General features: G+C 36.5%; 2 protein-coding genes across 7 annotated transcripts; one reads left to right on the top strand and one right to left on the bottom strand.

Annotated features, from left to right (window-relative positions):
- Window positions 1–230: 230 nt before the first annotated feature.
- LOC149770951 (YEATS domain-containing protein 2-like) lies at window positions 231–69,253 on the bottom strand. Of its 6 annotated transcripts, none has more exons than XM_089948959.1 (18): window positions 69,181–69,253; window positions 64,813–64,918; window positions 60,665–60,762; window positions 55,552–55,644; window positions 47,326–47,523; window positions 43,723–43,832; window positions 42,209–42,370; window positions 37,715–37,826; window positions 35,269–35,313; window positions 30,094–33,032; window positions 22,244–22,320; window positions 18,800–18,879; window positions 17,853–17,991; window positions 14,147–14,332; window positions 12,819–12,937; window positions 9,993–10,067; window positions 7,192–7,256; window positions 231–3,260 (listed from the first exon to the last, which is right to left on the bottom strand). In XM_089948959.1, exons 2-18 carry the CDS (start codon window positions 64,904–64,906, stop codon window positions 3,128–3,130), a joined length of 4,725 nt encoding a protein of 1,574 aa, XP_089805085.1. In that variant the 5' UTR covers window positions 64,907–64,918; window positions 69,181–69,253; the 3' UTR covers window positions 231–3,127. The 6 variants fall into 6 exon arrangements, with proteins under 6 accessions (XP_089805085.1, XP_089805084.1, XP_089805083.1 ...); XM_089948958.1 differs by having other exon boundaries at window positions 69,067–69,244; XM_089948957.1 differs by having other exon boundaries at window positions 68,963–69,244.
- Window positions 57,900–59,250, top strand: LOC149770952 (zinc finger protein 862-like). Its single transcript, XM_089948953.1, has 2 exons — window positions 57,900–58,037; window positions 58,330–59,250. Exons 1-2 carry the CDS (start codon window positions 57,900–57,902, stop codon window positions 59,248–59,250), a joined length of 1,059 nt encoding a protein of 352 aa, XP_089805079.1.
- Window positions 69,254–114,835: the final 45,582 nt, after the last annotated feature.

Raw genomic sequence — 114,835 nt, forward strand, 5'->3', positions numbered from 1 at the left:
CTGAGATCAATGACACATGGTTAAGGGTCAAAATCTTCATCAAGTTTAACCAAAGTCTTTCGAATCCTCTCTACAGTGGAACATTAATAAACATTCTGAATAATAGAAGAGAAAATCATGAGGCATGATAATAAAGAGAAAATCATGAGGCATGATAATAAAAGAGAAAATCATGAGGCATGATAATAAAGAGAAAATTATGAGGCATGATAACAGAAGAGAAAAGTATGGCCATATTACACAATGTTTATTTCTTCAGTCTTTAAAAATGACACAAATGTAGCTATAGCGATGCAATGAATCTAGTCATGTACTATAATGATTTCATTGTTCATGGTAAGTTAACATGTATCCAAAAGGACTAGAACAGATACATGTCCCTATCTTTAAGATAAACAAACATGTATTAAACTTGTGTCAATATTACACAAGAAAAAAATATGTCATGACATTTAAGCCTATAAATTATGATGTAATTCACTGAAAGTTGATTTCAAATATTTGCCAAATCCCTAACAACCCCCACCTAACCAAACTTCGAGAAAAAAAAAAAAATTAAATAAAAATAATAATAACAAGAAAAGAATGCAGATGACATGTACAAGTCCAATCTCTGTAAATGTTTCCACATCTCTTGATTAGTCAGCTATCACACCTGTTTGGTAATGTAACATTATGACTTACTACCCAGTTAGCTCCCTTGAACGACCCATCTATACAGGTAAAGGTATTTTCTTGTAGCATTCTACTAATACTTCACCTGTTGCTTCCAAGACAACTACTACTAATTATTATTATTATTATTATTATTATTAGTTGGGTCCAACTGTAAACAAGATAGACCCTGATCTGTCATCACATAATGTATCAGCATATCAGGGTCAATTTTGTTTGTTCTACTGATTATATCCTTAAAAACACTGCAGACTTGAACCCAGAGAGACAGAGAAGACATGTATGAGTGATCCGTAAAAGTGAGAACCTTAGACCATACAGACACCCAAGGTTCTATTAATGGGGGAAAAACTGGAAAGTGTCATCCATATTAACATGTCTGAGTGAAACGTAAAAGTGAGAACCTTAGACCATACGAACACTTCATTAAAGGGGAAAAACTGGAAGGTGTCATCAGTGTAAAGTTGAGGAATGACAAGCAAACAAATCTTACTCTAAGTAAAATGACAATTTGCCTGATTAGGCATCTCTCAAACGCTGATGCTGAACAATTCATAGTATATCGGCCATGGGAACTTAGTTGAGTTCCCTGACCTTCTTCAAATTTTTGCAATGTTTAATTTGTGGAACTTGTGAAAAGTCTTTGACTTGCAAATTGTCAGTTATGTAGTTTCAAAGAAAACTAAGGTAATTATGGATGAGATTTCTAAACAAAACCTCAATTTGCTAAGGTTAATTGCAGACCATTTTTTGTACCTTCAAGAGCAAGCTTTATGTAAATTCATTTGTAATGAAAAATTCTGTTTTAATGATAAAAAATGATTTTAATGACAATGTTAGTTTTTATTGCTTAATATACCACAGTCAATGATTGGGGTGAGTAATGTTAAATAATGACAGATTTCCTGACACTATCTGGCCCTACATAGCTTTCCACACATTGGTATGATGAGCTATGAGGAAAACCTGAGTTACATGAAAATGTTTGTTAATTAATTGCACAGGTAAAAAAGATACGATGAAGTACACAGTATAAATTACTATTAGAAGTTTAATCTGAAGTAACACAATAATCAATACAATAGAAATTCCTGTATAAAATGGCACTATGCTTACAAGTCAGAGTTGGTAATTTTTGGCATGATACTGTAGAAACAACTGGTACCATGTTATTGTATGATGAACTCACCACTAAAAATCAATGACAAGACTTAAAAAGGATAACTCAATACCAGTCATACCCACTATGCAAAACAGAAAATTAGAAATAACATCTCACAAAAATAGTGCCACGTTGTTCTGAAATGTTTGATGTACCGGTCACCATCTGAATTAAATTAACCTGTAACTGAAATTGGAATCAGTTTATCCTCGATATCCTTTACTGTTAAAGTCAGTAAATAAAATTTATATCCAACTTAAAAAGATATTTTTGCCGAAAAATGGGACAATGGATCTTACTGATCAGTTTGGATCATTATATAAAATATGAGATTCCAGGTTCCTAAGTCCAATAAAGTAACGAATGCCACTTTTTCAATCGGAAAATGCTAATAATAACAATTTCATAATCAATTCACAAATTACTTGAAATTGTTAATTCATAAAGCATGCAAGTTACACGTCATTAACTACATTGGCTTCAACAATCATATATATTGGTTTACCCTTTTTAACATTAAATATGACACGTTTTCAACTTGTTCACAGTCTTCATATAAATGGAGTTGTGAGTAGACAAGAGCACACTGGTTTCTGTGATATGAGTCAGTAATTTTAAGCAAAGCTAAATAAACCATTGAGATTAGATCACAGTGGCTCAATTATGTGCAAGATGTTTGTTCATTAATAGTTGAAAGTGTACCCATACTACATCCCTGGCTATGGGAGATACAAAGTAACTGAAATTAGATAATGACATCATTTTGTTTCTTAGCAATGTTGAATAAATCCTGGAAAGTGGGTCACTGCAAACTCAATGAAAATGTGTAATACACAATCATCACAAGATGCAGTCACACTTCACATTTGATATTGACATATATGTTGAAATACTGTACTGTCAGTAATATTTTTGTACCTTTTAATTTTTCATATACTATCAATCCCTTGCTAAATTAAAAGTGTACAAAATTAGAGAAAATACAGCATTTTTATTTATTTTGCATTTACAACAATTCTTTGAACGGTTGTACTGTGCCAAGGCATGTTGAGTAAAGTGCCTTGCACAAGGACACACCAGAGTATCCGATCTGGGCTGATACAATTGTGAGGCTCAAAACAACAAGCTTCTGCACCGGAATCCATTGCCCTAATCACTGAGCAATCGTGGCTGAACACACGGATGCATAGATGAAGGGACAAGGTTAATGCTATGATTTTCCACATCTCCAAATGACAGTGCAACAACCCAGACCAAACGTCAACATATCTATGCTTGGTGTGAACAATGTCATCTAGGATGCCCTGTTCCACTGCCTATTGGATCATCTGGCACCCCCATGGCTTTATTGGTGATGAAATCTGCACTCGGTAGATTGTTCAGTGCTTCATATACATCCGCCACACCTATTCCATCTGGGTAACTGTGAAAAGGAAGAAAATGGCAAACTCAGTAACGATATGATTTCAAGGCCACAGTCTGACACTGGCCAGCTTCTATTAAGCGGTAGAAAATATACACTAGATATAAAACAAAGTGTTAAAAAAGAAAACACTTTAGGTGACACCTCAAAACTGAACAACTGGCTAAATAACCAACCCCAACCAACTATCAAACTGTGTGTAAGGCAGTTTCCCATATTTAACAGTCAATCCTTGTGTCAGGTAGTTTCCAATTCCTATGTTTAACAGTCAGTCAGTGTGTCATGTAGTTACCAATGTCTAACAGTCAAACAGTGTCATATTGTTTCCTATCAATCAGTGTGTCATGTAGTTTCCAATGTCTAACAGTTAATCAGTGTGTCATGTAGTTTCCAATGTCTAACAGTTAATCAGTGTGTCATGTAGTTTCCAATGTCTAACAGTTAATTAGTGTGTCATGTAGTTTCCAATGTCTAACAATTAATCAGTGTGTCATGTAGTTTCCAATGTCTAACAGTCAATCAGTGTGTCATGTAGTTTCCAAAGTCTAACAGTTAATTAGCGTGTCATGTAGTTTCCAATGTCTAACAGTCAATCAGTGTGTCATGTAATTTTCATTGTCTAACAGTCAATCAGTGTGTCATGTAATTTCCAATGTCTAACAGTTAATCAGTGTGTCATGTAGTTTCCAATGTCTAACAGTCAATCAGTGTGTCATGTAGTTTCCAATGTCTAACAGTTAATCAGTGTGTCATGTAGTTTACAACGTTTAACAGTTAATCAGACTGTGGAAGTTTCTAATGTCTAACAATCAATCAGATTACATAAGGAGATAGTTGTCATCATAAAGTTAAAATTCAGACTGAAGGGGGAGGGGGAGTGACTGGCTCCATTTCCAACTCGTCCACAAACAAAATAATCTCCTCTAAAATTATACAGTATTCCCTCATTCTCATTATAATGCTTTCAACTGGAGTCATGCTGCCTTATAATGAAGTACATGATACATATAATTTCACTGAATGATATAGGATCCATGATGACCCCAGACTTATAACAGGAAGGGTGTTATAATGAATGGCATTACAGTGAGGGAGCACTGTACTGATTGTTTAAAAATTGCACAAGTTTCTGCTATGAGGTTGCTTTATGCAAGACAATAAAGGGGAATGACACAAAATGGGACACAGTCCCACACGACTCAATTCAAATCAGTTCAGCTAAGCTTGGAAAAGCTCAAGTGTAGTGTGTTATTTCGAGGGAATGAATAAAATTGTGTCATCCATCATCAGTATCTGCTGACCAATCAATGATGGAATAATAATTGATTTGTCCAAATGATGTGCTGCCAACAGTAGTGCAATTTAAAAAATACAAAAAAAAAACATTAAGTACAAAACAAAGGGAATAGAGAAAACTGAATTTTGACTAAAGCAAATCACATACACTTACTCATTCAACTGGAAATTTCATTGAAAGTGACTAGCATTGTACCAGATTAATTGAATGAAACACCAGATCAATGAAGTGGACCACCAGGTCATTTAAATGGAAACACCTGATCAATCAAGTGGACCAACATATAATTTAACGGAAACACCAAATCAATCAAGTGGACTGCCAGGTCATTTAACAGAAACACCAGATCAATCAAGTGGACCACCAGGTCATTTAAATGTAAACACCAGATCAATTCAGTGGACCAACACTATGGGCAGTATTCTGACACAGTCCTTCCACAGCAAATCTGCCTTAACTCAAAACACATCAGTAAAAAGTAAAGTGAATTCATATATTCTGGTGGGTACCAATTTATTTGGCATTGGGGGTATTGAAAATTCATGATTCACATCTCCCATGAAACCCATCAAATATCAGCACATCATGAACAGAGAGAAATCACTATGTTGTATACTTAAGACATTCTGGGTTAAAAGAGTGTCTAGGTTAAAAGTCATAACATGTAACTCTGTCATAAAATATGACATAACTCTCTTGGCTTAATACATCATATAAAAATATTTCTTTAAATAGAACAGAATGCTGGCCAAAGCTAAAATCTGATCAAAGGAACTAGATCAATTAATGAGCAGGAACAAAAAAACATAATCAAGGTTCAAGTCACCATTGAAAAATTTATGTCATTAATTAATTTGTTTTTGTATACAATAATCACAAACTTTAATGATCCTGTTACAATTGTAATGGGTTGGGCGCACCTAAGTATATTTCATTGAGACCCCATTCCACTTGTACTAGTGTAGGATGCACATGAGTGTATTTCAGTCAGACCCTGTTACAACTGTACTGGTACAGGGTGCACTGGAGTATATTTCATTGAGACCCCATTAAACTTGTAGTAGTGTAGGATGCACTTGAGTGTATTTCATTCAGACCCTGTTACAACTGTATTGGTATAGGGTACACATTTCACTGAGACCCCATTCCACATTTACCACTGTAGGATGCACTTAAGTGTATTCAGTCAAACCCTGTTACAACTGTACTGGTACAGGGTGCACTGTAGCATATTTCATTGAGACCCAATTCCACCTGTACCAGTGTAGAATGCACTTGAGTGTATTTTAGTCAGACCCTGTTACAACTGCCCTGGTATAGGGTGCACTTGGGTATATTTCTTTGAGACCCAATTCCACTGTTTTTCAGTTATATATGTTGGCATTATATTTAAGCAATAGCTGTATTAAACTCACCATGTTTAAATTACATTCAACATTACGGGCAAGAGTAGAATCAACATGGCAAACTGATGGACACTCCTGTATAGAATATGTTCTGTTAAGGACTTAACAGCAGGTAGAAAATTCTTTGGTCAAAAATCAAAGTATAATATCTCACAAACAATTTTGTGGGTCTGGGTATACATATAACACTGGATATCACACAGTATAGTGGAGTGTAGATCAGTAGCAGTTACACTGGCACCAGTGGAAAATGGTAAATGCTTACAGTACATAGTCATTACATTATAACATCATTGAGATAACGTCACTTCTCACCAAAATGTATGGTAGCATTATGGGATAGTCTGGACCTAAAATGACAAGATTGCATCTTGTGCCTTTTATTAAGTTGTGAAAAAGAAAACTGATTATATAATTTTACTAATTGCAATAATGATCCTGTTCAAGAAAATGACAAAGTTCACAAGAAATACATGATACCTTGGGAAAGCTTTTGCAATTTACAACCTGCTAAAAATCTGCCAGTTTTTTGTTGTTTTTGCAGAAACTGATTTGAATTCAAAACTGTCATGTTAAAAAAAAATTAACTCACCATTACACAATATTATTTGTTAAGCATTTGATGGAAAGAGTCTATAAGTTTCAACTGGAGCAAATTTTATTAATTTTTAAACAATCGTACTGATACAATCTTACAGTCAATTAGTGAGAGGATATTTTGCTGCATATTTTTTTAAAGTAATGACCTTATTTTGGTATAGATTTTCAACTATGACTAGTGCAAGAAAATGCACAGTAACCCATATAATAATCTAAGTGATTTAGGATTACCTGTGTCTTTGGCCATCTAATATTCTAAATTTTGAAAAAGCTAAATGCTTCAACATTACATAATCACTCATCCTAACTAAAAGTGAGTAAAGGAATCTGGCTACTTCAAAGGTAGACAATTATTTGCTGGATCCATGAATACAACCATGAAATCTACAAACACTATCAGTAAACCACAAATAAAAGTGACTTTCACGGTACAACAAATAGAAAGGGAATAATTAAGAGCTAGGACAAAGACAATCATAAAGACAGGCAGATGTATGGATAAATGAAAGGACAGAATGAGATTAATTTAGGACAAGCTTTGTCACCACCAGACAGCTGGACAGTTTTCCTAAGTATGGACATAAAAAAAGAAAGACAAGACACTAGCACCAAAATTCTTTATACTCACCGGCCCATGTTGACCTTAAGGGCAAATGCTTCCCTGATAATACTGTCAAGAAAGGACAGCATTGACTGAAATTAGAAGTCAACTATACATCATAGAACTGTCAAAAAGTCAATTTTGAGAAACAGAAAATCAAAACCTGCCACCATTTAATGAACAAGAGGCTTAATCAGGCCTAATACCACTCATGTGGCTTACAAAACATAACAGCTGATCATTTCACTAAGCAGGCTTAAAGTATTGTAAGAAAACAACCTAAATAAGATATATCACTGGCTTTTTATCATGCTGATCTCAAGTCTTATAAAAGTGCTTTAAAAACACTGGGGTAAAATTAATATGCTAGTCTCATGTTCATATATGAAGTCATCCAAGATCTTTAAAATGAAGTTTACAGACAAAGGTTTCATATTTGATCCAACAAGTCAAAAGGATCTCAAACAAACTGAAATTATATTTACAAGGTGTTTTTCTTGTTTAAGCCCAAGGATTTTGTACCTCAAGTAAATAAATGCTGAAGTGTTTTAGGAGAAAAGTGTCATGGGGTATTTTTTTAAAATAAAAGCAAAAAATACACATATAAATTTCAATTTTATATCTATGAAATTCCATAAAATAATGCACAATACATGTTATAAAGAAAAAACAATGTTTCTGGTACTTCAACATCACAGTATTAGCAACAGTCAAACTCTTTGTAACCAATATATCAAACGTTGCTTCCAAATACTTAAGAATTTCAAACATAGTAAGAAGTTTCAAAATAATTATCTACCAATAAATTTATCAATGTAGACATGAGATTTACATGAGATATGTTCTTACTGGAGCAAAATTAACATTTGAAAAGAGCATAATTACTTGAAAACAAATATAACTTTAAAAAATTCTGCCTTCTGCCGACAATACTGTACTAGTTTATGCTCGCCAGTAACTGTACATTTCTCAAGCAACACATATTCAAATTTTTAATTTTTCTTCTGTTACAACTCTACATCTTTATGTAACTGAAGGAAGTAAAGCCAACAAGTAATTTATTTCTCTATGTTACAAAGTGAAAATTTTAAAGACATGTACAGTATTGTGAATTAAATTCACAATAATCCTAAATGTCTTATCACAAGTCCAAAAGTACAGAATGTACCAAATGAATTCCTTCTGTCCTGAATGTGCTGATGTATCAATAATTTTGACTGTGTTGATATACCACACTGATACAATACAGTATGTCACTGAATGAGTTCTCAGTAATCCCAAAGTAGTGTCCAGAAAAGTCAATGAGCACTTTGTAATTCCAATGAATAATTTTACATAATTCTTCTAGAATTATATCTGAACACAGCTCAAACTCTGAATACATTCCCAAAGACCAATATGATACAGGAATGGCAACCTCTTTATATACAAACACCCACTTGATGTGCAACATAACAGATTGCTCTGGAGAATCCAAATTTCCAATGGAAAAAGTATCTTCCAGAATGTTCTAAGTTTATGAACAAGGTTTGGCCCTGAACTCAAATTTTATCAATATCTTGTTTACTTCTTAGAATCAAGACAAATATCAGGTAGGCTAACCCTCAATCACATGACAAAAATCAGGTAGGCTAACCCTCAATATAACATGACAAAAATCAGGTAGGCTAACCCTCAATTACATGACAAAGATCAGGTAGACTAACCCTCAATCACAGACAAAAGTTAAGCACATATTACAGATATACATAATACTTCAGTTATAAATCATAAATTAGTCATTCTGATCCCTGAAGTATATTATTTTGCTATTTTGTATAAATTGTTATGTTCCAATTAATACAGTTTGTATTCTAAAATATTTAGCTGGTTTGAATAATGTCTTGCAAAAGGAGAAACTCGTAACCCAAATCTGTGATTCTTAATTAGTCAATATAAAGGGTTATGTCACTTGCTTTTCTTTACAATGAAAACAGGCATCTTAAAGAAAAACAAAACCTTACTGAATTGCATCATTTGGAGAACTATTTATAATTGTGCTAAATTTGATTAGTATGATCAGATCTAACTCATGATAAAACCTGAATTCATAAGTACACTGTATTCAAGGAGAGACACTGCATGTGCGATTTTCAAGCTAAGTGCACATTCTGGTAAAAAGGAACAGTTTGTAGCCAACAGACCTTTCTGATGTGGCAATCATCAAATTAATAACGGGCAATCTAAAGGCCACCAGCTTAGACCCTGTATGAGTATGACAAATGAAAAACGCTCCCACAACCTTTATTAAAATACAAAATTTATATGGCAATTTCGAGTACAAATAGCTACTGATTTACTCACATTTTAAAAATGGTATTCTATTGTTTAAGAGACAAGTCATAAAAATGAATTGTTCTCTTATCTCTTATTTTTCAGGTAATCTGTGGTGATTTTAAGATTTCCACAGATCAAATGTAAATGTCTTCCCCCATTTAGGGCAGAAGCCGAATGTGTAGGAATAAAAAAATGCATTTTCTCCTTTAAGACAAAAAGGAGGATACCAATGCCAGGAAGAATTAACTGGTGTTAGAACAATTTTTTTAAAATACAAAATACCATTTCTGTTCACATTTTTGGCCATTGGATGGCAACAGCGGAGGATGATAATATGATGTGAGAATTACATAGTCATAAAATACAGTGATATGTTGGCGGTAAATGAGGGTGCCAGTTTAATGCATGACATTATAGCAGGTGAAGACTGTGCTATCTACTTTTAGCAACTAGCCATAAAAAAACTTTCATCTTTTGTACTGCATTAAGATATAAATAAAGGGCAAACTCACCTTGTATATGACCTCTTCCGACAAGTTCCCTGCTATTCCCTCTCCAAGCTCCATTGGTCTGAATTTGACCCCGATCTAAAAAAATAACACTTTTCATCTAGAATAGATATCAACTCCACTGAACACGATCCCTGATATTTAAATATAAATAAATAGGATCTAACAGTCCTGCTCATATTCAGGAATTTTCCTAGGTCTTGGAGTGGGTGGGTGCTAGCCCCATTCTCAATTCGAAATCTGTATTTTAACAATATTGACCTGAAAATTCCCAACTGAGATGACAGGTCTGTCATTCCTAATGAGACCTTCTCAGTAAGGCATATGCCAGACGTATTTTCAGTAAGGTGCAACAAAATATCATGTACACCTGTTGTTAACTTTGAAAACATGCATTTAAAAAGTCAGATATGTGATATGAGATGGATGCATCATGTTCAACAAAAAAAAAAAGGTTTGTAAAGTACACTTATTTACCTCCAGTACAGTTTAAGAAACTACAAGTCCAAATCTATGGAGCCCAATGGCTTCTTGCTAGATATCTCAACCTGACATGATCTTTGGGTTTTGCTTCAATTTCATGTGGCAACAATCTCTCCTGCTATAAGTTGTTGTTGTGGGGTTTAATGCGATTTTTCAGCACACGATAGGCTATACGTGGCGGCCAGTATTAATGGTGGAGGAAGAACCAGGAAAACCCCGGCAAGAACCACTGACCCACGAGAAGCTACTGGCAAGCTTTCTCACATACCCAATTGGCCGAATCCAGGACTCTAACCCACACAGACAAGAGGTGAGGTAGCAGTGATCCGTAATGGAGAGCACTTTAGACCACTCGGCCACTCAGGGCCACTTCCTGCTATAAGACACACCCAATCAACACATCATGTTTAATAAGCATTAACTGTTACCTCTCCTGCTTCTTTCCAACAATATAACTATTTTTATACTTCTGTGATGACTGCTGAACCTTTTAAAAGGCTTATTTCCCTTTCATCTTTAACGCATTTTAATCTGCTGGACACTATTTCTAGAAAATGCTGTAAGTAACAGTTTGATCATGCCATGTGTTCTGCATGAAAAATATTGTCATTTAAAGCATCTGTCTGATCAACTCCAAAAGATCCAACACAAAACAAATCCAGATCAAGCACATGCAAGCCAGTATCTAGATTTGACCACAAGGATATTATTATTCCATAAATCCTTAATTTAGTGGTCATTTCAGTACGGCTTGCAATCAAATCATTAGGGGTGGCAGGTCTCCTTAATGCTAATCTCTCAATTGTAATCTTTGGATTTGTCTTGCTTTGTTTTGTTTTTGTTTTTTGATCCATCAATTTTAAGTGGTGATGCAACCAGCTCTTCAACATGATATGATGTCCAGTAAACATAATTGTTGCCATTTCTGCTTTTTCTCCTAGAATCTGAATATTCCCTTTTATATTTTTATGCAAACTGTTTAAACTTTTTAACAGGATTATTGTCCATTTTGTCTTCAAATGCTTTTGTTCTTTGGATGGTATTCCTAGAAAATGCAGTAAGAATAAACCTGACTGTGCAGGCCTTCTGCATAAAATAATATGAGCAGTTGAGAGCTTCTGATGTGCTACTGTAAACATCAGAATGGTTTCCCAACCAACTCCACTTAATATATAATAAGCAAACATCAGAATGGTTCTCTAACCAACTCCATTTAATATATAATATGAAAACTAGATATAAATCAAATGCAAAAAAGTTTCTGGATTTGACAACAATGATCACATTTTTGAAATTCTGTCTTTTATTCAGTAAGTCCATAATCTTTAAGGCAATTTCAGTGTGACTGATGGTCTAATCGTAAGGGTTGGCAGGTATGGGATGAGCTAGGTTTGAGACTAAGTTAACAAGTAATATAACAAAATCACCATTCACTTCCTGCATTTTCAAGCAAAAGAAAATGGTCGTTTCTGTGGGGTTTAACACCATTTTTCAGCACATGATAGGCTATACATGGCGGCCAGTAGTAATGGTGGAGGAAGAACCCAAGAAAACCCTGGGGAAGAACCACCAACCCACGAGAAGCTACTGGCAAGCTTTCTCACATACCAACATTGGTCGAATCCTAGACTCAAATTCACGCAGACAGAGGTGAGATGGCAGTGATCCATAACGGAGAGCGTTTTAGACCACTCGGCCACTCGGGGCCCCAAGAGAAAATGGAAAGAACTAATAAAAATGACAAATCTGCATCCATCACAATTATTTTCTATAAATTTAGTCCATCTCTACAGTGCTTTTTTATACTAGAATGCTCAATCCTGTATATGTTTATAAGTCAAGTTCAACTGCAACCAACATAGACCCTGATTGGCCATCATATAATGTGCTGGGAGATCAGGATATATGTTGCTTGTTTACTGATTAACAAACTGCATAGACCCAGATATGATATCCCACTGTGTAATAGGTAATCTGGGTTTGTGCAGTTTGAAGTTGCTGCAATTTTTTTCTCTCAAAATCCACAGACCTCAGGCTCCATTCCAAAAATGGTAGGAAACTCCCAAAAATCAAATGAAGTACATGAAGACTCAATGTTATCAATGTACTCTAATATGAAACCTTCCTGATGTTATCTGGTACTCAAACATAAAACCTCCTTGATGTTATCCATGTACTCAAATATGAAACCTCCTTGGTGTTATCTATGTACTCAAACATAAAACCTTCTTGGGTGTAATTAATGAACTCCAACAGATGATTTATCAGGATCTAGATTCTATAATGAATCCAACTATAATGACCGAATATACATGGGACTCCTTCTATTAACTTCATCTCTCTAACCTGTTGTGCAGTCTCTTGAACAAAATGAGCCTCATTAGAGACAGGCAGAAAATCCAAAGGCAGGACACTCTCATCATCTGGGGCTTCTTTCTTGACCTTGACTTTAACACTGGGTAACTCTGCATAGAAAAATTCAAAGTTAATTCACAAGTATTGAAAACAAATTTGTAAATATAGATGCACAAAACAGTCATACACAAAGGTTCTGTTATGCCCAACCTTGACAGTGGAAGGCTATACAGTGTTACCCTTGTCTATTGGTCCACAAATCCATATAAGTCGATCCATATAAGGCGGTCCATATAAGTTCAATTTTGCATTTTGGTCATTTCAGGCTCTATGGTGTGACACCTGTGTTCCATAAACACATTTCTAATTTTTTTTTAATTCACACTTAAGTAATAAGTACAATTCCGGATTAAGGAATGAAGCCATAGTCATTAAAAACTAACAACATGCCTTTAAGACAGTAACAGTTTATCTAGCAAGTCACAATTCTATGCTTACAAACCTACACTTACAAGGATTCAACTCCTCACTAAAAGTCTGTGATTTTACCAGTAGTCTTGCGTGAGAACTGAAGTTTGAGAACAAAATTTCACAGATGCCACGAAAGTACAATGTATTGATCCAAGTAAATACATGTAAGATGTACCACTCTGGCACCATAACCATAGAGATTCATCGCCTCACAGAATGTGGCATGAAATATTATGTATTTAAATGAACTTGCATTATGATAAATGTCTCCATCAAACTGATAATTTTAAATGTACTCAACCTGAATGAAAACATTGCAATGAATGATTTATCAATACTAAGGCCTGATAAAAGATCTGATATATAAAACAGTATAATCCAGGCAACAACAACTGACTGTTAATACAAAGTGAATGAACACACCAACATAATGTCTGAAGTGTTACAGATAAATTACAGTTATCCCTCATTATAAGGTTTCTTAGTATAAACGTACTTCATTTTATAAGGCAGAACTGGTCATTGAGTACAATACATTATTCAAGAGTAACACAATGTTATTATACTTCATAAATTTAATGGTGTCAATGAATGGTGCACATCATGTTTCCCAGTCTTGTACAATTTATGTATACAATCTGCTATTCCTCTTTCGGTGAAGTTTGACTGACCACAAGAAAACTACCAGCAATGTGATGTTACAGATTCTGCTATGGTACACAGCCGAAAGATCTGATTTTACCAGACTGTTGCTCCATGAAAAAACATTCAACCTGATAAATGACACAAACCTTCCTTCTCCACCTCCCTGAACTATTTTGAGCTAGTGGACAGAGTTTCTGACTCACCTAAGGATACAATGTCCACCTCCCCATCACCGAGATTTGAGGTGGCACTACTACAGCTATCCATAATCTGGGTCACTTCCTGCATCACAGCTCTGGAATCGGAGACAGACTGGAACTTTTTATGGTGATCATCATCGATAGAGTTGTCATGATGAACCTCAATGCCAGTCGGATGCAAGGGCCTCTCTGTTAACATATAAAAATTAGTGCTGTGGTCAGAAATCAAGAAAGGTAGGAAATATGTCAATCATAATGGGGAAAAAAAGGTAAACTCCATAAAACATCATGGCTTCTAACTACTGTTCATATTGTAAATGTAGTTATGTGGGATAACTGGATTTATTTAAGTGAGATTACTGAATAACAGTTAAATATCTAGTTAAGTGGGGTAACTGTATATAAAGTGGGATTACTGTGTGTAATTATGTACCGTATGTTGTTAAGTTAGTGTGTGTGTGTGTGTGCTTTGGATTTTTAACGTAGCTTTAACAATTTTTCAGTCATATCGCTACAATGTCTGCAGTGTGACACTTTATAGTGATGTCTATCACTAGGGCATCATGCCGCAGACATGTAGCTTGATGTCCCACCCAGTCACATTATCCTGACACCAGGCTGACCAGTTCTAACATTAACCTCTTAATCCTGAGCACCAATACGGCAGTTGTTGGTACCATTTTTGTAAGTCTTTGGTATGACTCGGCCGGGATTGAACCCATGACCTCCCGTATCCAAGGCAGATGCTCTAACCACTAGACCACTGGAGTGGTCTGTTGTTAAGTATGATTACTGTGTGTAGTTAAGTAGTGCATATGGTTAAGTAGGATTACTTTATGTAGTTAAGTACTGTATGTTGCTAAATGGGATTACAGTATGTAGTTTAGTTAGATTACTGTATGTCATTAGTGGGATTCAGTATGTAGCTAAGTCAGATTACTTTACAGTTAAGGGGATAACTGTAGTTAGAGGGATTACTGTATGTAGTTAAGTTCTGTATGTCACTAAGTGTCATTACAATATGTAGTTCAGCAATCATCTTTCCCACTACAAGACATACTCAAATCAACACGATGTCCACTAAATATAATTCTTGCACTTTAGCTTTTTCCCCCCAAGGAGTTATCATATTAAATGGATTATCTGAGTTAATTTTAATAAGGCTGACTGCCGTTTCCAGGAGGCTACAGGGCTTGAAAATTTAGCTTTTGACTCACTGAGCCTGGACCAGTAAGACCCTAAATTGCCCATGCCTACATTAGCCTTAGATAAATTGCCCATGCCTACATTAGCCATGGATAAATTGCCCATGCCTACATTAGCCATGGATAAAATGCCCATGCCTTCATTAGCCATAGATAAATTGCCCATACCTACATTAGCCATGGATAAATTACCCATGCCTACATTAGCCATGGAGAAATTGCCCATGCCTACATTAGCCACGGAGAAACTGTCCATGCCTACATAAGCCATGGAGAAATTGCCCATGCCTGCATTAGCCATGGAGAAATTGCCCATGCCTACATTAGCCATGGAGAAATTACCAACGACTACATTAGCCATGGAGAAATTGCCCATGCCTACATTAGCCATGGAGAAATTGCCCATGCCTGCATTAGCCATGGAGAAATTGCCAACAACTACATTAGCCATGGAGAAATTGCCCATGCCTACATTAGCCATGGATAGGTCCAACAGAAAAATCTGACAGGTTTACTACACTGCATTACCATAAATGAACGACAGGAAAAATAACAAAATAATTTAAAATTAAAAATTTAGACAATTACTTTATTGCTTATTAAACCACTGAAATATTTTATTAACAGTTTAAATTTTCAAATCAAGTTACCATGCGTTTTACTGGTGGTGGATCCTCTTTTAATCTCAGTGCTGTATTTAACTAAAACTTCGAGTCTATATGTTCTCCAAATAAATATACAAATATTATCCAACAACCAAATAAAATAAAATACTTTTGCCATTCAAAGCACGTTCAGTGAAACAAGTGGGAAAACACCCATAAAATCAATCTATATAATAAAAATTCACTTAGCAGAGTCCATGTTTTCTTCTAACCTCTCCCACACATCAGATAGTTTTACATTTTGTTTTACATTTTGTTGTCAAAATATACAAAATGGGGTGGGATAGGTCAGAGACTAAATGACAGATTATTCCCTCTCAGGTGAACTTTGCCTTGGCCATCTAAGTGTATCTGTCAAATGCTGTGCTTTCTCAGAAAATAATCGGTCAGTGGGCAATGGTCTCATTAGGACAGAAAACAACTAGTTCTGGTCCCTATGATATGGTGAATAACTCATGCTTTGTAAAGGTTCAGAATATCAGGGTCTTGATCATTGAAAGGGGTATGTTTATTTATGATGAATAACCTGTCTGGTGCAAGTAACATGCACTTTGCTTGTTTCACATGCTATGAATAAGCCAGTTATAAAATTGGATGTGCCTTTTAATAAGGGATGAGAGTGATTGGCCAAGTCTATGTATGCTGTACAAGCTGGACAAAACAAACGACTTCTTGTCTCCATACTCAACCCTCAGCTAAAACCTCTTCCCAGTGGTCCTGGAAAGTCCAAGTATGTTTATTTTAGCATAATTTCCATCCTTTCTGGATCTAGTATGTTTTAAATATTGCAGTACAACGTGTCTTTTAGCAAAACAATTCTCTGTGGTTGATTCTTGCCTTCCATCATACTAAAATGAACTCATAACTTCTATAACACATGGTAACATGATACTAAATGATGCTTAGTTTTAGCTATGGTTGGCAGCTGACAAACGATTGATTGATAAAAATCAATATTTGACTGGTGATCAGCATTCTGCATTGCTAAATTTGCAGATTTCCTTTCAAGATTTGCACCACCAGTCTCTCAATAAATATCAACTGACTCCACTTGCATCAGTGCACTTTTATAACTTATAATGTTTTATGGATTAAAAAGCACATTTTCTTCAATTTAGAGAAACAAATAAGAAATATTAAAGGTCTGATGAGCTATTGCTGCTTACATAATTGGTCCACTAATGGTATCATTAAGTTCCGGACCTTGGACCACCACAATTTTCATGCCCTGTGCTACAATACCTGTTGCTTGTTGGATACCATCTGTAAAGAAACTATGCAGCAGCCTGATCATGCAGATGTTTTGCATCACAAAATAAATGCACTTTAAAGCATCTGAGGTAATGGTGTAAAGTTAGTCTGGTTCCCTGACCAACTCCACTGAATCTAATATAAAACCTGAATCTGAATCAAACATGGATAAGCCAGTATCGGGATTTTACTGCAAACAATCATATTTCTGTAATTTGTGCTTTTATTCTGCAAGTCCGTATATTAAAGGTCATTTCTGCAAGACTTTATGGAAAATAGTAAGGGTTAACAGGTCTGAGAAAACTATGTAGTTAAGTGGGATTTTCTGTTCAGTACTCTTTGTAGTTAAGTCGGATTGCTGAAAGTTAACGATGGTAACTAAGCAATATCTATAAATCAAACTGGACAACTGACCAAAAAGAGTTTGCTGGCAACCATACAGGCCCCTTAAAAAAAAAAATACACCTCTGATCTTGCAGGCTGTTTAAAGTACTAAAAAGTAATAACCTTTGCACATGTTAAATAAGTTTGATCCACTCCATTTCTTTCTTCTGATGTACAAGTCAATATATTTATTAAACCATTTACCCAGATAATGGGGAGAATAGGCATGTACACGACACCAGACTAGAATCTGTTTAGTTGTCCAGAGTTGCTGCCCCTTGAACACATCTGTCTCCCCAATGTAGCTCCTGATGAATGTTCTTACACTTGAAGCTCTTTGCCACTATAAGAAAATTGAGGAAAAGGAATTAAAGCAAAGAAATATATCCTGGCTTTGATTATGTGTTGCATGGATACTTTTCTGGCATTTGGCTGCCATTATTAAAGAAATTGTTAGTATTAACTTTATGAGGGTTCTTCCATTTAAACATACATGGTATCCAGGGAAAGTGGATTTTTAAAAATTATCCCAGGGTACTCTGATTATTAAGACTGTTATGGATATCTGTATCAAATATGAATTTATAATATAATTTTATTTAAGTCTTTTGGGTTTGTGACATTTATATTTTAATTCATTAAAATCAGCAACTGGCTTGTGTTCTAGTAAAAGTACATGTAAAATACGAGCAGATTTTCATTCATAAATCAAAGTCTATTGCCAAGGTCAAGTCAACGACTATTTCAGTCAAGGACACCATGCATTAATTTGAATGGAGGTGACAAAAACATGACATGAAGGACTTTAGTGATATTCTTCAACGGGATTATCCTGCAGTAAAAACTTTGCGATTTAGAGCTGTGATTCATCGGTGTGCTAGCACATAAGCACTTAAAAACTTTCATTTGGAATACCTCTGGATAGTTTCCAGACTGACGTGAAGTTGATAGTACAATTTAGGATAATACTCTAGGAATTCATATATTGTAAGTTATTTTAAATTCTTTCACATGGTTTGATTTATATTTTAGAGAAAACTTTTGGAAAGTTGAATGCAAATTGTCAGCATGTGATAAACACTCATCTTCCAGAGTTTAGACTGAACTCTTTCAAATACTTTCTTTAAAATGATCACCAATAATCAACTTACCTCTGACGCTCTCCTTTTGCCAACATTCCAGCCAAGCCACTCCTCTTGGAGCTTGGCACAATATGGATGTAAAGGAGGCCCTAAAATATAAAATATATTCAATATTTTAAATAAGCTTTTCAGAAGCTGCCTGTAATAAAGACATTGAACCTTGTGATTAGAGTAAGTGATTTCTAGAAGCTAACAACAGTAGTTTTGGAATTATGGTCCACCACCCCCCACCCCCAAATTCAGGAAACCTGGCATGGGGATGTGCATTTATAGTGGATTTATTGTCCACCCCCAAGTTGTCAGTGTTCATTGAATCCCAAGGGAGTCTGTGAAGTCCAAGCTCTGCAAGATTTTGTGAATGTTGATACCAGAAAAAATATGCACGATCAGTTTTCTTGCATAAAAATGAAGAAAACAAACCCTCTGAAAACCTAAGTTTCCATTGTGAAGAAAACAAACCCTCTGAAAACTGACGTTTCCATAGAGTGAAGAAAACAAACCCTCTGAAAACCGAAGTTTCCATAGTGAAGGAACAGATCAGGTACACTAACTTTACTTAAAAAGCATGTCAAACTACATAGAATCTGAACTGTATTTTTATTCATACACAAGTAAGAATGCATACCAGTGGAGCAGACTAGTTCAAAAACCATTCTGCGTGCATCATTATTGCTGTTGCTCTAATCGATTGTGAAATTAAAGCAAGAGAACCCATCTGATAAATCCTCTCAGAAAATTTCTCTCTTCTGTGCAACTGGAGACTGTAACAAGACTGCAGGTTTTCAACCAATATACACCATATATGAAATGCAGACATATATTCTGGGTGTGGCCCCAGCATAAACCATACCACAGCATAATTGTCAAGGTCAGTAGATATCATTTCAAAATTTGTTAAATATTTTTTTCTCAACAGAACTACATAGGTACAACTAATCAACTGTGTAGAAATAGACTTCAGTTGATATGCTAATGAGGGAGTTGGACTTGTTCTTCATCATAGATCTTTTTAGAAATGAGAATATTCAAGAATATCCAATCTGGGACAATTCTTATATTTAAGCTCAAAAAGTGTCATTACTTGCACACAAAAATATAATTGCCTTTCAAATCTAGTGCCATAATGGTATATGTATCTTGCATTACAGTGATAAAATGTGAAGGGAAGTAACTCTTATAGTAATTTCATGTACAGCTTTCACATCAAGGGCACATTCATTTGTTACTCCAGCTGGAGCATAGTAGTTGTTCCATTCTTCCACTTGTAAATTTAAAAAATCGGAAAGGTAGATCAGGTGACCAATGTAAGGCTCCTGAGTTTAATCTTGGACTTTCAGTTATCTGAATTTTTTTTCTGCCTTCACCAAGTGTTAGCACAGTAACACACAAGTCAAGATCCTGCCAATTTAATTACAGTTTGAGTCAAGCAAGTGTAATCTAATTCCAACTGAAAATAGCCTGGCAAATTAGAAAGGGAAGTAATTCCTTGTATTTACATTGGTTACTTTATTGCATGAACCAGACCATTCTCTGATTCCTGAATTCTGGATGTATCAAGAATTATCATGCATGATTCTTTCATGGTCTGAAAATCTTATTTGTAGCAACTGCAAAATTTATAGCAATTGTTAGTTTAGGAATACATGTGAAACGACTGGATGTTTTTTTTTAAAAAGTCAATCACTGTGCTCCATAAATGAGATTAAAGTTCATGCACAATATTTGACTGTGACTGATTGCTGGAGCACCACTATGCACTGAAAATGTGTGCAATGTCAAGCAAATATAAATCCTCTAAGTTTACCACAATGTTCAACTGTCTTCAGATAATAAATAGACCTAAAAATTCTTATAAGTTTTCAACAAAATTGTTTCAGGCTCTGACTGAGAAATTCCATTGTTTTTTGTGGTGTTTCAAATAAAAATAAGAAAATTTAAAATAAATACATGCTGAGATGGATAAAATGTTCATGCATTATTAGCAATAGCTTGGCTGTATTTGATTTCTAAGTTTCAAATTTATTATGATTCTACATAACATTATCCTGTGTGTCAATCTGATTGTATTATTGTGTGTGCCAGTCTGATTGTATTACTGTGAGTGTCAGTCTGATTGTATTATTGTGTGTGTCAATCTGATTGTATTATTCTGTGTCAGTCAGATTTTATTATTTGGTGTGTCAGTCTGACTGTATTATTGTGTATGTCAGTATGAGTTGTATTATTTTGTGTCAGCCTGATTTTATAATTTGTTGTGTCAGTCTGATTGCATTATTTGGTGTGTCAGTCTGACTGCATTATTCTGTGTGTTAGTCTGATTGTATTATTGTGTGTGTCAGTCTGTATTATTTTGTGTGTCAGTCTGATTTTATTTAGTGTGTCAATCTGATTGCATTATTCTGTGTGTCAGTCTGATTGCCTTACTCTGTGTCAGTCTGATTGCATTATTTTGTGTGTCAGTCTATTATTTTGTGTCAGTCTGACTGCATTATTCTGTGTGTCAGTCTGAGTGCAGTATTCTGTGTATCAGTCTGACTGCATTACTCTGTGTGTCTGTCTCATTAAATTATTCTGTGTGTCAGCTGTCATGGTTTGTTGGATGAGGTACTAATATTGTAAAAGGTACAATAATAATGTCATAATATTAAAACAATTTTTATGCTTACAACTGAAGCAAGTCAACCTGTAAAGGAATACATATAGTATAATTATTATTTTTAATGAAGAACAAATGGGTGAGAAAATAAAGTAAGTGACTGGTACAGGACATAAAATTCCCTGACCTTGGAGTTACTGCAAATCTCGGGCATTTCTTATGAAAACTATTATTTTTGTTTTTAAATTTTATACCCACTAAAGTTTTGTCATGAAAAGTTTTATACATGGTCTAATCTAGAACTGAAAATTTTAAATTTGGGGGGGTACTGGAAAAAATTGGGGGATATTCTCTATTATCTGGATACTGGAGACATCTTAATGAAGAATAAATGGACTCTGCATATTTAATATAAAAGCAGACAATTCTGAAAATTTATATCCAAGACTGGATTTTAGTTGTCACAGTTCAAAAGATCTATCAAAGGGAGTGCACTGTGAATGTTCCATCAACAATTTTACTTAAAAAGTCATCAGTGTTGGTAACTGTTATGTGTTATATGCAGTTCTAAAATTGCCTGCATCGGCACTGCATGTAGGCACACATCATTGGCACTGTTAAAATGGCATAAAATCTACCACCAAATATTTATATTTTTGACTACCAGTAAACTGCTAAACTTCTATTTTGGTAATTTGCTCAAATTTTACACTATTAAATGACAAGAAAATACTGTGATTCACAATTCATAATTTGTCTTCTGTGAGTCTTTATGTAACCATAAGAATTTCCTTGTCCCAGTGCAAAATGAATTCTAAGTTTTATGAATTCAAGAGGAGATGCAAGTAAATACCAACCAGCTGTATCTGACACAAGAGGATGCCTCCTTACTGCTGCTCGAACCAGGGACAAAACATCAGGGAAGTCATCAACCCTGTGAGGACAATACATATATGCAAGTGTTTTAAAGTTGGCAGATATAAATTCATACCAAAGTCAGTTCAGAAAATGTTTTACATATACTTTCTTCCTGTATATAAACATGCAAATCAATGATATATAAAATCAATATAACAAACATGCAAATGAATATACAATGAAATTTTGGAGAATGAGAATTGTCAGTCTGCAACTAAAATGTAACGAAAAAAACTACATCTATAAAACCTGAGATCCAAGCTAGCATTAGTTTAAAAAAACAAACTTAGTAGCAAGTGAGCAGGTAAACAAGGGTGAAAGTGGTTGTTCACTTGATCATCATGGAAGCCAAACAGTTTCTAGGTAAACACCAATAACAAACATGGTTGCATTTTCTCAAAACTGGTTGAGTGTGAAACACAAGCTAATATGAAAAACATCAAACTCAGATATGATACGAGTACATATAGGTCAACAAATTATAGTGGTAAACAGGAGGACCTTAAGTGAATAAAAACCTTAAAGTTCTGATCTAACTGTATTGCTATTAAATTTACTGACTATGAAAGTTTGGGGACTTTAAGATTGAGTTTTATGATTATGGTTTTTCATGAATACATGCCCTAATTGAATATGTAGAGAGTATATGAAAAGTATGTTTTTCGACTGGATGCTTGGGTACAAAAAACTCCATCCAACCACCATAATATTGTAGAGTATGCTGCCCACCCCCACCTCACATCAAATTTAATTTTCTTCTGTCTCAAATGCATCTGCTTTCAAAATTGCTGAGTTTCCACACCAAACTATTTGTAAAGAACAAATGAAACAAGAGGCCCAAGTGTCAATGAGATTACACAACTACCTGATATCTACCTAAAATACAAATGCAAGGACAGTTGGCCAAAAAAGCTACGTAAGCGTGATTTATAAGTTTTTCGAATTTTTAGCAATGTGCAAACTTCGAATGATTGACTCAATGCTTTATGGGAAATCTGGTCAACTTCTGTTGACCAATCTTTGAAATGATGCCATTTAACTCTTTAATTTTTTTTTAATGATAATGGCATATTTGATAACTGACCAAAATTTGTTTGTGAAGATTGAAAGCTTCATACTACACTTTGTTTGAAAAATTTGGTTACATTTTTCTGAGCAGTGTTAAAGAAGATTTAGTTTAAGGCTTTTTCTATTTTAGCTTTGGTAGTCATGCATGATGGCAAACTGGCATAATTTATATTAACTTGAAATGCCTTTTGTTGTTGTTGTTGTTGTTGTAGGGTTTAATGCCATTTTTCAGCACACGATAGGCTATACATGGCGGCCAGTATTAATGGTGGAGGAAGAACCCAGGAAAACCCCGGAAAGAACCATCAACCCACGAGAAGCTACTGGCAAGCTTTCTCACATACCCACATTGGCTGAATCTGACTCAAACCCACACAGACAGAAGTGAGATGGCAGTGATCCATAACGGAGAGTGCTTTAGACCACTCGGGGCCCCGAAATGCCTTTTGTTAAATTGGGTATAGTCTGATGTTTACAGTTTATTCTGTCTTAGTAACATTTACCTTAGCTCAACATAATTTGTATAAATTTTGTTTTCTGTCATATTTTGATGAATTCTATTTAATTCTTTGTGAGAAGTCATGTAAGGGTATATTTATTATTAATAAAAGAGGCCATATTTGTAAAGTTATATCTATTATTAATAACAGAGGCCATATTTGTAAAGGTGTATTTATTATTAATAACACAGGCCATATTTGTAAAGGGTATCTTTATTACTAATAATAGAGGCCATATTTGTAAAGGTATATTTATTATTAATAATAGAGGCCAAATTTGTAAAGGTATATTTATTATTAGTAATAGAGGCCATATTTGTAAAGGTATATTTATTATTAATAATAGAGGCCATATTTGTAAAGGTATATTTATTATTAGTAATAGAGGCCATATTTGTAAAGGTGTATTTATTATTAATAATAGAGGCCATATCTGTAAAGGTATATTTATTATTAATAACAGAGGCCATATCTGTAAAGGTGTATTTATTATTAATAATAGAGGCCATATTTGTAAAGGTGTATTTATTATTAATAATAGAGGCCATATTTGTAAAGGTGTATTTATTATTAATAATAGAGGCCATATTTGTAAAGGTATATTTATTATTAATAATAGAGGCCATATTTGTAAAGGTGTATTTATTATTAATAATAGAGGCCATATTTGTAAAGGTATATTTATTATTAATAATAGAGGCCATATCTGTAAAGGTGTATTTATTATTAATAATAGAGGCCATATCTGTAAAGGTATATTTATTATTAATAATAGAGGCCATATTTGTAAATGTGTATTTATTATTAATAATAAAGGCCATATTTGTAAAGGTGTATTTATTATTAATAATAGAGGCCATATTTGTAAAGGTATATTTATTATTAATAATAGAGGCCTTATTTGTAAAGGTGTATTTATTATTAATAATAGAGGCCATATTTGTAAAGGTATATTTATTATTAATAATAGAGGCCATATTTGTAAATGTGTATTTATTATTAATAATAGAGGCCATATTTGTAAAGGTGTATTTATTATTAATAATAGAGGCCATATTTGTAAAGGTATATTTATTATTAATAATAGAGGCCATATTTGTAAAGGTATATTTATTATTAATAATAGAGGCCATATCTGTAAAGGTATATTTATTATTAATAGAGGCCATATTTGTAAAGGTGTATTTATTATTAATAATAGAGGCCATATTTGTTGTTGTTGTTGTTGTGGGGTTTAACGCCATTTTTCAGCACGATAGGCTATACATGGCGGCCAGTATTAATGGTGAAGGAAGAACCCGGAAAACCCCGGAAAGAACCACCGACCCACGAGAAGCTACTAGCAAGCTTTCTCACATGCCCACATTGGCTGAATCTTAGACTCGAACCGCCGCAGACAGAGGTGAGATGGCAGTGATCCGTAACGAAGAGCGCTTTAGACCACTCGGCCACTCGGGGCCCCGGCCATATTTGTAAAGGTATATTTATTATTATTAATAATAGAGGCCATATTTGTAAAGGTATATTTATTATTAATAATAGAGGCCATATTTGTAAAGGTGTATTTATTATTAATAATAGAGGCCATATTTGTAAAGGTATATTTATTATTAATAATAGAGGCCATATTTGTAAAGGTGTATTTATTATTAATAATAGAGGCCATATTTGTAAAGGTGTATTTATTATTAATAATAGAGGCCATATTTGTAAATGTATATTTATTATTAATAATAGAGGCCATATTTGTAAAGGTGTATTTATTATTAATAATAGAGGCCATATTTGTAAAGGTATATTTATTATTAATAATAGAGGCCATATTTGTAAAGGTGTATTTATTATTAATAATAGAGGCCATATTTGTAAAGGTGTATTTATTATTAATAATAGAGGCCATATTTGTAAAGGTGTATTTATTATTAATAATAGAGGCCATATTTGTAAAGGTATATTTATTATTAATAATAGAGGCCATATTTGTAAAGGTGTATTTATTATTAATAATAGAGGCCATATTTGTAAAGGTGTATTTATTATTAATAATAGAGGCCATATTTGTAAAGGTATATTTATTATTAATAATAGAGGCCATATTTGTAAAGGTGTATTTATTATTAATAATAGAGGCCATATTTGTAAAGGTGTATTTATTATTAATAATAGAGGCCATATTTGTAAAGGTATATTTATTATTAATAATAGAGGCCATATCTGTAAAGGTATATTTATTATTAATAATTGAGGCCATATTTGTAAAGGTGTATTTATTATTAATAATAGAGGCCATATTTGTTGTTGTTGTTGTTGTGGGGTTTAACGCCATTTTTCAGCACGATAGGCTATACATGGCGGCCAGTATTAATGGTGGAGGAAGAACCCGGAAAACCCCAGAAAGAACCACCGACCCACGAGAAGCTACTAGCAAGCTTTCTCACATGCCCACATTGGCTGAATCTTAGACTCGAACCGCCGCAGACAGAGGTGAGATGGCAGTGATCCGTAACGAAGAGCGCTTTAGACCACTCGGCCACTCGGGGCCCCGGCCATATTTGTAAAGGTATATTTATTATTATTAATAATAGAGGCCATATTTGTAAAGGTATATTTATTATTAATAATAGAGGCCATATTTGTAAAGGTGTATTTATTATTAATAATAGAGGCCATATTTGTAAAGGTGTATTTATTATTAATAATAGAGGCCATATTTGTAAATGTATATTTATTATTAATAATAGAGGCCATATTTGTAAAGGTGTATTTATCATTAATAATAGAGGCCATATTTGTAAAGGTGTATTTATTATTAATAATAGAGGCCATATTTGTAAATGTATATTTATTATTAATAATAGAGGCCATATTTGTAAAGGTATATTTATTATTAATAATAGAGGCCATATCTGTAAAGGTATATTTATTATTAATAACAGAGGCCATATTTGTAAATGTATATGTATTATTAATAATAGAGGCCATATTTGAGGAGAGACTGGCATCATTTGTAAAACTTTTCATGCCTGATGTTATTTGTTAAAACTGGTGAAATTCTGTCCAGAGGTTTCCAAGAAAAAGTCATTTAAAAGTTGTTCTATGCTTAAAAATCACAGCCGTATTTGATGGCATATTGATATAATTTTGTAAAACTTGAAAAGTCTTCATGCCTTATGTTATTTTTTAAAACTGGTCAAATTCTGTCCAGAGGTTTTCAAGAAAAAAAATCTTTTAAACGTTGTTCTGTTTAGAAATGGCAGCCATATTTGATGCCAGACTGACATCATTTGTACAAAACTAAAAGGTCTTTATGTCAATATCCTTCCTGACAAATTGTTATCAAATTCCCTAAAGCTTATTTTTGAGAAGTCATTTAAATGTTTTTCTCTTTTAAGTATCGGTGGTCATATTGGACAATTTGTAAAAATTTTAAAGTCCTTTCTTCCAAATGGGTTGTCAATTTTTTTTCAAATTCTGTAAAGCAGTTTTGAGAATAAGTTTTTAAATATTTATTTTCTGTCTTTCGTAATGGTGGTTAAATTTGATGGCAAATCATCATTATTTGTATCAACCTGAATGGCTTTCATTCAAGGATGATTTCCATAAGATTTAGTTATTTTCTGTTAATTGGTCTTTGTTAAGCTGTTTAAATATTATTTTACTTACTATTATTAATAACAGTAGGTAAATATTATAGCAGATTCTCATAATTTGTTCAAAACTGAGAGCTTTCAGTGCCAGGATGTTTTCTGTCAAATGCCAGGATGCTTTCTGTCAAATGCCAGGATGATTACTGTCAACTGCCAGGATGCTTTCTGTCAGATGCCAGGAGGCTTACTGTTGAATGCCAGGATAGTGTCAGTCAAATCTGGTCAAAATCTGTTTACTGGTTTTTGGGAAGAAATCGTTTCAAGTTTGTATTCCTACTGTTAGTAATGGTGCCCATATCTGATAGAAGATCAACATCATTTGTACAAACCGGAAAGATTTTTCATATCAGGACACAATCTGCCAAGACTGGTTGTGACTGAGTTTTGAGATGAAGCTGAAAATATCAAATGACAGATGATAAGCTGAACACAGGACCATTCCATAAGCTAACTTGGCATGCTGAGCTAAAAATGGCATCAACTCTTCACCTTTAATGATTACTGAATCCCATGAATATGATCTCTGACCTTTTGTCATGCAAAGGACCATGATCTCTCACTTTCTGTCACACAAAAAGGACCATATTCACTGACCTTTTGACACACAAATGACCATGATCTCATGTGTTTGTGTTTTTTTTATACATAGCTTTAACCATTTTAGTTATAACATCACAATGTCTGCAGTGTCAGTTTATAGTGATGTCTAACACTGGGGCATCATGCTGCAGATATGTATCACCATGATCAACCTAATTATCCTGACACCAGGCTGAGCTGTCCAAACATTAACCTCTAATTGCTGAGTGCCAAGCAACGTAGCTGCTAGCACCATGTTTATAAGTCTTTGGTATGACTTGGCCAGGATTCAAACCTGCAACCTTCAGCATCCGAGGTGGACACTCTAACCACTTAGGCCACTGATGTAGTCCAGCCATGATCTCTGACCTTTGTTTCACACAAATGACCATGACCCGTGACCTTTTGTAACACAAATCTAAATGATCTATATTATCTCAAGGTTCACTGTACTTGTCATGATTTTTAAATCCTACTGCACAACTGATCCAATAATTTAAAAAATATATCTTTACTGTACTAATTGTTTTCGTACATAAAAGTCTGCTTATTCTAAAAAAATTTCTTTTACATTTCGTACACACAAAGTCTAAAATCTAAAGATCACCATGTTCAAGTTTAATAAATACATATGAATATAGCAAGAAAATGACATCTTTACTGAAAATCTGTTCTGGTCTAAATTATTTTAAGTCAGTTACTTTCAATTTAAACTAAATGGAGTTTATATGGATATAAATATTTCAATATAAGTTATATATCTTCAAAACTGAAAGAATATGATATGTTTTTTTATATATTATCATTTCCATTCACTATAATATTACACTTCTCTTAACAAAAGCTTCAGCTACACCGAACATTGCACAAAATGTGTCAAGTCACAAAGAAATATTAACCAAACTAGTACTGAAAGCACCCCTAATGCTGTATATGACGGTAACATTTTACTTGTTTGCTTTTTTAAATATTAATGGTGCTGAGAAATATGCAGTCATAAAACCTGTCCAAATGGTTACCTTTATTCAGTGGTCAAGTGTTTACAATGATCATTTTAATTTCCCCTCAGAAAGTTACCTATATAAATGTCCTATATATAAGGTTCACATGTCTTCTGTGGTCAGCAACAAGGTGTTCCTAACCAAGCAATGGTTTATCCCTGTCTTAATCAGTCACTGGTGCATATCTACAGTGACTACTCATTGTGACTACATTTTTGCTTCATCAAATTGGCATTCTTTGTCAATCATTGTGCAACCATTTCTTATCTCACTAGCACTTACTATACTTCATTCACATTGTCAGTGTTGCTCACAGGTATCAACATGCCAAATTTGAAAGCAAGGAAGATTTTTTTCATTAGGGTAGAGGGTCAATGCAATTAAATGCTGAATGGTGGAAAAAGTACTTGTGTTATTGCAGCAATGGAAGTCACCTTTTGTGCTAGTGTGACAGGTGTAGTTTGATATTTTCACCTATATGCCTGTGAATTAAAGCTATCTCTTAGTGTGTGTGTGTGATTTGGATTTTTAACGCAGCTTTAACAATTTATCAGTCATATCGCCATGATCTCTGCAGAGTGATAGCTTATAGTGATGTCTATGCACTGGGGCATCATGCTGCAAACAAATAGCACGATGTCTCCCACCCAGTTACTTTATTCTGAAACCAGGCCGACCAGTCCTAACACTAACCTCTTAATGCTCAGTGCCAAATGAGGCAGCTGTTAGTACCATTTTTGTAAGTCTTTGGTATGACTCGGCCGGGAACCAAACCCACAACCTCCCGCATCCAAGGCGAACACTCTAACCACTAGGCCACCAGAGCGGTACAGCTATGTCTGAAGAAAAATGTTTGTATTTGAGAAGAGATACTATATGAGTTACATTCCTTTTCATTAGGGTCACTGGTCATTCCAGCCATTTTCCAAAATTGAATTATGACTACTTCTAGTATGAACAAGTTGTTCTACAATCAACAAAATTATGTCATTACCTTACTGCTGGAATAATCTGTGGCATCTCCGGTTCTCTGACCTTGAACTTGGACTTCAAAGGAGGAATTATCCTCTTTTCCTTCTCAAAATAAGTCTTAGCCATTTTTGTTTTGAGGATACTCTTGTTATCATTAACAAGTATAACAGGTGATTTGGAGCCAACTGCTGGCCCCATTACCTGAACAATTGATGAGGCTGAAGTCACAGAACCTGATCTGCTAAATGCATTTTTGAGAGTTTCGGAGTTTTTGGGACTCTCCACCACAACCTGAGAGACTTTATCTCCACTTTCATCTTGCAACAAAATGAACATTGTTTTAGAATTATCCCCTGAATTTGAACAAGTACTGAATGTTGATGAAACTCCTGAAGAAAACTGGCTTCCTGTTGTCCTGGAAACCAAAGTCTGAACTGTGGTTGCTGTGGAAACAACAGCCACAGAGGTTGTTGGCACAACCAGCAAACGACTTTGAGATTCCCTTTCCTTTGGCTGCATGACTAGCATGTTTTGGGATTTTCCACCATCTCCTGTACCCTGAGTACTGAGCACAAGTTTAGGCCTGACTGAGATGGCGCTATTTCCTCCAGAAGCCTGGGACTTTAACAAACTGTTCTGAGGCGGACTACTGACAACTTTATTTGATGAAAGTAGAGACTGGCCAATACACTGAGTTTTCCCTGGCAATAAAGAAATATGTCTACCCTGTGGAACAACCAGTACTTGTTTACTGGATGCTAAAATTGGTTTTGAGGCAACAGAAGTGACCAGTGGTTTTGATGATATAGGTCTGAATGACTGTGTTGATGTTTGGAGTACAGAATTAGCAGGTACCACTTTAGTCAGTAAATTCAAATTCTTTTTGTCTTCTACAAACTGGACAGCATTTGTGTTCACCTGTGTTGTGCTAGCACTTTTAATATTTGTTGTGTTGATATTTTTTACATTAAACAATCCCTGAGAGGTGACCTTTAGCTGACCAACTGAGCCTTGTGAACATACAGGAGCTTTCTGATTGGTTATTTGTTTGTTACTGGTGATATTAAGCATATTCTGTGTTGGAGAAATTACAGTTAATGGCAATTTTGCTGGCTGTGTAATGCAACACTGTGACTTAGTGAGTGCCATCTGTTTTGAAGATTGTGATACAGTTGGTGAAGTATTTGAACTTGACAATGAGACCTCTGTCTGAACTAAAATGATAGGACCAGTTAATGTCTGGCTGCTAACTGGCTGACTTGGAACTGCTCTGTTCTGTAAAATATTTCCCTGCAGATTCTGAGTGACCTGTTTGGTATTACTATTTGGCAAAATTGATGTTGACATGGGTATAACAATTTTTGGAACACTATGGGATGTTACTCTTGGGCCACTAGGGGAGGTAACTGTTACAACAGATGGAACAACTTGTTTTTGCTGGATAGATTTTTGATTATAGATGGTATTCTGAGGTAGATTGGTGTAGATCTGTTGAGGTATGAGGTAGGTCTTGCCCTGATTGTCCACACACTTGACAAACACCAGATTTGGCTGACCACTGCTTACACCAGATGCTGCACTTGTCACTACTGTGCTCAAAACATGGGCTGTAGTAGATATTGGAGCACTGGAAGTGACAACACTCGTTATCCCTGATGTCAACTTCAACGCATTTGTCAAACCAGAACTAGTTCCTCCCGATATCAGCATAGTTCCACCAACATTTGGCTGATTTGTTATGATCACTGACCCTCCCACAACTTGATGAGCAGCTGCCACAGTGGTATTTGTTGACCCTGATTTTAGACTCGTACCACCTGACTGACCTGCACTCAGTGACCCTATTCCTTGTAACACAAAGGTGGGACTAGCAGATGGGGAACCAGTTACAAGGGATACAGTACTCTGAGAAGATGCCAACTTTTGCTGTGGACTCCTGGCATTTTGATTTAGGAGCTGAGTGTCTGACCTACTTTTAGCCAGTGGTGACCCACTAAGTGATCCAACTCCACTGAGAATCACAGTGTTGGGTGATGGACATCCCATCTGACTTGACTTGGGTGAGGACTGTGGAGTGGAGGGTCGACTCCTCCTAGGTGACTTCGCTTGACTGACTGTTAAGGATTTTACTGGAGTTTTTGGAACTGGCAACGTTGGAGTTGACTCCATTGCAGATGCACCTAATGACCCCATTCCCTGAAGAACAACCTGAAGATTTGTTGTTGGAGTTGCAGACCTTGCCAGACTATCTCTGGGACTCTCTATTTTTATACTTCCTGATGGGAGAATTGTTGGAGTAGAGCAGCGACTACTGTTTGTGGAGCCACTTCCTGTAAAGGATAAATTGGAGCCACTTCCTGTCAATGAGGACACTGAGCCACCTAGATCACTAGTTCCTGACAAAGAACCACCAACTAGTGCTGTTCTAGGTGATCCATGTTGATTATCTGATAAAACATTTACATCACTGTCATTAGGAGTCAGATTTTCAGAAGAATTAACTCCCTTTGTCAACTCTTCATTTGAATTAACTCCCTTAGTCCTGCTAGTTAGTACTTTAGAGTCAGAGACACCTTGACAGTGAATATTATGTGTCAGAATTTGATGAAGGCTGCTTATATTCACATTAGACTCTGTACCATGTCTCGTGCTGCCCAAGCTATTAGGTGAATCATTATATTCTGGATCAACTGGTTCAGATTTTATTCTTATAATGTTTCCACCATTTATGATAGAAGAATCTGTGTTTGGTCTTCCTTCATTAGGTTTCAAGGATGAATGCATCTCTCCACATGACACGTCCATATTTAGTTCAGTCTTGATATGATCTGGCTGGATGACCTCCAATCCTTCTACATCAGTGAGATGACCTTTGACCTTTGAGCTGCTCTTGCCCTGGCCTCGACTGGTTCTCTTGCAATTCTCTGGGATTACTTCTTTCTCCAATTCAATATCAACAACCTAAATAAAAAAAGAGCTGTTACATTATTCTAGACATTAACAAAAATTCTGTAAAACACATATCCCCATGCTTACCCATTCTAACTGCCACCCTTAAATTTGATTATGTGCATTTTCTTTTCATGTCCAAAGAGCATGTACATTGGTACTAAGTGGGAATCTCAATAGTTTCAAACCCTGAAGTCCATGGAGGTGAATGGGGAACAAAGGTGTACCCTGGAACAATGTCAGTAGCAAATGCTACTCATACACACTCTCTGTGTGTGTGTGCATGTGCATGCGTGTGTGTGTGTGTGTGTGTGTAGCTGAAAAGTATCCACAACTCTGATGTCAAAGTACTTTAAGGAATAATATGAATATAAGAACAATTTTCTGTTGAATTAACAAATGGTTACTGGATGAGAATCTCAAGTGATTCCATGCTGCTATAAACCATGTACTCAATCCTTGTGGTTAAGGTTGAACCCAGAGTTCAAATATACTCATAGGGTCACACTCTCAATAGTTTCCAAGTTATGTCACAAGGCAATGTGCCTGGTGCAGGCATGGATCTTGGGATCAAAATGTATAAAGATGTCTTTTCATGCACAGAGTGTGTACACATGTATATAGTTACAGGACAGAGATTTAGATAGTTTCTATGTTACAACCCATGGTAAAGCCTGCTGGTGGTTGGGAAAGACACATGAACATGATCCAAAGACATATCAACTCTTTGGTCATTCCTCATGCATGCAAAATTTCATACATGTGAAACAAACAACTTGGTAACACTCTGAAAACTTACCTATGCCCCTTGCACCCCCTCCACCCCCACTTAAAATTCCAAATGTGTTGGCATGATTTACAACCTTAGTACTATGATTAAACAAAGTTTCATGAATCCAGTTTAACAGTGTAGAAGGAGTGGTTCCACTCAGCAGTTTTGTACTTTACACAGTTTCATTTCTATAAAAAAAAAGATTTTCCCAGGCTTTCTACAATGGTTATCCTTGTTATTTAAAAGAGACCTTGTATATCTTAGGCACTGTTAAAATAACTTTGAATTTCACTTTATTTTGGCATACTTTTGGATGAGATTTGGATTATAGAGTATACAGCATGGTCTTACTTCAGATTACATCTCATAAAACAACTAGCTCCATTTGGTCATTTCAACCTCCTGGCCTTCAGAGTCAAATTTTAAAAAACACATTGCCAAACACATTTTTAAGAAATAAATTCAATAATTCATTTATTTCATTTTGGGAAGTTACTATTACCTACTCTGGCAAAATTCCTTTTCCATATTTTAATAATTGCTAGTCTTTGCACTTTGGATTAGTTAAAACTCATTTCTCAAAGCATATGGGAGCAATCATTTTGATCAACTGTCTGGCCAATGCAGCACATTATTTCCTTTCTATTACATACAAAGAAACTTTAATTTCAGTATGTGAAAGCAGCATAGAGTTAATAACAATATTCTATCCAATGTTCTTGTTGAAAATACATACAAATTCACCTTATACCTGTCCGGCTTTCGAAAATATGTACTAACTGCAATACTAACCATACAGAAATATGTACTAATTGCAATAGTAACCATACAGAAATATGTACTAACTGCAATACTAACCATACAGAAATAAGTACTAACTGCAATACTAACCATACAGAAATATGTACTAACTGCATTACTAACCATACAGAAATATGTACTAACTGCAATACTAACCATATAGACATATGTACTAACTGCAATACTAACCATACAGAAATATGTACTAACTGCAATACTAACCATATAGACATATGTATGTTACCCTGTTCATATACATAAGGATAAACTATATCACATTACAATTTTTATATATTTACATAAGTGCAGACATAATACTTACTGTTTAAAAAAATGCAATAATTCACTAATATACTTACTGTTTAATAAATGCACTATATCACTAATATACTGTTTAATAAATGCACTAATTCACTAATATACTTACTGTTTAATAAATGCACTAGTTTACTAATATACTGTTTAATAAATGCACTAATTCACTAAAATACTTAGTGTTTAATAAATGCACTAAATCACTAATATACTTACTGTTTAATAAATGCAATAATTCACTAATATACTTACTGTTTAATAAATGCACTAATTCACTAATATACTTACTGTTTAATAAATGTACTAATTCACTAATATACTTAATGTTTAATAAATGTACTAATTCACTGATATACTTACTGTTTCAGCCCCAAGAGACTGTAATCCAGTATATGTTCTGTCAAGCTGTAAAATGAGGGTTTTGAAAGCTACTATAAATAAGAAGAAAAAATTTAAAGCAAAATATTTACAACTTTACAGAGACATTCAATTTGTAAAACATGTTCAGCAGCACGGGTAATATGCAAGATAATTTGCAAAATTCTAAATCAAGTCAAATTTGCTTCATTTGAAAATGATATAATGCAGCCAAAAATGAATGATTTACATCATTTCTGAAAAAAACATGCTACAGTGTGATTCACTACAACATCGCAGCTGAGCTCCACAGAACATGGCTGTGTTATAATCAACCAAGTCAGTTAGATGAAGATGATGCACATACCTAAAAAAAATAACTGGGGGGTGGGGGGAGTTAATAAAAGTTGGCCAAAAATACATGCTTTTGATTAAATGAAGACAATCTAGTCTGAAATACATTTGTATATTGACAACTTACATTTGTTTAGTACAATAAAAAATCCATTAAATGCTGTACATGTATACAAAAAAATCCATGCATACAAGTATATATCACATGTTATAAATTCATACATCCCATTAGAAAACAAATAATATATATATATATATAAAAGTTGACAGTCCTTCTTTGATCTACATTTGACTGTCCCTGAACAATTCACTACAATATTGTTGCCAATAGCACATGTATATATCTGTTTACATGCTACACGTATATGTACTTAAACTAGCCTATATATTGGTTGTTACTGTTGTTGTTATAGGGTTTAATGCCATTTTTCAGCGCAAGATAGGCTATACTTGGCAGCCAGTATAAATAGTGGAGGAGGAACCCAGGAAAACCTCTGAAATAACCACTAACCCATGAGAAGCTACCAGCAAGCTTTCTCACATACCCACATTGGCCGAGCCCAAGACTCAAACCCATGCAGACAGAGGTGAGATGGCAGTGATCTGTAACAGTGAGCGCTTTAGACCACTCATGGCCCCTCCTATATTTTGGTCAGCTGGAGACTGCTATCATCTTGTTGAGGCTATTCAGGGGATAAATGTATTTGTAGGCAAATGAAAACATGTGAACAAATTAAAACGTTTAACAAGCATCTTTGCAAGACTGCCCATCTTCAATTAAGTTGATGGCTAGATATTTATGGTTTCAAATTATTGGGAATTTAATTTGTTTCATGCTACCATTGGTAGTGACTGTCAGCACAAACTTTTTCTCAGCAAAAGGGAAACTTTCCTGGCACAATGAACATGTTCCAGTCACTTTGGAAAATGCAAACGTTCATCAGATTCCACTGCTTTATTTAGGTTTGGTCTGATTTCCTTTGATGAAAGGTTCTTTGTTTTTACTGAAGATTGTAGTCAATTTTCTTTGATGAAGAGTGCAAGTGTCATTGAAGTCAGTGCTAACAGACACCTTTGGAAGACTAAACAAATGCATGTTTCTTATTGTGGCGGCAACACCAAATAGAACACTGATTGAGACTGACTTTTTTCTTCATTTGCTTAGTATTTTTACAGAACTATTTGGTGCTACAAAGGTAATTAGTTTTCACTGAAGTTTCAGCAAATCTATTTTATCTTGGTACATTGAAAAATAGGAATTAGCTGCTGTCTGGTCGATTGTAGCATTTACTGTTCCTGCCTTCAAAGGTTGGTCAGTCATATTTGGTATTGGTAGCATGACTAATGGATAGACCAACAAGTAGATCTACGCTTTTTATGTTGTTGACATTTCTGGTAGCAGAGTGATGACACTTTCCATGCATGCATCAGAAATTTTAAAACATTCAACTAACGATGGATGCACAGGTGTTCTGTTTTGACAGGGATCACTACAGAAAATGTGAGTGTTCTGAAGGATTTAATTCTGTGAGTGAAAGAGGAATTTTACTTACCATCCACATATAAAGGTCAGTTTAAATAAATATATTAATTAAAAGAGAGTGGCCAATGGTCTGATGCTATTTCATCCGAAAGAGTCAATATGAGATGGTGCCTCGTCTGGTTGATATCTGCTACCAGAAATGTCAACTACAAAAATTGCAGAGATCTCACAGCATATAGTACTCAGGCCAGATGTCAGAATAACCTGATTTTGATACAATAACTGATAAAACAATGCAATGTTAAGATGGTTTGTCAATATTACCAACGAATTTGTTCATATAATAATAGATAGATTCCAGTGCATTTTATATCAAGTTTGCAGGGTGCCTCTGAATTTCTCCACTCAAACCCAACACTGTATATATAAAATTAAACAGTCAACAATGTTGAAATTAAATCATCAGATGGTATATCTTGTCACCAATATGTGGAAAAAAAACCATTTAGATGGACAGAGAGAATGATGGAAGAGATCAGAATAGTCCCCTGCTATAAAAGCACTTGAACAATGAATCAAAAGTTCAGTATTTGGAGTTTTCTTGTGACTAACCTTCAACTGATGAATGATATCCACCCTTTTGTTTCGACTGTCATGGAAATGTAGTTGGACTCTAACTGGAAACTCTCCCCAGCCTCTTCGGGTGAGATGAAAGGGAGATTGGCTTCAAAAAGTAGATAAGTAATGAAGATCAATTAAAATATGAAATTATACCTTCATCTATGTACACTTAATTGCACTGGATAATGCTAAAACGTGAATGTTAAGAATTATTTTATTATTTGTTCCAAGCCTCATTCATGCATAAATTGTTTTTTTTCTGATTAGTTTTCACAACTAAAATACAAACCTTGTCCATGGTTAGTAAATATTTTTGAGGGGGGCAGACAAGTGTAATTTTTTCTTGTAGCTATTCTCTTTAACTAGCTATAAAATTACGTCCAAATGAAAGAATACAAAATGCACAAGAACATGGCTACAGTCTAGTCTATTCTGTAAAAAGAACTAAATTTATCAAGAAAATTTCAGTTCACATTTCAGGACTTCACCAACCATGTTTCTCTTCATTAAGACATTGGACATTTTCACACAAACGTGATGGTCAAGTGTCTACATGGCCAGAGAGATCTGACTGGCCAATGAGCATTACATTTGGCTACATTCACTGTGCACCAAATGGGTGCACAATGAACACATGGCTAGGCAGATTGCTAGGACAAATTTTTCATACCATTATGAACAGCTGGCTGTACATAATGGTCGGTATGGGTGTCATCCATATGGATGGTCAAATGGATGACTCAGCTACCAACCATGGTGCAGGTGTGGTGAATCAGACAGAGCTATCAGAAAGATCTCTGTAGTGTCCACATTCAATGGACCCACAGACCTTTGCTTGGTCCAGGTTGCTGTGCTGACTGATCTACAGCCACTGGTCATGAGGTATAGATAACTGGTTAGCTGGACTGGCTGGTTGGCAGGAAAAAAAGCATTGTATGGTATTTCATTATGATATAATGGATTAGTAAGATCCAGGATTTGCAAGCCAGAAGGCCATGCTAGGACAACTATACACACTGTTCTGCCTAAAAATGGGGGGACACGCCTTCATTTTGTCAAAATCATATAATGAGGTGCAATGCTTTTATCAAAACTGCCTGTACATCCAAGAGATATTTCCTGTTTGAGGTGTTTAAGATGGCTGAAGTTAAGTGCAATTTACATTTTCTTAAAGCAACATTAAATGTTGTTATTAGTGCATAGCTGAATTTGTCATTTTTGTGGGAGACTGATGATCATACAACTGGCAATTACAAAACAAATACAAAGAAACCTTGCTATCAGTGCAGAGAAGGAGACTACTGTGGAACGGAATCCATATGGGTCACTTTCTTCGCAGTAATAAAATACCTTTGTCATGGTTGGCTAACAAGCACAGGTTAATGGAAGAAAAAGTTATGTGACAGTGTCAAAACATTGCATTCACAATATCCTCTAATGATGAATGAATTAGATAGGTTCATGAGGCGCCAGTGACTCAAAACTCATGGGCATTAATTTTCATAAAATACAAGTACCGACTGGCAAGTTCTGTTGATAGTTAATGAAATCCACCTAAAAATATTTTAAGCTGGATTATCAGTTGAACATTTAATGGGAAGGAAAAGATGCTTCCCGCCATTCCTTCTCCCTGCAGAGGCTGCCAAGTGAACATGTCTAGTCTGATCTGGACATAAAAGTCTATCCTCATCCCCAGGACAGACACAGCTTTGACTGGGGATCTCAATCATGCATGGAATAACCAATGAAAGCCAATGGGGATCTCAATCATGCATGGAGTAACCAATGAAAGCCAATGGGGATCTCAATCATGCATGGAGTAACCAATGAAAGCCAATGGGGATCTCAGTCATGCATGGAGTAACCAATGAAAGCCAATGGGGATCTCAATCATGCATGGAGTAACCAATGAAAGCCAATGGAAGCTATTTGTTTGCTTAAAACAAAGGAAAGAAATTGATTCATAATTTCCAATGAACCTGATACAGCCCTGCTCTATGAAGAGAGCTAGAAATTCATTCCTTCATCTCACAGATGCAAAAGTGAGCAAGAAAACTGCCTTCAGTGTAAGGTTCTGATCATTAGTAAGAGACATCAGGACTGGAGAGAAACCCTGACAGATACAGGTGTCCAGGACAGGTAGGTCAGATTCAGCTAAATTGAATGGTCAGCAACCAGCAGAAAGGCAGCAGATGGCTTATACAACAAGCCTCTCCTCTATGAACAGAATCAAACCATATGCACCAAGACTTACAAGAACTCTGGCCATGCTCTGGCCTGCTGTAGGACTTCTACTCAGTGAGCGCCCAAAACAAAGGAGGAAAATCTGTCAGCTCCAAATCTTTATTGGAGATGTGTGACGCAAGGCAGGATACAAACTTCCCCAACAATAGTCACTGTCTCCTGGACATATTGTATAATATGAGACTCAAGCGGTGACTGAGTAACATGGACACATCCACTGCACACATTTTTCTAATCTGCTTCCGGCTAGCCAGATTTGATGGTTGCTAAGGCATGGTTTATGGAATATTTTAGGGGAAGGGTTATCACTACATACTCCATTATGCTGGCTATAGGCGTAGTCTTAAGCTGAGGGCTCAACAAATGTAGCTGTCCATATGTTTGGACTTAGATCCTCTCTGTGCTTCAGACTGCTCTGCACAATGGTGGACAAATCCTTGCCGACCATTCCAATATGACACTGGAAAGTGTGCTTAGTCCAGGTGAAGCATGTCTCTTTGGATGCTATTATATATCTGGAACAATAAATAAAATGACAAAATAATGGGAAATGATGACACAAACTATATCAATAACTGCACTCAAATTGAACACAAGTATAAATCAAGGCTGAAATATATACATTATAAATGGCAAGCATCAATGATACAGTGTGTGACAACGATCAGGGACGAAGGCCAGATATGAAAAATATGGAAGATAACAATAAAAAACAAAACAATAAAGCTATCAATGTCTTTAAAGAACCGTAATTATCAATACTATGCTAACTTTACAGACGGATGGTAAAAACAAGATGAAACTGGTAGTGTGACAATGTGAAGCATTGAAAGCCTAAACCAAATAACATCTAATATGGGTGGCCTACTAGCAGTGACAAGCTTAGGTAATTATAATGGTATTTGGAACAGTTTAATTCTGTCAATGCTATTTCATTGTTTCATTGACTACACTATATACAGATGGAAAAGACAAAATATTTTGGTCCTTGTCTCTCTAGAAGGGCTGTATTCCAGCAGTATCAGAATTTGTTTCCAATGTTAATGTGATTGGGTAATATATTAAATGGAGAAATTAAATATAAAAAATTCTGTAACCTAACTATTAACAATTCTGTAAGCTAGCGCTAATCAGATACTGTGCATTCACTATTTTTCAGGAGTTACCAATCATCACGAATTTTGTCACTGCTATAAACCAAGAATTAAATGACACAACAATGATTCTTCTGTGGAATCAAAAAATACCTTTCCCTAATCCAAACATCTAACCATAAAATGGGTATCAATAAAAATGGTGCATTCATGGTAAGGGGACTGCATTCATGGTAAGGGGATCTATGTAAGACTGATGGACATGATGAGTAATGTTAATTTATACAATCTACATTCTGAAATGAAACTGGGTTTTGCCAACATCTTCATTTTCTTTTTGTTGACCAAAACATTAATTTTAAGGCAGACACTTGGTTAAATGCTGTAAACTGGATACCATGGTTAAGATCTCTTTATTGTCTTACATATATTTATTTTCTGTTTCCTTAATCAGTCCATCAATTTAATGCAATTCTGCAACTAAACCTAAAAAGTTTCGAACCACTTCCTGAAATGTCACATCCACCTATTTTGTGACAAAACCAACTGACTGTTATTTTCTTTTCATTTAAAATATGACCATCCTGTTGATTTGTGGCACAAAATGAATTTTAATAAATCTTTGCTTTAGGTATCAATTCAATGGACTATATTTCAGTTTAATAATTATTCAAGAATATCTTGTGAAGCCTGGAAAAAGACAAAAGCATAATCTAATTAAAATCTCATCTTCACAGACCAACATTACAATCAGATGTCATGAGCGCCTTACTAATTTGAATAGCAGATAAATATTTACACCGATCTTATAGTCGATTTCAATCAGCTTTTTGCTTTATTATTAGGTACATTCACACATTTACATTGAGTGAAAATATATGGTGAATGGCTCTGTTGGCATACTGAATCCCTGCAGAATCCTGAATCCTGAAAACTGCAGAATCCAGAAACATAATTCTTTGAAAACTTCAAAATCTTGAATCCTGAAAGAGCTTGCCAATAGAACGATCACCAGTAAAGAAAACCATGGTGACAGCACACAACAAAGGCATCTGAAAGTATTTTTTAAAAACAGATTGGAAACATTATTGCTACTCTAAGTTGCCTCTCATTACAAACTTCAACTATATGCTTGGATGTCCCATACCTCACTTCCACTAAATCATTTGGACGGTAACTTGGATGTAAAAAGAACCACACTTTCTTGACATAGTGATCAATCCGGGGCTCTTCCTTACTCCCTCGCACATAAACCATCCATTTGTGTGTAGCCTGGTCATTTTCATCCCTCTTGTCCACTGGAATATATCTACAAAGCAATCAAAGCAAAATGAATAGAATACTCTTTTAAGTTGAGTCCAACTACAAACATTATGGGTCTTATTCTGACATTGCACTATATGCCAGCAGATCAGGGTCTATATTGTTTATTCAGGTTTTGCTTTATCCGTTTTCTTTAAAAACCATACCTGATTCTTAATGCTCACATTTTAGCCATAGGTCATTGATGTTTTATTACCAGTATGTTATCAGACTTGGGAACATTGTTTTAACTGATATAATCAATCCACAAATTGAATATAATCCACATTAATAACTTGAATGATCGATGAATACTTATTAAAAAAAACATACACTAAGAACATATCATATATTCACAATTATATCATACATTCACTAAAGAATACCCGTAAAAGCGGGTTTGTAATCTCAAAAAGACTAATAACCACAAGAAATGTTTAAATTGCCATAGTACTTCACAGATAGTTAACATGACTTTTATGTTTTTATGTCTATATTGACAATTTTCTTTATATTTCTGATTTTCCTATGGTGGCCTCATTCCTTTATCCATAAGAATAAACTGGCCAAAGCTCCAGGCATAGTTAATTAGCATGTAAATAACACTGCATTGCCATATAGTTCCTGTCACAATGGATATCATAAATAAACTGAAAATAAACTGTTTATTGAGAGGTGTTAACTGATAACAGAATACAGTATTGATCTTGTAAATGAGGAAGATTATTATCATCAGGTAAATGAGCAATACAGATAACCAAAATAGGGAAGAAAGCATCTTAGCATCAGTGACTGCAGTTTCCCAATTATTCTGGAATAGCATAGTGCTACCATTAATAATAATGAAACTGGAAGTTACCAATGAAAAAGATGAAGTCAAGGTATTAACTGACTTCATTGTATACTCTTCATTAACTTATATATGAAAGAAGGATAAAGAAGCTACAAAATCAGCAAATTTTACTAATACTCCACATTGACCTATAGGCTGGAAAATATGGTAATGAAAAGTTAAGTTGCAATGTTTGGATTAGGCAAATTTGGGTACATATAAAGAAAATGACAGTTGTAATTTTCTTTAAATATGATGAATTAAATATTACAAATTTATAAATTAATGATTATCTCTCTGTCTCTGTGTGTGTCTCTTTCTCTCTCTCTCTCTATGTATGTATATATGTATGTATATATGTATGTATGTATGTATATATAAATATATATATATATAAATATATATATATATATATATATATATATATATATATATATATATATATATATATATATATATATATATTCCTTGAATTTAAGACTCTTGGACAGATAGTATCCAGTAAAATCCACAACCTAAAGACTGACCGTGAGATATTTCCAACCACAATCCTCTTCTTGATTTTGAATCTACCAGCACGCTTCTCTGTCTGATTATTGTTTACCTCGGCAACTTTGACCATGATGCTGCTGTTCTTCTGCATGAATGAAAAAGCTCAGATAATTAAACTTTAAACATCTGTGGGACTTATGCATACTTGAAACTGGTGGAAGGCACACCATTTGTCTTATATTTTCTCCTCTAATACTAGACCTGCCAACCCTGACGAGTTTGTATCAGTAAGGCAGTTGATTTTTTTTCATAAGGTTGATCAGTTTTCATTAAGGTGTAACAAAATAATCAATAATTGCTATTATAAAGCTGGAAAACGTAGTTAAAAGTTTGATGCAGTGATGATAAAGATTATGTTCAAATGAAAAGTTTGTAAAAGACACGTAGACTTTATTTACCACTAGTTCAGTTGCACAAACTTTAGTTCCAAACCCTATGCAACTCAATGGCCTGTTGCTATCTCTCAACTTGACATAATTCTTGGAAATTCTTTTTCCATTTCACATGACAATAGCAATCAAATCTCCCACCATGAGACACACTCAAATTGGCATGTGATGTCCAATACATGTAATTACTGGTTCCCTGACTAATTTCACTAATTCTAATATGAAACTTGGATCCAAATCAAACATGGATGAACCAATTATCCGTAATTTTTGGCAACAATCATTTTCCATAGTTTATGCTTGCATGCTGTAGGTTCGTATTTTAAGGGAAATTTTTTATAAGACTTGCAGCAAAATCATAAGGGTTGGCAGGTCTGTAATACCAGGAATGGAAGTTTTTTCATGTAACACCAATTTCCATTGTTTTAATGGTTGCAAGAAAAATGCAAGTTGTTCCATTTCTGTAAAAGTATTGCTCACTTCACAGCCTAAAATGACATTACCATCATACCTAGATTTACCACATAATAATGAATTTTATCACAGACTGGACATAACACAATGTGGTTGCAACTTCTTTCTCTTACTAACCCAAGAAATTAAAATCTTGTTCAATTTTAATAGTCACAATAAAAATTTCAAAAGCGTTTACAAGACCTTTGGAAATCTTTAGCAATTTAGGACCTACAAAAATATGGCAGGTCATTCATTACGCTGCATAAGCCAATGTGATCTCAACATCCGTGTCATACTGGACAAGAACATTCATTAACATATATTTTTTTCTTTGTGCATTTAATAAAAAATCTGATCTTAAATCTGTGCAAATTTCATAAATTTTTAAAATATTAAGTCAGCTATATTTTTATGGACAATTAGTGGCAGAGTACTTCTTGGAAACTATTCTATGTAATGACCTTCACTTGAAGATAGATATTCAACTAAGAGTATACCCTCCAATATATATATATTTCATTTTTTTTAAAAAGGGATTCTGAACTGTCAGAACTCATAATTATGTAACATTTTCATTTTTCAAAAACTTAAATAATCAATCAATCATCCTTAAAGATCCAATAAACAATGATCTGTCTCTAAGGAAACAATGATCTGTATCTAAGGAAACAATGATATGTATCTAAGGAAACAATGATCTGTATCTATTAAAGCAAACAATGATCCTCTTCCCATTTATGAATACCCGTCAGTGCCAATATTAATGTCTTGCAATTCTTCGCAGGTGACCAATAAAATATTTTCAAAAAAGACTTGAAAGGTATTAAATCTAGTTAATTATCAATTGATTTTGTAAGTGATAGCTGAATAAGTTATACAAATAACTGGATACTTTTGGCTGAATGAGTTGATACAAGTAATTGGATCCTTTTGGACTGAATGAGTTGATACAAGTAATTGGATCCTTTTGGACTGAATGAGTTGATACAAGTAATTGGATCCTTTTGGACTGAATGAGTTGATACAAGTAACTGGATACTTTTGGACTGAATGAGTTGATACAATTAACTGGATACTTTTGGACTGAATGAGTTGATACAAGTAACTGGATACTTTTGGACTGAATGAGTTGATACAAGTAACTGGACAATTTTGGACTGAATGAGTTGATACAAGTAATTGGATCCTTTTGGACTGAATGAGTTGATACAAGTAACTGGATACTTTTGGACTGAATGAGTTGATACAAGTAACTGGATATTTTTGGACTGAATGAGTTGATACAAGTAACTGGATACTTTTGGACTGAATGAGTTGATACAAGTAACTGGATACTTTTTGTTTTGCTCACTACTATGCATGTTTCAATCTTTCAATGAGCAATTCAGTAACAAATAAACAAGTGCAAACCATTTCTCTTTCTATCCATTTTTACATACAAAAATTAAAACACTTTATATACCAGCAGTCACAGGCATACAAATCACTATCATAATAATTGTCCTTACTGCACATCAACAACACATGTAACCTATATAATTTTAATCAGCCATGTGATCTAGTAGAAGCGATGATAATTTTACTTGTGATATTCTATTTTCAACTCGTTTGGTCTCCTAGGTATTTGTGTGAAGGAATGTTCAAGCATGGACAGTCATAAAACAGCACAACACCTTATGTGGTCAGCCATCAGGCATGAGTCACGATGAGCACCAACAGTAATGTTACTTACTTTGCATTCAACTTTGTGTGTATTTACATCTTGGCATTTACATTTCAGTCAGTTTAGATTTCAATAATTCACTCACAGGTAGTGTTACAGTTAAATGTAAAAGACATCTGAAGCACACAAAAAATTGTCTTGTTAAACATATATGCCCTAACAGAGACAACACAGACCAAAAAGATCCAACAAAATGTAAAACTATAAACTAATTTTAAAAATCTTTGAAAAATTGCTATAACGGCAAGAAAATCCAATCAGGTCATCTATTTATGCATATAATTATAGGTTATCAGGAAACTTGAAATGGTTACTTGTATTGCTATGAGACTGACGTTGGATGGTCATCGGATCTCATGATTTCTCTCTTATGTCCTTTTGCACAAACAATTATTTCTTTACACAAAGACAACTTTTTCCATTACTCCTCTTTAACATTAATTTCATCCATCTCCACACAGTGTTTCTAAATAGAGCATAACTGTACCAATCCTTTAGTGTGACTGTTGTTAGGTGATGTCATGCCTGACAGCTAGGTATCCCTATCTGCATAAGATGCACATCGACCAGACTGTTTACCATCAGCCTCGGGAAAAGTGGCTTTTATCACGAGTTGTATGTTGTGTCCTATATTATTATCACAAAGCTTTTGTGCTTTCTGTTGGCTCTAGGCCCAATAATTTTTATGTTGCCATGATAAAATGGATTTACAAAGAGACTTATGGAAGAACAGCAGGAGAGCAATATGCTCCCTTCTGCAAGCACAGTTGGGGCATAAACACACACTGCTCCAATATCCCTGATCTTCACTAAGTGCAGGAATAATAATTAAGGCAATTTACATCAGAATCTATCTCAGATTTGCTACAGAACATGCAATATTAACTGCACACTAGATGATGACAATAATGACTCAATTTTCTTTTGAGGCATCATAATTACTCTTGAACATTTGAAAACAAAGCAATATACTTTCAGAAAATAGCACTTTCTGGATTTTATAGACTTACTTGAAGACTTTGCTCATGCTGGGAAGTGTCATCTGGAATATGCAGCATTGTATCAGTATCACAGTCTGGCATCTTTTGACTGGTACTGTTCTCTCGTTTCATGCCTGCCTGTGTTTCTGCTGCATGGCGTGGGGCCTTACCAATTAACTCTTTCACAGTTGGATGAATTGAGGGAGCACTGTTGGTGGATGAATTACCCTATAAAAATTAAAATGTTCACATGAAAATTACTGGTCATAATCAAAAGAAAGATCATGGTATTAATGTAATATGCATATTGGTGGTGGTACATTATATTCATCCATGGGCATATACTCATAGTTTCATAAACTGTGCTGTACCAATAATGATACAGCACAATCTGAAAGCTCCAAAATACAGATGTTAAGAAGTTTTGAAAAGGAACTTAAATGTTTAGTAAAACATCTCCTACCGTATTTACCGCATATGTTGGGACAGAGATAAAATAATTATTTTTTTTCCTGTCCCAGAACTTATGGTGAAACATTTTTTCACTTTGGTCATATGTCCCAAGACTTAAGAAACAAAAATAAAATTGTATTGCATTTGTGCTTCCCCCCACCCCACTGCACGTTGCAATAAAATAGATAAATAAGACGTTGAATTGATAATAAAAAGAAAGAAACTAACCTTGTGTTGTTATCATTTATTCCTTTTTTCAACATGAGCATTTAAGAATAAAATATTTCCGCGAAATCCGTAAGCGTAGGATTCCATACTGTAGCGTGTATCAATTATGTCCGATACCACACACCACGTTGTTCACATGGACGTTGAGAAGCAATTGTGTGTGGTTGTGCTCCAAAGTTTGAACATGTTATCCGACTGAAAACTGGAGCCAACAAAATCACAAACAAGAGGGAAATAGTCAACCGATATCTTGAAGATGCCATTCACGCATGACACAGTGTTGGTTGCAAAATAATCAAGACTGAATTATATCCGGGTCTACTGTATGACAGTATGTCGCAAATAAAAATGATCATTTGAAAACACATTCACTTAAATGTAATTGACAATCATTTGAAAACACATTCACTTGAGTGTAAGTGACAATCTTTTCACCAGCTTGGGTTACAAAATTATCCTTACTATTTACCCGCAGACGTCAATGATACTTTGTATTAATTGTAACCACAGATGCCAAACACATAGAACATAGAAGCCCTGGTGGTGAATAAACACGACTGGCAGCAATCAGTTAACTCCTTCTTTGAACCTACCGACAGGACATCAAAGACAAAAGGTGATTTTTATTACAAAGCAAGCCGATCTCAGAAGCTGACTTTGGTTACTTTTTTTTTTGTGGTAAAGGATATCAGTACAAAGGTTATTTTATTGCAAAGCAAGCCGACATTGGAAGCTGACTGGATTTTGTGAAGTGAGCCGATTTGTTTTTATTTTTTTGTTTGTTTAATATACAAAGATGGCAGAGATATGGAAGCAAACTTGGGTTCCTTTTCAATTATATTCACGAGAATTTTGAAAATAAATTGAAACAATGGAACAAATTTTGACGCAATATAGTGCTTTGTGCACATATGTCGATGAATTCGCAAACGAGAGGGAAAAATCAACCGATATATTGAAGACAACTGCCATTCACGCATGGTACGGTGTTAGGTTCAAAATAGCCAAGAATAATTTTTATCCAGGTCTACTGTATGACAGTATCTCGCAAAAAAAAAATCATTATTTAAAAACACATTCACTTGAGTGCAAGTGAAAATCTTTTTGCCGGCGCGGGTTACAAAAGTATCATTACTATTTATCCGCAGACATCAGTGCACCTTTGTAATAATTACTACAAAAAATGCCAAGCACATAGAAGCCCTGGTGGTAAATAAACACAGCTGGCAGCCAACAGTAAACTTTTTCTTTGAACTTACCAACAGGACATCAAAGACAAAGGTTATTTTTATCATAAAGCAAGCCGACGTCGGAAGCCAAATTTTTTTTAAAGGATATCAATACAAAGATTATTTTATTGCAAAGCAAGCTGACCTCAGAAGCCGACTTGGATTCTTTGACGTGTGCCAATTTTTTATATTTTAGCTTTGAATAAACAAAGACGGTCGAGATATGGAAGCTAACTTGGGTTTCTTTTCACCAGCATTCACGACATTTTTGAAAATAAAGTGAAACAAAGTGTAAGAATTAGCAAGACTAGTGCAGATTTGAAAACATCTGACTTTTGTCCTTGCAGTTTCCGCTTCAGGTGGTGTGCTGTCTCTAACATTTTTTCAAGGTATGAGAAAGCTAAACATATATTCATGTACCAAAAGAATAGATCGTACGTGTGCAGGAAAAGGGTTGTGTTGATGAGATGCTGCTGCAGTGGATTGAAGAGTTTTATGTCAAGTATACAGTTTTATATTTTTTAAAATAAAATTTCAGTTGGAGTGCAATTTCCGACATGTAATTTTCGAATGATTTAAATGGTGTCCCACAACTTATGACTCAAGAAAAACGATGTGTCCCAGAACATACAGTGCACAAAAAAACTACTTTTAAAATTAATTTGTGGTGTCCCAACAAATACAGTGTCCCAACATATACGGTAAATACGGTAATTGTTTTTGAGCCTTTATTTATAGAATACAACATTCTGAAAGAAAATTATATTTCTCAAAAAAATAGGACAGACCGCTCTGGTGGTCTAAGTGGTTAGGGCATCTGCCTTGAATGCAGGAGGTTGCAGGTTCAAACCTCAGCCAAGTCATACCAAAGACTTATAACAATGGTACTAGCAACTGCCTTGCTTGGTGCACAACATTAAGATGTTTGTGTTAGGACTGATTAGCTTGGTGTCAGGATAATGTGACAGGGTGGAACATGATGCCACATGTCTGCGACTTGATGCCTCAGTGCTAGACATCAATAAAAACTGCCACACTGCTGACATTGTAGCGATAAGATTGAACAATTGTCAAAGCTACAACAAAAATCCAGATACACACGCATACTTTTCCATCATATCATATAGAGAATGGGAAATATCCTTGCAGAGATGCTGCCAAGATTTTATCAAAAGGGGAATCTCCTTTTTTGTCACCAAAATAAGGGGAAGCAGAAAAACAAAATGTGGGGGAGGAGGAAATGTCAGTTTGATATTTACTATACACTCAAATATCCATCTCTCTTTCTGCTTGCCCATTTTATTAAAGCTCTTTTGAAAAAAGAATCCAACAAAGGTGTCTTTTCTAGTTAAACAAGCATTAAGTAGTTGATGGTTTCTGAGATTAATCTATTCCTTATCCGTCTATGATACTGTTTTGTGCCGAGAACCCCCTTTCAGTCCGCCATCTAAAGGGGCTAGCTTAGCCAGCCTGAACAATATTGGAAACTGTTCTTTAATTTTGTTAAGTATATTCCACAACTTATAGGTATTTATTCTTGGATATTTCTGCTCCAAAATAAGATTTTTAATATCATGAACTCTGCCAAAATTTCACTTTCTTGATTCATTGTCAACTATGCCTGATTTCTCTTACCAGTTCCGTAATGTTGAATTTCTCTTACCTGTTCCATAATGTTGAATGTTGAATTAGAGCTTGGAGTCCATCAATAACAGAGTCTGCCAGTACAGACTGAGGTATTTTGATCAAATAAATATCCTTTCTTTATCATTTCTTTTCAGTTGCTTATTTTTTCAATTTATCTTAACCTTAAGAGTACTGTATAGTTCTGGGTCACAAGATCCCTCGGGGCAAATTTCTTTGAGAAAAGAATTAAAAAATGCATTAAAATATTTTAATTAGGCTTGGTATTCTGCCTTTTCTACATTTAATTTGAAAACACTGCTGAATTGGAGGTTGATAAGCATGCTGTCTGTTTCTGTCAGCTCTGCATGTTTATCTGACTCATATTCAACATCATTTTTGGGTTCCAAATCATTCACTTGTATTTCCAGAAACACTTCTTTCAGCTCCAATAATCTCTGTGGCTTGCAAAGACTGTTCTTTGCAAAGACTGTTCTAATTTCATGGGCTGAAATGTTGACAAAGTGATCTCTTAAAACTTCAGAGTATGCTGATCATATTACCAAATTCAGCAATGATAATAGGGCTTGAGGGGTAATGTCCTCTTTCCCAGTTTTGTGTTATTTATTTGTTCCCTGAAATATCTCCATGTGCTGCAGGAAATGTTTGAGAGTGTGAACAGGATCTCGCAAGGATGCTTCTCCTGGCCTACTAATTGACAACAAAGACTGCATGACTCTCTGATCACATAATGAAGGCAGCCTGTTCTTGATGACAAAATCTGCTTGTGAAATCAGGACCACAGAACCATACAATCTCAACTGAAGATAGCTTGGGTCCACTGAAAGCAAATGTAACTCACTCACTCTGCATGCTGAAGCTAATGCTATCAGAAAACGTTTTTTTTTTAAGATAGCAGCTTCATTGAGGACTTGGCTAAAGGCCCAAATTTGTCTGAATTTAGCTACATCACATCCCAAGAGATCCCATTTCAGAAACAGGTTATGGGACGTTGGTCTATACAAGTTGAAATTGGCTAAAAGGTCTGACAGATTTTTATCATAGGCTTGATGGCAGGGAAACTTGATTTCTTGCTGCCTCCTCGCTTGGTTAGACTGCATTGATCTGGGATTTATATTGCACATCTGACCTTGTTCCTAGTCTGCTTATTATCCCTCCACAGTGGTGGGGCTTATTGTTTTGAAACGCCTATGTGGGCTGAGCGGTGAGTTCATTGTGCAGTTCCTGAGCAGTGTGTCTCCAAACTTCTTTAATTTCCTACAATAAGTTACAGTGACCCAAATGGGGTCATCCATAAAGCCAGGGTAGGATGTGGCTTGAGTGACGTGGACCACAGACATGCATCATCTCGTATCACACTGAAGCTTGCCAAGACAGTCAATGCATTGGTTTTGAAAAGACAGTGACAAAGTTCTGGACAAGCTTGGACATGGCATGTAACTTTTGTCCACTTTAAAACACTGGAGTGTTCATGTGACCTGCTGCTAGATTTATATAAAAAAATTCATTGGCTGGGACAACTGTACAGAAGGCATCTGAGTGAGTGCTGTACAAGTGAGCTAAGAACATCTTTAACACTTGGCATCCTGAAAGGAAAGCCACAGAATTACTTGGGTCCACAATTCTACCTGACAGGTGGTCACCGATCTCCTTAATTTTAGCAAATTGGGAAAAGAGCTGAAAGGATGGTTTCTCTTCCTCCTCATTGAAATCTATCAATGCTGTAACCTTACAGTCTTGCATAGCCATATGAGGTGGAGGACATTCTGAAGTTGCCAACAACATATAAATGTCCTCAACTGAGGCCTTGATGCTAAATTTGGTCCACTACATGGTCAGATCTGAAAACATGTTAGTCTAACACTTCTGGATCAGCCAACTGGTTTGCCTGGATTATGGTCAGTATGGATGCTGGTGGTACAGAAGAAATCCAGCTATTGCTGGTCCTGGCTGCTCCAAGGGCTGGCAGGATGGACAGAATTCTCACTGAAATCACTGTCATAGTAAAGGTATGTTGCCAATGGTATAGCTAAAGAGGAATCTGTCACTAAGATCCCCATACATCATAGCTGGTTGTATGATTTTATCAAAAATGTCCTCAAGTTGGACAGCTATCACTGGTACTGGCCACTACAAGGGCTTCTCTGGATGGACAGATTTCTCACTGAAATCTGTCATATTAAGGTTAAGTCACCAATGATACAGCTAAACGGACGGATCTGTCATTAAAATCAATGTAAATCCTAGTTGGCTGAACTGTTTTCTAAAAAGTTCCAGCATGCTGGATGGATGGGGAAAGCTGGTGACAGATCTAATAAACCTGTTTGGCTCTGCACATGTCTCTTATGACTCAACAGAAAGCTGATGCAAAGCTATGCCTTATAGTGTTACCCGGATAAAAGAAGATGTGGAATTATATTAAGAGGTTTCTATAGGTCTCAGGGACTTGCATATTAACATAATAAAAGTACAGCCCCAGCTTATTTGTGATGTTGCATAACCTACCAGTGCAAGAACCTAAGTACAACGAAAAGTGTAAAGACGACAAAAGTGTGGCTAAAATGGTAAAGACAGAACTTTGTCAAGATAGAGAGAAAGGCAAGTTGGAAATATAAATTGAGTATACTTTCCTTGTGAGTGAGAACTCTTCCAACTTGTATTACTATTCATTATGGCTTTTGCAAGGTCTCTCATTTTGAGAGTTCAGTAAAACCTGTCATGAGCAACCTCTGCTATGAGCGACCACCTGTCATTTCCGACCACAATCGTAATGCACGGATCGATTTTACTATATAAACGCTGTTATGAACGACCACCTGCTGAATGCGACCAGCGGCCGCGATTTCTTGGCAAAATATGCATTTTGACACTGCTATGAACGACAGCATCGCCAAACAAACAAAACAGACTGACACCACTGACCTTAACTTAATCCTTGTAAACACTAGAGCTCGGGATAAATGTAGTATGCAAACAAAGTGCACATTAAATAACACTATAGTTGAACAACCATATATCAAGATAAACACCTCTAACCATCATTTAATCCTTTGTAACAAAGACTGCATAAATAGTAAAGATTGCTCTAATCAAGTATTTAAAAAGAATTTGTCTTGCTACAATACCAGTTTTGTGAAATTTACAACTCCAGCATACAGTGTCATTTGTAAACTGCAGTAAACCAGACTAAAGTACATGTCACTAACCGCCACTGTAATGCCGAAGTCATGTGAATAGCCAGTAAGAGTAACATCAAAGGGAGTAATGATGGATATACACAGTCAATTTAGAGGTTTGTATTTTTTCTTTATCTTTATGAAAACTCACAAAATGCTGGTAGTCCTTATGTCCCAGTGAGAAATCGTTTGAAAGGGCTTCAGTGTAGGTTTGAGTACATCGTTTGTCTTTCCAGTTAATCCATAATGCCTGGAGGGTGAATGAGCTCATTGTCTTTTATACTAGTAAGTGAGAATCATTTCCGGATTTTTTAAAAATTATTTTTTAATTCTTTTGTTAGTGTTTCACCAAGCCACCATCTGTTTACCTGGGTGCACATGGTCGCAACCTTTGTTTATCGATCTATAACGATTTATTCCACATTTCCCCAAAACCTGATCAAAACCGATAGTCTTTATAACGTCAACACTAATAACAATGGCAGAACCTCCGCTGAAAGAAAGAAAAATTTTAACACTGGAAGAAAGGATTAATGTCATTGAAAGAAATGTAAAAGGGGAGACCGCTCACAAAATAGCAGTCAGCTTAAGCAGCCAGTATTAATGGTGGAGGAAGAACCCGGGAAAGAACCACCGACCCACATTTAAAAGAGATTAAAGAATATGCTTTACAACATGGTGATCCCAAAATTTTGCTTCTTTGCTCAGAAATGGAGATACATGTTCAGACCAAACAGCTGAGTAAAACATGTCAACAAAGAAGTATAATGGATTTCTTAAAAAACAAGTGAATAAGTGTATAGAATAAGATATATACATCATATCTAACTGTTCATTTTTTGTACATATTAATGTGATGTTGAAATATAAATTTTATTCTCGTTGTTTGATAGACGTATATCTTTATTATATAAAGATATTTTGAGAGGAATGCATGCAATATTTAACAAGATTTATGAATAAAGGATATGATACATGTACAGTGAGTATGGGTATTATTTATTTTTCAACAATGCTAACTACTGATCCTGAAAACCAGTCCATTTTCACACACCTCTTATGAGAGACTACCCATCTTGAGAGACCACTTTTGGCTGGCAGAAGGGGCGGTCTCTCATAACAGGTTCTACTGTAGAAGTAGTAACTGAGACATTCATGGGTTTTGCCACCAATCCCCATATCAAGGAGAGATCACTCTGCCAGACCGCCACCTTGGTGGGCAAAATGTTTTGGCTCTTTTTGCTTAAAAGTTTTATCTGGGAGGGCTGGATTTGCAAGGTAATAGTAGTTCTTTTAAGGTATTATGATTGGGTAACATATTTTAAGAAGAAATTATTCAAATTACCACAAAAGACAAATCCTGTAACTAAACTGATCAAAACAATCACAGATGGGTACTGATTGCATACTTTAAATTCTTAAAAATGTGTGGCTTGTAGCTAATCCACAAGAATGGGAAAATTGTTCACAAATGATAATTATGCATAGCAAAGCCTGCAAATACACCTGAAATTAATGAGACCTACCTGAGAAATTTTAATTTGGCTAGCATTACTGTAGAATTTGGCCACCACACAGGCCCTTAATCTGTCCATTATGCATCGTGCCTTCTCAAGCCGCTGAAAGAAAATAAAGACTCTTAAATAAAGCTTGAGTTACCTTTTTATACACAAAAGTTCATCAATTAAACAAGTAATCAATGGAATCCAATCTTTTACCTGTCTGTATATTGATGTACCACCCCCATTTCACATTCAAAGGGAAAGCACTCAGTTTTAATATCAGCTTATCTGTCACTGGAATAGCAAGCTGTTCAGTTATAAACCCATAACAAGCACTCCAGAATTTATCATGGCAGTTTACTCCTTTGGAATGATGAATCATATTTTCATGATTATCCACTGCCTTTTCATAAAATAATTTTTTATTTTCTTTTGGAGCACAAATGTTTCTTTATATCAATTACTACTCTACAGCAAACAACTATCCTGCAAACCTTGCCAAACCATGTAACTCTCTCCTAATCAAGAACAGCCTATGACATCTGGAAACATGCACAGCTTCTGCTTAACTTTACCGATGATACACTTTCCATAAAACAAACCAACTTATCAAAGGTGGTCTCTTGGGCTTATTATGAAATAAATATGGTAAGTTAGTACAGTGTTTCCACTCCTAGTCTTATTATTCGATAAATATGGTAAATTAGTACATTGTTTCCACTCCTGGCTTTACTATCACATAAATATGGTAAATTAGTAGTATCCACTCCTGGTCTTATTATTAGATAAATATGGTAAATTAGTACATTGTTTCCACTCCTGGCTTTACTATTACATAAATATGGTAAATTAGTAGTATCCACTCCTGGTCTTATTATTAGATAAATATGGTAAATTAGTAAATTGTTTCCACTCCTGGCTTTACTATTACATAAATATGCTAAATTAGTAGTCAGGGATCGTCCTGGGCTTCGCCAATGTTGCAAATTTGATTTTTTTCCTTGTTGGTGACAAAAATATCCCATCTGGCGATTTTTTTGCCAACAGACTTTTTGGTTATTTAATTTGTACATACAATCATGGATTTGGACTGGATGAATTAAAAGGGTAAACGAAAGGAAGCCACAAACTTGACTAAGCAATGCATTGGAATCAATCTGTTACACAAACAATCCTTTGTTCGTATTGACAACCCCATCTTTACAGTGCATTGTTACATCATAATCTGCTTATGCTGACATCTGGGCTGAGTACTGTATGATGTGATACAGTCAATCATGCTACCGAACTATACCTACAACTGACCGACTTCTGAAGACACGAATAGAACAGATACAATTAATTGAATGGCTAATCCTTCTGTATTTTTTTTTACATATACCAATACAATAGTTTTGCTGAACCTTCATAGAAAACTGATAACCTATGAAGTACCGACTACTGTGTATAAATACAAAGCAAATGGAAAAAATCTCAATTACAATTATATCTGTCGCCAGTGCAACATTATCATGAGCAAACGGAAGTTAGATGTTGCATGTTCATCATCTCATCCTAAGTTACAAAAATTAACAGCATTTGGATTTAGTGCAAATTCATCAGACAATACAGTCACTGAACCCGATGATAAACCTTGCAGTCCAACATCATCTACATGTAGTGATTCAAGTGCAACACCACATTACAACGAACGGGGCAAAACTTCCCGAACATTTCTAGACAGTTGGAAACTTGGGCGTCCGTGGCTGAGATATGATAAAAAGTTAAAACAGATGTTCTGTGATTATGTATCAAGGCAAAGTTCGTCAATTCATTTACAACTGGCTGTGATATTTTGAAGAAGGAGTGTGTCACCAAACATGAATCCAGGCGGGGTAAGTAATATTTGTGCATTTTACTCATTGATCTTTTCCTTTTGCCATCAATCCCGTGTTATGGCTGCAGAGACTTAAACTCCGCAACAAGAAATAGCAAAAAAAAACAAGTTTTGCATAATTAAAAATAATTATTTATTTCTCAAAATACAGGAGTGAAAGAATCCCTAAAGTGGGTGTGAATTTATGCTTATATATACGGTCCAATATTGCCAGGTGTTGACTCGTGTAAGTTTCATTCATGGGAAAGGAGATCCTATTTTGCTTGTCGAGAAAATTTATGCGGCATTCAGTGATCATTCTTGGGATTTAGGAAGCTATTCACTACAAGCTTTGTGAAGCTAGCCATAAAGGGTGGTTCATTTAATTACGGAATGCATGCAATCGACGGTCGCATTATACGTCACTTATCTTATATTGCAATGCATAATAATGCATTTTTTTTCAGGTAACAACAGTCATACATGTGCACAAACGGTGATGCGGGATGCCAACACCATGGAAGCAGTGAAGATCACTGCCATTAGTAAAAGTAAAAATGCTATTATTAGTGCTATGCAGAACACTTTCTTTGCGGCTTACTACAACCTGGCTAATACAATTGTCCCAAAGCTGCACCAGTTGTTTATCACACAGGTATTGAGAATATTATATTATAGCTTGTTAACAGTAATATTCTATGGATTTAAATGACAGTAACATAGGGAAAAACACGTGTACAACCTTAATATATTCAATGTGATGTTACTGTAGTACACCGTGATTGTTGTATAAATGCCAATTTTTTGTTAATCATATATATATATATATATATATATATATATATATATATATATATATATATATATATATATATATATATCAGAACATGTATAATTATAAATGAAATATTTATGGCACACAAAATTAATGATTATTTCTATTTCAGGGTGCCACCCAACTCTCAGACCTCAAAGTAGATAAGCACACATCGCGTGACAGTCACAAAAGCACCAGTGAGTTTCAAAAGTCGTTGGCCGATGTAATAGTTGATGAGATGGTTAACGAGGTCAAGGAATCTGGTGTTTACAGTGTCATGCTTGATGAGAGCACAGATGTTTCAGTACATCAGAATTTGATTGTTTATGTTAGGTACTTAACTAGTTTGGTTGGCAGTGTTGAACCAGTGACACAATTTCTAGGTATTCGTCAGCTTCAAACCGCAAACGCAGAATCTATATATTCAGAGTTGTTAGGTTTAATTAAGTCATTTGGTTTTAGTCTGGACAATCTGATTGGTGTATCAATGGATGGTGCTGCAGTCATGTTGGGTTGCAAGAGTAGTGTTGTTACCAGGTTGAAGGAGGCTACTAAAGGTTTGCTTGCAACTAACTGCATTGCACATAGGTTAGCTCTGGGTACAGGTGCTGCAGCTGACGAGGTTAGATACATGGTCAAGTTTCAAGATATACTGAATAATATGTACAAGTATTTTGCATATTCCCCCTGTAAAATGTGTAGGCTTGAGGCAATTCAGTCAGTGTTGGAGTCTTCTCACACTCGCTTGCATCAGGTATTCCACACAAGGTGGCTGAGTTTTGAAGGTAGTGTACAGGCAGTTGTTGATAATTTTCAAGCTCTAGTTAGTGTCTTCTTGGAAGACAAGTCTGCAAAGGCTCTTGCACTGTATAAGCCCATTGCTTGTTTCAAATTTGTTTATACAGCACACTTTATGGCTGACGTTCTGAGGCCTTTGGCAGTTCTGTGTCAAGCTTATCAGAGATCTGATATTGACTTTACCAAGGTCAATCCCCTTCTCCACTCCACTGTTGTAATTTTCATTGCCTGTTACATTAATAGACTAAATTAACACTTGGAAAAATATACACTACTTGTTCTGGCAACACTTTTTGAAAATTGGCGACAAAATATTGAGGTTGGCGATTTTTTTTGGCAACAGCTTTTTAAAAGCCAGGACCATCCCTGGTAGTATCCACTCCTGGTCTTATTATTAGATAAATATGGTAAATTAGTAAAGTGTTTCCACTCTTGGTTTTATCATCAGATAAATATGGTCAATTAGTAGTTTCCATCCTTGGTTTTATTATCAGATAAAATTAGCAAATTAGTAGTGTTTCCACTCTTGGTATTATTATCAGATACATATGGTAAATTAGTAGTTTCCACTCTCACCTTTATTATCAGATAAATATGCTAAATTAGTACAGTTTTCCACTCGTATTATTATCAGATAAATTTGGTAGATTAGTACAGTGTTTCCACTATCAGTATTATTATCAACTAAATATGGTAAATTAGTAAATTAGTATGTTTCCCCTATTATTTGACCACCCTGTATGTCTATCTCTCATTAGAGGACACAGCAGAAATGTACTTATTTGTAGGGCCCATGCTTAAGAGTGATTCGGGTAAATTAATTACCCCAAGATTGTAATTTCACCTAAATATGTAATTTGCCTTACATCAATTTCACACAATTTTCCCAAGCAACATTTATTTCAATACCATGCATTGTGAATCAAAATAAACATTGACTTTTGTGTAAATTTTCCCTTCAAAGTGGAAAGTCTGAAAAAGAAGCTGTAAGTTTTCAGTCAATTTGTTAATTTAATGATCATAATTGCTTGAAATTTACGCTCTATGGAATTAATGCAGACAAAATGACCCATGATCAATGAAAAAATGAGTGAAAAAACTGAAAATGTGCCAAATCAGAAACACAAAGTTACTGTTTTGAACATTATAACTATTTTAACTTTGTACAACTCCTTGCTCCATATTTTTGCCAATTTTCCCAGTATTTTGGGTGGAAGGAGAAATCATTGTGTAGTAACAGATGTTTTAATAGTGTAGACCCAGATTTGGCTGACCCAAGCTTTTTGGAACAGAGTAGACCCAGATCTGCTGTAACAGTGTAGACTCAAATCTGTTGTAACAGTGTAGACCCAGATATGTTTAAACTGTATACCCAAATATTCAATAACAGTATAGACCTGGATCTGTTGTAGACCCAGAAATGTAATAACAATGTAGAGCCTGAACTGTTGCAAACGAGCAGACCCAGATATGCAGTAACAGTGTGGACACAATGTTGGTACTAAATGCATTGCTTAAAATGACTGGAAAGAACAAGCCACATAAGCCCTGATCTGTCAAGCATTATGTGACACCAGATCTGGGTCATACTGTGTACAGACATTGTACAGCAGGCTATGTACCAGATCATTCAGTATCACTGTATAGTCATACATAGTCCATTTTACCTGGTTTATGCTAATAATCTCTTCCTCCTTGTTTTCAATTTCCATTGCAAACTGACGCCACAGAATAGAGGTGATCTTTTTGATGGTGGCTTCTTTTGCTGCAAAAAAAGACAGAATCTCAGATTGATGACTTAACAGCAAACAAGAGGGTTTCCATGAATAAAAGTAAATGGAATGTACATGTACATATTTTATGGGAAAATATAGTGAACCCTCATTATAAAGCATCTCAGTATAACATACACTTTTATAAGGCAAGTATGGTAATGGATTCATTATGCAATATTAATACCATGTACCCTATTATAAATTGACTCAGAACAACATGGCCTTGTTATATGGCATGTATGGTTGTGGATCTATAAAATTATGTAATATTAATACACAGTACCTCATTATAAGTTGTCTAAATAAAACATGGCCCTTGTTATAAGGTGGGTATGTTCATTATGTAATATTAATACCGAGTACTCCATTAAATGTTGTCTTAATGTTCTTCATTACAGCAAGTATGGTCCTAGATCTATAACATTATGTAATATTAATAGTAAACTTATATGCCTGAACTGGCATTCAGAGATTTCCATAAAGATGAGACAAGTTTCACTGTTACTTGCCTTGCAATTAGATTCCAGCATATTTTACTAGTAGAACAATTAAAGAAAAATTAGTTTCAACACTGACAGTTGTTTCATGAAATAAATGTCCCCAAGTTTTTGAAAAAGAGGAATCATGTTTGGTTTGAATCAATAACTAGTCGAGTTCACAGCTTTGCTTGCACCTTTTGTTGCAATGCAGGGACTTTAAGAAGCAGGGAACCAAGCTTATCAGCAACAACAAAATGCAGCGACGTAATACACAATGTTTTTGCATACACATGAAGTTTGTTGAAACCAGGTGGAATAATGTTAATGATCTTTGAGAGATTGTGCATCTTGAAAAGAAAGGTAGTTGACACAGAAACACAAACAACTGCATTATAAAAAGCACTTTACTGACAATTACTCCCAATGCAATTATAAAATGAGTATTTAGTATTAAACACCCAACCCCTATGGTTTTCTCGATATTCAATGGGGATACCATTCCTTTACATTTTTGGAGGTCCTATGGTAACTCACACCCTCACTTATAGTTCAGTCTGTTTTTGGACTCCAATGTGCATGGGTTATCGAGGGAGTGGTGTGATTATCAGGACAATGAATATCATAACTAAAACTAGAGGGAACTGTTTATGCAATGGTATTAATTGATAATGAAATAGAGTATTGTCTTTATGCATGAGTAAGATCATAATTGTCAGGTAACTAAACAATACAGATTACATTCGTATACCTCTCTCTATATTTGATATGGTTGGGAGGCATATTTTATTTCATCACATGGTGGAATACCTGTCTTTGTCATGGTCATTTATTTTCAAACCTGTCTATTCTAAACAACATTTACGTAATCAAATTTAAACAATATATAGTACTAGTGCATGTTGCTTAAATGCAATTACATCTGATGCATGTGAATTTAATACTCATGATCATGTAAATATTTAAAATCCATCTCAATGTCAAGTCCTATATTTTTTCGTACACGATCTATTCCACAAATTGATAATTATTTTTATACATACTTTTGGATACAAATTCTTTTTACATACAAAAAATTACATGGCATAAAATAAAGTAATTTGAATGACATAATCCATATGTAAGTTGCTTCAGAGTATAAGATGAAGCCCAGATTTTCTGGTAAAGTATCGACTTATAGGCCAGCAAATACGGCAGAAAAGTATTTTGAAGAAGAGAATCTAAAATATTTCAGTTTGTTTTTGTTTTCTTGTTTTAATAACATTTTTCCACACTTGATAGGCTTTACAAGGCATCCAGTATATTTGGTAGAGTATTGCAGGAAAACCCAAGAAAGAACCAGAGACTCATGGGAAGCTACTGGCAAGCTTTCTCACATATCCACATTGGCCAAGCCAAGACTCAAAGCCATGTGGACAGAGGAGAGATACCAGTGATCTGTAAAGGCAAACATTTTAAATCACTCTTACAGTATTTACCATATGTTTTTGGACTGCAACAAATAATTACTTTTTTTGTCATCAGAATATATATTAAATTCTTTAATTAGGTGTCCAAAAACATACAGGTGAAGATAGATTTATTCCCCCCCCCCATGTCCGTAACGAAGTTACCATTAGCTCACATGACAACGTGCTGCCATGAAGTAAAACAAGTATTTTGTCTAACACCACAGAAAGGATAATGGATAATGAATGAAAAACAGGCATTACTTGCCTATTTTGTCTATTTGATACATGTCCATCCACCAGAAAACACAGCCATACATGTATTAAAGCCACGACTGCATGCGTATTTTCCAAAAGAATGGCCACATTAGTAATCTTGCAATCCACAGTTTAACCCTCTGCTAATCAGTGATCATTAAAATCTACATTTCAAACATATGCAAGCTTTATTTTTGTGTAATTAAGATATTAGTACAAACTAAATAAGATTTTGGAATTATAATTCTTAAGATATTTAAATATCAGCATTGATTCTTAAATAGGTCAAGCCAGAAAGGAGAAGTGTCCTACCTTGTATTATTATATAGTACATGTATAACAGGTAAATTGTAAGCATGAGTCCCTGTGATGATGAATGAACGCGCATATGACACAAGCCTCGAACTGTAATTAGTATTCTGTGTCTCTATCTGAACATGAAAAACTTTTTTTAAACTAGTACCTAGTTGCTCATTTTATTACCCGGGTTATTATTAATGGGCAGGTACCCGTTTGGCATCTTTATTGAAAATACAGAGTGCTCATTAAAAAAATAATATTCTTGGACAGAGACATTCACTGGGATTTATAGTGAATTCAAACCTGGAATTATATTACTGTGTTTCAATAAAGGTCTGTTGGCATATCAATATGTTACAGTCCCCCAAAAGCACATCAACTTCTTCAGCATCATACTTAATTTGGATTTCTACTAAAGTTTATTCAGAACTGTAAATTATTAGGACTTGCATCTGTAATTCTAGAATTATTTTGGGACTTAATTCTCAATACTGTTAAGTGTGTGTGTGATTTGGATTTTTAATGTAGCTTTAACAATTTTTCAGTCATATCGCTACATGGTCTGCAGTGTCACAGTTTATAGTGATGTCTAGCACTGGGGCATCATGCCGCAGACATGTAGTATTATGTCCCACCCAGTCACATTATCCTGACACCAGGCTGACCAGTCCTAACACTAAACTCCTAATGCCGAGTGCCAAGCGATTTAGCTGTTAGTACCATTTTTGTAAGTCTTTGGTATGTCTCAGCTGGGAAATTATTCTAAGCAAATAAATTATTTGTTGAATTATACACAGCTTGTTGCTTTTCACTCTTTTCTGTTACTTATTTTAAGAGTTTAGACTCATAACACTCTGCCACCTTGAGCCCCTTAAAATATTTCAGACACTTTATTTGCTAGCAATAAAGGAATTATGAATATAGGCTATTGCTATTGATATCCATTTGCTATTACTATTTGTATCCCTTGGCTATTAGTATTAGTATCCATTGGCTATTATTATTGGTACCCCTTGGCTATTACTACTGGTATTAATTGGCTATTACTATTGGTATCCACTGACCATTACTATTTGTATCCATTTGCTATTACTATTTGTATCCACTGACCATTAATATTGGTATCCAATGGCTATTACTATTTGTATCCACTGGCTATTATTATTTGGTATATTTTGGCTATTACTATTGGTATCCTTTTGGCTATTACTATTGGTATCCATTGGCTATTAGTATTTGTATCCACTGACTATTGCAATTGGTAATCACTGGATATTACTATTGGTATCCACTGGCTATTACTAACAAGCAATTTTGTATTCTATTACATCATTACTTCAATTTTTTTCATTTGAATCTTATGTCTTTCACTGCATTATTAATCATAGTTAAACTAGAAATGTGTTCATGGAACACAGATGCCCCACCACAGTGCCTGAAATGACCTAATGCAAAACTTAATAAAAGTGAGACGGACATACTGACATACAAGGGTAGACCCTATTACTGTCCTAGCAAAGCATACAAATATTATACAGACTAGAAGCAATTAAGATACCATCTTCCTCAATTACACGCTGCCGTTTGGTCTGCTGATCTGTCACATCCTCATAATCAGGGTCAATTTCCACATGAAGACGCTTCTTAGACATTGTCAATATTCACTGGAAGAAAGAAGACAGACACAGCTCAAGATAATACTGCATAGTACAGCTAAGAGGCATTTTATAGCCTTTTTTCTCTTACAAAGACATGTCTGCATGCTTGCCAACAAGAGTACCATGAATGGCACAATATACGCCAGCCCATTGTGTAACAGTCCTCTATAAAGTGAACTGAATTTTTTGTAAAAGAAACCATTTTATTCCTTTATTCAAAGTGACATCAAAATGCTTTTACCTTACCCCATGTGCAAGATAGCCAAAAGGTTTGGTCCAGGTCTGCAATGTAGAACTAATGTTATTTTGAAGAACCACTTTTCTTCTTTCAGTCACAGTGACCTTGACTGTTGACATTTTGACCCCAAAATCAATAAGGAAGTTTCTTAACTAAAGTGCAAGTCACCCATAAAGTTTGGTTCAAGTATGTGATGTACAACTAATGCTGTGTAGATACATTTTTTCTATCAGTGACCTTGACCTTTTCATTCCAATCTCAGTCAGATTCTTCCTTACCCCAAGTGCAATCAACAAGGTTTTATAGCTAGATAATGGAGAAGTTACAGTGTATAAACCATTTTTTGCCTTATCAAAGTGACCTTGACATCCAACCTTTTGAGCTTGATATCAATAGGGTTCTTCCATACAGCAAGTACAAGCCATCCACAAATTTATTAACTGTAGATGGCAGAGAACCCAAGTTATTATGCAAAAACCATTTTTCTTCTTTCAGTGATAGTCACGATCACCACTGACCTCTGTACACAGAAAATGATAGGGTTCTTCTTTACTCCAAGTACAAGCTATCTGCAAAAGCTGGGTGATGGTAGAGAATTTTAGTTATTTTGCACAAACTATTTTTCTTTCAGTCATTGAATCTGTGTGAGTTTTCTTTATCCCAAACATAAGCTATCCTCAAAGTTTGGTAGCTGGCAGACAACTGGAGTTAATGCATGGAAGCAAAATTGGTAACAGATATGTGGAAAATGGAAACATCATAACATAATGTGCTCTACCTTATACCAGGCATGTAAAAAGCAGTAGGTGGGCTTATTATTGGTCAACTCTTTTGTTAAACATTTATCACAATTTTGTAGAAAGACCAGATGTGCTTAACATTCTATAAGCCTTTGTTAAATAAACATTTGTCATGATTTTTTAAAACCTGTGGATGTGCTTATCATTGGTCGAGTCTGTTAAATAAACGTTTATCACAGTTTTTAAAACATAGTTGATGGGTCTACAACAAACATGGGATTTTATTTAAGAAGTATATTACAGCTCTCCCTGATTATAATGCCCTACCACAACAGAACCTGTGATTTCTACAGTACTTGTGATCAAAATTAAACCAATGTATTTAACTTTGCTCTATCAAATGTTTCACAATATGGGTTGAAAGAAAACAGCATGAAACTGGGTATTATATGTTTGTCTTTTCAAAACATTATTATCTGTCAAAATTAAATGCAAGAATACCACAAAGAGGAAAATATCTATAATATAGATATGCAAAAATCATCACAATATGTTTGACTAGCCTTTTGCTTAATCCCCTGTATCCAATCCAACCCCCTGATAAATATTTCATCATTCTTGCTATACCAGAGTTTGGTATATACCAGTCAAAAATCATGGACCCTAAGTATAGCATTATAAAAAGGGAGAGCTGTATTCATATGTTGCTGATATTAGTTTTAATAGCCTATGTCAAATTCTACACCAGTAACCAATCGATGAGTCCACCAGTTTTTCTTCATCATTATGGCTGATTTATCAATCATGCTGCCCATTCAGCTTTATTACTGTTCCCCAACATTTTCTTAATATCTATTTCATCTGCTATGACACTCTCTCTGCTGAAAGATGTCATTCAACTTATTTATATACCAGGATCCTGGGTGAGTTTGCTGATACGACAGGGGATCCCAGATGTTTGTACCCTGATATGCCAGGATCCTATGTGCTTTTTCCTGATATCTTTATACCAATGTGCCAGGATCCTATGTGTTTTTTTCCTGCTATGCAAGGATCGCATGTAATTTTACCCCAATATTCCAGGATCATATGTGTTTTTGCTTGATATATTAGGATCAGATGTATTTTTACCCCAATATGCCAGGCTCCCTGCCGTTTTTACCTTGATATACAAGAATTCCAGGCATTTTTACCCTGATATACATGGATTTCAGGTATTTTTAACCTGACATACAAAAATTCAGAGTTTTTACCTTGATATACAACGATTCTAGGTGTGTTTACCCTGACATATAAAGATTCCAGGTATTTTTACCCTGATATACAATATTTCCAGGCGTTTTGACACTCACGTACAACAATTCCAGGTGTTTCACCTGCAACACAAAGTGCCATAAATCTCCATATTATACCAAACACTTTTATTAAAAATGCATTTGTAAATTATTCACCTATTCAGTCACTGCTGAATCTGTTATAATACAACTGTATAAAGTTTAACAGTGGTCAAACTTGGTATTCTTTAAAGCTGGAAGGGTAAGTGGCATCTTTTATGACAGGCACTTCTCAAGAGTAATGGGGCACTCTTTTTGTATTTCAACTAAAGGCAGAGACCAACAGATCTTATGCCCAGTCATGGAGAAGCCAAAATTATGGGTCTAGGCAATAATATTTATGTTGAACTCATTGGACTACCATGTGATGCCATGTAATTCTTTTTAAACACCAATAAAATATGTTGTAATGGATAATATTTGAAGACAACAGGACCAACCATTTAACTTGCTGGGGGAACTATGTGATTTCATTGAGAAAGGCACTTTCTGATCATTAAATGGCCTGAAATGTTATAGCTCTGATCTGTAGAAAGAACTATGTAAATCAATTACTTTTTTAAAAAATTACCTTGTGGTAAAGAAAAGAAAAAAAAACAGTTGAAAGAAAATCCTAGGCCCCCAACCCCCACCCCATGAAAGTTAAATGGTCAGTCCCTCAGAAGAGAAAAAGCAGTCATGATGGTAACAGTTTTACATCAAATTTACGTTTTTTACTCTGGTCTACTTACTTTATTCTGCGATACCAGGATCTTTTCCTGGAAGCCCACTGGGCTAAAATCTAAATTTTTGCATTTGTTTAACCCTAACAAATAACACAACTGTTAATAAAAAATCAAATTAGACAAACCACAACCCACAATAATTTAATCTTCAAAATGAAAAGCATTAATGGAAACTAAGTTTTAATACATGAATCAAAACTTTGCCCACAATTACAATGCTGCTTTTTGCGTACGATCAATAACTCCAAAAAAGATCACTGGAAATATGGGGCAAAGCAGAATCCCTTTATAAGACGCAATGCAAATTTTATGCATGTTGTGTACAAATATAAGCCTACTACACATTATGATTGAATCTTTGCATTTTCATGCTCAAGTACTATTTCTGGTGAGTCTGAATTAATGCCCCATTATTTAGTCTATTTTTGCCTCAAATGACCTCTGACTTTATGCATCAAGATTTAAGTCTTATCTGCATTCCGAAAGCATACTGTACAAGTTAATGATGGAACAAGTTGCAGATGAGAGGGATAAAAAGACTGAATGGAGGGCACTAGAGGAAATGATTGTGGAATAAGGCGTCTGGAATAATGTCTACAGTTCAATGATATTGGTTCTCTTTCGAAAGGCAGGTTGGTGTGAAATTGAATTTCTGGAAAAGAAAGCTAGGATTTGAAGTGAACTCCTAACAGGCTTCATGCTTGAATGCTGAATCACACATTTGCTAACTTTTATACCTTTTAAACGAATCTTAGCTTGTTTGTCTTTCAAATAATATGTAGCTAATTTCATATATAAGGTGGGGGGGGGGGGGGCTGCGCGGTACATTTTCGACTAATCGAAATCGGGGTTCAGCTTAGGCAGTCAGCTCGATATGTAAATAGCCTTTTTGGTTATCAGAATTTGATATCAAACATCCGACTTCAAACCACAAAACTACACAAATAAAACAAACATTTTAGCTATGTAAGTCTGAATATAAGCATGTATACAAATATTCTCAACTCGGTTACATCTCCATGTATGCATCCAAGCCGAAACTTTCATCGTTCTACTTGACCAGAGTGTCTGTTGTGAAACTGCGGGAAATAAGTGGGTACTTCTAGTCGGTATTTACTTAAACGTGGTCCTTCCATTCTGAAGCAAAAATGCTATAAAGTTATTTGGTTTTATCTTTGTCTCATTTGGAAGTACCAGCTAGACTAATTACATGCACAGAATCGACTTGTACGTTTTAATCTGCAAATTTCCACATTTTCATGGAGGTCGCCATCTTTATTATAGTCTCGCATTCATGTTTTCCTGCTATAAGGACACAAAGGTGAAAGGTCACATGAGAACCTTATCACCTCGCCACGTGCTAGGAATAATGCTTTCAAATAATTACTTATAATTACTTTTACGATTTTTGTTCTTAATTTTTCCATATTAAATATATTTTAATAATCATACACGAGAACAATTCATGTTTTATTTTGTGTGTTTTTAGTACAATCTATTTTGGTTAGAAATATATATTCATTTGCTACAGGTGCATTGCTAAATATTACATTAATTGTGGCGATTTGTTGATTGCAAAATGTTACTTATTTTTATTCTCAGCTCACATTTTCGATTGCAGTACACGGAATAAAACAATGAGCAATTTGCATGTTTCAGTCACCTTTTACCGCGAATTCGTATTTCGCATTTGCCATACATAAGTTAGAGATGTGCATTTCCGTTGTAATAATTTGCACGAGGCAAAGGGTATCCAGTAAAATTCAGTGCATTTTGGATTTAATAAACATTAAAACATAATTTCGCATATTGCATACACTATTTCAATGACGCGTATCGCATTTCACATATAGCGTGTAGCACAAATCTATCACTGGCTGCTCGTATCATAAGAGTCAAATTCTAAAGTGGTAATTATATATATATATATATATATATATATATATATATATATATATATATATATATATATATATATATATATATATATATATATATATATATATATATATATATATATATATATATATATCCCGTACACGCGTAGGAAACTTTTATCGTTATTTTGGTCATATTTAACTCACTTTAGTAAAACTAACAGTCTGAGAAAAGTAACTCGTTCCATTATAATATTAATATGTTTTTATTAGACCTGTTAAAAACGATATTACAATCAACTTAATCGGTATACTTAAGAACCTGTAGTTTCGCTGCCAACATTTTGAACTAGAATGCTCTACAAACTCTGTAGCACATAATGTCACTGAAAAAAAATATTTAAAATTCTTAAACACGAAAGTAGTAAGGTGGGGTACATTAGCGACAATGGGAATTAGCATTACAGAGACCCCTGGGTCAGATTAGCGACAATGGAAATTTAACATGGCGAAAAATCGTGGGTCAGATTAGCGACAAGGGAAATTAACATGGGAATAAATCGTGGGTCACTCTAGCGACAAGGGGAATTTAACATGGAACTATAGTGTGGGTCTGTCTAGCGACAAGGGGAAATTAACATGGGGAATAGAGTTTGGGCTTTTGGGATTTTTTTTTAAAATTTTTTGAAATTTAAATTTAAATTTAAATTTGAAAAAAAGGGGTAGGCAATGGAAAGGCTATCTCTTTTCGAGAAATATGGCTGGCCCTGAAAAGGGCCTTTGGGTTTATGTTAATGTATTCATTAACATAAATGGTACCGCATTGGTCTTCTTCTTGTCCTTAGGCTACGTCTCACTGTTGGTCCGTAAATCAGCACTCTTTTCAGGCATCCTTGTCTTTCAACGTAGATCCTACGTATCCACAGGCTGGTGTTTGTCCTGTGGACAACGGTCCACTTGGATCGGACATACATGAGCATGTCCGTCCGGAACATCATGGAAGACACAAGCGTAGAAGATTGCACATCGGTCCACATCTTGAAGCGACGAGAACAAGTGAATCAATGCAGTGAACTGCGCTTATTTATAGGTACAGGAATGATTGAAACGGATTGAATTCATTCACCAATCCGAACACGCGTTACAAAATTCAGTCAGCTCGCATCCAATCCGAAGAGAGCAGTCTGTGACGTCACGTGGTCTATATAGATTCGTTAGCGCTTGTGTGCAGTCAATCTATGCGACAGTGATTCAACATGACGGAAACTCAGAAAACGATCCATTGGGGTGCACCAGCAGGGGAGGCTGCCCAAGGGAACCCGGACTTACTTTCAGAAGAGGTACATTGGGATTTTGTGGATTTTCTTACCTCGCAAGAATTTGTTCCGGAACCTTCGTTACCTTCTTCATTACCGCAAGTGGAGAATTTTAGACAGAGACAGAAAGAAGAATTGGAGAAATTTATGCAACGACAAAAGGAAGCGGAACAAGCTTTTCTCCTACAGCAACAGCAACAGCAACAAGAAGAGGTAAGAAAAAAAACAACAGCAACAACAGCAAGAAGAAGTAGCAGCAAAGAAACAAGAGGGTGAAAATCAAACGGCTACGGCACTGTTGGACATTTTAGCGGAGTTAAGAAGTCTGAAACAAATGTATCAGACTTCTTTATCACGACCGAAGAGAATACGACCTTCCCGAGCTAAACACGCCAACCCTGTGACTAAGCCTGTCGTACCACCCTTAGTGATTTCAACCCAATCATCAGAAGTAGGCCTTGGCCGTGGCAAAGGCTTAAGGCAGTTAAAGTTGATTGGTTAAACTCACCCCTACACCAAAATAAAAAGGCCCTTTTCAGGGCCACCCACATTTCTCGAAAAGAAATACAATTTTAATTTGCCAATAACTCAAAAATGAACCCCACCCATTTTACCTTATAGTACGTGTCTGTGTATGAGTGCGTGAGTGTAGCTTCTTATTTTAAAATCAAAACTCAAAGACACTTACCTTATATCATTCATGTATTCTTCTATCCATTTTTTTACAATCCAATTCACAATTCACCACAGAACACTTTAATTAAAAGTTCATTGACTTCTTCTTTCTCCTTGTTTAGTCTCTCTGTTTTTTGAATTTCTTCACCGTTTTTTCCTCATTTTCTTCCCTTCTTCTTTTCTTCTCCTGTTACTTTGCTTCTTTTAAATAGAATTGTCTTCTTTCTTCCTCTTCTTCCTCTGAAGAATCCCTCTCTTCTTCTGAAGAATCCTTCTTTTCTTCTGACTCCTCTTGTTTCTTTTTTGGGCAATCTGGAGACCAATGTCTTTTTTCTTGACAATAATAACAGGTATCTTGACTTTTGTCTTTTTTAGCCCCTGTTTTTTTTTTTTTTGACGGTCTGGACACTCTGAAGACCAATGCCCTTTCTTCTGACAGATATAGCAAGTATCTTGACTTTTATCTCGAAAGGAAGGAGAGTAGTCCGTCGGCTGGTCTGAAGAGAATTTTCTAATGACCCCTCGCAAAGCTCTGACGAAACGTTCCATCTGGGTAGTCTCTTCCATTGTTGTGCTCGGCTTGAGAGTGAAATGAATAGTGAAAGGACAAGACACACACCCTTTTATATACGCTGGTTTGCCAAGACTATAAATTAGTCTATGGTGTTTAAACTTGAGTCATTTGACGTTTTGCACTCAAGATGAAACGATCCCATTCATTCGAGAAGAAAGAAGAAGAAGAAAGTAAGAGGCAGAAACGTGATCTATCGCCTCGTACCAGGGCTGAAATCTTGGCACAAATTCATGCCAGTGATTTTGAAGAGGACATGAGTGAACCAGAATCCGAACCCTCTAAACCAAGTTCACCACCCTTAGTCAACCCTCAAAAGTACTATTCCATTCGAGAGACGGAAAAGCGCTCCTCTAGAAAATTTAGAACCACGGCTTACACCTACACGGTGAAGTTTAAAGATTTCAAGGCCGACGTACCCTTGGAGAAAGCAGAAGGGTTTATCACCGAGATGTGGGATTCTTTGCTCACCGCACTCAAGCGACAATGTCAAGCCAAAGAAGACGATCGCTTGACACTCTCCATAGATCACGACGGTTTGAAATCCCCTGTTTGGATCGAGTTTAGCAGACCCGCAGAACTGACCCCTTCCAAAGTCATGGACAAGATACAACAGGTGCAACAATCTAATGACCAGTTTGACATCACCGATGGTAAAGCCACACTGAAAATGGCCCACGTCTCTCCTCCTCAAGGAACTGGATGCAAAAAGATGTTATTGGTGGACGACCTTCGCAACACCAAAAAGAGTCTTGTCCGAATTAACAACCCTCAAGACCAGATGTGTTTAGCCCGTGCCATCGTGGTGGGATGAACCTATGCCAACAAGAACGACACGGTAGAATGGAAAAGAACCTGGAAAACTATTCAACGATGCGATCGAGCCAAACAACGAAATGAAGCAGAACTCCTGTTGCAACAAGCCGGACTGTCCAAAGACACACCCTGTGGCATTCCTGAGATGCAAAAATTGCAAGATGCCCTAGCTCCACGCTACACCTTGAAAATGCACCCTCAAGAAATGCGTGGAACTCTGTTGTTTCGAGGCCAAGATTTTAAGGACGGAAAATACATTCATGTCTATCATCACGATGACCATTTCGATACCATTACCAGTATCACTGGATTCCTGGGATACAGTTATTACTGTGAGAAATGTGACTATGGTTATAACAATCGAGAGCAACACAAGCATTGTGGAATGAAATGCCCAGGATGTTTGGCCTCTTCACCCTGTCTGAGCGAAGCACCAGTGCCTTGTTCGACTTGTTTGCGCACGTTTGTCAGTCCTACCTGTTACCAACAACATTTGAAAACACAAGGTTCACAGAAGAAATGTGCTTGTCAACTCCTGAGATTGTGCCCTACCTGTGGACAAGGCATACTTACCAATAATGCCAAGGCACACGTATGTCGAGGAAAGAAAAAATGTCACATTTGTCACCACATCGTGGACTTGGAACACCAATGCTACGTGCAAAAATACCAACCCCCACCAGAGAAAGAGGACGGTCACAAGAAGAAAGGCAATTTCATCTTTTTCGATTTCGAATGCATGCAAGAGACTGGCATTCACATTCCTAATTTCTGCGTGGCTCATCGAGCGTGCGAGAAGTGCATTCAAGAACCTATCTTCAGTCATTGCCCTCACTGCAGCAAGATTCCTGGAGGACGTGAAAAAAATCTTTCGGGGACCAAACACGTTAGCCGATTTTGCCCAATGGGTCTTAGACCCCATCGACAAGACATGGAGCCAAGAGGACATCGAACGTTACCGAGATTGTCATCGTCATGCCACAGTGATGGCTCACAATTTCTCCGGATACGATGGACAGTTTCTTTTGAGGTACTATACGGAACAAGGCACTGAACGTCCTAAAGTGACTTTGAACGGTGCCAAAATCATTTTCATGCAAGTGGGACAAGTACAGTTTAAAGATTCGATGAGTTACTTGGCCATGCCTTTGAGCCGAATGACTAAAACGTTTGGAATGACAGAAATGGCTAAAGGGTACTTTCCACACTTTTTCAATACGGAAGCCAATCAACATGCCGTTCTACCCCATTTGCCTGAGGCTCACTATTACGACCCCGACAACATGCGTACCGAACAACGAGAAGCTTTCTACGTTTGGTACCAGGCTGATGCCTCTGACCCCTTCGACTTTTAGGAAGAAATGTTAAAGTATTGTCGTTCCGACGTGGACATTTTACGGCGTTGCTGTGGAAAATTTCGAGAACTGTTCATGGAACACGGAGGGGTCGATCCTTTGAAAGAAGCTTGCACCATTGCCAAAGCGTGTTCCTTAGTGTACCGCCAACGATTCATGCCTGAAAACACCGTGGCTGTCATCAGTCCTCAAACGACCCACTATGTCAAGCGTCAATACTCGGTCAAAGCCCTACGTTGGTTACATTACTTGTGCGACAAGGAAGACAAATGGATTCAGCATGCCCGCAACGGAGGAGGCGAAAAGACCATCGGAACGTATTCGGTCGATGGCTGGGACTTAGAAAACCCCAAGATCGTGTACGAGTTTAACGATTTCACGGATGTCCCGTCTGCTACCCTGACCGTGACACTAAAAATCAGTTTTTGCAACGAACCATGGAAGACTTGTACCAGGACACTTGTCAGCGACGCCTAAAGTTAGAACAGCAAGGATACCAAGTGGTGGAAATGTGGGAACACGAGTACGATCACCGTTTGAAAACCGATCCCGAGTTTAAACGCCTCGTGGAAAGTTACCAGTTCATGGACCCGCTGAACCCGAGGGATAGTTTGTACGGAGGAAGGACCAATGCCACCTGTTTGCTGTACCAAGCCGACGAAGAGAAAGGAGAAGAAATCAAATACTTGGACGTGTGTTCGCTGTATCCCTACGTGTGCAAATATTGTCGCTTTCCTGTAGGGCACCCGCAATTGTTGACGGAACACATCGACCTGAAAAACATTCGACAATACGAAGGCTTGATCAAGTGTAAAGTTTTGCCTCCCACGAACCTATACCATCCCGTCTTACCTCACCATTGTCAAGGCAAACTGATGTTTCCCTTGTGCCGTACTTGTGCCGAAACGTGCAACCAGGACCAACCTTGCCATCACAGCCAGGAAGAACGTGCCTTGACGGGAACCTGGGTCAGCGTGGAATTGTTCAAAGCTCTGGACATGGGATACCAACTGTTAGAAGTGTACGAAATTTGCCACTTTCCCAAGACACAACAGTACCACAAGGGTGACCCTACTCAGAAAGGTATTTTCGCCGACTACGTGGATGCCTTTTTGAAACTGAAACAAGAAGCCAGCGGCTATCCTTCCTGGTGTCACACTCCCGAAGACCAAATACAATTCAAAGAGAAATACTATGCACAAGAAGGCATCTCTTTAGACCACATCGAAAAAAACGAAGGCAGGCGATCGTTTGCCAAAGTGATGTTAAATTGCTTGTGGGGTAAAATGGCACAACGACCGTGTTTACCCGAGACGGAATATTTGACAGAACCTTCCCGCTACTTCCAGATGATTCACGACAAAACCAAATACATGAAACACGTGGACGTCGTTCGAGAGGATTTGATCTTGGTCAATTACGAAGAAGATCTGGACTTTGTACAAGACGACCCTTTTGGAAATGTCATCATTGCGGCTTACGTGACAGCTCATGCTCGCTTAAAATTGTACGAAGCTTTAGAACTGTTAGAAGAACGCGTCCTGTACTTTGACACGGACAGTTGCATTTACATCCATCACCCGATTCAACAGCACCCTGGCATCGAAGGAGACCGTTTAGGAGCCTGGACAGACGAGCATCCCGACGACAAGATTCTAAGTTTCGTCAGTGGTGGTCCCAAAAATTACGGCTACGAATACTGGGACAAACAAGGAGAAGTGCACACGACGTGCAAAGTGAAAGGACTGACTCTGAATCATCGTACCAGTCGAGTGGTCAACTTTGGGGTATTGAAAGAAGCCTTGCAATCGGGAGAGGATGGAAACTTTAAAGTGACCACCTATCAACCGAACAAGATTGTACGTTTACCCACTCACCACATCGTCAGTCGACCCTTGGAAAAAGTCTATCAAATTGTATACCAGAAGCGAGTGCGACTTCCCAATCACTTCACCTTACCGTACGGTCACGTCGGTATTGGTCTGTATATAAAAAGGAACCCTAGGTAAGATCGATAGTTCATTGTTCATTGAAGTAACTTACCATGTCGTTGACGAAGAAGAAACCAGATTGGTTAGGAGTCAAATGTTGGACATCACCGAGACCAGGGTTTTGAGGCTTGGACACAAGAGGTGGCCCAGTATGCACGAGAGTTATTCAAGGAAAAAAGTTACTTTTCAACCTGTGTTAGTGACGGTGCCAGAAGAACCCGTCACCCAGGACAGGACTGTCGTGGACAGGCCTGAAAGACCCTTTCGGGAGGACACTTGTGTGACCTTACCCCCTACTATAGAACTGGTTAGAACTTTACCCAAAACATGTTGCACAGACACTTGTGTTTATTCCACGTTCATGGTTATCATGTGCCTTTTATTCTTGTACTTAAGCCTTTGGCTTTTATGTATTTGTGTCTTTCGTATTCATGTTTGAAAAAAAACATTCAATAAACATGTTCTGAAAAAGTATATAAACTCTTGTCTTGTTTGTTTTTCGTGTCACAAGTGACATTTCTCACACCATGGCTACCTCTGCTGTCTCTGCTCCCTCTTCCTCTACTGTCAAAGTCATCGACGAACACTTAGATAATGCCAGTTGGGAGGCTTTGTATCTTCGCCATCCCTTTAACATGCTCATTGCTGGACCTAGCGGTTCAGGCAAAACTGAATTCGTCAAACGTTTGATCGAACATAAACATCATTTGATCGATCGACCCTCTCAACGAATCGTGTGGTGTTACAAAGAGTGGCAATCGGCGTACAGCCTCTTGCGAGAAAGTCAAGGCGATTCCATCGTGTTTGTGGAAGGCATTCCTAAAGAAGACGATGGCATCGTCTCTGACTCCCGTCTAACCCATTTGGTCATTTTTGACGACATGTTAGGAGAAGACGAAGAAGAAATTAAACTGTGGTTCACGCGCAAAGGGCATCACCGTAATGCCAGTGTCGTTTACATCACCCAAAATTTGTTTCAACAAAGTAAAGCCCATCGCACCATCAGTCTCAATGCGCATTACGTGGTCTTGTTTAAAAGCCCTCGAGATAAATCGCAAGTGCAAGTCTTAGCCAAACAGTTAGGAACGCCTTGGCTGACTCAGGCGTACGACGATGCCACTCAAACTCCACACGCCTATTTACTCGTCGATTTGAAACCTACGACCCCCGAGGATTTGCGATTTCGTACCCACTTGTTTCACCACTGGTGCCAAGACGGAGGGCCTGTCCTGTACACGTCTCCGTCCTCGACTTCATTTCACTCCCCATAAAAAACATCTATAAAAACCTCAGACCCTTTTTCGTCTGTCTCACACAGTGCGAACATGACGTCCCTTCAGTCGCATCTTCCCGTTAAATTGATTCGTGCCTTGTATGGCATCAGTCGAGAAAAAGATCCACAAACACGAGCTCGTGTCTTAGAAGCTAGTCTCAAAGAAGTCTTACGATGGTTCACGGTGACGGCACGTCAATTACTCCAAGGAATCATTCAGATTCCTCATCAAACCAAACGCTTTTTCGATCGAAACAAAGTCGCTTTGGTCCAACTGGCCGATCCCCGCATCGACACTCAAACCAAAAAACAAATCATTTTGAAACCTGGAGGGAGCGGTACTCTAGGAGGGGTCATCATTCGCTCACTCTTAAGATGGGATCCTAATGCCCCCAAAGTTATACCCAAGAAAAAAGTCCAACGAAGCTCCAAGAAGAAAAGGAAAAAGACCAGGTCCCCAAGGAGAACTTCTCCAGTGGCAGGACCCTCCTCTGACCAGACACCACCCCGGAAAAAGAAAAGAAGCCCCCAGAAAAAGAAAAGTCCACAGAAAACTAGTCGCAAGAGAGGCACTTCGGCCAGGACGCAACCTTACACTCGCAAACCACGACCTGCCACGGCGGTGACTGCGTCTCCGGCAGCTTCACGTTTGTCCACTTCTCCGTTAATGACACCCAGAATTGAAGAGTACTTGGAGACGTTGATCACACCAAGAACTTCTCCGTTGATGACCCCCAAAAGAACTTCCCCAGTGGCAGGACCTTCCAATTTAGTGGCAGTGGCTGCTGCTCACAAAGTATCTTCTCCCAAAATCAAAGTTCAAGAAAGATCGGGCATGTTACAAAGTTTACTGGATTTGTCCAAGCAAGAACTGGCTCGATTTAGTCCGTTGCGTACCCCTGCACGACGTGTCATGCCTGTCCTCAAACTGATACGACGTAAAGACAATCAGTGGCGACGCGTTCCAGTATAAAAAAGGCCTGTGACCGAGTAGAGTATCAGTGTTTTTTGGTGCTCCTGAAGACTCAAAGATGTCACCCTCCAGAGCACCCCAAGGAAAGAAAAGGAAAGGACTGCCACCACGTTTAGCCAAACATGGGGACATGTTATCTGTCCTGTCCAAAGCTTCTCCACCCCTACGAAAAAAACTCATTCAAACAGCCTCCAAAGAGGTCATCGATACCGTGTGCGAATGTTGTTTGAACGTTTTGAAAGGCACGATCCCTTTGTCCAAACACCAGAAACAATGCTTAGGCAAACATCGTCACGTTCTTCGCCAAATGGTTCAAAAGAAAATTCCCATTCGTCAAAAAAAGAAGATGTTAGTGCAACGTGGAGGTATTTTACCTCTCTTGTTAGGCCCCATACTGAAAGGAGTCTTGGGAACCATGTTGGGAGGACTGGTGGGAGCAAGATAAAAAGGCCTCGGAAGTTCCAAGATCTCAGAATCGACCCCTGACAACCCCATGGAAGGACGAAAACTAGCTTTAGTGCCTTACAAACGATGGATGGAATACCATCGGTGGCAAGAACAACACACCCCGCATTTACCTCCCAATCCCCATTTGAGCGAGATGTCCCAGTTACAACACGAATTGCAGTCCTTGATGGATCGCCAAGATTTGTCCGAAACAGAAAAGTCGCAAAAGTACGGTCAACTCTTGCAACGACTGCAACTCTTTCACCAGAAAGCTTTAGACGAAACAGCTCTACCCACTCTGAAAGATTTTAAGACCTTGATGAAAAGTACAGCACCATCACCAGTACCAGTATCAGTACCAGTGACCAAGACAGAAAAAGGAAAAGAAGAAGAAGAAGAAGGGTTTCAAACTCCACCAGAAAAAGTACGCAAGTTAACAACACCACCTACCTCCAGAATTGGATGGATTAAAAAGATGATGGCCACCCCTTCTTCTTCACAAGAGAAAAAGAAAGTGAAGACAGAAGTGAAGACAGAAGTGAAACAAGAACCGATATCCCCCGCTCAGACATCCTCCTCCTCTTCAACACCTATTGCCGGTCGCACACGCAAAGCATTGCAATCCAAGAAAATACCCCAAGAGAAAAAGAGTAGCATCCTCCAAGAGTGGGTGCCTTATTAACACACCAACCAACACAAAAAAATGGAAAAAGTCTTAGCCAGCATTTACTACGATCCCTCCCATCCTGCAGGTTACGCAGGAGTTCAAAAATTGTATCGTGCTGCCAAAACGCGACTGAAAAGTCTCCGTTTACCTCAAGTGCAACGATGGTTACAAGAACAAGCTACCTACACTTTACACAAACCCATTCGACGCAAGTTTGCCAGAAGTCGCACCCGAGTGGAAGGCATCGATCATCAATGGCAAGCCGATTTAGCCGATGTCTCTCATTTGGCCAGCTACAATCGTGGCTACAAATATTTGTTTTGTGTCATCGACGTCTTTTCCAAATTTGCTTGGGTCGTACCCTTGACTTCCAAATCGAGCAGCGAGTTAGTGCGAGCCCTGCAACGAGTGCTGAAACAAAGCGGTCGTCACCCTCTTCGATGGCAAACGGACAAAGGCACCGAATTTCTGAACCAAGGTTTCCAAAAAGAATTAAAGAAACGTGACATTCATTTTTTTACCACCGAGAATCCCGAAACGAAAGCCAGCATCGTGGAACGTTTTCAACGCACTTTGAAAGAACGCATGTGGAAATATTTTACGCATCACCACACTCTGAAGTACATCGACATCTTACCGCACCTGGTGCAAGCGTACAACCAATCTTACCATCGAAGCATTGGACGTGCCCCGCAAGACGTGACTCCCGACAACGAAGTGTTGGTGTTTGAGCGCCTGTTTGGTACGTCCCCGACGAGGGCTGTCCCCAAGAAAAGTGGAGAGTTGGCCGTAGGAGATTGGGTGCGCATTGGCAAAACCAAACGCACTTTCGACAAAGGTTACTTACCTAACTGGACGACCGAATTGTTTCGCGTCACTGGACGAGTGCATGGCCGTCATCCTGCCGTCTATAAATTGGAAGACATGAACGGAGAAGTGCTCAAAGGAACGTTTTATTTGCCCGAGTTACAACGTGTCACCAAAAAAGAAGACGACGTGTACGACATCGAAAGCATTCTCGAACGCAGAACCCGTAAAGTGGGCAAACGACGTGTCAAAGAAGTCAAAGTACGTTGGAAAGGATATCCGCCCAGTTTTGATTCTTGGATCGACGCTTCGCAAGTCATCGACTATAAAAAGAAGTGACCATCATGCCTTTTCACACAGACGCAGCTACGTCGACCACTCCTCCTTCCCCTAGTTCTTCTGTGCAAGATTTACAAAAACAACCCTTGTGGGTGTGGTGTGGAGAACGTGTGCCTAAAACGCAAATCGTCTTTTTCTGCCAAATCTTCGTGGTGTATTGTGTCATCGGGGCAGCCATCGCCAATTTGAGTTTGCAACAAGGAGACAAACAATTGTGGACCATTTTATTGAGCAGTTGCATCGGTTACCTGCTTCCTAATCCCTCCCTGAAATTCACCTCGAACGGGAACCCCGGGAACCTTGTGTCCAGTGCCAGTGCCAGTCACCACTTCAATCACAACCAGAACCCCATTTTAGACGGAGACACGCCTCTGACGTCCAGTAACTCCTCGGACAGCCACAGAACTCTGGAATTATGAGTCACCAAAACCAATTTTACTTAACTTTACCCAGTGACAGTTCCATGGAGGTGTTTCCCAAGAACACGTTGTGCTGTTACACGGCCAAATTACCTCAGGCCATCCAGTTAGATCACGAAGCCCATTGGGAAGTGGCTTTAGTAGAAATGATTCACCCGACCCAAGTCCTCAATGTCCTTCCCAATCAAAATTTTTTTGATGTGGAAGTTCATGACGAGCAAATGCAACAGTGGATGGATAGCAATGTCAAATATGACAAGAAAACCCGTACACAAAAGTACACCACCTATCACTTGTTCATTCCCCCAGGCTATTATTTTAGTGGTCAACATTTGGTCAGCACCATAACCTCCAGGTTTAATGTCGTGTTTCTGAAAGCTTTGGAGCATGTCAACAAAAATGTCACCATGGAGTACCACAAAGCAGCTCGTCGCTTCTTGATGAAATTTGAACGAAGTAAAATCCTGTCCATTTTATTTTGTCCTGAATTGTTTGACATGTTGGGCGGAGACATGGACATGAGAAAGACCATGATCAAGAAAAACGAATTACCCATCGTTTACGACAACGAGTCTTTTAGCAAGTTATTTCGTGCCCCGGTAGAACTGAACCAAGGACTGAATTTGATCTTTGTGTATTCCGATGTGGTGGAGTACAACGTGGTGGGACACACCTCCGTACCGTTACTGCGTGTCATTCCTTTCAAAGTAGATTCTGCCACGAACGCTGACGAGGAAGGTGGAAACACTTACCACGTCCACCGCGAATTTGTCCATCCTCACTATTTGCCGGTCAGCAAGTCGTATTTGGACACGGTCAACAATACTATAAAAGGAGATTTGGGACAAAATATTCCATTCACCAAAGGAAAAGTCACGGTGAAACTCCATTTTCGAAAACGGTTCTCTCACGACTCGTAAGTAAGTCATGTATCCAGTGTACCGAGGGGTTGCTCGACAGCGAGGACACGGCTTAGGAGATATGTTAAAATCGGCCTTTCGTTCGGTGGCCCCGGTGTTGAAACCGATGGTGACACGCGGATTGCACGCCTTGAAAGATGCGGCACTGACGCAAGGCAAAGAATTTCTCCAAAATGTCATCATCGACAAACAAAACCCTAAAGAAGCCTTCATGAGGGCAGACAAAAATGTCTTGCTGCAAACGGGCAAAGACATTTTAGGCCAACGAGAAACACCTATAAATGCCCTGCACGCTACCGAGTCAGGCATTCAGCAAGGACAAGGCAGAAAGAGACGACGAAGAAAACACCCTTTCACCAGACTTCAAGCTAGAAAGGCCAAGAAAAGAAGAACCGTTCGAGACTTAGACGTTTTCGATTATTGAGAAAAGAGACAAAAAAATGATGCACCGAGAATCTTGCGCTTGTTCCAAGACGGAACTGGACCTGTTTGCCATGCCCCCCACGATGATGACGATGCAAGAATCCCAGTGGGTGGAATTTCACCCCGTCTCCTCACTGACCGATTCCGCTCCCATCGAGTTTGAAATCAAAGGACAGCCCGAAGATTACATCGATCTGAATAGCAGTTACTTGTACCTGAAAGTCAAAATTCTAGATAAGACTGGAGGTGCTGTAGACGATGAAGCAGTAGCTCCCGTCAACAATTTCATGCATTCCTTGTTCAGTGGAGTGGACTTGTACTTGAATAACAAACTGGTCAGTAGCAGCATGGATACTTACCCGTATCGTGCCTACCTGGAAAATCTCTTGACGTACGGAATAGATGCCAAGAACACTCATCTCAATGCCTGTGTGGTATGGGAAGCTGACGAACCTACCAAGTTTGAAATATTGGAAACTGATGAAAAGAAAGACAACAATGATGGATTTGTAGAACGAAGAAAGAGAATCACGGGAGCCGACACAAGTTTAGAACTGATGGATCGTTTGCATTTGGACATGTGGTTGCAAGAAAAGTATTTGCTGAACGGGGTGGATGTCCGCCTGAGACTGAATCGTAGCAGTGCCGCTTTCCATAGTGACGGTTACAAAACCAAAATCCTAGAAGCCAGACTCTACGTACGCCGTGTGGAAGTGTTACCTAAAGTGGGAAACGACATCAGTCAGACGTTGAGCAGAACGACCGCCAAGTATCCCATACGACGCGTGGAAGTGAAAACCTTCACCATTTCCAAGGGACAGCGATCCATGATCGAAGATCATCTGTTCCAAGGACAGTTACCCAAACGTTTGATCGTTGGTATCGTCGAGAATACAGCCTTCAACGGAGCTGCCGAAAAAAATCCTTTCTACTTTCAACACTTTGGCGTGTCCAAAATCGAAGTCAGTCGCGATGGCAAGACCTTGTGTACCCGACCTTTCGAACCTGACTTTACCAAGAAGAATTACTTGAGATCGTACTTGTCCCTATACGAAGCCACCGGACAGTTAGGAACCAATACCAGTCACGGTATTACGTACGAGGATTATGCAGGAGGCTACGCTTTGTGGGCTTTCGATTTCACTCCAGACCAAGGCAGCGACGAGGGACATTTCCACCCTATAAAATCCGGCCAGATTCGTGTGGAAATTCAGTTTAAAGACCGAGACCCTGATGAAACGGTGAACGTCATCCTGTATGCAGAATTCGATAATGCCATAGAAATCAACAATTTGAGAGAAGTCATCCTAGATTACTAGAAACCATGGAAGACTGTTATCCCTCTTTACCTAGTGGAGAAACTTTTAGTGTTGGATTATTGTTAAAAAATGTTAGAGTTGTTGTTGTTTAGTGTTAAGTGATTTTTGAATAAAAAATGTTGTGTTTTGAAAAAATTGTTTGATGTTATAGTGTTGGATTATTGTTAAAAATGTTAGAGTTGTTGTTTAGTGTTAAGTGATTTTTGAATAAAAAATGTTGTGTTTTGAAAAAAATGCCTTTGTCTTTTGTTTAGCTATAAGAATGTTGGATTGATGCTCTTTCATTTCTTACTATCCCTCTCATGACTCTCACTAAACCTTGCGACTCAAAAACCGTGTGGGGATGTTTTCCTTCACGTCCGCGCTTTGACTTTAAGAACCGGGGTTGTTTCCAGTCTAACCATCCATTGTCGACTCATCCTCCTACGAAGATGTGCTCCAAACTAGCTAAGCTCAACGAAGCCTACGTGAATTTGCATAGGGTCAGACACAGTCTGATACCGAAGCCAGAAGAAATAGAGAATGTGAGAATGTTAAAAATCACTGAAGACCTGATAGAAGAGCTCTTCAGAGAAGAAATGAACAGGGAAAAAGAAGAATGGACAGAGAAGTACAGACTTCAGAGACAGCAGCAACAGCAGCAACAACAACAACAGCAGCAGCAACCTGAAGATGACAGAGGCTTTGTCGATTGTCGTATCGACACCAAAGAGTTCTTCTTCTGTTTTCGAAGAAGCAGACCTATCGCCAGAAAGTCTATCCTCAGAGGACATCGCATTCTTAGAAACTAAAAAAACGATTGCCATAGCAAACAAAAAAAACAGCCCTTTTCAGGGCTACCCAATACTCTAGAAAAGAAATAACGATCGATTTGCCAATGTGTGTAGGTAGAGTAGTGTGAATATAAACACTAACTCTTTTTCAAAAAAATGTGAGGGTATGTGTTTGTGTATAGGATTGTGTGTTTGTGTGTTTGTAAGTGATCAAGTAGGTTGGTGTGGATAGTAGATTAAAATCATGTCTTTTTTGGTGTTTGAGGTGTAGATTTGAGGTTAGATTGGATTGCTTTGCGTATGTAAATAGTCTATTGAAGTGATTTATAAAAAATTTTACAATAGTGATGGGTAGCATAAAAAGTGAGTGAGTGTTTCTTTTAGGTCCGCGCGTTGTTGTTTTATGGTCATGATCTAGGTAAGATGAATTTTATGTTTTTAGGGGGATGTTTTCCTTCACGTCCGCGCTTTCAGTATAAATTGAAACTCGTTCGGCAGTCCAGCTACCCTTGTTGATTGATCAACACCAAAAATGAACACGAGACTGGAGAAACTGTTGGAACTTCATGTGCATCTGGAATATGCCAGGCGCATATTAAATGAACTGGCCGCGGAAGCCATTGTGGAGGAGGGAAGGATAAGAGAGGAGGAGGAAAGAAGAAACAAAGAAGAGGAGGAGAGAAGATATAAAGAAGAAGAGGAAAGAAGATACAAAGAGGAGGAGAGAAGATACAGAGAAGAGGAGGAGGAGGAAAAGGAGAGAAGAAGAAGAAATTTCAGAATCCCAGAGAGCGAAAATTGGGATTCTGAAGCGACATATCCTGCCTCTGCTCTCTCCCCCCAAAAGGTAAAAAGTAACTGGGGGATAAGATGTGTATGCGGCGCCAGGCCTGGAAGGTGCCACCATTAACCAGGTGTCCATGAAGTTCCAAACAAAAAAACAGCCCTTTTCAGGGCTACCCAATACTCTAGAAAAGAAATAATGATCGATTTGCCAATGTGTGTAGGTAGAGTAGTGTGATTATAAACACTAACTCTTTTTTAAGATAGTGTGAGGGTATGTGTTTGTGTGTTGGTGCTTGTAAGAGCTAAGGTATGTTTGTGGGAATAGTAGATTATGGGTTTCTTTATTGTTTCTTAGCGTAGGTGAAGAGTATAGTTAGGGTTCTGTAAGCGCTCACGTAAGATTGTGTGGATAGTAGATTATGGATTTTGTTTATTGTTTCTTAGCGTATGTGGAGAGTATAGTTAAGGTTCTGTAAGCGCTCACGTACGATTGTGTGGATAGTAGATTATGGATTTTGTTTATTGTTTATTAGCGTATGTGGAGAGTATAGTTTGGGTTTTATGATATGAAATGAAAAAGTAGGGGGATGTTTTCCTTCACGTCCGCGCTTTTCGTATAAGAACCCACAGTATTCGTCGTTCAAACCATTCTACAAAGAATAATCTAGACAAGATGAGGCAAGTGACTGATTTATTTAATCAACTGAGGCATATCTATTTCTGGATAATAGATGCAGAATATGCTATAGAAAGGATACAAAAGGAATGGGAGTATGAAGATAAAGAACACTTGGTAACCAGTCAAGTCGAACGTATAAAGGCCGCCAGACATATAATAGAAGGAATGATAGAAGATGAAGTCAACAAATCAAGAGGATTTATTGACCCATCTTATGTAAGAGTGGGGAGTTTGAAGGAAGCACTGGATTATGTCATCCAAGTCCGGTGCTTCCTAGAACACATAGTGTATTGGACGGAGTTGTCATATATGAAGAGGGGACTGAACAGGTTGAAAAAAGGAGAAGAAATAATGAAACAAGTGATGACCCAAGAAGTAGAAAACATAAAGGAAAGGTGGACTAAAGAAAGAAAGGAAGAACAGAATAAGAAGAAGAAATTAGAATTCGACCAACTGAATAACAACTGGATGAAAATACAGGCCAAGTTCAGAGCCATGGGTCACCCGGACTGGATACCAGAAACAGAAAAGAAAAAGAAGAAAGGAATGATGGACAAAATAAGAGGATGGTGGAAAAAGTTAAGAAGTTAAAAGAATAAGAAGAAGAAAAAACCCAAAGGCCCTTTTCAGGGCCAGCCATATTTCTCGAAAAGAGATAGCCTTTCCATTGCCTACCCCTTTTTTTCAAATTTAAATTTAAATTTAAATTTTAAAAATTTTTTAAAAAAAAATCCCAAAAGCCCAAACTCTATTCCCCATGTTAATTTCCCCTTGTCGCTAGACAGACCCACACTATAGTTCCATGTTAAATTCCCCTTGTCGCTAGAGTGACCCACGATTTATTCCCATGTTAATTTCCCTTGTCGCTAATCTGACCCACGATTTTTCGCCATGTTAAATTTCCATTGTCGCTAATCTGACCCAGGGGTCTCTGTAATGCTAATTCCCATTGTCGCTAATGTACCCCACCTTACTACTCACGAACGACTCCGCGGCTAGAATCAAGACAGATATATATCACAATCAAACGTTCGATGATACAACAAACTACAGGGACTAACGATTCTGTTATTTGTATTCAAATAATGTAGACGAAAAACAGTCTTTTTTTCATGCTGTATAAAGCAAACTATAAAGAGAGTCGCCATTGGCAGACCCCCCCCCCCCCCTTAAAGCAAGAACAATTACGTACATTACAATTACTTGGTTTGTTTTGGATACAATATTCAAAGATAAATATAAATTAGTTTAAACTGCATGGGTAACACTGGACAACAAATTTTTACAAAAGTCATGTTACTGAAATAAAATTAGTCAATTCTTATCAATTTTTATGTGCTGAACACGAATATGACAGTCAAATTGCAAAATTGGCTCTAGTTTTTTTGTAATCTGCAAGAAATTAATGTTTACATAACGAAATGCATTCCAATAGTAAAAGGTCAACTGTAATAGCCTACCTATAAAAAATCAAGTCATTGACTACATCTTAGATTTCTTCGCCTGTCTCTTGTACAGCTGTTCGGGAGCATCTCTGAGGAGTGTCCAGCAGTAGTCAGCCAGCATTGTAGTGGACCATTTTCCCTGGTATCTTTGTTCCATTGTTGCGATATCTTGATGAAAACGTTCGCCGTGTTCATCACTAACAATACCACAGTTGCTAGGAAAGAAATCCAAATGGGAATGAAGGAAGTGAATCTTTAGAGACATATTGCAGCCAAGTTTCTTATACTTCATCAACATGTCTTCTACTAGTTCCTTATAGTTTTCTGCCCTAACATTTCCGAGGAAGTTTGTAGAAACTAGGCGAAAAGCATTCCATGCTTGTTTCGCGTCACCTTCCAGCAAGTTGTTGAACCGGTCATCTTTGAAAAACTCTCGAATCTGAGGACCCACAAAAACTCCCTCTTTAATCTTTGCTTCGCTGAGTCGAGGGAATTTTTCATGCAGGTATCGGAATGCTGGCAAAGTCCGGTCAATGGCTTTCACGAAGTTCTTCATCAAACCTAGTTTGATGTGAAGGGGTGGTAGCAAGATTTTCTGAGCCTCAACCAGAGCTGGGTGTTGGATATTCTTCTCTCCAATGGCTACATTCTGCCTGTGAGTCCATTCCTTTCTCATGTAGTGCATTTCCCTTGCTCGGCTATCCCACTCGCATAAGAAACACATGTATTTTGTATATCCTTGCTGCAGTCCCATTAAAAGGGCAACTACCTTCAAATCACCACAGAGGTGCCAGCTGTACTTGTTATACTCAATGGAATTCAGTAGCTGCCTTAAGTTATCGTATGTCTCTTTCATGTGGACAGCATACGCTACTGGAATAGATGGAAGAATGTTTCCATTGTGCAAAAGCACAGCCTTGAGACTCAGTTTCGAAGAGTCCACAAATAGTCTCCATTCTTGTGGGTCATGAGTGATTTTTAAAGCATTCATGAGGCCCTCAATATCGGAACAGAATATCAGATTACTTTCCTTTCTGAAGAAAGGCTCCAATTGCTGGTGGCGCTTTCGATATGCAGTAATTGTGACATCTTCTTCTAGAAGATTCCATTGTTGGAGTCTTGATCCTAGCAATTCTGCCTTGTTCTTTGATAAGTCCAAATCACGAATCAGGTCATTTAGTTCTTCCTGTGTTATTCTGTGTGGGGTTGATGATGCACCACAGTGAAAATCTGGATCACTGCATGCTGATGGACCAGGAGAAGAACAGGTCGACTCACCTTTGTCTTCGTCAGATGAATCAAGAGAATATTCTGCTGGAGGTTCTGGAATAGGAAGTCCCTCACCATGTGGAACTGGTCTCAATGCAGACGGAATGTTTGGGTAGACTATTCTCGACTTCTTTCGCTTCGTTATTCCGCCGGAAAGAGGAGGAACCAAGCAGAAGTAACAGTCATTTAGGTGGTTGCTTGGCTCTCTCCACACCATTGGGACTGCAAACGGCATTGATGACCTTTTGCAATTCAACCACTGTGAAAGCTGTGTTGTACATGTAGCACAGCATATATGCGGAGCCCAAGGCTTGTCTTGGTCACCAACCTTGCATCCGAAGTAAAGATGATATGCCTTCTTCACTTGAGAATTGATACTTTTCTTCTGGTTGGCAAATGTCACTTCCCCACAAATATAGCAAAAATTGTCCGCGGTATTAACACACTTTCGAGGCATTACTGTTCTTTATTGTACGTAAATGGATAAAATAATAAGTTTTATGTAACAGTAGCTTGAACTGTCTCGCACAACGTCTAAAATATTTTAAATGCTGAACCTATCTGATTGGGCTTTATATAGTACACTGCTTACGTCAGCTTCAGCAGCCGCCTGGCATTAGTATAATAGGCCTACACATGTATAGTACACTGCTGACGTCAACTTACTTCAGCAGCCGCATGGCATTAGTATTGCATTGCATCAGAAAATGATGCAATCAACTGTGGATGATGTGAGCATGATGGTATTATGCAATGTTACATCATTATTCCGGATGTTGCTGCAGTCCTACTGGAGAAATTTACACAGTGAAACAGAAAATGAGGTATATGAATATCTTCAAAACGAGAGCCAATACAAATTTTTCACGGTTATATTCGTGTTCGGCACACCAAAATACTACAGATTAGGGCCTTTTCAAGTCAGTAATGATTTCACTGTTGACCAGTGTAATTAATCCTTATCGAATTTGAACTCGTAATCTACGAACAGGTATACTACCCAGACGAAATATATGTGTACTATCAGAGACCAACACACATAACGTGTTATATACCATTCCGGTTTATTTGGGATAAAGGGCGTTTACATGTCTAATGGTATTTAGCCCAACGACGTCACACTGATTAAAAAAAAACAACAAAAAAAAAAAAAAAAAAAAAGAAAAAAAAAGAAAATCCCGGGGAGGGTTCGTTATGTCATTCCACGTACAGTTTGGTGGTAAATCCGGAGTGTACTGATTGGACAATCAATTGATGCGCACAGAATTTGACTTTGCCTGAACCTGCTCAACAGTTAACAGGAATGTCAGCAATGCTGTATGACAATAAATTCTTCAAATGATATACAGCTGTATAGGTTTTGTTTATAAAAGACAAATAAATCAACATAATACTATGATAATATCCTCTCCGGACAATAACTTATTTCGGTTAATATCTCGTTTTGACAACGCATAGTTTCTAGGAACATTTCTTTTCGATTCATGGCGCTCCAAAATAGGTCCTTAAGTACTACCAATCCCATGGATTGCAATGTTAATTTTCATTGGTTGGAAAGTAATCATAAAAATTAAAGCGTTAGATTTATACAAATGGTATATTCAACAATGTAAGAACTTGCTTTTGTAAATGTAACGCGTTGCTCTTGTAAGAAGTTACCTTTTATGTGAAAAATAAAACGTAAAATTTCTAAAGCTTTCATTTTGCATGGAATACGTTGTTAAGAAAAGATCGTTTCAACAGCGGTACAAATTATAAATAACGCTTTACTTTTGTCACTAATGACATGAAGCGTCACTACAATAAATCCATTCTGCATAAAAACCTTGTGCGCGACTGGAGCTTTTTGCATTACGCATGTAGCATTTAGCGATTAGTATGCATCGAATGAAGATATTTTCCTGATTGGAAAAATACATAAACGCATTTCGCATTATGCATACAATATTTAGCAAAAATAATTTCGCATAAAGTAATTGTTACAAATATAAAAATGATCATGCGTTTTACAAGAGCTTCATATTAAATTTTCAACTTTTTGTAAATCGCACGTCGTATTGACTTTCCAGGAAAGTTAGTATAAATAGAACTGTAACAATACTATACAAATAATTAGAAGAAGTTACATTAAACAAATACGAGTTGTTAACTTTCTACAAACAAAGAATGTTCATAGGCTAAAGCTGGTTTCCTTTTTTCTGAGATGTAGAAAGTATTCAAATTGGTTTCGATTACTAATCTTCTGCATCCGAAAAGTTGAATTATTCCGAGGTAGCCCCGGCGGTATACAACGTGAGGGTGCAAAAGCTTAAAACAAAATGGAAATGGTTGACACCTTAACTGCACATTCGCAACCGGATCACAGCTCGATTGAAATTGCAAATGCCTCGAACACTCTTTTCATTCGTAAATTCTAGGTCGATCTTACACTTGGTCCAATCGTAACATATATCATAGGAAGTCTAAATATATTGTGGTTTCTTTTTCCTCAGAGAAATTTCCGGCGATTAAATTGTATAATTGTTTCTAATTACTGCGCCAACGTACATCCATGGCATATGTTTGTAATCAGAGAAATAGAACAAGGCGTGTCGATTGTTTGTGCACCTTTCTTTCGTGAAAGATAAGGCCTTTCCCCGCGTTAATAATAATAATAATAATAAATAATAATAAGAATGATAAACTTTCTTTAACGAGGATAACACATTTATTCATGACTGACCCATCTGCCATGTGTTCCCCAGTTTTTGTAACTGGCTATGTTAATAAAAACAAATTAAAAAAATATAAAATGAATATTTGTTTTAAAAACAAGACCATGCACATAATCAGGTATCGTCGCACACTCATTTATACATATTTAACATGAATGACTATGTATGACTATACTGGGAAACATACACGTATGAACAATAATCTATACAGAGGTATATACATTTCAACATAAGTCGTACGTATTATATATATATATATATATATATATATATATATATATATATATATATATATATATATATATATATATATATATATATATATATATATATATATATATATGCTTCGGGTAGATGGGACTCGTAAACCTTGGATGGTAGCTCATCTAGGAGAAGGAAAACTCCGATTCCAAACCTCTGCTGCCTTGTGGCTATACCCACTCATGGGAAAGGCTAAGGGAGTAAACCCCGACAGAAAATCCGGAGATGGAGTCCCTAAGGCGGTATGACATTGACTTCAACGTCATTCCGGCAACTCCTGCGACGCCGTTGGTGCCAAGCTGTATCGGCATTCGTCGTTCCCTTGGGCACACCAGCTGCGTGGAGAGGGGGGATCTGCTGCATGGGCAACAGCTGATTCTCCATACCACCCTGCCCAGGCTTCATAGCTCCACTGGAGAGGACACTCCAGCGTCGTCGTACGGCGTCGGCACAACACGAGAAGTAGCAGTTTACCGGTTCTAAGTCAAAGCTCGATTGGCGTAGAGCTTGGCGCCAGGGGTTACTTCTGACGGTGGGAGAGATCATCAGGTCTCACTGGACAGCTACCGCCCGCCTCAAGCTGGGCAGCCCCCAGTCAGTAAGGTGCTGCCCGCCATGGCCTGCCTGCTTCACTGGGTGCGTGGAGCTTAGAGAACCATCTCGACAAGTGGGCCACAAAACTCTGCACCAGGAAAGACTAAAAGAAGAAATAAACAGACTCCAACTCTTCGTTTTGCAACCTGGAACATCAGGACCATGTGTCCTGGATTGACCACTGACCTACAGCAGATCGACGATGCACGGAAGACTGCCGTCATTGACAGAGAACTCTCCCGACTGAACATCGACATTGCCTGCCTCCAGGAGACCCGACTGGCTGACAGCGGCACCATCAGGGAAGCCAATTACACATTCTTTTGGCAGGGGAAGCCCTTGGATGAACCTAGGCAGCATGGTGTAGGCTTTGCCGTCAAGAACACGCTAATCGCCTTCATTGAACCTCCATCATCAGGTACTGAGAGAATCCTTGCCCTCCGGCTGTCAACATCCTTAGGCCCGGTCAACATCTTCAGTGTGTACGCCCCAACCCTCTACTCCACCTACGAGGAGAAAGACAAGTTTTATGAGGCTCTGGATCAGGCAATATCCAGTATCCCCAACAATGAAAGCCTTTACTTACTAGGAGACTTCAATGCTAGAGTGGGAGCTGACCATGAGGCCTGGTCCACCTGTCTCGGTTTTTACGGAAGGGGCAAGATCAACGAGAATGGTCAGCGACTGCTGGAGATGTGCTGCTCCCACAGCCTATGTGTGACAAACACTTTCTTCAAATGCAAGGAGATCCACCAGGTGTCCTGGAGACACCCACGTTCACGCCACTGGCACCAGCTAGACCTCGTCATCACCAGGCGTGCAGAACTGGCCAGTGTCCTCCTTACCCGCAGCTACCACAGTGCCGATTGTGACACGGACCATTCCCTGGTGGCCAGCAAGGTGCGAATATTACCCAAGAAGCTGCACCACGCCAAGAAGAAGGGTCACCCACGTATCAACACCTACTGTGCAAGCAACCCAGAGAAAACACAGCAGTTCATCAGCAAACTGAAGGAAGCCCTCACCAAAGTGACACCTGATGACACCATTGATTCCAAGTGGTCCCATATCCGTGACTCTGTGTACAAATCAGCCATCACAGCTTACGGGAAGAGGGAGCGAAAGAATGTCGACTGGTATGAGGCAAACTGGGAGGAGATGGAGCCCGTGACTGAGGCAAAGAGGAAAGTCCTTCTGGCATACAAGGCTGCACCTAGCCCCAGAACACTACAAGCCCTCAGGATTGCAAGGAATAACGCCCAGAAGACCGCCCGCCGCTGTGCCAACACCTACTGGCTGAACCTTTGCAACAGTATACAGACAGCTGCTGACACCGGGGATACAAGAGGAATGTATGAGAGTATCAAAAAAGCGACAGGCCCCCCCAGCTACAAGACCGCCCCCCTCAAGTCCAAGACGGGCGAAGTCATCACAGACCAGGGGAAACAACTGCAGCGATGGGTTGAGCACTATCTTGAGCTATATGCAACCCAAAACAATGTCACTGGAACTGCCCTGGACGCCATTCCAGACCTGCCTGTCATGGAGGAGCTAGACACACAGCCCACCCTGGAAGAGCTCGGAAAAGCCATCGATTGCCTTGCCTGTGGGAAGGCTCCTGGAAGCGACGGCATTCCGCCTGAAGTCCTCAAGAGCGGAAAACCAGCACTGCTCCAGCCCCTACACACACTCCTCTGCCTTTGCTGGGAACAGGGATACATCCCACAGGACATGCGTGATGCCAACATCGTCACTTTGTACAAAAACAAAGGAGACCGTAGCGACTGCAACAACTATCAGGGCATCTCCCTCCTCAGCATCGTCGGAAAGGCCTTCGCCCGTGTTGCCTTGGCACGCTTGCAGATCCTAGCCTCCCGCGTCTACCCAGAATCCCAGTGTGGATTTCGAGCCGGCAGGTCAACTGTAGACATGATCTTCTTACTACGTCAGCTGCAGGAGAAGTGTCGCGAGCAGCGGATGCCCCTCTACATTGCCTTCATAGACCTGACGAAGGCGTTTGACATGGTTAGTCGGAGTGGACTCTTCAGACTCCTGCAGAAGATCGGCTGCCCCCCACGTCTGCTTGCTGTCATTATGTCGTTCCACGAGAACATGCACAGCACAGTGTGCTTCAATGGCGCAACATCTGAAGCATTCCCAGTCGTTAGCGGAGTCAAACAAGGCTGTGTCCTTGCACCGACGCTCTTTGCCATCTTCTTCTCCATGCTTCTCCAGTACGCATTCAAGGACTGCAGCGAGGGAGTGTACATCCATACCAGGGCTGACGGCAAGCTGTTCAACATCGCCCGTCTCCGTGCTAAGACTAAAGTCACAGAGGTACTCATCCGTGAATTGCTTTTTGCCGACGATGCAGCCTTGACATCACACACGGAAGATGGACTCCAGCAGCTGGTATGCTGCCTCTCCCATGCATGTAAGGAATTTGGACTGACCATCAGTTTGAAGAAAACAAATGTCATGGCACAGGACACAGACTCCCCTCCCTCTGTCTCCATCGATGGGTACAATTTGGAAGTTGTCGAGAACTTCACATACCTCGGGTCTAACATCTCCAGCTCACTCTCCATTGATTCTGAGGTGGGCGGCAGGATTGCCAAGGCAGCAGCAGTGATGGCCAGACTTAACCAGAGGGTCTGGAACAACCCCAACCTCACAGAGAAGACCAAACTGCGTGTCTACCAAGCGTGCGTGCTCAGCTCACTTCTCTACAGCAGCGAAACATGGACCACCTATGCAAGACACGAGAGGAAACTCAACAGCTTCCACCTGAGATGTCTGCGGCGCATTCTGCACATCCAGTGGCAGGACAAAGTACCCAACACAGAGGTTCTAGAACGCGCCAACATGAACAGCATGTTCTCCATACTCAGCGAGAGGCGCCTTCGCTGGCTCGGCCATGTCAAGAGAATGGACCCAGGTCGCATTCCCAAGGACCTGTTATATGGGGAGTTAGCAGAAGGTGCACGACCAACTGGACGACCACATCTGCGCTACAAAGATGTTTGCAAGAAGGATATGAAGACAGCAAACATCAATGTCAACGACTGGGAGAGCTGTGCAAACAACCGTTCCAGCTGGCGTCTAGCTGTCAGGCAGGGAGTTCAAAACGCAGAGGAAAAGAGAAGAATAAAGCAAGCTGAAAAGAGAGCTAAAAAGAAGGATAAGCAAAAGCGTACTTTGGAGCTATGCCATCGTCTCTCGTAGACGGACGGATGCCAAGACAAGAAGATATATATATATGTATGTATATGTATGTATATGTATATATATATGTATATATATATGTATATATATATGTATATGTATATATATATATATATATATATATATATATATATATATATATATATATATATATATATATATATATATATATATATATATATATGTATATATATGTATATATGTATATATATGTATATATGTATGTATGTATGTATGTATATATATATATATATATATATATATATATATATATATATATATATATATATATATATATATATATATATATATATATATATATATATATATATATATATATATATGGGGAATAAGATCTGGACATATTTTTTATGGATATAATGATATAGTTTTCAATCCAGAATATGTCATTCCAGCTGGTCAAGAAAAAATTTCTTTAATATTTTAAAAGAAGCAAGGGGATTTGAATTACGTATTCTCAGTGGTAAGGAATTACATACAGTAGGTGCTGATAGAGTGAACTAACTTTTGTAATGATTGGTTTTCGACCACGGAATCTGGAGATCACTGTTAGTCGTCGATCGTAGATTACGTTCAGTATTTGATGATCTTAGTTCAGTTAGGTTAGAGATATAATCTGGAGAAAGACCGTTTACAAATTTATATGTCATGATTCCTTTAAAATAAAGAATACTGTTTTGTATAGGTAGCCATTGCAGACGTAAAACAAAACATTCCAGGGAGTCACGACAGGAAGTTTCACTGCCCTTTTTTGGAATTTATCAGTTCTGGACAGATTATAATTGGATGTCTTTCCCCATATGGTACAGCCGTAATCTATCAGTGGTAGTATATAAACCGAAAAATAAAGTTCAAGTTATTGGAGAGGTAGAAATTTGGAAACCAATTTTAACAAGATTATTCTGTTGACTACCATTTTACATATGTGATTGATATGTGCATTCTAGCTAAGATGTCGATCAATGTAGATACCAAAAAGTTTTGGATTTTTTTAAACAACAGAGAGGTCTAAGCCATTTTGATTTAGAAGTAAATCCAAGTTAGTAGATAGACGCTGCCTTGTTCCGATTGTCCTTCGTTTTGTTTTAGAAATATTATTATGCATTTTGTTTTGATGACACCAAACTGATATATTGTTGAGGTCGATTTGAAGTTTATTTTAAATGGAGTCTGGAGATTTAACCCGATAAATGCAATGTAGATTCGTCAGCAAAAAGAACTACGTTAGAGTGTGCTGAATACAAGGTTATGTCATTGATAAATGTAGAAAAAGAAGAGGCCCTGACAACTTACTTTATCTCAAAAGTCCGCTTTCCTCTAGTTTCTTCTGTCTTTCTCTTTAGTTTCTCAAACATTTAAACCCGTTTAAGACAGGCAGTAATTTTATGTACTGCAAACTCTTGTATACAATAACGAAAACATTCCAGGACCAGACATTTATTTTAAACACAACCGCACTCACCTCTCCAAGTGTCTGGACCCCAAACCGATTATATTGTTTTTAAAACAAAACTCACAAAGTTCATGGACCCTAGTATTTACTGGTGCTATATTTGACGTTGACACGCAGAACGAATGCTATTTTACTACATTTTAAAATCATTTTAAATCATTTACGGGATAAGATGTTACTCCAGAATACATATGAATTGGAGAAGAGAACATTACACATCATTTAAACTAATTCGGATCCGTTTTCAAGAATTGTGCAGGCAGACATCATGATGTTTTTAGGTTTTGGCTAGAAGTTTATGATACTAAAATGACCTGTATTAATGGTACTTCGGAATGACATATTAATTGCTTATGTCAGTTATGGACATGCTTGCTATTTTATTTTATGTCGTAGACTCAAATTGTAGATAAGGATAGAGTACAGAAAAAAACTTGTATTTAAAACTCAGCTTTACAGAGTTGAACATACGATCAAACATTTCGAAGACTTGTTTTCATGTTACTGTTTCTATTTTAAAATATACTTCCCAAGAACGTGTACAGGCAATTCAGTAGATTACATCGTGCCGTTGTAAGTACACTGGCCAGAGCTTGATTTTCTTTTATATTTTCAAAACGTTAAGCAATTAATTAGCGAATTAAAAAAGCATACTAAATTAAATTTTCATTAGTACAGTATCTATTTGGTATAAAAGAATATCAAAATAATTTGTATGCGTTTGAAGACATTTGAAGAAAAAATGAGCATCTAAATGAACTGCAGACAGGTAAATGAACGGTGACAAAAGCAGCGTATACAGGAATCGGCATCTTAAATAACTGATCACAGATATTCTCTCAAGGGAATGTATTCGTTTGCATTACTCTAGGGATTTATTCGGTCAAGAATGTCAGTAGATTTAACTGATTGGTCTTGAGATAAGGGTATGTGTGTATGTGTGTATATATATATATATATATATATATATATATATATATATATATATATATATATATATATATATATATATATATATATATATATATATATATATATATATATATATATATATTGTAAGAGTCAGTTAATGACAATACATCATCCTTTTTTTTATTAACCTCGTAATAGGTTGACCACTGGGTCGGGGAACCATCCCAAGGTCACCTTACAATCAAACATTTCTGGTTATCAGATAATCTGAGGATAATAAATATAATCTACAGAAAAAGAAAACACACACATACACACGTCTGCACACACGCATACGACACACAATCTAGGTGACATGGACTTTGTGATATTACAGTATTTATTTCCTGTTTACCATCAAATCAGATACAAGTTGCATATTCATTATTGAGGTCCATTTTTTTAAGAAATGGGTCCTCCTTTTTATTTACCTTAGCAGTGTATTTTTCAATAATTTGAAGGATTTTTCCTATTGAATCTGCAAGTATAAATATAATATTTTGCTAAAATAAGCAAGAAATTAAACAAACTGTTCAGTTGTTCACTTCCTAAAATTGTTTCTATTTTTAGACAAATGTAAAATATTTGCGCAAAAAGGTGCAAAAAGTTTAATAAAATGGTATTAAAACTGTGAATAATATTGCAATAATATAAGACGTGCTAAATACATGCTAAATACTTTGATTTTCACTCTTACAGAAGTACATTTGCTGTCGTCTAATATGTTAATTCTTTTCAGAAAATCATTATTAGCGTCCAGGATTTGTATAGAACATTTTTTTTTCGGGGGGGGGGGGCAAAATTTAAAATACTCATGGATAGATACTCGTTTGGGCTTTGCGGTTCCTCTTTCAAATTAGATACTGCCAAAATTACATCTCTCTAAAAACTGTTTTTAATGAGCTCACTAAATTCTTCTTATTTCATTCTCCCTAAATTCCAACTCTTTTTTTCTGAGTAAAGTTATATTGACAAAGTTCTGCCACATTCCGTTTTCCTTTTCCAGCAATCTTTTTACCCATCTTATCTTAATATACTTAATGAATGAAAATATGTGTATCATATTTAGTCCTCCCTCGTTTCCTGGGGATACTAGTATACAAAGTTTTATTATCTCTACTTTCCCACCCCATACAAATTTAAATAATGCGCGATTTAGTTCTGCTTCAACTTTTGCTGATGGATGTGGAAGTGCTGAAAAAAGATGTATGAATATGGGCAGAACAAGAGTTTTTAGAACAATTACCTTACCAACTATCGACAGATGTCTTGGACTCCAGTTTGCCAGTATTATTTTTTGCCCATGTTAGTTTCTTCATATAATTAATTGCCACCATTTGTTGTAAATCTGGAGGAAAATCTATGCCAAGGAGTGTAAAGTTAGAAGTGGACCAAATTAGGCCGATTTCGGAACATATTCTTTCATTAGAAAAGAGCATGTTTCCAACTCAAATAGTTTTTGTTTTTGTTATGTTACATTTAACAAACTTGCAAGATATTCATAGTTGCTTTAAAGAGAAAGTCGAGATCCATCAAGAAGAATAATAGCATCATCGGCATACTGACCCAATTTATATTCACTGATATCAAAGATCAGTCCCCGTACATCCACATTTTGCTTTAAAAGTTATAGCTAAAATCTCAACCCCAATGATAAACAAATAAGGTGCAAGAGGATCTCCTTGACGACATATATATATATATATATATATATATATATATATATATATATATATATATATATATATATATATATATATATATATATATATATATATATATATATATATATATATATATAGTTTTTTCTTTACTTTTGTCCATCATTGCAGATTGCAGATTTGTAGATGACAAAATTTTGAACACGATTGTGAGCTGCAAATAGCATTTGAACATAATGTTTTTCTTCAGAATATTCTAGAAACAAACTTGCTTACGTAGCATGAGTTCAACGTCCGCCTTTGTTTATATTTGGACAAGGTTCTTTCCGTTGGAAATCTTCACATTCTATTACGTTATAGGTTAAGTGAAAATGTGCATAAAGAGGTACTTAATAAATAAATAATAAATTCTTGTTTTAGGTCCGACTCGCGGAATAAAGGTGTATTGTTGAAGTCGAGATAAATTATTTATTTTAAATATTCATTGGAATTACTAAAAGTGGTCATCGACTTTTTGGATTTTATACACTACTTCGGATTTTTGTTAGCTCATTCAAAGACATTATGGATTGCATAATTGTATTACACGAGGATATTGAAGACTATTGGAATTCATTCGGAACATTCTATACCTTTGTACTTGTCAACATTTAGGAATATTTGGGATTTAGTTTACTATAATGTACGTGTCTCTTAAATTTTAATTTAATATTGCAAAGAAATACATTATTTGCTGATGTAACTTAAATTGTTAGGTTTGCTTGCTTTCTGTTACATAATCCATGAGCTAGAATAGTAATAGGAGTCAGAATGGCGAAAATGGACTTGAGTTTACATCACTTAAGATTATGTTTGTCAAAACTGTGGTTCATCTTTTGTCTCGAGAGAACATATTTGAATGGGAAGCCATCAGTGGCACTGCTGAAAAAGTTACATAAATCCTGCTAGAATAGCCGAAACATGCAGGTAAATACATGCTATTTATGTCAGAAGGTGGTGTTCTAAAACCATAATAAAAATAGATGGTATAATTAAGTCGGAAAGACTGTTATAATGTAGTCAACTTGATAATACAACACCTGCAAAACTATTTATATCATTTAAATGTTTCGTATATAATTTGTTGTTATTTCGAAATCATTACAGTATTGGTCACATTGTGTCCATGCTGCGTACCACTGGAAGAAATGTTTACTCAACAATTTGATGTCGCTGGGGAACATCTCGTTCCAGAAGGTATAATATTCCAGGCTAAATCCTACTCATCCATTTTTGAAAAGTCTTCTAGATCATATGAATAGACAAAGTATTGAATTTGGAAGAAGCCTGCCAATATCGGGATCAAAAGGTTATGGTCACTGGTCTCTGTTAATGAAAACAACAAAATAGTTTCTGCATAATAACTCTGTTCTCTGTCATCTACACTTTCCAAACTCATGAATAGCTTGCACTATTGAGCTGGGGTTAACAAAGTCAAAGGTCAATGTCACTGGCTGTCTTTTATTTAAAAAGAATGACTTCTGCACAATAACATTAGTTCTATACAACATGCATGGACCAAACTTTGCAGAAGGTTCACATACGGGATAATGAAGTCCAGGGGGAAGTAATGTCAGGGTCGCTGACTGAAAGAAGAATAGTGTGTTATACATAATAACTTATAAATAACATATCTTGACTAATTTGTATGGAGAGCTTGCAATTAAGGTATGGAAGAGGCCTGTTGCTTTGGATTTCAAAGGTAATGGTAACGTTTGCTAAAGAAAACGAATTTTGCTGAATAACTATTATTCTAGAGTAAGTTTCTTAATCAAACTTTGCATTTAAAATACATAAGAGACTATTATACACATGACAGGTGCATAATGTGATGTTTATGGTACTCTTGTTTTAATCTCAGAGACTCTGTAAATATGTTTTTCGTTCATTGTTAAAAGAGGGTATAAACAGGGTGATTCACTATGCCCTTATATATTTGTTTTAAGTTAAGAGACTTTAGCTCATATGAAAAAGACTAAAAAAATATTAATAGTATAGAGATAAATAAAACAAGTTATCTTATATTACAGGGCAATGGGATGACCTGTCAACCCTAAGTTCATAAGTTATATGGATGATAAAATAGAAACAAAATGTTTGATATTATTAATGTATTATCACATTTAATTTATGCATGTCATAAGAAATTAACAATAGATAATTAATATCTTTTATACATTTAAATTTTAACTTTCATCAGTTCTAAGTTGGAAAATGTTCTTTTGTAGGCAATGGCATGATACTATGCAGTATAATAGGCCTATCCAGTAAAGTACAAACAAAGTGTGTAGTGACAGCTGCAAATGTCTAATTTATGACTTTCTTGAAAAGTTATATTTTCTGGCATGGAAAAATGCTATCACTAGTGCAATGATACACTACATGGAAATCTTCTTGTGGAATATAATGAATGAGCCATTGCAGTAGTTTTCATTTGCAGCTGCATTTATTGTTTGATTCAACTGGGGCAGATTGCAGGTGTTTGACAAAAAAGAAACCATTTTGACATAACTCATTTCTGGTTTTTGCCAGTTTGCAGTAATACTTAAGAGAGTTTGGATTTGTGTGGCCAGTGATGGTGTTGCTGTATCTAGAGCTCTATCAAATAACTTGACTTGTGTGTGTGTTTGTATGTGTGTGTGTATTTTTGTGTGTGTGTGTGTCTCTAAAAATGTTTGGTATGGTGTTATCAAAGTTGGAGAAACCTTAAGTTGATTTATGAGTGAATTTCTTTTTGTTATATATCTGTTCTTGTTGTTTTGATTTTATAACGACTCCGTCAGGCACAGGAGAAGACAATAAGAGTTTCTTCTTTTTAAAAGTAGTTCCTAGTGCATGACTGAGATGGGAGGATTGAGATAAACAGACTGAGATAGGAAAACTAATGTTAGCAAAACAGCTAGATTTCTCTGTCCCATGGGTAAGAAATTATTTACTCAAGAGGGTTCTGAGAAATCCTTAATGTTAGCATTTGAACTTATCTAACATTTTTCTAAATTGGATGGGTTAATATTGGTATTTAAAAATTTACGGTAATTTGCTTTGGTAATAGAACTGAATCAAAACTATTCTGCTTCATGTATAACTTCAGCTGGGTCTGTACTAAGTTTGTTTTATTTAGGCACAAAGTTTCATTGAATTTGGAAACAATGATCATACCTGTTAAGTTTCCTTCTAAACTTATGCAACCTAACAAATGTACTTATTAATTTGTCAGAAAAGTCACGTTGTTTGGAAAATAATGTTCGAAACAGTTTAGTTTGACTGAAAATTGTACCCCTTGTACATGTACTATTATTGCCAAACCCATCATTTGTTCATTTATCATTCTTTTTCCACCAGTTTATTTGAAATTGATAAGGGATAAAATAAAATACATATTGTAGTAAATTTAGTACAAGTACTGTAGATAAAAAACGAATAGAAACATATGGATAAAATTTAAAATTAAATTATTACTGACTTTAGTAACAAATCTTAATCATAACCAATTCTTTTTGTTTAGAACAGATTATATTTTTTAAATCAATTAAAATAATTTATCTTTTGTGGTCATACTTTTTGTAATCTGCGCCAACAGATCTCAAGTGTTTTCAGATTGAAACATTCGCTGGCATCTTTAACGTATTAATAATCTTCTTTTTGTGTTTGAATCATTTTGTAACAAGTCAAACATTTCTATAAGAGATAGCTGTTTAGTTAAACCTTTCAGTTATACAAATGAAGTCATTGGAACAAAATGTTCCTATATATTTAGATGTCATATTTCTAAACTGTTTTAGTTTTTCTCATTTATGCTGGATCAGGATGAACAGGTGGCTGTCATAAGCAGTAACATTATTAATTGTCAGTTGTGTGCATTTTGGATATTTAACATTCAAATTACATTGTTATGTGGTAGACCACTGTATTTACTAGCTCAGTAATTTTGATCTCTTACTTTGTTTTTGGTTATTTCTCTCGCACAAATATAACATAAACATGTTGAATTGTAATATATTGCTCCTTCTTCCTAGAACACAATTTGTTTCGTGTTTATCGGTCTGAATTCTCCATACACTGGTTTCTAAAGCATACTCAACTCATCATACATTACTTCAATACTTCGGTACAATCTGTAACCCTGTAAACTATCCATTTATTCAATGTGAGATAATGCACAGCATGGTTTCAGAAATGTTGATCAATGACGTTCGCAACTTATAGTGCACTATTGATCTGATAGTTGCAAACAGGAAAATAGGTCGCGATCCTCTTCAAGATGTAGCTGATCTGAGGGACAAACAAATCTCTGATGGATGGGTCTCCCTAAACACAGTAATGTTCAATAATGGACAGTAATGGGCTGTAATGGACAGTAATGGAGAGTAATGGACAGTAATGTGGACAAAAATATAATACAGCAAAAGAAATTATAGTAATGTACACTAAATATTATAATTTCTATTGTACGGACTTGAATACATAAATCATACATAATAAATGTGGTTGTTATATTGTTTATTAGTGTTCATAATGTTTTAATTAAAATAATGCCAAAAAATGGAACAATTCTCTCTCTCTCTCTCTCTATATATATATTCTTAGCTAAGACTGTCCACCCTTTTTATTTTGTTCTCGTCTGACTCCGCTCAGCTCTCATCCTTTTTCTCTGATGAGGTTTTTTCCCTCCTGAAGGTGTTTTTGGTATAGTAATTTTACCATTTGTCGACCTTACTGTTAGCTTATTTGTACCCTTGTCTCTGAGAAACTTTATAAATAATGCTTAATGTTCAGTTTGGGTTTTTTGACACCACACATCAATAGACGACAGATGTGATTACTTGATTGGTATCACTTTAAGACCTGGTCTTCCATTGATGAGGGATACATCTGTCGTGTCATTTGCTAGGAGCTAGTAATCTTAAAAGTGATACCAATCAAGTAATCACATTTGCCTCCTAGCAAATGACACTGACAACAGACGTATCCCTCATCAATGGAAGACCAGGTCTTAAAGTGATACCAATCAAGTAATCACATTTGCCTCCTAGCGTATAACACTGATGACAGATGTATCCCTCATCATTGAAAGACCAAGTTTTCAAGTTTTTGCTTGTTATCACTTCGCATCTAGAGTGGAACCAATAATCACATATCTGAATAAAAATTTATACAGACTCTACATTTCTCATAAGATGCAAACTGTCATCAGTCACAAATTGAAATGGGTAAACCAGTAACATTTATATGTTTGTACAATAATAAAAAAAATACTACTACTACTACTGCTACTAATAATAATAATAACTTTATGATGATAATACAATTATTTCTAGGACTGTGGTGGGTATATCTAATTTAAGTATATCAAATTGTTTTAAGTTTGACATAAACAGAATAAAGTAATAGAATCGAGTATGCTGAAAATGATATACGTAATATAGATATACAGAAAGAATAAATGAGAAGATAGATAACCTTTTCTTGTAATATTTCCAACGGATAATTTTGGGAGTTTAAATATACTACTCTATGAGAAAAATAAAATACGACTTATTTAACAGCCTGATTGAAAACAACAATTCAACATTAGTTCTTGAGAGCTTATTACCGACATCACTTTTAAAAATCGAGTCATTATAACATGGATTATTTGCCAAAATTACAAAAACAGCATAATACATATTAAATACAGTAAAATACAGACAAAACATAATACATATTAAATACAGTAAAATACAGACACAACATAATATATATTAAATACAGTAAAATACTGACACAGCATAATACATATTAAATACAGTAAAATACAGACACAGCATAATACATATTCAAGACAGTAAATTACAGAAACAGCATAATACATATTAAATACAGTAAAATACAGACACAACATAATACATATTAAATACAGTAAAATACAGACACAGCATAATACATATTAAATACAGTAAAATACAGACAGCATAATACATATTAAATACAGTAAAATACAGACACAGCATAATACATATTAAATACAGTAAAATACAGACACAACATAATACATTATTATAGTAAAACACCTAATATGCTTATCATGTATCATCTGACAAAAAGTGGCTAGAGCGTCCGCCTTGGATGTGTCGTGGGTTCGATCCCTGGCCGATTCATACCAAAGACTTACAAAAATGGTACTTACAGCTTCCTTTCTTGGTGCTCAGCATTAAGAGGTTAGTGTTAGGACTGGTCGGCCTGGTGTCAGGATAATGTGACTGGGTGGGACATCATGCTACATGTCTGCAGCATGATGCCCCAGTGCTAGACATTACTGTAAATTGCAGACATTGTAGTGAAATGATTGAGAAATTGTTAAAGCTACATTAAAAGAAATCCAAATCCAAATCCATAAGGAAGAGAACTCTCATGTGTGTTTATAATAAGTGAGTTATGCCCAAAATTCATCGGATCCATAGTTTAAAAACAAAAATTAAATTTGCAAGCATCCATCGTACAAAATAAACTTTTATAATCTGTAGCTTCATCAAGGGATACTGGATTAATTAGAATTTCTGATTATCATTTGTTATGGAACATCTGATAAATTAAACAATCTATCAAGATCAATATTTTCAACTTTCCACATTTTATAAAAATTCATATTTAATGCTGAATAATCAAGTTTCATCACTAACTGCATCTTTATTTTCTGTAAATGAATTTGTGTTTCAAAGTGCTGGCATCATTTTATATATCATGTTTGGCTGCACAATACTGTTATATATTTTTATATTCTGGGACTGACCTATGTCCATAATTGAGTATAGGAGTTTGGGCATACCTGTTTTCTTGTGTGCAAACAACATATTACATAACTAAGTATTGTTTATGATTGTAGTTTATATTTTGAGATAATTATAAATTTAATGTAAACATATTTACTTGGATTTGGAATCAGGACATTGGTTTTCCCCTGGGGTCTACCTGATGTTTGATTTGTTCTTTATTAAATTTAAGTTAAAAACCTGATGATGTTTACAACTTAGAATGTTCTAGAAATGAATTTTTGGCCCTCATTGTGGTCTTCTTATTGTTTTAGGCTTTTATATTAAGGTCATTTACATCAGAATTGTGTGTGTGTGTGTGTGTGTGTGTGTGTGTGTGTGTGTGATTTGGATTTTTAACATAGCTTTAACAATTTTTCAGTCATATTGCTACGATGTCTGCAGAGTGGCAGTTTATAGTGATGTCCAGCACTGGGGCATCATTCTGCAGACATGTAGCATGATGTCCCACCCAGTCACATTATCCTGACACCAGGCCGACCAGTCCTAACACTAACCTCTTAATGCTGAGCGCCAAGCAAGGTAGCTGTTAGTACCATTTTTGTAAGTCTTTGGTATGACTCAGCCTGGGATCGAACCCACGACCTCCCGCATCCGAGGCGAACGCTCTAACCACTAGGCCACCGGAGCGGTCTAGATCAGAATTAATTATACCTATCCTAACATCTTTAGTGGAATAAGTCATCATATTATTTTCAGTTTTAATTTGAAAGGAATTATTTATTTAAATCACTGATTGGAATTACAAAATGCTCATTAACATTTTTAGCCTAAATCATTCTTTCAGGATTAGTGTGAATTCATTTAGAGACATTTTGGATTATATCAGTGTGATACATCAAGACTGTTAGCATATCACCTCATTTATAAATGATCAAATTGGCATGTTTTAAAGAAAAGACTTTTTATGATGTATAGTTGGTACTGTTAATAATAGTAACAGTCTTTCTTCTAATATGGCTATCCAATGGTTTCAGCACTTCACAGTGAAAAAGAAAAATGTTTTTATCTAGATTGCTGGAAATTTATTTTGGGCCTGTGGAGTCCTTTTTTGAAAACAAGCCAATTTGATCATTTATAAAAGAGGTGAAATCACAACAAGATTTTTAGATGTTCTGGCCATATTGGTTTTTAGATACATAGTATTTCCAATTTAGGACCAATTAAATATAAGAAGTATTTTGGTAGAAACTCCATGTCAATATGACTATCTGTTCAGAAGGGGTAGTGATATGATTTTCAAGATGGCCACCACTCCTACCATACTTGATTATGGAACAATACCATTTTCATAAGACCAACTAGAGATCATTAAGAAATCTAATGGTGAAAACCCCAAATCAATACGACCAGCCAGTCTGGTTGAATAGTGATAACAAGAAATTCAAAATGGTCATCATGGCAGCCATACAGGATGTCAGATGGATTTCATTTATGACCATATATTAATATCCATTTAAGATTAATAACAAGAAATTCAAAATGGTCACCATGGCTGCCATACAGGATGTCAGATGGATTTCATTTAGGACCATATATTATTATCCATTTAAGATTAGTATCAACTAGATTTTCAAAATGACTGCCACGATTGGCACCATTTTTCAAACGTGACCAACTAGTTTTTAGGATTAAAGCATCTGTAAAGTTTGGTAGCAATCCTCCCAAGTAGTTAGGCAATTAGTGATAGTAAATTTGTGCCAATGGGCACCAGACACTATATAAAAGACTGTTGCATTAGCTATTCTGGTCTGTGACTTTAAGAGTGTAAAACTAAACTGACCAATTATTTATGTTTTAATGACTAAACCTAAGCATCAATACAACAAAAGAGAGCAAAATTTTAGAAGGACCAACAAACCTTTTAAGATCTTGGTATAAAATTCTCCAGTTCTCCAATATTTAAAAGGAAATTATTGAAACTGACCTATAAATATGCAAATTAAATTTCTTGGTACAGTGCTTATTAAAAACATTAATTAGTACAGTGGGGGAAAAAAATGGTGATATAAGCATTATGATACCAGATTTAGTATACTGCTTTTATTCCTTCAGTGATCAAATACAAATATTTAAAACAATATCAAGACTTTACTGTAAAAACTTACTTATAAATCTATCCAAATGCAACCTCATAGACCCAGATATGCTATCCCATAATGCACCAGCAGATCTGGGTCTTTGTACTTGTATTTTGTTAGGAGAAATCAATAGAATAAACAAAACAGACCCAGACCTGCCATCACAATTTGCCAGCAAATCTAGGTCGATGCATTTTGTCTTAGAATCATCTGTAGAAAAACAGACCCTGATCTGCTGGCATATTATGTGATGGTAGATCAATGTCAATGATGGTTCCAGTCAGAACCAACTTGTATACGAGTGCATAGGGTATTTTTGAATATAAAAATTACAAAGTTGATACAAACCAGACAATTCAAAGTTACTCAACTGGTGGCTGAAAGATCATACACTAAATCACTAAAACTGAATTAGGTAACAAAGAAAATGGTGCTGGGCATCAAGTCATCTTGAAGCACTATACTGGAGAATTCCATGCATCAGGAAATTTCCAACCATATTTCTTTTGAAATAATTTTTTTTTCCTAAAAAAAATTGTTGGGAAAGAGGTATTTTTAAGTTTGTATGAATTTAAAAGACTGAAATAAAAGTGATATTTTCAATTATAACTTATTGAATAACTTTAACCTATTTTAAGATGGCGATTTAGTTTTATTTAATTAAAAATTATGATTATACTATGCATGTGACCTCTGTAAAGAAAAAAGTAAATTTATGACCTATGTTGAATTATGTGGGAAATGTACTTTTCAACATATATTTCCCAATATTTGCTTTTAGAAAGGAATATTTTCCTGCATGAAACTCTCAAGGAATAGATTATTATATTATTCTTACACAGCTTGTATGCATTTTATTATGCCAAACAAGCAAAGAACATTCTATTTGATTATCTTTATTAAACAGAATTACTAATATCAAATAAAAAAGACAGTCACAGTGGTGCTTTATATTAATGAAGATATTAAGATCAACGATTCATATCAATCTGAGATGGATTAGATAATTCAGACTTATCACCAATAATATAGTTTGCTAGGTTTTAATGGTACTTTTTTTTTTTTTTTTACACATTATTGGCTATAACCATGCTGAGCAAATGGGAGAAAAGTGCTTTTCCCATGGATGCACCAAGGCAGCTGACCAAGGCTGGTGTGGGTGAGATTGGACCCTGCAATGCATGGCTTACAAACCACCATTATCATCCGATTCGATTCACAAATAAAATGAAATCTAAAAAAAGGCCAAGATGTATAAAGTGCAGGGTAACTGCATATACTCTAAGAACCCAATTTGATAGGCAAATGTTTTTGATCTCATTACTTGTTACTGGTCCACGATTTATTATCTTGCTCACTTGTGTGTGTGTGTGTGTGTGTGTGTGACTTAATTTTTAATATAGTCTTAATAACTTGCAGTGTGGCATTTTATAGTGATGTCTAGCACTGGGGCATCATGCCACAGACATGTAGCATGATGTCCCACCCAGTCACATTATCCTGACACCAGACCGATCAGTCCTAACACTAACCTCTTAATACTGAGCGCCAGGCAAGGCAGCTGTTAGTACCATTTTTGTAACTCTTTGGTATGACTCGGCTGGGGATCGAACCCACGACCTCCCGCATCTGAAGCAGATGCTCTAACCACAAGGCCACTGGAGTGGTTTCTTGCTCACTTGTCCAAGGTCATCAATTCAAATGTAGATAAACTGAGGAGAGGGAGTGTAGCTAATTTGTTGCATAATTAAGAGTGCTAAGTCAAAAGTTGCAAATGATCAGTTTACTTCACAATTAAATGCCACAAAGTTTGAAAATATCTTGCTTTAAAAGTATTATTCATAACTTGGGCCTTATTTTCCCAAACATGGAACTGATATTTTTTTTTTGACTTTATACCACTTTATTAGACTTTTACAAGCAACAATGCAATACACTAACACATTTATAGTAAACCTCTTTACGAAGATTGTACCAATCATTCATGTGAAGAAATAATAACAGTAATGGAGATGATGATGTTATCTGAATGATAATAACCATTGTCATTCAGAGAGAGAGAGAGAGAGAGATTGCAAAAAATAAAAGCAAAATCACGAATTATAAACAAACATTTACTGAATAATACAATGTGCCATAATTCCAAAATGATTCAATAAATGCCAGGCATTTAATGCATGTGTTACAATACAAACCAAAACAACTGATCACCAGAAATGAAATCAAACAATTACATAGCTCACCTCTACAAAGCTCCTGGTAAATGTGTGGAAATTAAATTCTGAACAATGTGATCTTCACAATAAAATATTCACCCTTTACTGAATGGACTCCACATTTCACAATACAGTTCATTGGCATCAATGAAATTAATTAAAAGGTTTCTCTCTAAGGTGGCATCACATATTAGTGCAAAAAATGTCAACTTTACCCCTCACGAGTGGACACATACTGGGGTTCATGAACCAAAATCTCACAAATATTTGTTAACTTTAATCCATACAAGGTAATTTGATTATCCTTACTACTGTGTGCTCCTCTGATGTCAGGTTTTGTCACTTTGATAATTACAGGCTATTATTACTGTTGATAATTATCTAGATGACAAAATCTAAATGCAGTATGAGTTTCAGTTTTGTATAATATGTACAAAATGAAAATTAAATTAAAGGGAAGACTATGTCTTTGCATGCAACACTCTACAATTGAGCAGACCTGACAAAGCAGTTCTAAGAAGCTGCCAATGCCCAACTTTGACTATTGTTGGTAATGAACAACATTTGCCATTTTCAGTTGGCACTATATATTATGATGACATGCCAATTAAACCATAAACTTACAAACATACAGGACATCACAAATAATAAAGAACATTATTTTTTTATATCAAAGTATAGGTGCCAAAATGAGTTCTTGTCTGATCAGAACAAATTATACTGTGGTTGATCATGCACAGTACATTTATGATATCAACAGCAACAGCACTGGTGAGAAATGCAAATGTCACTTCATTTTTTTACCTTAGAGACGATAGTGTCAATGTCTTACCACTGGTTTGATACAATTAGATGATTAACATGATTTTCAAGTTGAGCTTTTAGCCTATTGTATCCGTTGGGGGATTAACAGGTTTGTATTTTTTATTATTTTAAATTACCACACAGCAACACAAGTGGGTTATTTAGTACCAAGGCAAAGTCCACTGACCATGGACACACCATGGAAGCCAACTTGGGCCTATGCGATTCAGCATGATAATCAATTTGCCATTGCAGCTCCTGTCTCCATTAGTCACCTTTTATGGCGTACAAGAGGGCACACCAGAAATGTTCTAAATCCCCAAGCCTGCAGGAAATGGGTCATAATAGACCTTACCCCCCAAAAGATAACAGTGCATGTATATGATGTAAACACTATAACAGATCCTATTTTTTATTTTGGCAATTTTATGCATCCCTCCATAAACTGCCAATTGGCACATAATGAGGTATGCTTTCATAGCTTGCGTTTCATATTATTCAAATACGAGGATCTCATATCCCTCTAGTTTATGCCTTTCCCACCTCACACATTTTAGATTTCCATTGTTTTGCTCTTAATTCTGAGTCCTTTTGCATAAAATTTTTAACTGAAGAAACTGCACTACCTTCCCATTATTTGTATTAAGTGATTTTATTTTTCATACCTGAAATTAGGAACTTAAAGAAATCTTTTCTCTGGAAATGTTCCCATTGGGATGAGATGCCTCTGGCTAATCTGTGTGAATGAGTACAACCAGAAGACAGAAGCAGTAACTCTAGCAGAATTTAAACAAAAAAACCCACATCAATGATGGACAGAAAAGAGGCACAATGTCCCTTTTGAATGACTTGTACAAGACAAATATAAACTATATACAGGGCTAACACCAAAAAGGGGCATAACCCTGGAAGATGTATCAGTACATTATACAGATATGCATTCATTTACCTTACATCAATTTATCTAAAACTGTGGGATTGGTTAAGCCCACAAAAATTATAATCTATAGCATATATATTTAACACCCAAAAGGGTCATAACTCTGGAAAAAATTAAACATGGCAGTGCAACAATGGATATGTACATGCCGACTTTTATATAATCTGCCAGTTTCAGGGCAATTCTTTAAAAGATGTGCACCTGCTGCATACACAAGAAGTATACAATGTACTGGGTCATAAAAATCTAACAAAAACCACGAACAATTGTGATAAATGTAATTCAAATTTTATTTAAAGAAGAATATGCCTATTTGGAAGAGAGTAAGAGAGAGAGAGAGAGAAAGAGAAAGAGACAGAAAGAATACAACAGCATGACATCAAACGTAAGAAAGAGAGAGAGAGAGAGAAAATATAACAGTACTATATCAAACATGAATGAAAGAGAGAGGGGAAGGGAGAGAGAGAGAATACAACAGTACTATATCAAATGAGAGAAAGAGTGTGAGGAAGGGGCAGAGAGAATACAATGGTACTAAATCAAACCTTATCTTCAAAGCTGTACACTTGTCAGTTGAATATTGACAACTTTCATTGGGCCTAAAGTATGCAATACTGTTCCAGATTTATTTTTTGTTATTAATAATTTCCAGAAGTTATCGTAGCCAAAATCTGTTTGGGACACATCATAATACCTGCCATTCTACACTAAGCTCAATGTTTTATCAACTTAATACTTGTAATCCAATTTTGAAAGTCCCTGTGATATACATGCAGGCTGACATGTACACAACCTACTCCAAAAATAGTAACATCACTACCTCAGCAGAACACACTGCTTTAAAACTGGGGTTAATCTCAAGAACACCACAAATGACCCAATGAACAGGAAATGCAATGTTATACAATTCCAATTCTAAACCCAGATTAACAGAAATGCAATGTTATATAATTTTCTAACTTGAGAATGCTTTAGAAATAGTGACCTCAGAAATCATGACTTTCCATTTAGCCTTACAAGAATAATTTACCAATGAAAAAAAATGGCTCAAAACTTCCACAATGTTTTGTTCCTTGCACCCTCAGAAGAGTTTTCCTAACCACAAATTATGCAGTACATAGTTTTTTCTTCCTATTATCATTGACAATTCAGTGCTACATGAGAACTGTTTTGACATCCATCTTAAAAGACATTATTTACGCTTCCAAAATATTTGAATTTTTTGACTGGACAAGTTACCAGGTGAGACTGGCATGGGTCCAAGTGATCTATGGAGCAACTGTACATAAACATATTTAACAGTAGAGCAACTTTAAAATGTCAGTAATTTAAGTCAACAAATCAAATCACAAACATTTAATTTATTATTTTAACTGATCTTTGAAATTGGCCGATGAAAATTCCTATTTTTCCCAGACTCTGACCAATCTGTCAAAGTATTCTGGTGAAAACACTATGAAAACTTTCTTTTCAGAATCAGTAACAATACCAATATTTTTCAGATGGATGCTGTAAATGCCCTCCCTACTGGATATTAAATCAAAACCTTTTTAGTTCAGGATCATGTTGTTATTGTGGGGTTTAACACCATTTTTCAGCACAGGATATGCTATACATGGCTGCCAGTATTAATGGTGGAGGAAGAACCAGGGAAAACCCACGATAAGCTACTGGCAAGCTTTCTCACATACCCACATCGGCCGAACCCATGCAGACAGAGGTGAGATGGCAGTGATCCATAATGGTGAGTGCTTTAGACCACTCAGGGCCCCAGTTCAGGATCAAAGAGGCATCATACAAAATCTCTTAGTAAAAGAAACATGTCGATATGGTAATCCATTCAGGTGAGCAGTAAAAACAAGGTTTTCAAGATGACTGCTGTGGTGGCCATATTGTCTGGGAAGGACCATTTTGATTCTGGACCAACTAGACATCATAAGAAGTCATTTTTTTAAAAACCTCATGCTGATATGACTT

The sequence above is a fragment of the Sinohyriopsis cumingii genome, unplaced genomic scaffold, assembly GCF_028554795.1.
Source record: "Sinohyriopsis cumingii isolate HCF-2022 unplaced genomic scaffold, ASM2855479v2 utg002197l, whole genome shotgun sequence".
Lineage (NCBI taxonomy): Eukaryota > Metazoa > Mollusca > Bivalvia > Unionida > Unionidae > Sinohyriopsis > Sinohyriopsis cumingii.

Coding starts and splice junctions, on each gene's coding strand:
- LOC149770952 (XM_089948953.1), top strand. CDS start 57,900: ATGGAAGCAGTGAAGATCACTGCCATTAGTAAAAGTAAAAATGCTATT. Junction 58,038..58,329: donor ACCAGTTGTTTATCACACAG/GTATTGAGAATA, acceptor TTTCTATTTCAG/GGTGCCACCCAACTCTCAGA.
- LOC149770951 (XM_089948959.1), bottom strand. CDS start 64,906: ATGTCTAAGAAGCGTCTTCATGTGGAAATTGACCCTGATTATGAGGAT. Junction 7,257..9,992: donor CGGAAGAGGTCATATACAAG/GTGAGTTTGCCC, acceptor TTCTAATTTCAG/TCAATGCTGTCCTTTCTTGA. Junction 3,261..7,191: donor CTTAAGGTCAACATGGGCCG/GTGAGTATAAAG, acceptor TCCTTTTCACAG/TTACCCAGATGGAATAGGTG.